The sequence below is a fragment of the Numenius arquata genome, chromosome 6 (genome assembly GCF_964106895.1).
Source record: "Numenius arquata chromosome 6, bNumArq3.hap1.1, whole genome shotgun sequence".
Classification (NCBI taxonomy): domain Eukaryota; kingdom Metazoa; phylum Chordata; class Aves; order Charadriiformes; family Scolopacidae; genus Numenius; species Numenius arquata.
This window is the reverse complement of record NC_133581.1, coordinates 23861950-24006128: the sequence shown is the minus strand read 5'-3', so window position 1 is coordinate 24006128 and position 144179 is coordinate 23861950. Positions and strand designations below refer to the sequence as shown.

At 37.6% G+C, this 144179-nt stretch overlaps 3 protein-coding genes across 3 annotated transcripts in view; 2 read left to right on the top strand and 1 right to left on the bottom strand.

Annotated features, from left to right (window-relative positions):
* Window positions 1-1918, top strand: part of OLFML1 (olfactomedin like 1) — a 6125-nt gene extending 4207 nt beyond the window's left edge. The window contains exon 3 of the mRNA XM_074149768.1: window positions 1140-1918. Coding sequence (XP_074005869.1) covers window positions 1140-1918 — 779 coding nt within the window. The remainder of the gene's footprint in view (window positions 1-1139) is intronic.
* Window positions 1919-38603: 36685 nt separating this feature from the next.
* PPFIBP2 (PPFIA binding protein 2) lies at window positions 38604-128031 on the top strand. The gene is made up of 26 exons (XM_074149202.1): window positions 38604-38667; window positions 55264-55478; window positions 78028-78117; window positions 82429-82542; window positions 92080-92211; window positions 100189-100281; window positions 102758-102866; window positions 106166-106227; window positions 108682-108757; window positions 112431-112528; window positions 112731-112795; window positions 113048-113116; window positions 113560-113620; window positions 117495-117639; window positions 119045-119077; window positions 119648-119786; window positions 120458-120586; window positions 121132-121282; window positions 121451-121562; window positions 122070-122158; window positions 123100-123222; window positions 123910-124035; window positions 124881-125069; window positions 125457-125627; window positions 127234-127299; window positions 127960-128031. Exons 1-26 carry the CDS (start codon window positions 38604-38606, stop codon window positions 128029-128031), a joined length of 2793 nt encoding a protein of 930 aa, XP_074005303.1.
* Window positions 128032-131543: 3512 nt separating this feature from the next.
* Window positions 131544-140511, bottom strand: CYB5R2 (cytochrome b5 reductase 2). The gene is made up of 9 exons (XM_074149201.1): window positions 140497-140511; window positions 140271-140417; window positions 139299-139371; window positions 137238-137344; window positions 136066-136195; window positions 135102-135185; window positions 134487-134572; window positions 133556-133655; window positions 131544-131745 (listed from the first exon to the last, which is right to left on the bottom strand). The coding sequence occupies exons 1-9, from the start codon at window positions 140509-140511 to the stop codon at window positions 131573-131575; spliced, it is 915 nt and encodes a 304-aa protein (XP_074005302.1). The 3' UTR covers window positions 131544-131572.
* Between the last annotated feature and the right edge of the window lie 3668 nt (window positions 140512-144179).

The following is a 144179-nucleotide window of genomic DNA, read 5'->3' as shown; positions in this document are numbered from 1 at the left end:
GAGTTAAAAAGCTTCTCTCAAGAAGACAGATGCTATTAATAGATTTTTAGATAGTAATCTGATTATTTCTCCTGCAGAGGAGGATGTTGCTAAGGCTGCCTAGGTATTTTGGCTCAACAGTTTTAAGTTTCTAGAATCTATCTAATCAATAAATGTTAGTTTTGGGAAAGCTATTATGGCTTGCTCAGGGAAGGTGCATCAAGAATGAGGACTTCCAACAACAAAAAAAAATAAATCCATGCTGTAGCAGCAATATCCAAATGCTTTGGTTAGAGAGTCTCAGTACACACGAATGACATAAACGTTGCTTTCTATGGGCAACTGGAATCTTGCCACTGACTTCAACAGGTTCATATCAGGCCAAATAGAGAGGCTGGTTTTGTTTCTCCAATTCATCTAGCGCCAGAACTTCCTGCCTTAGGGCTTTGTTTGTTCTGCTTAGTAAAACGGCTGCACTTCACTAAAGGCAATTCTTTCAACTTCAAATAGTGTCTCTCCTAATTTACGAGTGCCTTTGGTAAACAAGCTTGTGAATATGCTTTGCAGTGGAGTTTTTCTGGGAAAGGATGGTCCTTGATAAAGATCTTAGTGTCCAAATGCCTGAGTCTTAACAAGCTTGGTGCTTTTTGGTCTTAAACGTCTGCAAAAAGTGCATACAAAATGTAATGAAGCCAAAACTATGACTTGCTCTCCACTGGTGCCAATTTTATCCCTATAGTAAGGTAAACAACTACGTAATTTCACCAGCCATGCTTCTAGTACAAGAATCGGTAACACAGACGTACTAGTTTATTTAAAGGCCACCTGCCACCTTAATGTAATGTGCTCTTGGTCTCCTCTCAGGTACACAAATAGAATCCCTTTTGGATAACACTGGTCTAAAAGAGCAGAAAACAATATACTATGAGTAGCTGAAGATATGCAGTATACTTAGCAGGAGATGTTGAATATGTCTTATAAATTTAGCTTCAAGACTACTTACTATAGCCACGCTGCTGACACCTGTACTGATATATTGACCCTAGCCTTATAGTTGGCTTAAAAGGAAACTAAGTAACTCAAAGAAAGGAAACTAGAAAATTCACAGCTATTCTAATTTTTTATATTTTTTTTTTTTGTCTTTCGGTGTTTCCTTGCAGGTTGTGACCACATGCTTGCGGGTATTAAGTCCCTAAAGATAGTTAAGAAGACTGGAGATAAGCATGGCTCTTGGATGAAAGATCCTGGCAAAAAGCATACAAAGATTTATTTATTAAATGGTTCTGTAAATGATGTTATTTTTGAATTTTCAAATATCATGACATTCATGGAAAGTAATAATACAGTAAAGGCTCGCAGAGTCACCTTGCCATTTCCCTGGGAAGGAACTGGTCACATCATATATCAGGGTTTCTTGTTCTATCACAAATATGGCTCCTTAAATGAGATAATTAAATTCAATATCCAGAAAAGAAATATAACTGACCAAATGCTACTGCCAGGGGCTGGAAGGATTCCTGCTTATCAGCTTTCTCCATCTACAAAAGTAGATCTTGCCATTGATGAGCAAGGGCTCTGGGCAATCCATGCAGAACCAGAGACAGGAGGAAACATTGTAATTACTAAAATCAACCACATAACCATGGCGGTAGAGCACACTTGGGACACCTCATGCAATAGCAAGGATGCTGAAGCAGCTTTCATGGCATGCAACACACTCTATGTTGTCTACAACTTTCCTAGTGGAGGCACTTCTCGCATACAATGTGTTTATGATGTTTTGGGTGCCGTAAATACTTATGAAATCCCAGTATTGCATTTTCCAAAACGTCAGGGTAGCCATTCCACTATACATTATAATCCTAAAGAAAAGCAACTCTTTGCTTGGGGTGATGGATCCCAGATCATTTACAAGCTTCACACAAAGCAAAAAGTTTAGAATCTTTAGCAACTTTTCAAATACACTTAAAAGCTATCAGTCCCATGTCTACTTGGTCAATAAAGCACATTAAAAGTACACTATTCCCATTTGTTACAACTTTCATTTATTTTACATAAATTTAAGCTTACATAACCCAGTGATCTTATACTAATGTCCAATTAAGAATATGTAAAGATTCCATTACTATGAATTACATGATGATTAAATACCACACGTGCAACTCACGCACACAAATTAAAGACTAAGGATAAGTAAAAAAATAATAATCCATCTCTGACATGTTCTCTTCCTATCAAAACTATATATTCTGCTTCAGTGTCATGGAAATCAAAAGTCCTTCCTGTCCAATACACATTATCTGACAACCTTCACTACCTTGAAGCTCACTGTAGGAAGCCCTTTTGTGAGCACTATAAAATCACATGCTTCCAGAGCAATTATCTGTAAATTTTAACAGGAGAGGTTTATTATATCACAAAGCATAAGAGTATACAACCTCACAAACATGGTTTATTTTTAACATGTTGTTCTCGCACATTACACTAAGGCTATTCCTAATCACTGAACCTCTAGACTATTTCCATGAAATTTCCACATTTTTGTTATGCACATAGCCGTACAGTCTATTTTTGATCCTACTAATATATTTGCTACAGCTAAATATCCACTTTTATCAGCTTCAATTTGCCACCTTCCCATTTTTTTCAGTGTATCACTGCTTGTGTGTCAGAAGGAATGTTCCTAGATGATCTGTTCTGTACCATATAGTATTTTTTAAGTCTCTTACATATCACTCTAATTGTTTCCTTTCTTATTAGTCCTCTATCAGGCTCTAGTTGTGAGGCATTTTCTCAATACTTCAAATAACTTCCATTGCTCATAGAAGAATCTTTTCTATCTTATTCTCTGACTCCAGCAAAATACATGTACAGAAGAGGTGACCCTGACGACCACAATAGTGCAAGTGAGGGCATGCCACTGGTCTGTCCTGGTTTTGTGAGTAACAGAGAAAATCCAGGTAAATACAAACACATTTTTGTTTCAACAATATTAAAAAACCCAAACAAAACTTAGACTTTAAATTGTGAAATACAGGTACGGGCTGTAGTTTTTGGATTTTAATGAAAGCTGCGTTTCTGTTTAATAACCCCAAAAAAAACCCAAAACCACAAAAAAATGTGCTTAAAATGCAATCCACAGCTGTTTCTACAGAAAGCCCATTTTGTTCTTTACACTGAAAGAGCTGTTGTTCTTTTTAAAAATAGCTTCAACAGAATAGCCAAACATCAGGGAACGATTTTGAAAAGAAGTTCCAGAATACAACAAAGACTGTATGGACTGCTGAGATGCAACAGTGCTCCTCTGCTTTTTGCAAAAGATACTGTATCGTTCTAAGCAGCTTCATGACTGTAGCATTACTTCTGTGTTAGAGAAGCCATAGGAAGCACAGTTAAAGACATCCTCAGGCTGAAAGTAAGGTGAGCTGGCACTGATTTCCTGTGTGACCATTGGTCAAAGACAAATTCAAATATTATTATTCACTTTTATTCCTCATCTGTAAAATTACAGTTAAATACAAAATGGTAGTAGCCACCTTTGGAATCCTTCGAGATCTTTTACTGCAAAAGGATGTGTAATTTTCTTTACTTAATAAATAAATGCTTTTGACGTAAATATGGATTGAGTCTGCTTTTTAGAAAAGGCATTCTTGGAATATGCTATGCGCCACACTATTACACAAAAGAGAAAGCCTTCCATATAGAGATTACAATGAGCAATCCCCAAAAGTTCAGGCAGGGTCCTTTCTGAACCTTGCTACCCTGGAAATCCAAGGTTCATAATGAATTAAAAGGTACTACCTAGTTTTGATAAAAGGAGAAAGTTTTGTATGGATGAGTGTCACTAGGTTATCTCATAACGTAGAGAATGCAAAAGAAATGAAACCAAATAAAAAAGAGTAACAAAATTTTCACAAATCTCAAAATTAAGGTTCAGTTACAAGGAGGGTCAAATTTTCAAGCCTTCTGGTTTCAAAGATGTGTATGAACAATCAAACAATTTGAAGAGCTAGAATTCCCAGATGTTAATCCTGATACTGATTTGTTGGCAAACCATTTGTGTACAATCATAGGAGAACAAGGACAGAAGGAGTCGTTGAATTAGCCTGTTTCAAATGTTCTTTAATGATAGGAACTTTGCAACTTTCCCAGGGAATTTACTCCATCAATTCACAAGCCAGCTGCTGTAACATTTTTGCTAAAGCACAACTTCAATTTGCCTTGCTGCAATGCAGCACCATTGATTTTTGTCCTGTCTAGCATAAGAACGTAAGAGTAGCCTTATTTAATCAACCCAGAGAGTTATCCAACCCAATAGACAAAGACATACCAAGAAAGAATACATATGGAAGAGCATATGGACAGTACAAAATATATGTATCTCTCCCTTTAGTGATTCATGCCAGAGGCACTGTCTTTGTGATCAATATTGCAGAAGATTTTTCTTTCATTAATTTTATAGAGTCACATAATGGTTTGGATTGGAAGGGACCTTTTAAAGGTCATTTAGTCCAACACCCCTGCAATTAGCAGGGTCATCTTCAACTAGATCAGGTTGCTCAGAGCCCCATCCAACCTGGCCTTGGATGTTTCCAGGGATGAGGCACCTACAGCCTCTCTGGGCAAAACGGTTCCAATGTTTCACCACCTCGTAACACTTCAGTCTTGCCCACAGTCTTCCTGGAACACAAAATAGACTAGACTACTGGTCCTCCGGCATGGAATAAAATGGGAAATGGGCTGTGGATTGGGGTAGCATACAAATTTTTTGGACCATAGGGACAACAGGTTCTTGGCCTTACAGCACCAATGACACATTTGAGAAAGAGTCACCTGTGTGAATATAGTCTGTTCTGCTGATCTGTTAACGTTCAGGCACAAGAAAGAAGGCATAATTTCTCCTCCAGCCTCCTGATAATGTCATAAATATATACAGATTTGATTAATTTTCATAACTGGTAGCACAAAACAGGTACAGATATTTTTGAGAAAGTCAGAATAGACATTTGGTTAACTGTGGGATGACAAAGGGCAAAAATATGGGATGTTTGTTCAGAATCGGAAAGAATCACAAATATCTGAACTGAATAATGTACTCCAAGATACCAGTCTCCAAAAAGCAAGAACAAAGCACTGTTGGCAAGGCAGCAGTAAGCCAAAACAAAACTGCATGAAAGAGGGCATTGGCTTCCAATTCAGGTAGATTATATGATTGATTGTTACCATGGCAATGATATAGGTACAAGGAGATGAACACAGAGAAGTCTTCCTTGGGAAAAAAACCCACATGAATGACAGTTTATGACCTCTACCTTCACCACCTAGATAACAACCACTATCATCCCTATTACTCAAGTCCTTCTGTAAGACTTCCTTCAAGTTCGTGTTGCACTTTCTCCACGTGCCCGTTTCACCTGAATCACTGGCTTTTTGCTTTTTCAGTGCTGCATTTTCATTTTCAGACTGTACAGACAGGTCCTCTTGGGTTGGATCTTCTGCTTCACTGCAGCTCTCAGAGTGGAAACCAGCATTCTCTGCTATGACAGCAGGATCCTCATCCTTTTAACCACAGCAGCACTCCTCAATGCTTTGGCTGCGATAAAGGTCCCTCTCTTCTTCACTGATATCAGTTACCTTTTCTTTTTTCTGCATTGTCATGACCACCCTTTCCCATGGTAAGATCAGACAGCAGGTTTCATTCACAGATATTCCTCATCTTGCATGTCCTCCATTCTTTGTGCCAGCTCTTCTGCAGAGGGCTGGTTCAGGTCAGGATAATCTACAAAGATTATGTCCTGTTTGCACTTGAAGCAATCAAAATTATCATACACAAGAGGAGTTCAAGCTCTCTGATTTATTGACACCTGTATGATGAATTTAAGCTTCCTGAGAACAGCATGCTTTCCTCTTTGGATTTTGTGGATGCTGAGGATCAGGGGACTTGCTAAAAGCAACTGCTTTACCAGTATAGCAGATCTTGATGCTAGGAGCATGGTGTAAATTATGCCAGTATAACTAGGTTTATTTTTACAGTGCCCATTAGACATATGCTTCTTTCCCAGAAAATAATCTTCCTTTCTCTTTTTCTTCTTCATTTATATCATTTATATCTCATCTGGAGGATGAGAGCTCCTTTTAGCATTCATGCAAGCAGCCACCATTTAAGAAAAACACACAGAATATATTTCTTATGGAAGGGTTTATCACTAAGCAATGCAACTATTAGATGCTTACTGTCACCCTGCTGTGTAACAGTACATGTTTTTACCCGTGTGCTGTTTCCCACCCAGTGTGCTTTCATCAGGCAGAGGACACTGCTGCAGAGACATGCATGGAAGCTTAGGAAAGAAACTCCAGAACCGAAACCATGAAGATACAGCCCTCCTAATCCTTAAGAAATAGCTCCTCCTGGAGGCAAAAATTGGGACCTGTGGCTCTTTAAGTTACCTGAACTTTTCACGTGTTTGCATTGCATAGAAGTTAACGCTTTTTTATCATACTTGCACTATATTGAGCCCTAAGCCCCAGAAAAAAGGAATATATAATCCAAGGACTGCAATTACAGAAAACCAGACAAAAGTGCAAGCAAGCTCCATTTACAGATGTGGAGGAACTCCAGCATGCAGGCGAAGCAGTAATATGTGTGATTTCTTGCCGGAGAATTGGCACATTGCTTGGCATCGCTTAGAGCAAGTAACGGATGGAGTGAGTGCTCTGCCCATAACCATCCATTTTTCTCCTAAACAGCTTGATTTATGTGCAGATTTCTTCATTATGACATTTTCACCCATTTATTTCTAATTAGGACCTAATCCAAAGCCTGCTGCTGTAACTGAATGTTTAATTCTAACTTCTGTTTTGTCTCCATAATGCTACACTTGCAGGTTTCTACAAGAGTCCTAATGTTTTATTTTCTTTTTTTATTTAAAAGTGGGCTTACCTGGATCTCAAAAACGGGGCAGTATTGGCATGAGTACTTCAGAAAGTGGATTTGGTAGGGAGGCCAAATTTTGCTCTAAGCTACATCCCATGAAGCCTTGTTCACACTAAAAGGCGTATATAAAATGTCTATCAGTGAAGAAGTTACAGTTTTGCATTGTGTGCCATAAAATTCTATGATGTCATTACTGCAACTACACAGGGCATTTACAAAAACAGAATGTTGCTAATAGTTGCCCATGTTTTAAGGGGTAATACTGAATAACTGACCCTGCACAAGAATTAGCAAATCACACATGGAGTTTCCCTAAGAAACAAGGTCTGTAAGAAACAAACTTCTTACAGTGGGTTACTGTAAAACATGTATGAAAAAAGACAAATATTGGAACTTCATTAATTTTGTTAGTATCTTAATAGTGTAAAATTATTTTCTTGTGATTGAAACTAACAGTTTATTTCAAATATAAAATCTTGTACTGAGTGACATGGGAAAAAAGCAGCTGGAGGCTATATACAAAGAATAAAAGGGGTTGACATACATGCCCAGTATGGCAGGATTCTCAATATTAGGAGTGGGTTTAATTTATGACTTACTCAAACATTTTCCAGTGTTAGATGTGCAAATGTATGTGCTGTGCACACACACAAATATAGTCTTAAAAAATTTCTATTGGTGATATCTAGGGATTACTTAGTCTTCTTTCCTGCTGTTCTCTCTGACAGCATAATCCACGATATTAATTTGTTTTGGGGTTAATTACTTCAAAATATCTCTAGAAGACTCTCTTTGAAATTCCTTTTGAAATAATTCTGAACAAGTAAAATCTTTATGTGGAAAAGGTTAAACATGTGTTTGTGCTTACTACAGATAACCATCTGCTTTTCCTTTTTCCTTTCAGCTGACTTTTCAGTGGGATCAATCCATGCAGTGAGTCAATCTGTACCCTAGGATTACAAGACTGGGACTTTTGTTTCTCCTTTTTGAATAGTTTCTTACGAGTAGGGGAAGAAAGGAAAAAATATCTGTGGAGGATGTTTTGTAATTTGACACACATTTAGAAGTATCTCAAAAAGTAAATACTTTTTAAGTGGTTAATGAACTGCTTTTGTATTTCCCAGTACTGCCTTCATATAACTAAAGACAGCCTGAAAGATCCCGTTTGGGACCAGCTGTAGAAATACCCATTTTAGAATGTATTTGCCTGTAAAGAAAAATACACCTTTTTTTCTGACTTGTTTACCTAAACTTCTAGAAGTAGAAAATTTAGTGCTACATGAATGTTTCTGTTCCCCATAAAATAAAAAAGCAGTTTAGGTAGGGTTGTTTTTTTATTCACAGATAAACATCTTCTAATTCACCTCTTTGTTTTTCTTAAAACAAGGATGTCCAGTAGAACTTGAATATGATATGGTCTAGATTTCCTTTACATTATATGGGGTTTAAAAAGTGGAAAATATCACAATTGACACTGATCTTATACTTTGTACTTTTTTTCCAATCCCCTGTAATGCCTGAAATTAACAAATATCCAGGAAGAATTAAGCACTTTTGTGGAGTTTTAAATATAGTTTTGTCAGAATATTTAATTTAAACAACACATTGCTTTATCAGAACATTTAATTTAAACAGCACATGTGCCCAATTGCTTTGTCTTTTACAGGCCCAGTCTTACACTGCTTGCACTATCACCATCCATTTACTTCAACTGAGGATTCAGAAGATAAAGTGTCAGTGTAAGTTCCTGTGTACATAACTTGAAATCGATACTGTGCCATGTAGACGGATGGCTCTCCCTGTAAGAGCAACAAAGATTTACTTTGGCTTTATGCTCAGACTGTATTTTTCCGAAAGCCATTTTAATGTGTCTGCAAGATGCATGCTGATTTAATGCCAGCTTTCCAGTGCCACATTTGCAATGGTAAAAACAACTTTGACAGAAAAAGTTTTCTTTAGGATAGGTGCAAAACCCGATTTAAAGCCTTGGCTCTTCTCTGTATGGATCCAGAAAACTGAGGGAACCATCTGAAATCAGATATTTCAGTCCCAGAAGCAATCAGCTCTAAACTGTGTGCAGAACTCGTATCACTGTGGAAAATGTTATCTCCTATCAAGACCTAAAAACCAGTTTTATTTCAGTAATCTTTTTAGCAGAAGCAATTTTGCTGAACGCTACAAATTGCTCGTTTTCTTCAATATTTTGGAAGTCAGTGACTGCATCCAGTAAAAATGCATTTTCTATTCAATTGTTTGGGTACAAAATGCAAACATAAACTTGCAGGATTAATGACAGCAGTAAAGTCAAAATGTATTGCTTTAAATTTACAGGACTTGCATGTAGACAAACTGAAACAGCCTCCAGACTACCCTGCATCCTTTTCTTTTCATGCATTGATATCATAAGAAAAATAACGCATTCCCATCCTCACTGCATATTTGATACAACTACATTCCTAACTACAATACAACTACATTCCAACTACATTCCTGTCTTTTCAACAAATAATTTCTTATTAAATTTCAAATAAGTATCATTCATTCCCCAACTTACAAATACCATAACTTATAGGATACACACTTTGAATAAATCTTTTTCTTATAAAATTTGTACTGAAAATAATGTTTTGTTTTACTAAACAATAGATGCAAACGATGTACAGTTTCTCTATCTAAGCAATTTAAAATATGTTGGCATCCGTCATATACTTGTATGTTTATGTTTTGACATGTACAAGTGCACATACATAAACAGGAAAAAAAAAGGGCACACAACTGTACAAATATAAAACAATTCATCTATGCCATTGTAGTATTCCAGGTGAAATCAGAACCACAAAACCATGTATCTTAAGCTTATTTCATAACCTGAAACAAATCCCTTCCTTTTTCTTGAAGAGCAGAAGAGATCTAATTTTTTTAAGTGAAAACATTTGAGTTCTCCACACCCAGAACCATCCAGCTACTCCTGCAACATAAACCTCCATAGGCAGAGCACAGCACTGAAATCCAGATGGCACAATTAAGATGCAATTGATTTATTTAGCTATTATTTTAGTGACTCCCTCTAGTGGAGCTATATGGCAAGGAAGGTGCTGCTTATCATAGCCTCCCAGTTAACTTTTTTTTGTGAAATATTTATATTAACATTTGCTGTCATGATATTCTTCTGATATTACTCACAACATCAAATTAACTACAGCACCATAAGTATTAGTACTGATAAAAATCACATTTTAATTTCACCCTTATTTGTGTCTATGCTAAAAAAAAATGGATGGACCGTTTAGTGAGGAACTACACCACCACATGACTGACTATCCAAGAAAACAATAAGGAATGCTCATAAACAAGATATGAATACTTTTTAAAAAGGAATGCAGCGTGTTCATAGAAATAGAATCCTGTTACCTGACAATGCACAAACAAAGAAAAGAGAAGTTACGTTCATATCCTTATTCATTCCATTACTTCAGGGAAACAAATATTTGATCTGTGCACAACTGTACCGAACAAAGTCAGCATTTTAGGTTCTCCATGAATGGCAAACTAGGCTTCAAGACCAAACAATATAGCTGTGTTTTTAACGGAGCCTAAAAGAAGCAAACCTTTTTCTGAACAGATCAGCTAAAAAGCACACAACAGATCTTAAGAGCAGGAAAAAATCATTTACAATAGCAAAAAGTGACACATTTTTCAGGCTGAAGTCACAATTCAGGTCTGTATGCAGAAAGCCACTGTCTTAACCTACAGTTATGACAGGAATACAGTCATTATCATACCAGCAAGTTTTTGATACTGAGGTATTTCTTTTGGTTTAACATAAATTCGTATTTAAGAAAAAAATCTAAAGATCGTGATGATTTTAAATATGCACAGAAATCTAGTTCCATAACAAGAACAGAACACTTCTGCTAAAAGAAATATCAGAGCCACAATAAAGATGACTAACCATAATTATTTCCTGTTCAGAGGGGACTTCTGGGAAGACAGAAACTCCTATTTATTAACATAAGAAGTCGAAGACTGTTCACATTAAGAAGCTTAAGAGAATAAAATGTTATGATAACACACAGTAACTTATACATCTTAGCTAAGTTCGAATGTGTATAATAAAATTAAACTGCAAATTACCTGAAAAGGCTTACTAACTGCCTAAGTATCAAAATTCACAGTGCTCATATAAAACTTTTTCCATTATAAGTTCTGTTTTTATTTGGACTAATGGAAATTTGGTAAAGCATAGAATAAATGGGTTTAGTTTTTAAACAGAGATAAGCTTATTTAGAGGCTTATATAGCTGTAATCAACACAAATTCACAACAGGATTTAGAGGTCATTTGCCGTGAAACACAGGTTTTCTCAGAATCAACCACAACTCCTGCAGCTGTGGCACTGTGATCAAGCTAAAAACAACCTTCTGAGAGGGCTAATGCCGGTAATTGGTTCCTTACCAGCTCTGGTCCCAATGTGGTATAAAGATTCTTGAAGGCTCTACAGCTTCTACCCCCAAATTGTAGTCCAGTTCTTCTCCCAGAATGGTACTAAGGAAGGGGGTGGGAGGGGCAGGAAATTCATTATTCATAAATAATGTCTCTCCAGTTTCCTAAGTGGAAATGTATATATAGGCAGCTCACATTGAAGACTTTGGTTTGAATTTGTTTATTTGAATTTTATTTGTTTATCTCCAGCCGTGAAGATTCAGTTTGTGGTAAGATCTATGCAGAGACCGTGAAGCCGTGAAGTACACTAGACATGTGTCTTGATTTGAGTGAAGAGGCCAAAATGATTTGTTTTGGACATAAAAAAGAAAGGAGAATTTTAAAGTGGCTTGAGACTACTTATGATCCCTCAGAAATACTTTCAAATGTACATAAAATCTGCCATGAATTCAAATATTCATCATTGTTTACTAACTTTCTTTCTTGATAATTAGCTGTAAATTTATAGGCAATACATTGGAAAATTAATTAATATAGCTGTAGTCAGGTTATATGATATGAGACTTTAGACCCCTATGCTAGCTAATTTAAAAAATAAAAACGTTTCAGGAGACATGTTTCTAGTTACTTCTAAAATCTAATGAAAGTATAGTGACAAGGATGCGGGCAGTCATGTACAAGCTAGGCTTACAGCTCAAAGCTAGGGCAGTGAGGGGAGACACATTAGCCTAAAAGAAAACAACCTATGAGTGAATGAAGAATTGCTGAAAACCTGTAGTCTGGCAGATAGACAAAATAGGTCTTAGGTGTTAGATCAAGTTTCAGAAAACCACAAAGTTTATCTCTGAAGGCAGAACAAAGGGAACAGGCAACAGCAAAATGGCTAAAAGTCAGACTACAGAATCAAGAAGGGCTCTTTGACAGGAAACATGAGTTGTATCGAAACAGGCTAGCTGTCCCCAGAGAATCTGTAAATATAGGAGTTCCTGTTCCACATGTCAATCATAGTCAATTACTCATAATTTCCAAGCTATGCATGCTATGGTACACAAATTTAGGTTATCAGCTACTGGATCCAAGACAATCATTAGAGATAGGGACCTGCTGCTTTTTTCTGTTGTAGGCTTGGTTTTGGGGGCTGGGTTGTTGTGGGTTTTTTTCCAATACATCTTAGTGCCTGCTTGCAGGCTGACCCTTAAGATAATTTTAAGATGTGTATCTGCAAAGACTCAATTATACTTTACTGATACGTTGCCCACTCTTCTTTAATCTCCACAGAAGGTATCATTCATCCTCTATGAAGTCACATTCTAACAAACATCAGAAAACAGCAAAAAAAAACCTGATCAGTAAATAAACCAAGAGCTCAGGCATGTGACCTAGTTCCTGCATATCAGCTGAGTCACACTAACTGACCTTGCCTGCTCTTGCTCATGTAGAGGTTAGATGAAAGTGGCTTAAACTAATCTTTACTGCCTGAGAGTTGCAGCAAGTCACACACCACGGCTCAATTCTGAAGCTAAGTTAGCACGGAGTATTTTGTTATATCACACTAACTGAATCATAATACCAAACAGTGTTGGCTAGTCTGCCTCTAAAACAAAGGAACAAAGGTGAAAGCATGACTTCTTGCATCTGTATGTATGATTTCAAGAAAAATAATTCTGTGATAGCAACCGTAACAATCAAAGCAGAAGCAATCCAGCACATTATCTGGAAAAAAGAGCTGACAGAGACCCTTGTCTCCTGGCTCAAAACTTGCAGGTAAGACGAACTTGGAATTTTTCTGCTGTTATGGTCTCTCCTATGTTTGGTTCAGGATTTTGTGTGTATTTTTAAAACAAAGATCTTACAAAAAAATACATCTTACTTGAATCAAAACTAAATGCTGTCTAGAAGCTTTCATGAGAAGATAATAGAAAAATGAATATCTTTTGAGTCAAGAAACAGCTTATATAATTCACAATACTTTCTAGCATACATTTTATTCTCCCATTTCTTAATGCAACAAATTTAGACAAATGCCAAATCCCCCAGTGTTATGAGTTCAATCTGACTGAAACAAGCGCCATGACTCAAAATTGCCTCACTAAAAGAGGTGGAATAACAGCTTATAGTGTACTGTATTCCCTGTACATATGCATGCAGTAACTTACAGTATAAACTCAATTTCCCAAGCTGCAATAAGGCAGCCTTTGCCTGATGGTTAGAGCAGATGCAGATGTTTTAAACAGCTGTGACTGCCCGAAAAGACTGCACCTGCCCTCCATTAGCTCTTACTTTACAATGATATGCTTGCCAACCCAGAAATTTATAAAATGCTTCAACGTATGGAGCTAGTATTTACCTGGGAGCCAAGAACGTTCATTCCAAAAACTCAAGATCACTCGTGCCTGATTTAAAAGTTGAACACTAGATGGAGCTATGTCCCTGGAGCACCACGAGCTAAATTTAGATAAGGTAACAGCTGTCTCAGATATAATTCCCATTAGTTACATGCAGGCGGCCAGATCAATGGCTTGTTTAAATGTCTTTAAAAATGCTAAACAAAAGTAACAGTACGTTCCTGAAAGCCTTTTTTATGAAATGCATGTGTCCATAAAAACTTCTAAAATTTAAACAGAAGTCTGAAAAAAAAAAAAAAAAAACAGCTCAACAAGTATAGTACTCGGTAAGAAAACTATCTATTTATTAAGGGATTTTTTAAAAAGTGTATTTCATCTGTCCTAGTAAACCATATCTGAAAAGAAGACTTTTATATCCCATTTACTGCTCTAAACTGTGAGAGAGAAAAAAACAGCAAGTTTTGTTTTAATATCAAGTAGCTGTAGCTGTCCTGCAAGCGTCCAAGAAAATTTCAACTGTAGTTTATGTAGAGATAAAATCTCTTTATTTAAACTCTCATTTTGACTATTTCACATTAACTCCACCAAATAATGACAGGGGAAAAAAACACACAACCATATCTTATCTGTTAAAAAAGAGCATACCTCGTATGTTAAAAAAAAAAGGTTTCAAAGGATAAGAGAAGGTTGTCCACCTTACCAGAGGAAATTGGTAACGTGACTGGCCACAGATCTCTGTTATAGATAAGGTAGGCTACACTTTAATGAGACATAATGGATTAGATGTATGAAGTCAATGAGAAAGGATTCTCCAATCCATTATTTCCCGATTATTTCCCGTCTACAGCTGATTTAACCAAATTTACGTGAAAGGAAATCTCAGAGTATTTAAATGGATCATTTTTTTTCACAAACGAGATTACACAGTACTTGCAGCTTTCACAGTCCTGCATCACAATGTTTATTCATTGTTTTAATGCTGGTGTTTCATAGCCTGTACAGGCTATGAATATGAGTACTGTGACTTGGGGCAAACAGTGAAATCACATTGTCACTAACCTTTGTTGTAGTCTTCCTGGAGTAAAGCTTTTGATAAAAAAGGACGTGAGGTCTTCGGTATCTCTTGTGAGAATTCTTGAGTAAATTGATAATAAAAAATCAGAATGGTTGGTGCTGAATCTAGACTACATTAGTTGCAAATAATTTACTCTCCTTTATAAACAGTAAAATTATAAAAACTTTTCAGCAAATGAAACAGCAATTTGGAACACACTGCAAATTGATATATCAAAACATGAACGTTTTTTTCCTGTCTTATAACCATGAGCTTCTAGGTAGAGAACATTGCCATTTAAAGCCTTGATACAACTGTCTGGTTTGGTTCTTACCCTTCAGTGACTGCAAACCATTTGCCACTTTTCTGTACAACCCAGAAACAGACCAAGCAGTGCACTATGATAGAACCACTAACATACGTAAACGTAAGCACTACTCAGGTACTTGCAGGATTAGGAATATGGCCTGAATTCAAATACACATTCTCTCAGCATTGTTGGCACAACCCATATATGTGACTGTGACACTGGGGAAGAGAAACTTTGACACTTCTGCTCAATAATTTTTAAGTAAATAAAAATACACCCTGGTCATTATATCTAGTTGAGATAAACAGTTATAGAGCAAAATCTGGGATCTCGCCAATAACTTTCCACTGATTTTTGAAATGGAAAAAATGAAGATGGTTAGTAAAGCAGCATCCAGCTGCTTTTGGGGTTCCTAAGTTATTTTTTTCATAGGTCTTTTCTGAGAAGGATGGTTCTGCTCTCCCTTGAATAAGCTTCATTGTTATATAAGAGAGGCAAAGATTTAACACAATGCCAGCTTTGTGACAGTAATGTGTCTGCAGTACTGCAGAAAAGAAACAAACCACTTTTATTGAAGGGGGGACTTCTGGAATGGTAATTAGCCAAGAGGCCAGGACAGCTGAGGGAGTGCTTCTGGAACCCCTACACTGAGAGATGCAGAATTAATCCACTTTAGTTAAAATGATGTTAAACAGGATAGACAGGATCAACAAGCTAAAGGTAGCCCAAAATTAGGATTCTCTTTGCTTTCTGGTGGTATAATAATATTACAGTAGTATCAGCACTCCATATATCAAACAATACAGGAACAGAACAGTAAAACGATTACACAAGTGCCGCAGCAGTAATGGGACAGTGGTGCCTGTGCTGCTCAGCCTCCCTCTGCTTCTGCCTGTGCTTCCCAAGGGAGTGGCAGTAATTGCACAGTCTCTCTGTTCCAGGTCCTTTCCCTTCACAGCAGTCCAGGGCAAGGCCACACTCGCCTTCCTATGCACTGGGCTGACACTACTTTTCCCAACAAAACACCGGAGTACAGCATGTACCAGCAGGGTCCTGACTATTCCAGGTCAGAAATAAACAAGAAAGGAAGTAACAACACTATATGGCCCTAAAGGAGTAAATGAGGTCTGAGATGCTGCTTCCATCATGTGGAAAAGTCATCCAGATACCTGTCCTAGACCACCAGTAAGGGTAATTGGGGAAAAAGAGGGGAAACCAGGCTCGTGTTGAAAAAGACTCCCAGCTTTGCCCAGACTGTTCCAAATTCCACTGACCCTTTCCCAAATGGCTTAACGATACTGCAACAAGCAGTACTACAGTAATACTTTTTGGTATCAGTATTATGAAAGATGCAAATGTTATCAACCATTATAATTTTGACCACTCCTTTAGCTGACCTATTTAAGATGACTACCTCAAAGCTGAGAGGAAAGACAAGAAAAATTTAAAAGCAAGCCAAATTCAAAAGCAATCCACAGCCTGTGGATTCTTGCCAATTTTAATTATTCTTTAGCATGTTCAGAGATGTTTCAAAGGTGTTCTACTTCCTGTTTTCTCACTCTCCCACCTTATGCATGTTTGCTCTGTAAGTGAGGTCCAATTCTTTATCTGGAATATCTGGTATGTGACTCATGGTCTTGATCTCATGTATAAGCTTAAAAGAAAACTGGAATCATACATAACTCACTACAAGGTCAGAGAGTGCATCAGTTGGTAACAGGGAACAAAACGTTTCAACAGTCCAAACACAGTACAAGCTTACACTAGACAAAAGGAAATTCTAAAATTGAGGACAATTATAATAAGTAATAGAATTACATTAAAACACCATGCATATTAAACATGCTTAAACTATTTAGATGGAAGTCAACACCATCGCAGAGGGAAGACAGCAAACAGTGGTGGTTGAAATACAACCACTCCACAAACAGCGAAAAGTGTGTGTTAATTACACTGACGATGTTACAAGTACTCGAAACTCTTTATCTTGCTTTCTACTAAATGCTTGCTGTTGTTTAGCCAACTCCCCGGAAAACTGACATAATCAGAAGTACTCAGCACATGCATGCTGTGAAAGAGCTGTGTCAGTATCACACATGTGGGATGACTTGTTTGGGTAAAACCAAGACAACAGAAACCCTTATCAGATTTTGGATCAGGAGGACACCCAAAGTGACCAATAAACTCCCAATGACCAAAGTTTGCAGCACTTTTCATATTTCTAGAAGTAATCCTGGAATCTCTACAGACAGAACAAAAAACTATGCCTTTTGAGTGTCAGTCTTTGTTTTATGTGCTTGCTTCCTTGGAGACTTCCTGTACTAGAGATTTTTGGAATCATAAACATAGCATTAGAGAATGTTTTTCAAAGAGGAGTCAATAGAAAAACGACATAAAACACCTATATCAATATAAATGGCCAATACTATTATTTTACAAATAGAATTAAAATAGATAAGAAGTCCTTGAATTGTAAAAATACTTGATTTTTAAATCTTTGGAGAAAGACAGTATTGCTTTTCTCAGTTAATAATATAAAATTTTTGTTAACCTAGAAAATCTCTGGTATGTAGGAATATGCACCAAAAATATGCCTGGTAGCGCTATTTAAACCAACAGAGTTTTAATCAACTGTTCTGCTTCCAGTAATAATGATAGAAAGAATAAAACTCAGAAACTGGGGGGGGGAGAAGTTATCCAAACCCTTCCCTTCACACTGGAATTCACTGAAGGCCTGATAATGCCCAGTTTTTCTCTCTCCAGTGAGGTGATGGGAGAGGCTTCCTGTGGAGCCAAGGTCGAAGAAGGCTGCAGCTCAAACAGCCAGACCTCACCAGCTCCTACAGGGAACACGGTAGCTGGGGAAGCTGAGGTACTGCAAGGCAGGGGAGCTCATGAAGGTCCCTTCCAACCTAGAGGATTATATGAGGCGCCAGCCAGGAACCCACCAGAAGCCCTGAAATGGGATTTGCCTCTGCTGTCCATTCTGTTAGAGACCAGGCCTTGCTCTGTAGCCACAGCCTTGATTTCACACTGACATCACAGGGGGTTTTGGTGGGTGTTCGACATTTTATGCCGCTACAGGTGCGTGCACCTACGGCTGAGGCACGGCTGCCCGAGCCCTGAGGGTGCTGTGTGGACACGTAGGGTACCCACCTGCCCGCCAGCCTCGCTGCTCCCCGCCCGGCCGCCTCTTTGCGCGGACCGGACCTACCACAGGTGTCCTGAAGCTCCTACTGGTCCCGAAGCGTGCTGAGGAGGCGACAAGGCGGCTGCGGAACGGATCCCGCCCCCGCCGCGAGGCCCCGCGGGGCCGAGCTAACGGCTGCCGCGCGCCGGCGGCCGCCGTGTGGCGCACCTGGCGGCGCGGACGGGCGAGGGCGGCTGGCAGCCGGGCCCGGGAGCAGGTCGGTCCCCGGGGGCGGGCGGTGCGAGGCGGGGGGGGGGGCGCTCTGTGCGAGAGCGGTCGGCGGAAGCGTCCTGTCTCGGCGGGGAGGGTTTGTGCCGCTGCCCCGGGAGGGTTTCGGGGTGTCCCCTCGGCGCGGGTGAGACGGCGGGGCGCTGGGCCGGGCTGTCCTGAGGCGCCGGCGGGCAGCCCTCAGGTCGGCGGGGCACGCAGGCTCCGGGCGGGCTGCGGGGCGCCTCTGCCGGTTTCCACAAGGGGATCATTCAGGAATCGTGCTGCGGATGCGACCACAACGCCTGTTGCTTCTCCTTTCTTAACACTTTGCTATTGCTGGGAGAGTTAAGGACTCCATGCTGCTGAGAGGACTTTTAAATAGACGCGGCTCCTGTAAGTTAAATATTTATTCTCACAGCAAGCAAAGCTTTGAAACTTGAGTTGAACTAGCAGTTCAGTAAATAAACCGTTTTATTGACATAGAGCAGTCGATTCAGAAGCTCTGCTGTCAGTAATGACATCCAGTGGCAGTCAAGTTCCCTAAAGTGGAAGCGGGGTGTTCTCACTCCCCTCCACCCACCCCTCCAAGACTGTAATTGAAAATTAATTCAGAAAAGAGGTATGTGGGAGAAATGAGGTAGTTAAAAGGATGTTCAGAAAAGAACAGCTGGAGGATGAAACTGGCTGTAATGGGCTGTTTTACCGGTACAGAGATAAGGCAGGTAAGAGTATGAGGAGATGTCAAGTGATCTCCAGTTTCATCGTTCAGCACTCCTGCTATCGTGCTACCATGATAAAAATATCTCTCCCTTAACATTTACAAGGAGGGTAAGGAATCCCACCGCTTTGTGTGTGACCATTTCTTCAGTTTTGCATTGGGCAAAATAAGATGTTAAGTATTAATTTGATAGGTCAGTAACTGAGGATCTGACTGTATACAAGTGAAGTGCAATATGGGCTTTTGAAGATACGGGTGTGCAAGACATATTCCCATAGTCATAAGTTTTCCACAATTTCAGATTTTTAATTGCAGGGTTTTGGCAGGAGGGACAACAGTGAGGGGCATTTTTCTGTGGTTGTTTGCGTTTGGGTTTTTTTAAACAGGAGTATGAGAACAGGTGCATGAAGGGCTTCGTTCTGAAACTTGTATGAAAACATGGAAAGAGTTGATGGGAGAGCAAAGGCGGCTGAATTTCAGTTTTCCAGGTTTATTGATTTACTTTGCTTGTGTTCCTGACTTTGATTTGGATCTGCTGTATGAACTTAGCTAAAACCAATAAATCTTTATGCTTCCCTGTATCTTCCTAATGGAGAAATGCTTGGAGTAGAACTTAGTATACCAGGAGAGTGAAAGGACAAATTGGGACAAACCTAAGCAAATATGGGTTGTTTTTAAATAATACGGATTTACTCTCCATTTGCTGATAGTTGGAAGCAATTTTAAGGGCCTCTTGAACCTAAAGGAAACCCAGTGTAAGTTATAGCACAGGTAGAGCACAAAAGAACCTTAGGTTTGTCTTCAGGACAAGTATATAGCTTGGTACCAGAATATCATGAAAAAATAATATATCAAAAAATTATAATATGATTTGTAATACATCAAATAATTTCAAGTCTACTGTAACAAGACTTAAGCTGCTGATGTTTATATCTGTTGTAGACACAAATGATATGCCTGTAACTGTTTCAAACTGATGTTAGCGTCACTTTTGAAAATTTAAATGCTTTGTTTACCTAGGCCAGGTTATAATCAAGTGTCTTGGCAAAACATATAGCAGTTTATCTATCATACATCTGGGACTCAGCCCTATGGAAAGTGCCAAATTAAAGGGAGGGGGCAGAAACTGGTTAATCTGTGTGGCTGAAGCATGGTAGGAATTGGGCTGGGAGCATTGTTCCCTGGTTCCGTGTCCCCTTGCTGCTTTCATCTCCTGTCCCAGGAAGCTGAGAAATTAGAGGAATGGTGGCAGAGGGCACTGCTACTACCATCTTGATTTCACTCCAACAGCCCCATCCATATTAAGACTATGCTTGAAGCAGGGAGGAAGTAAGGAGTAAGTAGAGATGGGATAATAAGCACTATCTTCCCCTCACTCCTACTGCATCTGGTCTCACTTCACCTTTGTTAACCTAGTACCAGCAGTGTGGAAAAGTTATTTGTGTGTGTAAACAAAGGGAGAATACATTGGTGTAGGCATAGACTAGATAAGTGCTTTCTGGGTTCTTGAATCAATTCTCCCTGTTTCCTCTGTCATGCTTCCGTTGCACTGAGTCTGTTACAGACTGTCTGTGCAGGCTCTAAGGCAGCGTAATGTGATTTAATGTGATATGGTGTGTTTGAATGGAGGATGGGAAGAGAACAGATGGAAAAGAGTAAGCAAAGACCTTAGGAATCACCTTCCTTGAACATTGAGGGTCAGCAAACAAGGGGAAAAGCAGAGGGAGAATGTGTTATGAATGGAAAACGTGGGAAAATGAAAAAGAACAAAAGATAGTGATGCACCTCTTTTTTCCCAGGTGCAGCTCTGCTTCTAGCCCTCATTTACCCAACTTGTTTCCTGTTTTCCTGTTTGCCTCTTTCCGATCTCTCTGTCTCTTCAAAACAAACAAACAAACTCCCACAAAAACCTGTAAAGCACTTATCCCTAGACACTCCTCTCGCTCTTATTAGACTATTCAGAGACAGACCAGAAACTTAGTTCACTTTCCCCACAGCTAGGGATTTGTTTGAGCCTTTCAGCTCAAACAAATGAGGGCCTTGACCTGGTAAGATTAGCAAACGGCTATGCTCATACAGGTAATGCAGAGCCTCAGTGGGGCTCCCTCCCCACGAAAATATATATTTACATGAATAGCATGAAACCATGTTCTTGCTTTAGGTGATTCAGAGAATTTAGTGTTTATCAAAGCAGAGAAATTATGCATAAGGAAATGTATTTTGTGATAATGATCACTCAGTGTAGATACGAACATGTTATCATTCAACATACTGTACCAAGCCTGGCTTTTCTGCATTTTCCAGAAATACCTAATAGTGTAGAAATAGTAATGCAACAGAAGATGATGTTTAGGTTCAGAATTCTTTTCTGTTAGTGAAGTTGCATCATTCAGATCTTTGGAGATGTTTATCATCTGAGTTTGCTACCTCATCATCAGAATTCAGTGAATTCAACTTCTTAAGGTATAATCTTGAAATCCTCATGAGGTACTGAATAAAGTTTAGCCAGTAATGCCTGCCCTTGGAGGCACGGCTTGATCAGTTACCAAAGTTCACTAGATGCATATGAAATCATTTAGCTTCAGTAACTTGATCCATCAAAAATTGGGAAGTTCATGACTTTTAATTGTTTTAAGTTTAAAAGTTCTCTAAATTTTCCCCAGTTTACTCTCTTCTGTGCTATCAACTCACCTGTTACTTTGAAGAGCTGCAGAAACTGAGACTCCCACCTTTGGACAACGTGTTCTTTAACTTTGTCTGAGCACCAGCTCTGAGGTAGTAACATGTCTTTGATAAACTGTGACAGCTTGAATTTCTTCCTGCCACCTCTTTACAGTATTTTATAGTTCTTCTTTTAAATAGATGCACATTAAGCCACAAAATCAAGGTACTTTTTTTTTTTTTTTTTTTTGGTAGCTAGATGCCTCTGCCTATATATTTTACCATAATGTTTTTATTTCAAGTCTCTTATGACCTTGTAACATTATGGTTACCTCTTTGTTTCTCTGCATCTTCATGTGTGTGTTTGCTATAAAACTATTTCCTGATAGCACTTTCCTCTTATTTGGCAATTCATTGATGCAGAGAACAAAGAAGTTAAATTATAAAGATAATTCCTTTCTGAAAGAAACAAAATGTAAGTCCTAACGGCACTATTGCCAGTCTAGGTCAATTTGTGGATTTTAAGTTTATAATGTGCCTCTGTCAAGTTACATTGTAGTGGTTTAAAGGACTGTAAGCATGACCTGGATTTTAAACTCTAATTTGATAACCTGTAAAGGCAAGATTGTTATCAATATTATGTAGCTTACTAGTATTTCTGGAAGACCTGTAACCCTAAATGAAATTCATAGAGAAGTATTTTGACTTATAGAGGGAATCATAGCCGAAGTTCCAGTAGTAACAGATAAAACTGTGGAAATTATTCTTGGCATTCTAGATGTTTTTTCTGGTTTTGGTTTTTTTTTTTTTTTCTTGATTAATTTCTTACGTTTTTTATTTTTTCCTTCCACCAATAAAGTGAATTCACTATATCCTGTACTGACAAGATATCACATATTCCTTGATATTTATACAAAAAACTGAAAGGAGTGCTGATGCTTAGTGTATGAATGCATTTTTTCTTAAAGCTCTTAATACTGATGTTTCAAACTGAGCAAGAGATAATGCAGATGCTCTTGAAAATTATCATCATGAGTTTTGTCCAAAGACAAGAGAAAATTATTTCTTTGCCGATGATCAACAAACTAACTTTTAGTTAGATCAATAAACTTTAATCTTTAATTTGTAAAATAATAAAAACTTTAATTTCATCTAACTTTAGTTAGATCAATAAACTAACAAACTTTTTTCACAGAAAGAGTGGTCGGGCATTGGAATAGGCTGCCCAGGGAGGTGGTTGAGTCACCATCCCTGGATGTGTTTAAGAGACGTTTAGATGTGGTGTTGGGGGATATGGTGTAGGGGAGAACTTTGTAGAGTAGGGTAGATGGTTGGACTCGATGATCCCAAGGATCTCTTCCAACCTAGACAATTCTATGATTCTATTCTATGATTCTAATGGGGAGCCATTAATGTTTTTCTCAACTCTGTGTATACGATATATTAAATATATTCTTATATTTATTTTATATCCACATAAAAATGTGTGTTCATCTGTTTAGATGAATTATCCAGGTAAAACTTGAAGTAACTGAAGATAAAAATTGAGAATTGAATACTGGGAAAAATAGAGCACTTTGTGGTTTAGAGAGAGAAAAAGATAAGAAACCTGATGGTGACCAAATAGTATGTGGCAGACAACATGCCTTGAATGGTAAATAATGGATCTGACTTCCAAGGAGTTGCAATGACAAAGCAGAAACTGCTTATTGTACTAGAGGTCTTTTGCATATCACCCAGGGACATGGTGCTAAGTTGATGATGGTTTGCTGAAGCAGATGTGAGTTTGGAGAAAACAGATCAGCAGGCCTGATTTTCCTTCATTAAAGTCTTGAATTAGGCTGGAGGGGTGAAGTAAGACTGAAGGCTCAGAGTCAAGACCTGCTGGATGGAAGAAAAAGACAGGTCTGAAGTCTGGCTCTGTTACAAGTGTTGCTTATCAAATGCTGACTGTGAGTCTTGTTTTTGTTAGAGCAAGGATGTAGTATGTATGAATATTCATAGAGAATGATTCACTTGTTGGCTATGTCTTCATACTCTTTAAGATCAACGGATTGTATGCCAGTTAAAGTAATTACCAAAGATAACTCTAAGCTGCTGAATTCTAATTTGGATTTCAAGCGCTGAATGTGGGAACTTCTGTTTTACTTTATCCTCTTCTGAAAACAAGTCTGGTTGGTCTCCACATACAGAGGTGACTTAGCTGGAGCTGCCTTGTCATTTCTGTCTGTACTGCTCATACAATGAAGTAATTTTGTTTCCAATTTGCACTATTTTCAACCCAAAGTTTATTTCAGAAGTCTTAATTTGACAGGAAAATATTTGCCAAGTGTCCCTTGAATATAGTGATTCATACTTTTATTCCACTACAATGCAGTGCAGATGGTAGCATCTGCTTTAATAATGCATAATCAGAACATCTTATTCTAATGACATTGCAGTAAGATTTATGAATGTGTTTCTGTGATGATGATAAACTAATGCATGTAATCCAGTCTGCTCCTAAACTGAAGTATTTTGATGTTTCCCTCCAGAGAAATAAACTTCTCTAGTAGAGAGCTTGGAGAGGTAAATCCAGTGTATTAAATAGATAGGAAACCAACATAAACCACACTGGGAAGCAAAGTTTTTGCATTTCACCAGGATGGTATTTGCTGTGTGCAGAATTAGACAGGGGATGTAAGATCTTCTTGCATAAGACTTCTCTGTCTTTTACTTTGTTCTATGATTCTGTAGTTCATAATGAAATTTCTGGTAAATCATTTTGGCCTATACATTCAATGCCTTGGTGACATTCCAGCCAATGTTAACCTATATACTAATAAAAAACAAGCTCTTAGGAACTGAAGTGATTCTAAATAGATGCCTTCCAACCTCAACTGTTCTGTGACTGAATTATTCTGTGGTAACACTCCCATACGCTTCATAAAACTGTTCTCGTTATGTTTAAGTGCATAATGAGTTTAAGTCTTCACAATGCAGCTAACATAAGCTCTTACCTGAAATTTAGTATTAATTAAATTCCTTTCTTTCATGTGGAAAACCTCTTTTTTCAGATTCTTATGCCCAACCTAATGTATGAAGTCGTGCTTTGTTTTATTTATGATTATAAGCTCTCTCTCTATACTTTGCAGTGAGGGTACAAGTAAAAAATCACATAAGTATGGGTCTTCTTCCAGTGGCCTTACAATCATTCCCAGTTTCATTGGTAGATTTATGGTCATCCAGCAGACGAGGAGAAAAAATGGCAAAATAAGTCACTGGCTCTTGACTTGCGTTCAGAACATGCATGAGCAACTTCAGAAACAGTGAGACTGTAGGAAATTTGGTAATAGCTTCAACCCAGGTACTCAGACATGGACCCCAGCTACCCTTGTTAACTGTACATTAAATGTACTTACTACTAAAAAAACCCAGACAAAAAAACGAAAAAACATGCACCCCCAAACAAACAGAAAACCCCTCCTCTTGGTGAACTTAAGATATGTTTATGCAAGTGCCATGTAAGCATATGTAAGTAGAACATCTGTTGTAAGCCTTTTTGCAACACATGCTTCAATAATTGTTTCAAGAAGAAAGAAGAATCTTTCTTAAATTAATTTATTCTTAAATTTCTTAAATCTTAAAATTCGGAGTTACTTATATGGACCAGAAACACAGACTGGTTGTAAAATATCAATGAAAGCAGGATATGTAATTCTCTTAAAGAATGTGTTAATTACATGTAAAAAAAAAAAAAAAAAAAAACCAAACAAAATGAGTAAAGTGAATAGTTTGTTTCTTGAAAGTAGTCTTCTGTAATGAAAAGTACACATATGAAGTATTTTAGTGTTAGTATAGATTATATTAAACCTGAAAATCTCAGTCATAAACATTATAAACGATAGTTAAATATTTCTTGAATAAAAATGTTCTTCAGTGTAGGAAGCTGAATGTATCCAAAGTAGTAATTTTACCTGGAACTGGAAAGAGCAATTTATAGGTTGATCTGGCAAACTTCAGATGTATAAAAGAAAAATCATATTAGAGTCTTTGTTATAACAAATCTTCTTTCTTCTAATAACAAATCTTTTGTGCAAGAAAAAGATCTGTTCTGGCCTGCTTTGCAGAACATACTGTAGTGTTGTGAAAAAGTCAATAGTCCACAATAGTTACTCACCCGTACTTTGTCCAGTGCATGCTATGTTTCATAATAATTGTAGATTAGGCTAAGTATTAGAAAGCTGTTGCAAGAATTATGGTCCAAATCTGTTTTGCTTTGATTGTATTCTCCATTTTAATTCAGAAATTTGGTAGCATCTTCAGTTTCGTTTGTAGATGGTGGAGCCTACCTGGTTCTCATTTCACATAAACTACTTGCAAAAGGACAGGCTGTAGAAGACAGCTTTTTTTTTTTAATGGGGGGAAAGGATTTTGTGTTCAGAGTAAATTATTTGGTACAAAGGGAATTTATGCTCTAGAATTAGTTTAGTTTGGATTCATCTGTCATTGTAGTTTTTTATTTAATCAAAGCTTCTGATTATCCAGGGCCGAATTGAGAAGAACGGGACTAGCAGCTGCTCACTTCCTTTGGAAACCCAGATTTGGGAGCTCAGAAGCAGAGGTTCCAAATTAGTTGAGATTAATAAAAGTACCATGCTAGGCAGCTTTCCTAGTTTTCTAGGCGGTATGCCTGTAAATGCAATTTTACAGTGAATGTATTTTATTTGCTATTCTTAACTAACAAAATAAACAGTACTGTTTCTGTCATGGAGCAAAACTATCCCTTATCAATAAGGGCTAATAGAAATTTCTTCGTGGTGGAGCCGTAGTTCAGTGTTTGTTAACATGACCACATTTTTCTTCTCAAGTAGGAAAAGAGTGGATATATATTTTTTTCAGAATTAATAAAACTGTCTTGAATATTTCCACTTGGAGTTTTTGAAAACCATTGAATCACAGGGGCCTAAATCACTCTCATATGTAATAGCAAATCAAATTTTACTTACAAATGTAGTATACAAGTATAAGGATGTCATGATCACCAATATCGGAGCAGACTTTGATCCATTTTCTGGAAAATGAAATAAACTGAAGAAAGTGGTAGTCAGCTCTGATTTCCTTTTCTCTCCTGAAACAGAGGGAAAACTTAATTAATTTCATCCAATGGATAGTCATTTGAATAGTTAATCTTTTTTCTTTTCTTTTTTTTTTTTTTATTTTGATTTTTATGCACTGCCATTTGGCCCCAGCTGCAAGAAACTTCGTTGGTACTTTTCATAAAGACAAATCAGCTGGTAGCTGTTAGGGATTAAAGAACTTTGCAAGTCATTAGCCTGAGATCATTTAGTTTTGTGGTTGTTTTAATAAACAGGTCCCAAATGGCATTATTATCAAACAGTAAAATACATGATTAAGTTATTATCTTAGGAAACTCCATAGTTTTTTTCACAGAAGGACCAAATATGAGTGGTAGGCCTTTCAAACAGTTTTTAAAAGCTTCTCTGAGTCAGGATGTGTAAAAGCCTGACCCCAAGTATCCCCTCAGGTGTCATTGCTGTTTGGGACTGTGACAGTGTGCTTTAGGACTTCTGGCCTTTCTATGACACTCAGGCCCTTTAAAGTAATAAAAGAATTCTGTTTCATTTGTCTTCTATTGCAGTACGAAGATGTCTAATCCATTTATTTCAGAGTCACCTAACTTTATAACAATATATTGCTTCAGGTACTATTATACTCTAGCATTTGCAATAACAACTGCAATTTTTCTGTTTATTTCAATCATATGAAAGAGTTTTTGTGGGGGCTGAAAGTAACACATAGTGGCCCAAAATTTAGGCTACAATTTTATTTTTTGGCAAATAATTTTGGGTTCATGTTCAAGTACCTAATTAAAATACTTACATGGAAATTAATCTAGAGAAATCTTATGTATGTTCATTATAAGGGGTTTACTCCTATTTTTTTCATACCCTAGAAGAAATGGGAGTTAACTATTAAAAGAGAACAGAAGTGATCCTTTATATACTGATGAATTATGCTGACAGTATGCTGAACATCAGAAGTAAATGTGTATATAAAAAAACAGAATAATACTGAGTTAATGAATGGTTCTGTTTCTAGGTTTGGTTCTTGCATTCTGTTTGTGTTGAAAAAGGCATTTTTTTAATTTGCAAAATTTCCAAAAGCATTCTCCATTAAGTGTTTGAGCAAACCTGTAAGCCAAAATGACTAAACTGGAATATGGTAGCTTTGGAGGCTCATACATAGAACAAGTTCTACAGAGCAATTAGTCTCTTTCTGCAGATGACATATACTTTTCAAGTTTTGCAAATTCAAGTAGGTGTTCTGATGCATGGAACTGTAGCTGTACATTTTCTTATCTCTTTCTTAGTCCTACATATCACGTCTATTTTATAAGGAGAAATTTAAGTTGATTTGACTTACCCTTCATAACATGATTTGACATAGAAACTTGTTCATTTTACATGTGTATAGAACGACAATGAATTCCTTGAAATGGTTGGCAGACACATGCTGGTGGGCTTTGTGGTTGGTAAGAACTTGCAAATGCCTAGCATGGTTGATAATAAAAGGTGCTATGTATAACTGTAGACTTCCAGGATCTCTTTTGTATCTTTGCCATTGGTATCTGCTTTATGGAAGAAGTGTGCTGGGCACTTCAGAACTCTTTTGTAAGCCTGTAAGAAGTTTGCACCAAATACTCAAAACTGGACTTTACAGTTTATCTAAAACTTACTTGTTTCAGTTGTGGCAATAGAGCAGAAACAGTAACAGTGTGCATAAATGAGTGTGAAATAGAAAAGCTGAGCACTTCAGTGGGTTTTCAGTGTGGTGATTCTGTTAAAATCCTTTGCTAGCTAAACATGTTTTTCTGTCAGCATGTACAGCTCCTCCATAGAATAGGTCAGTGAGGAGACCCATATATCTAGTCACACGTTCATTATGGGCTGCTTCGTGTTCCCTCTGAAGTCAGCTTCTGGTTTCAGTGGGTGTTTAATCTGTGTCTAGTTGTGTTGGTATTTGTATTTCTTCTAGGATCCACTGGAAAAGCAGGAACAAAAGATGTCACATTTTTCTTGCCACCTGTAATAATGTTTCTTCAGCTGGAGATGTTACAAGTTTCTCTCACCTATGTGAACCTTAAAAATATTAAATGTTGCTTTTGGATGTCAACTTGTGTCTGTTGTGTCTGTTTTGCAGCATTGCTTCTCTGTATAATGCTTTTTCTTGTAATTGAAAATTATGTTAATCCATTAAGTATGGAAAGTAAATATGATAGGAGAATGTATCATTCTCTGATTTAGAAATCGGCTGTGGCACAGTGTTTGATACAGCAATTGCTTTACTTGTTGGCCAGTTCTGCAAGGAGTAAGATGTCCCATATTCTGAATCATGGAGTAGCAAAATCAACGAAATGTGTCATTTTAGATCAGGATTTAACTTGCCATGGAGAATTTTTGCTTCTTGGTTAAACATATTGTTTAGGCAGAGAAAAACTTGAAGACAGCTTTTTTCCAAAGATATTTTCATTAGTCTCCAGGAAGCAATTGATATATTTTGTTTATAAGCATAAGCATTAAACTCGCACAGCTGTTAAAATTTATATTTTCATTGATGCGATGAGTAATGGGGTATATGGTGCTTTTCATAGTTACCCACTGGCTGTTCCTAGTTTAATGCTTTTAATCCAAGCAGATTCATTTATGTTGAATTTGCTGTTTCTAGCAGAAGTATTTTTTCCTTTTTTTGTTTCCCACAGACACTTTTCTCAAAATAGCTACTGAAGCTTAAATTTATACAGAAGTACTTGTTATTGTCAGTTTCTGTTAGTGTGAATTCAGCATATTTGTCTTCACAGATGTAGGGTGGGTCATATTAAACCAGCCTAGTGATGTTCCCAGTTATTTATAAATCACTGCATAAAATGTTTCAGAGGGGAAAAATACTACTATGAAATTAAATTTTACAAAGTCAAAAAAGCTGCCTTTTTAGTATTCATCTTAAGGCCTTATGTCTAAAGCTGAGCTTAGATTTCACAGAATTATTCATGTTAGTAAAGTTGAGGCAAATTCAGGACATTTATAGTTTGAGTAACCAAAGAGTAGATTATTTCATAATGAGAAATAATGATAACAAATATCTCCCTTAATTGTGTCTATGTTGGACTGTTTCTCTGTGTAGTCTAACCCAGACCTCAGCTTTTTGCCTTGGAGAACTTGTGGATGAAGATTGTCTCTTCTGATTGCAGGAAATCAGTTTTCTAGCTTGTTAACCCTCCTCTTTGCTCTGAGGTTTTGTTTCAGAACAACATATCTCTGATATCTCAGTGCCCACTGGTGCTGGTTCATCTAGCAATCCTCACCTACTTTAGTGTCTGTCCTTTTTAAGGAACGCTTAGTGCGCTCCACCCTTTAATCCTAAAAGTGAGTTATTTCTGTAAAGATTCATTGCTTTTACTCTGTGTGGAAGCATTCGCATATTCACCTATGTCATCATGTATTTCTTCTGTGGCATTTTTCTAAAGGTCAGAAATACCCCACAACTTGAATGCTACACATAGCCTTGGTCAACAGCCGTACAATAAAGCAAGAAAAAGTATATAGAGAAGCAGGAAGAGAGTCAAAAAGTATAGTTTGGGTTTACTCTGAGGAGAGACTTGCAGAATAATTGCAGAATAATTGCAGACTCTTTGGTTAAACAGGGATGTTGTAGGGGTGAAATGAGAATAGGACTGGAAAGAGACTGTAAGATAGTGGCATGAAAAAGTGAGCAGTGATTAACCAGTATGTTTTTTTTGTAATGTCAGAGCATTCGCTGAAGAATGATACCAAATGGATTTGAGAAGGAATCAGATAAATCTACAGAGGTTTGATCTTTCATAAAATCATAGAACGGTTCGGGTTGGAAGCAACCTTGAAGATCATCGAGTTCCAAGCCCCCTGCCATGGGCAGGGACACTTCCCACTAGACCAGGTTGCTCAAAGCGCTGTCCAGCCTGGCCTTGAACACTTCCAGGGATGGGGCATCCACAACTTCAACATATATGAAACATGGTGGTTCCTATCCAGTCTGTAATTCACAAAGTCTAATGCTTGCTGGTTATTGAGAAAGATAGAGCAGTAGGCTGATCACTATGCTTCTGTGTTGCACTGAACATAGTAGAGATCGAGCACCAGGCCAGACAGACTTTGAGTCTGAACGAGCATGACTCTTCTTATGGTGTCATAAGAGTTCCAAAAATAGATGGCCATTTTCTGCCTCTGAGTCATATGAATTTGATGGATACCTGTCTTGATTACACTACAGGCCCTAGGAACAAGGACTTTATGGGTTCTCAGCCAACTGGCTTAGTCTTTAGAAGTGTTTGCTCTTTGTTGGCAAAGCAGCTGATTTTTACAACAATCCTCTGTGTATGTCAAGGAACTGAAGGAAATGGACACTGTAAGCAGATTTGAAAATTGGATCTCCTTACATTTCTTTGAGATTTCAAATCTTTTGGCCCTATGCCAGCACTGACCTCCTTCAGTGAAACATCTGTGTTTTCAGACTAATATACCAAATGGTACTTGCATAAGTTAATGCAAAATCTCTTTTTCACAGTGCTTATTTGCACTTCTGTATCCCCAGTGGGGTTTATACACATATACTTAATAGATTAATAAAGTAAGTTATAAATAGTGCTTATTCTGCTGAGTTGGTTCCATAACAGCTTCATGAGCAAGAAGAACAATTTCCAAAACTTACTGAAATGCAGGAAGGCAAACAAAAATTGAACAACTAAGCTTTGCCATAAGGGACTGGCCTGATCATGGCCAGGCTGAGAAGCCTTTTCTTCAGAGAGATTTGAAAAAGCCTGAAAACTGTTTATGAACCATAAGAAATGTTATTCCTAATTCTCAAGTTTTAAAGAATGATTTTTCCAGCAGTATAGTTTGTCTAAATTTTTAAGATTTTTATAGAGGATAACTTTGAATACTTTTGTTAATCACATATATTTAATCTCTCTCAACTTTTGTCAAAGTCTTGTCTTCTGTTTTACTCTAGGGCAAAGAATTCATTCATGCATGAATTCTGTGTTTACTTTTATTACCATTTCTCACCTTTCAGTTTACTAGAGCATGAATTTACTTTCACAGGATCATTCATTATATCATTTCTCAGCTTAAGTTTTTCAACTCTTGTTTGGTTGGTTTTGGGTTAGTTTGTGGGGGGTTTTTTTGGAGGGGCAGGGAGGGGAAGGGAGTGGATGCAATTTCCCAGGCATTGGATCTGGAGTTAGGTAACTTAGAAGACCTAATTGAAAGGGACCTACTTCTTCATGGAAGAAAATTTGAAGCTATGACCTTGAGGCCAGTGAATACCTGAAATTAGAAGGGAAAGCAAAAACATAGTTTATTTTAAATGTCAGAATTTGGGGCTCTAACTCTTCTCAATTGTAAAATTTTTACAAGTAAATGGGAACTGTAGTACCAAACCTGACTTTTGTACGCCATTCATCTTTGTGTTTATTTTAAGACCAGAAATGTTCATGTTTTGGTTCAGGAACTTTCCTCTCATATATTTTATTAAGTAATGCTTTATTCAGTTGAGGTTTAAATCCATTTAAATCCAAAGCATTTCTTCATTGTGTTTTTTTTTAAATTTTAATTAGCTAGAAATTGGAACTAGTTAGATGACAACTGAAATAAAATAATTAGGTTTGGTTATGGTTTGTTTTTTTTTTTCATTTAATACAATAATAAATACTGCAATTTTTGTTTCAGTTTTAAGTTTTGCAAGGTCAGAAGCTGCAACTTTTCCCATTATACTGTGTATAACAGAGAGAAAATATCTGATAATAATTTAAAATTCAATTATGGAGTACGTTTTTAAACTTTAAGAACAATGTTTAAAAAAACACTGAAGGAATGAAGAGCTTTCTACAGTTACTTAGAACTGCTGTAGAAAGGAGGGGAAGAAACCTCACTTTGCACATGCCATTTCTGTCAGCATCAGCTTTTATATGTAGGGATAAGACTTTGAACAAACATAAGTCAGGAAATTTGGTTACGGTACCAATAGCAGCTGTAACTTAATATCCATGAGTCCTGTGGAGGAGTTACTATGAGGTGATTTGTGTTCTTAAAGGATCATAAAGTATCAGCCAGATCCTTTAGCATATTGTTAAGGGTGCTTTCTTCCCCCCTGCTCAGTTGAAATTCAGACTCGTATTAGCAAACTTAATGCGTTTATTTTTGAAAACAGATGTTTGTCTTTAACTTTGCTACTTCATAATGCAGTAAATTTAACTACATTCAGTTCCCTTCATGTTTTAAATCAAATTATTTAGTATAATATGTTTAAAACCAGCATAATTCTTGCTGCTTGTCACTCTTAACTTGTATCAGCAGCACAAATATGGTGGTTTTACAGTGCCAGGGTAATACCCAGCTACCTGCATAAGTTAGTTTAGCTTATTTACTTAGCTCATTTTCATCTCGGAGGTACTGTGCTGCTACAGTCCTTCATATAAGGACTCCTGGCAATATGTTGACTAGAGACTTTGCCAGTTCTTCTACCATCTACCTGAAATAGTTCAGTATCAGGTCTTTGTTCAACTTTGGCTGATCTATATTTCTCTCTAGATCTTCACCCTCCCTCTTAGTGTGTACTCTTCATACTTTCTAGCTGAAAACAAATATATTTTTTTTATTCCCATTGTTGTTGTTCTTAAAAAAACCTCTATAGTCTTGTTTTTATTTACTACATAAAGGGTAATAAATGAAGGAAGGGGTTCTATTTACCCTTCCGCCTTTTCCAATGAAGCACATGGAGGGGAAATAGAGCAAGTAGTATCTATATTAACAAATAAATTAAATTTAAGCTGTAATCAGATGAATAGGATTTCTGGCTGGGTAGTCCTGGAGGATGCTGTATAAATAGTGTTCCTTATTCATTCTAGCGATCATCAGAAATTCTTCTGTTCCCAGCAGCTGTGGATGGTTATTTAGGACTAAGGATTAACTTAATTAGAGAGGTATGCAAAGTTCTAAAAGGCCAGCATCCAAATATGTATTTTTAACTTTTCTATTTGATGGTGTCATGAGAACTGCTGAGCCAGGTTGAAGAGATGAATCAGCAATTGTGTTCCTGTGGGGTCACTGGATATGATACAGCATTGGCAGGGGAGAAGCAAGGTGGGAAATGGCAAGGGTGCAAATTGTGCACATTTGTTCATTCCAGTTCAGGAGTCCTCTTGCAGCTGAAAAAAGCGTGGAGGACTTTTGATGTTTACTCAAGCTACTTGAAATTTCATTATACCATTAAGTACAAAGCAATGTGATACTTGAATTTGAATCTTTAAGCAGTTTACTAACATGTATTTATTCATAAAAAAAAAAAAAAAAAAGCTGGTGGTAGTTAGTTATTAGCTGTGTTTTCCAAATGTAAAAGGAATTTTTAGGCCACCCAAAGCATTGATAATAAGGCAAGATCTGGATTTCAAGAGTTCTTGTCAAAAACCACACCCCTCTCCATAACTGATAAGGTTTGCAACCTTATTATTAGGAGCAACCTTGGAAAAACATCTGACTTGTGAGTTGTCTAAATGTTCACGTTCTTATCTCTGGACAGCTGCTGGTTCAAGGCGGCCATGACAGATTCAAATTTAATTAAGTCTTTTCATAATTCTGAAGAACATCTTGCTCATAGTGAATATGTCTGTTAAATATTATGTTGTTTCTGGACACAGTAAGTTATAGTTTTACATACAGAAAGTAGGTTAAGAAATTTGCAAGGTATATTGGCTCTAAGCACAATTATTCTACCAGAGATTTTAATTTTATTTGAAATGCAAATCTCAGATTGGGATTTATAGGGTAAAGCTAGCTGAGCAAAATAAATTTAAGCATTCAAGTTTCTGTCTGCACTTCCTGGAAGATCTTATTAGTTAGGTAATTATAACAAACAGGGTTGCAATATCTTTATATGTGGGCTGGGCTCTAAATTAGTGTGAGCGTGTGGCTTAGAAGGGTTGATAATAATTTAGACTTAGGTCTGCTTAACAGTAAAGCTTTGGCTATTAATAGCAAGCAATTTTTACTGCTCAGGCAAAAAAGTAAATTCTTTTCTTCTTAGGGACCTGAAAAGGTGAGTAGATTGGTTCTTTTATTTTGCTGGTATATAAATTAGTCTAATAAATCCTGAAGGTTAGAATTTGCTAATATTAAAGCTTGTACTGTAATGTTAGAGAGAAGTTTTTCAGTTTTGGTAAGGACTGAACAAAAACTAACTTTCAAAATATATGTATATTTTAATATAGGTAGATAAGTCATGGTGTTCTGCATCTGTTGATGTCATTCAGGAGTGAAAACTGTAAAAAGAATTGCAGTTAAAATACCAGCAAATAAGTGGATCCTGTTTGGGGCACTTGGCATGCCTTGGGATTGATACAGGTGTCTTGTTATTAAATAATAATTAAAAAAGAATCCACAATTGCAGATATTTCTATAGAAGTAGATCAGAAATGGTAACTGAAAGCGTATGAGACCTAACAAGCTATTTTCATAATATTGCTCAGAACAGTCAAACTGTAAGAAGGGAGTGTCTGGGAAAGTAACACTTGCCTGAAGCACAAGCAACAGGTCTGTCTAGAAAAAGATGTCAAGCAAGTAATATTACATTATCCCTCTGGAGCAAAGAACATTGCTTTCATTAATGAATAGTTGTTTGATCAGCAGGTTTTACTCGCTTAATGCAGTTAAGCAGCAAACACACTGTGGATACTGGTGACAAAGCAGGCAGAGTATGGAGGTTGGGAGGAGATAGAAGAACTTAGTTCTGGTGGTATTTTTCAGCAAAACTTTCTGGTTTGTGCCAAGGTCTTGATTAAAAATTTTTCTATAAGTAAAATTTCAAGTTTGTAATGTAATATATCAGCATTTTCTGTATCTGTTTCACTACAGATAGTCAAATACTATATTTGATGTTTAGAAGAAATGGTAGTCCTACATTTCTTAATAACAACTGTATATTGCTCTAGCTGCTTTAAGCACACAGTGCAGTAACTTACAGCACAAATAAGAGCATGCAGTGTGATTTAGCAATAGAAACTCTATGCTATTTTTAGTATTTTTCACTCTTTTTCTCACTCCTAATTTTGAGACAGTCTACTGTCCTAGTTTACCAACACAGCTGGTGGCCATAGATTTCTAGGGGAGTGGCTGGTGGCCACATCCACCAGAGAAGCAAGGTAGCTGAGGTGCCTCTTTGGCAGCTGCTTGCTGTGGGTGGATTTCCTTTCACTGAGGTGATTATTACCGATGTTATGGCTGCTTTGAACTAGGGGAAATACTGCAAGGAAGGAGGCATATTGAAGTTGAGAATATGGTATCTCCAAAGTATTTAGTGAATCTGCTAAGCTACTGGCAGGTAAATGTGACACCAGAAGATGGAAATATACCAAACCCAACAAACTGAAGCAACAGAATCAGAGGGAGTGTCTGTGAAGTTCACGTGTGTAAGCATTCTGAAATTTTAAGTCTGTATCAGATGTCTTAATGACTTTCCAGATTATTCTGAGCATAGTTTGTGTTATTTCCAATATCATTAAAGGAAATACTTGGGTCAAATGCATTTTGGTGAGATTCAGTTACATCTAGCATTGTTCATATTTAAATTATTATTTTGACAAAAATAGAGAGACCAAAACCAATCATTTGTTTACATTGATCTTTGCCTTGGGTGACACTAAAGATTTTTCTTCCATTTTCTGAGAAGGCTTTTCAGATCAATTTGATCTGAAGTTAAATAAGTTAAATAAATGGCAGAGCTCAAATTAGAATTTAGTAGTTTCTGACTCTTACTCCTGCATCTATCCCTCTAGATAGTGGTGTTGCATACATTGACTGGAGTGGACACAGGACACACACCTTACTGATAACACAGAGGTTATTAATAAATTAGCGTTCTTTGTGTATATTTCAGCAGCACCATGGAGTAAAGCCTGTGTCTTGGGATTCTTAGTTGGTAAGAAAAGCAAATAATTTTGACTTGTTAGTAAAAATTTTCCATGACACTGAGCATTTCTTACGATGCTCAAGGACTCATCATTAAGTGTACTTTTAGGGATTTATTATTTATTTTCTGACAGATTCTCTTAAACAAAATTGGGTAAGTTGGTTTTTTTTAAAGCTGACTCCATCTTCTGTCTGCTGATTCTACATTCTAGTCTTTAGGCAGGCTCCGACTGAGAGAGTAAATGTGGATGGTTTAGCTGCCGGTCATGTCATTGGTCATGGTGGCTAGTGTCTGAAATGTCACTGGATGAACACTGTACAAAAATATTTTCATCTATGTGAATTGCCATTAGAGATTATTGCAATATTTATTTAAATTCAAAGTAATTGAATTCTTAGCACAGGTAATCACATGATAAATAAAGATTAGTGAAATTTCAGTGGCATTGGAATAATCAGCCCCACAAACATATGGCCATTGCCTATGCATATAGCTACAACCTGCATCATTTGAAGGATATCTCTAGCCATTGTCAGACAGGTGTCTCTTGTGGTGTTTAGAAAGCTCTCAAAATCAAGCAGTTCTGACTCATAGATTTAAAAACTTGCTGTATCAGGAGACTGAATTTCAAAAGACTGAATTGCATCCTTCATGGAAGAGAAATCATATTCCATGACCCTTTAAAGGCTTTGTCAGTATTTTGAGTTGTGTATTAGAGCACTGCAAAAATTATGCACACATATGAACGCCGTTCATCGCTGCGTGGGCACTAGTTTCATACTTCAGCAATGAAGTGATGTGCAAAAAGGCCTTGTTTCAGAGAGAATTTTCTCACTGGCAGTGAAATGGACAGTGCAAATTCTTTTGCTCTTTGAAATGTCATCTGTTAACAATAGTGACTGCTACTTGACTAAGAGTCCAGCAAAACCAACTCACAAGTAGAAACTAATTTTGTCCTTAATGTCAGATGGTAACATGAATGTCTGTTTTTAATCCTTTTTAAAGAAGCAGCAGTAACTTTCATACTTGGAAGCATGAAACAGGAATTTCATACCTGGTGCATTTTGTTTATCAGAGCAGAAAGAACCGTATTTTCAGTGTCACGAAAAAAGTGGTAGAAAGATTGAATGGGGGAAGAAGGAGTAAAAATAATTTGAGAATTGCTGGACGTGGGGTGCTATAATGTAGAGGTCAGATGTGAAAACTATATGAGATACAGTTACTGTTTGGGTTGAGCCAGCAACAGGTTTGTATCTGTTCATACTCTACTCTTACGGCAGCAATCAAAAAGCAGAGCTCCTACAGAGCTCTGATTATAGGTTAAGCATGTTTTTCATTATGTGTTCATTCCTTCATTGAAACCTAGTCAATCCTCTTTTTCCCCACAGTGCAAAAGGTTGCAATGCACTGAACTTTCACTGGTAGGGATAAGAGACAGGGGGATCTCAAGCCTCCAGTATCCGAGATTGTTTGGTTTTGTTTCCATCTGCTTTTCCTTGTTTTAGTAAAATTTATTTAAAAAAAAAAAAAAAAAAAAAATCAATGGTGAATGAAAACCTCGGAAATCCCAAGTTATCTATCAAGAATAGGAACAATTTTGTTCTCATATTACTAGGCTGTATTTTTGCTAGTGTGGACTTCTGGTTGTGTGGCTTAATTTATAATGTAACAGTGACATATATTTTCTGTCAGGTCTGGTTTAGTGTAATACAATTGATCTCATCTGTCTTTTCAGTAAAGGTCTGAAGAAATTGCAGATGATGGCTTCTGACGCTAGTCATATGCTGGAAGCAGCTTTGGAGCAGATGGATGACATCATTGCGGGTATAACAATGCTTTATTTTACACCAAACTATGTTTGTCTTTTACCCTTCTGCAATTCTCTTCCTTGTCTTTTACTTTTTATTTATTATTCTCAGTTTGTCAAGTTCTCTATAATACACAGATTTCTCTGGTTCAACAGTTATGTGAAGAAAATTTAAAGTAAATTAAAGGAAGAAAACCTGCAATTCCACCTCAAACATGAATATTGAAGTAAGAGGAATTTACTTTGCTCTAATGCTGTATGGTAACTTAAATACATTCTAATTCCTGGGGTAACATTCCGTGTTGTGTGTTAGTTTTTTATTTCAGTGTGTCTTTGAAAAAAGTCTTCACCGAGGCTTCCAGTTAGCTAGATAGTATGTACCTTTATTTTACGCATACACATATACAGATATACATAATATATAAATAAAAAATTACATCATTTTCTTCATTTATGATGTATATATTTAAAGTAGGTCAGCTATTAATAATCTTCACAGCCTAATGAGTTAGAATGCATATCTTTTTTTTGACATTTATATCCAAGAGTGGAGTTATGAAATTCTTTTTACACAGCTGTCCACTATAAAGGGATATGATGCAAGACAGAATTTGCTGTCTTTTGGTTTTCTCTCAGTATTACAGCACCCAAGAAGAGAGTTTGATTTCTGTGGTTAGGACTCAGTAGCCTTGGGGTTTGTGCTCATACACCATGCAGTATGAGCTCCTAAAAGAAGTATCTGGGTAGGGCCGTGATCTCACTTGTGCATAATGGCAAAGCATTCACTAAAGCTTTATAAATTTAAATAGTGACACCCATGCTGTGCTTTCATTTTTTTTCCCCTAATGATGGAGAAGATGACATTAGCTTCTTGTTGCTGCAGTTGTGCTTCTTCCTGCTTTTCCTCATGCTCTTATAATAAAGCTTTCTATCCAGAGACTAATATGGAGCTTCAAATATTACCATGAGACTAGCCATTATTAGGCAGGAAGTCATTATCCAGGATTTTTACTTTAAAGAATCTCTAGATTTTTTAAATTCTCATCCACATATGAGTCTTCACTTTATTCTAAATGTACAAACTTTAATAGAATGCTAAGAAATACAGAAGTGTAAATGTGAATATGTGGTAGATATAATTCCACAAATAACTTTTCACACCAATGGAACAAGTTCCAGGCAAATTTAGAAATGTATTTCCTTATTGCTTCTTTTCCTGAATGGAAAACCTCATTCAAACAAGATTTTAATCAACAGAAGTTAATTGGGATTTTATTTTTTCACCTCTTTTCTTATAAAACACGTAAATAGATAGTCAAGTAAACATTGCACTTTACTCAGATATATAAAGAAAGAACAAGAAAAGCAAGTCCAAAACCGTAATTCATAAACTAGGGAACTGAAGTAATTTCTTAGCCATTGCAAACCTTGGGTTTTGATCCTGACTAGTGATACAAAAGAGCCAAAGTAACATAGAAGCCCATGGCCCTTGAATTATGCTATGGAACTTGTTCTCGTAAATGACCTGCATACATCTGGAAATTTTATCTTGTATCTCTCCTCTGTGATGATTTATACATAGCCCAGTACACATTGGTGATATCATGGATGCACTGTTGATTCCATTCTTCAGAAAAAATCAAAAGAAAGAAAAATAGGCATATTCTATTTAAATTGATTTTCAGATTAGACATTTATTTTCTTCCAGGAGTTGTCAGAGCTTTGTGGTATGTTTTCTTTTGAAGGAAAGGGTTAAAAAACTTGTCATGATATTGAGGTTTGTTGTTCCATAGGATTTCATCTGCTTCAATCTCTTCTGTTGATAGAGCGTGCTTCAAACATATCTCAAATTGTCCGGTATCTCCCCTTATGAGCAATAAAAGACCATGTATTCAACAAACAGGTCTATCACCTTGCTTATCTGAGCAGTGCTATGTTTTGTTTAGAAAAAAAATCAATTCTACTTGAAGATGCCATTTCATATTCCCTTCAAAAAAGATTTGCAGACTTACAAGCTGTATGGTTTTTCCACTGAGAGGATAACATTGCTACTCAGTAGCATTTCCATGAATGGAAGCTCTGAAAAATGGTTGTTGTGAGGTTAGTTCTGCGTAAGAAAACAGGTGTTAGTGTTGGGTATTTTTTTGATGGTATGGAAATATGTGGCATAACTAATTAAATGGCAATATATGCCTGTCTAAGAAAATCACGTATTTCTTCTAGTTTCATGCTAGAAAAATAATTGAGGTCAGAAGCCAGGTTTGAATTTATTATTTTTTTTTAATATTCTTTTCTTTTCCCCCACTCCTTTTTTTTTTTTTAGATTGTTTATGCCCATAACTTTTTAGGGTTTAAGCTTGATAAGTAAGAAATAGAAGTAAATTGTTCCAGGCTTCCAAGCAATATCACTTTTACCCCCCTCAGTTGTCATGATGATGAAGACAGCGATACAGAGAAGCAAAGCAAATTATATAAGAAATATTCAATGTGAATCACCAGATTGCATGTCCCATTCACAGCTGTTTTGTAGTGGTGTTGGTGCCCAAGCTCTAAAACAGATTCAGGCATGCTAGTGGTATGTAGAGTTTGTTTCCACAGTACGTGGATAGGTCATGAGCAAATTGACAATCTCCTCAATAGAGTTCACTTTATGATTTTGCATTACTTACATTTTTAGTCTTATGTTCACTGATATTCAGCATAATATGGTAAACCAGCTTACGTAAAGATAACTAATGGGGAAAAGAACCATGTTATTTCCCAGACAATGCATCTGTCAAGTCTCATCAGTGTTAACTGAATACTTCCCATATGATTTCAGAATTGTATCTACCTGCACCACTAAAAAATCATGTTGCTTTATTCCTTTACCTATTTTTAGTTATAATATAAAGTAAAAGCTCAACTGGGTGGCAAGGTTCTTTGCCTTATTTATTTATTTATTGTTTTCCATTACTAGAAATAGATAATACATTTTAAGATGGGTTGACTCAAATCTGTTCTGGTCGTTCTCCTCTAGCTAATGTTCTGTGTGTTCCCGAACTGTTTCTTGAATTCTGGTGTGACTGAAGGACCAAATATATCTGCTGGAGCCTATACTTTATTATCCCAGTTTGTCTCAAATTGAGGAACATAGTAATTATTCGAGTTTGATTCTCTCTAATTCAATCCATGAAGCTTCTGTATGCAATTTGGGCAGGGAATGGAAAGCAGGAATGTTCTTTTGTCCTGTATGGTGAGACAAGCAAATAAGATAGGAAACTCCTTCAGAAGGAGGACTGCCATGAAACAAACCAGGACTGAGAGTCTTCTAACTGCAGATTTATATATACCATATTATTTAAATATTGGACGAATCATCTGTGCAAGTGTAGCTGCTCTTGCAATGGACTGGAAACAGCAAAAAATCAACTGTTCAGAGCTTGTGCTATTTCAGTTTGCTGTATCCAGATTCTGTAGATATCTCTAGGTAGCACTAGATTGAAAGACAGAGGCTAAACTTGGTGGCTGTTGGAAACTCACGTAGCTGATAAAAAGATGTTTCCTTTGAAATGAGGCCTGCATGGGTACTAGGAGAGCTATGCTCCTCTCTTGGCCTCAAACCTTTGCTATAGGCACAAAATGAACATTAATCACTATTTTAGAGAAGTGGGAAGTCCAGAGATGCGTAACTTGCATTGATTAATTTTTGAAGCTTGAGTAGATGTGTATATTTACACATTCAAAACCAGCATTCTCTCTGTTTAATGAGAAAACAGTCCTGATTTCTTTTATTAGCTGTAGTCATTATTAAAATATTAGGTTGTGGTCTTGTCCTTTAAGGTAAGAACTGGACATGCAAATACACATTGCAAATATTTACAGATTTTCAGTCCTACTTTTAACCTTCTAATTTTAAAAATCATGTCCCTTACTCCAAATGTTAACATAGCTCATACGTTATTCTGATTAATCCAAATAAAAAGTCTCACTGCAGACTGTGCATCTCAGTGCAATGCAAAGTGTATTAGTGTTTAGAGTGCATGAGGGTAGGATTGTGAAGCAAGATTAACAAATTGAATTTCATTGGACTTGATCAAATTTGACAGATAGGTCAGTGTTCCCAAGTCTTTTATGCTTCAGTACATCTGTACTGATAACCCATCCTCATAGCTATATAAATTAGGCATGCTAAACGATTAGCCTTATTTGACTAAAATAGCAAAAAGGGCTAATGTGATTGTCAATGAACATGACTTATCCATTAGCTAGAATGACTTGCACTCCAAACAGAGGCTTTCTCTAAAGAAAGCACCCATATGTCAGATCTGTCTACTCATTCTTTATTTGAGCTGCATGAGTTTGGCATTGCTTCCCTCTAAGGTTTGACCAAGTCGTTACTTTCCCTTTCATTAAAATATGTTTCTTTATAGGACTATAGATTTTGATTATTTTTTCTTTGAAATATATTTTTATTAAAATTATTGAGTTTCCTTTTAACCAGAGTTTCTGCAATTATTGCTTAATGAAAAGTAATGAGAAAGTTAAATGTGTAATCACGTGGGTATATAGTGATATTTCAGTATTAGTAATGAAAGATTAAAAAATACAAAAATAAAAATAATTAAAAAGTTTGTCAAGAAGTTGTCCAAGAAGTATACATGTTTAAATTCCCTTCTCTTGAGGTGGCAGAATGCTTGTGTCCAGTTCATTGCTTTGGCTGTGTGCTACAAACCCAACCACTTCCCACACCCTTGGTGAAAAAGAGGAAATTATACTTAAGAGATGAAAAAGATTTTAATTCAAGTTTAATATATTTTCCTCACAGGGTCTATTTGCCAGAAGTTGAAGAAAGGCCTGTTTGTGGGGGTTTTGGTGGACTTTTTTCCTTCTTTTTGTCTTTTATTGTTCTGCCTCATCATAATTTTACTATGAAGACAATAGAGTTCAAGTTCCAGAGCTAGGCTATGTTTTTGGATGTGGTAGATTACTAAGTCACCTCTAGTTAAGTGATTAGAACTTGGTCTAAAAATGCAGGAGTGGACAAAAAATACTAACACTCTCACTTGAACCCCTTTGGATGGATTTTAGGTTTTGTGAAATAAGGTTTTCACTGAGTTCCTACATAAATAATAGGAAATCCAAATATTTCCTAGTGAACTCGTCCTTTATCCATGAATAGTCATGCACGTCATCACAAGTTTCATTCAGAATCTAAAGACTAGTCTAATGGCACTTTCAGTGAAGAAGATAGACAGTGAAGAAGATAGTTCAGCTTTGTAAGGGATGGAAATTGTCCAGACAGGACAGACAGCACTTAATCCTATTTTTGTGATGTGTGTGGGGATGGGGGGGGGTCTTATTTCAAATACATGCTGGGTGACATGCAACTGATGGGCAGTACAAGCCTCTTGTGACTGTGTAGAATGACTGGAGAATAGCTTCTATTTTTTCTTTTAAATTTGTATACTTCCAGGTGGCTTTATATTTTTATCACTTATGTCCTATTCAAGGTTCACATATTTTCAAATTCAAAATTTAGTTTCTACAGCAAAGTTGTATAGCTTTTATAATTTTAATACAGAGATCTTAGTAGAATTTCATTTTAGAGCACTGAATTGACAAATAGGTGAAATAATTTGAGAGAAACAGAATAATTTATATAATGAGCATTTATTTTGTTATAGATCAGAGTAATAGAACAGCAACAGCTGCAGTGGTTTTCTTGTATTTTCTAAATAAATTGTACTTGTATTAATAGGCTATGCTTCAGTTATGATTGCTGTATTTTTTTTCTGTTCTTTTTCAGTCAATCATTTGGGCTTTTTTCTGAACAAAATAAATATCTCTACAGCATTTGTTTGTCTTGTTACTGCTTCCTTAATTAAGATGAGCATTTGGGAAGTTGTACTATACAAGATACTATAGTGGCTTTTTGAAACCCATTAGCTAGGGTGTATTTATGCATAAATCTTACAGCAATAGAGATATGAAAAAGGACATTAAAGAATAAATTACTTGAAATCAGGTCTTTGATAGAGAAATATATAACTTCCTGTCATAACAGTTCAAGAAAATTATGTATTAAGAATATTGTGAGGGAAAAAGGGATAAAAATGGTGACCTTTAACCATCCTGGAAATTAAAGGGGAAAATATAAAAACTTAACATAAATATCATTATAATTTGTAGATCAGTGTTTACTTTTTTTTTTAAGATTTCTTGTAGTTTGTTAGGTGCTGACATTTAGCTTCAGATACTTAACTTCGGAAAAGCTAATTAGTCAATTCTTTAGATGTTGTCAGCAGTAACAGATTTATAGCAATTTTAAATCTTTTAAACTTGTAAAAATATAGCAGTTCACTGCCTATTTAGTTAATCTGTAATTTTTCATGTCAGCTATCTGTGGTCTTTCTTTTATGTTTGTTAACAACATCTAAGACATGGCCTCACAAACCGTGTGTACACTTGAATACCATTACAGCCATTTGATACTATATTTTGTAGGGCTTTACACTTACTGTAGCCTTCAAGTTAAGACCTTGCGTAACTGTTCAGGAATAGTTTTCATCTGTGTTTCAAAAGCATGTGAAAATCATGGCAGCTTGCATGTTGATTGTGCATGTGCAGCGTTGTCTACTCATTCCTTACCCAGGGTTGCCAGAGCAACCTGAAGTTTGGAATTTCCTCAATTTTGAGTGCTTAACCTTGCAAGAGGTCATTATAGCTATTTGGGCTACTGTCCTAAAACATGCTTCCTATACTCTCACTATCCTCAGCATATTTTCTCACAGATAGTGGGGGTCTGAGCACAAGATAGAGAATGAAGTCTCCCTGAATCCTGTTTGTGTAGTGATGGATTCCCTCTGTAAACAGGGTAGTACTACAGAATCTTAAGGAGCTGAAAGCACTGAGAACTTGCTTCCTATAAATACTAATGATCTTTTACAAAAATAGATGTTTAAAATTGTTTCGTAGAAGACAAAATTGTCCTTTGAATGTCCAAGTCAAACAGTGATTTACTGATCGAGTTGGTCTTTGACTTCCCTTGCATGTGTTCCTGCCCTTCCAGGAAAGCAACAAAATTCGAAGTTTTCCTGAAAATAAGTTAAGACTAATTCAAAATAGAGAAATCTTGGCAACTGAAATATGCTACTTTAAATTCTTTATTTCTGACTATAGATAAACAGTTCTGTCAGCATAGAACACCAAAAATACAGTCATGACCTAGACACCTATATCAACATACCAAAAATGTAGTGCTGCATTGTGTTTATGCAAAACAAAATCCACACAACATAGGTATTTGTATTAAATTTTGAAAAAGAATGGAAAAGAAATAGAAATGTAAATAGCTGCAAATGCAGTATGTAGCAAAGAAAGGCAGTTAAAGCATGATGGCCATAACCCCATAAGACTGAAAAGCTGAGAAACAAAGGTTCTTTTGTGGTTTATATGATGTGATCTGTTTTTCAGTACATGAGTCACTCAGTTGTTTAATAGGCTAGTGAACAGTTTTCTAAGATTTAAATTTAAACAAGTTTTATCAAACACAGGATTTCTTTAAATTTAAAATCGTAGCTTCTCATCATTCCTACTTTAAGGTAATGTAATTGATTTGAAAGAGTCTTTTTAAAAATAAAAAGTAGTGTAATTTTTATAAAACAAGATGCCTTTATTTCCTCACAAACTGAATGCTCTTATTCTCCCTATGCCTTCAGAAATTCTTTTTTTTCATCAAACAGTATTTATGTTAGCAGTAGCTTACTACTGTTTACTACAAACAATTCTGGATTTTGTACTAAAAAGATGTATTTGTTGTCTCACAACATTGTTTTAATTAGACTACTGGTTTTGCTGGCCCTAAATACACATTTTGTGTGTGTAAATAAAAAAAAAAAGAGAGAGAGAAAACTGGTGCAAGTATTTGTTGTTCTTTGTCTTTAATAAAATGTCATGTTTTCCCTGTGTGATGGAGACTCGGCCTCAAATCTCCATCATAACTGCATAATCCATCTTCCTTTTTTCGTCAGATGTAAGGCTGCTTAGCTTGTGTTTCTGGATAAGAGAGACCTTTTTGTTGCAGTTGTCTATACAGTACCCACTGTCCTGCACATCACTGCTTAGAGTCTATAAGCATGTAAAAGGAAAAAGGCTGAGTAGTTACATAGATAATTTGCATAAGAAATTATAGACAGTTCTTGAAAATTGTTTTAAGGATCCACATGTGGCTGTATATAAAGCTCAGCTGAAAATCATCCAAGCTGCATGAAACTTGCATCTAAATATGGTCATTAACGTTTCTAGGCTTGGAAATTTTTTCCTGGGGCTTCCTGCTAATCCAGTTCAACAGTTACTGTTCCCTGTAGTTAAGAATCTAAAAGCAGAGATTTGAGGAGAGGCTAATATGAGCTATGATTCAAAACACACCATTTGTGATGTATTTTGCATCACAGTATTACAAGAAAGAATTGTTTGAGCTACCTCTTCGCTCCTTTGACAGAAGGCTTAGGAACGAGGAGGCTGAATTATGTCCCATCCAGACCTTACTACTAGTTTACATAAATTCACATTTTCAAGGCTGTCTTCATGAGAAAAAGAGACTTGTGCTTCAAAGAAAATTACTTTATAGTCTTGAAGGAGAGAGGAAGAACTTGGACAACCTATATGCTCATTGAGTAAAAACTCAGGTAACAAAAAACAGTTCTCTAGCAGTGTAATGATTGACTGAAAGGCCAGAGAAAATGTATATTTGTAATTTTATTGTAACCACTGTTGGTCAGATATCAAAACTGTTACCTTTGAGTATTTCAACTTTATAGAAAGGCATCCTTACCCCAGTGTAGAAGTAGCTTTTGGGTTTTATTGTGGGGGTTTTGTTGTTTTTTGCTGTTTTCTGGACTAAAGGAGTCAGCAGTTTTAGGAAAATCTCTTTTTAACCACTGGTGGTTGAGTTGTGTATTACCAGGATTTTTTTTCTAAAACTCAGACAGTTTTAGAGTGAAAAGACTGAGATAACAAGGACGAATGCAGGGAATCAGCAGTTGAGGGGCAAGGAAAAGCAAGAGATCCTAAACAGTGTCTGCTGCTACCAGGGATGAAAGTTGGGTGATGGTTGAATGTATACAGTATAAGTGGAGGAGAGTGGATTTTCAAACTGGCGCGGCCTTCTGCTTCTTTCTTTATTTCTGCTTAGTAACTTAACTCTTGCAAGCTACCAGTAGTGCTGTTTTTTGAATAGGTTATATATTTGCCCAAAAGGAACATTTCTGTGAAGCCATTCAACTAATGTCAAGGACCTTTGGACTCCAAATGTGCTTGCACGGGCAGGGTGTAGGAAATGTGTAACTTAAAAGTTGTTTCCCTTTTTTTATTATTTCTGTTACTCTTTCTACCATACATATACTGTGCAGCAACACTTAACCTCCTTCATCCACTTTCTGTATGTGGAAGCCAGAATTGAGCTGCTTGGAATGTCTTAGTTTCAATACTTTATTTCCCCCCTTTCTCCCTTCCTTCCTTCCCCCCCTCCCTTCCTTCCTTCCCCCCCTTCCTTCCTTCCTTCCCTACTCCTCTGTAGTAGACATATATGATGATTAATTGTGTTCCAGTAATACACTAGGAAACCATGGTGTTGAGTATTATATAAACATAATGTCAAAAGCTTCCCCTGTGTCCTGTTTACCCCTGGAAAAACAGGCATGGGGAGACTCTGACATACTCAAGGCTATACAGTGAGTCTTTTTGCAAGAGTTCAAAACTGCACTCATTTTTCTTGAGTATCTATAAAATTCTAGTGCTTGAATTATATTCTTCCCCACTTCAGCTATCTATAATAAAGCTACACAAATTAATTGCTGTTAATGGTAGAATATACTGGTAATACTTAGTGTTCTGTTTGCACTGTGGTATCTCTTTTTTTGCATCAGTCTGCAAGGAGATTCAAATTCTTACTGTCTGGTTCTAAAACTTAATGTCCTTCACAGCATGATGATATAAAGGTTTAAACTGATGCAAAGAAATATAATTTACTCCTACACACTTTTACTTCTGTTTTTTTAGGGTGTGTTCTTGTACTTCTGGTGAGCAGTAGATATCCTGCTTAATATGAAACTACACAGAAAGCAAGTAAGAGAAGCAAGTCTGTGATTCATTTCAATTTAGGCAGTAAAACAGGAAGCATTCTGAATTAAAATGCTGAGTTGAACTCCGCATTTCTGCATTTATATCACTTCTTTACCTAGTGTAAAGTGCATTAGTTGTTGCGTTCTGAGAAATTTTTCATTTCAGACAGCAGAATAAAAGGAACTACAGTAGCAATGCATGGCAAACCAGTTTTAAAATAATGTCATAAAGGAAGACTGCATGCATTTATTTGATGGTATGAAGGGTCATGTTCTCTTAGTGATGCACTGAAATCTATGGGTAGCTCCTGTTCCGGATAAGGATAGTTACCCGTGGGAGGGCTTTGTAACTTTTGTTGAGTACTCTGTCCCTAATCCAGGAAAGCAATGCACTTTTTAAGTCCTTGCTTAATATTTGTGATCCTAGGGACTTGAAACTAGTGGAATTTTGATTGCTGAAAGCTAAAATCCTCAACACATCTCAGAATTATGCCTTGTATTCTTGGCATGATGAGGGTACAGATACAATTTGGGGTTTTGTTTTTCTTTCTGATGGTATCAGACATAGGTACATTCTTCTCTCACCACTGTCTGCTTTTTGAAGTCTAAATACAAATCTTGAATAGTACTGTTATATGTCATAGAATGATAGAATGGTTTGGGTTGGAAGGGACCCTTAAAGGTCATCTAGTCCAACCCCACCTACAATGAGCAGGGACATCTTCAACTAGATCAGGTTGCTCTGAGCCCCGTCCAACCTGACCTTGAATGTTTCCAGGGATGGGGCATCTACAGCCTCCCTGGGCAACCTGTGCCAGTGCTTCACCACCATCATTGAAAATTTCTTCCTTCTATCTAGTCTAAATCCACCCTTTTTCAGTTTAAAACCATTACCCCTTGTCCTATGGCAACAGGCCCTGCTAAAAAGTCCTTCCCCATCTTTCTCATGAGCCCCCTTTAAGTACTGAAAGGCCACAATAAAGTCTCCCCGGAGCCTTCTCTTCTCCAGGCTGAACAACCCCAACTCTTTCAACCTGTCCTCATAGGAGAGGTGCTCCATCCCTCTGATCATTTTTATGGCCTCCTCTGGACCCTCTCCAACAGGGCCATGTCTTTCCTATTCCAGAGGGTTCCAGAGCTCAACGCAGTACTCCAGGTACCCCTCATCAGAGCAGAGCAGAGGGGCAGAATCACCTCCCTCCACCTGCTGGCCATGCTTCTTGTGATGCAGCCCAGTTGGCTGTCAGCTTATGTCCAGCTTTTCAACCATCACCACCCCAAGTCCTTGGCGGGGCTACTCTCAATCCCCTCATCCCCCAGACTGTATTGGTACTGGGGATTGCCCCAACCCAGGTGCAGGGCCTTGGCAGTTGGCTTTGTTGAATCTCACAAAGTTCACATGGGCAAACTTCTTGAGTTTGTCCAGGTCCCTCTGGATGGCGTCCTGTCCCTCATGCATGTCAACCACACCACTAAGCTTCGTATCATCTGCAAACTTGCTGAGGGTGCACTTGATCCCACTGTTTATGTCATTGATGAAGATATTAAACAGCAATGATCCCAGTACTGACCCCTGGGGGATGCCATTTGTCACCTTGTCACTAGTCTCCAGCTGAACATTGAGCCATTGACCATGATATCTGGATGCAACCATCCAACCAATTCTTCATCCACCAAACAGTCCACCCATCAAATCCATATCTCTCCAATTTAGAGAGAAAGATGTTGTGGGGAACCATGCCAGAGGCCTTACAGAAGTCCAGATAGACAACATCCATAACTCTTCCCTTGTCCACTGATTTAGTCACTCCATTATAGAAGGCCACTAGGTTGGTCAGGCAGGACTTGCCCTTGGTGAAGCCATGCTGGCTGTCTCAAATCACCTCCCTGTCCTCCATGTGCCTTAGCGTAGCTTCTAGGAGGATCTGTTTGATGATCTTCCCAGGCACAGAGGTGAGGCTGACAAGTCAGTAGTTCCCAGTTCTACCCTTTTTAACAATGGGTGTAATGTTTCCCTTCTCCCAGTCGCCAGGGTCTTCACCTGACTGCCATGACTTTTCAAATATCACAGAGCATGGCTCGGCAATGACATCAGCCTGTTCCCTGAAGAGTCTGGGATGCACCTTGTCAGGTCCCATAGACTTCTGTATGTTCAGAGGTGTGGGAAGAGAGATTGCCAGTGAAGACAAGCAAAAAAGTTGTTAGTACCTCAGCCTTCTCCTCATTCATTGTTGCCAGTTTGCCAGTCTTGATCATCAGAGGGGATACACTTTCTTTGACCTTCATTTTCTGGCTGACATACCTGTAGAAGCCCTTCTTACTATTCTCTGCATCCCTTGCCAAGTTCAGCTCCAGCTGCGCCTTGGCCCTCCTGCCTCAATCCCTACACAACCGGGCAGCGTCCCTATTTTTTTTAATCTTTTCTTTCATGGATAATAACCTCAGTTGAAAGATTTAAAATTATGAATGAAATAGAGCCTTTCAATTTCTACTTCCTTCATTTAACTTTAGTTGGTATTAAAGAGATGTTTTTCCTTTCAAGTTTTAATGGGGCTGATGCATGTAAGAACGTACAGACAGTTCACTTGTAAGATCATTACATCTTTATTCACGTAAGCAAACAAATACTGTGTTCTCTGTTCACTATTATTAGCTAAGAAAATTTTGAAGTATCTTTATTGTCATCTGCAGTTTAAAATCCTGTACTGTTTATGCTCAAAATGAATTCCCAGTTACAATTACGGGCTAAAATGTAAGATATGACCCACTTTTGTATGTTGTTAGGTAGTTCAAGGAACATGAATTTGCCATAAGGATGTTTCTGATGATTTTCATTTGTTGCATCTCTTTTTGTTAGCAATTAATAGAAAAATATTTCCTTCTTCTGGCTTCTTTTTTTATTTCTTATTTCATGCAAACTTAAATGAAGGAAAACTTGAAGCGGGAAAGGGGACAGTAAGGAAAAAACCTGAAATTTCTTAAACTGACTTTGTTTCAATCACAAGATGTTCTTTCCTAGGGAAAACACATTACTATCTTCCAAATGTCCCTACACGGGACAGGACTGTCCTTAAGACCCACCTTAGATTACAACTATGGAAAGTCAGCATGTGTGCCTTACACATGGATCCAGTTCTTGACAGTTCTGAGAAATGATGGCCTTCCACTGCTGTGTAAAATGTGAGACTTTTGAGGATGCTTAGAATTCTGCCAGTCTGAACAATCAGTTGAAGAGCTTGGGATAACTGAAGCATGCATATGGAGTATGTCCAGTCTTAGGAAATCACATAACGTACAATTCTTGGCTGGCTTTGGCTGTGCTTCAGCACTTGAGAATTTTTACCTTTATAGAACTGAGTTTCTTAAGGGTGACAGTTCTTTCACTTGCCACGATTAAAGAGTGTGCATATATGGTTTCTTTATAGTGTTTTGATAGAGGCAAATCAAATAAGGGCATGCCAAAATATGTGAACTTCGCTGTCGTCGAATTTTCCTACATAATTTAAAATCATTTTCTGTAGCAGGTAGATGTGACCAGTAATACTGTAGCTATGGTAATCTAAGGACGGAGGCAAGATGTGATATGTAGTGAGGCATTTAGGCTGGTGAGGGAAGATGTCATCAATATTGTCCTCAAGGAAGTTGCAGTGGTATGTACAGTATGGCTGTATATTTGACTGTATAAACTAGCTACCTAATACAATTAACTGTTCTCCTGAACAATTGTTTTAAATCTGTATTAGCTTAAAGATTATGGCTTTTATTTCACACCTGAAGTATTGGTTGTAGGCCTGAAAGTTTGTGTGGTTTTGTTTGAATTGTGTGGATTTTTGTTTGTTTGTTTCTGTTGTCTGTATACAAAAAGTATTCACATACATAACATGAAGAATTCTATAGCAGAATGCTCCATTAAGTTTTTTCCCAATTCATATCTATTTTTGTCAGTTCATTGAAGGGGTAGCTACCAAAGCTGTCTGCTTTTCTGGTGTGAAAAGTACTTGCTAAGCAAAAAGACAGAAAATTTTAGCATGGTGTTTTCCAAAGGAAAGAGTGAGAAAGCCAGTTTAAAAGTCCTAATGTCACAACCAATGAAGACACATCTTTAAAAGTGGCATCAATGCTACTTAAGAGGACAATGCCAGATTTCAGTTTGTGTGTGTATTTCTTTTGGAAGGTAAGTAATGAGCCACTATGGCTGAATGAAAAGATTTAAGAGGTTATATGATTCAAGTGGCTCTTACACAATTTGTAAATCTGCTATTTTTAGTTGCTAGAGTTAATATTAATCTGCATTAGGAAGTACATAAACAGAAAGAACTAAGCTGGCATAAGTAGCTGAGAGTATAGAAATACACAAGAAAATATCTTTTAGTGGTTAGAATACTCAAATGCAGCAAAAGAGTTAGTTGATTCTCTCCTCAAAAGGAAATAATTCAGGAAGACAAGGTTGATTTACGAGGTGAAGTTGTCTCATGTATCAGTCTTTGTAGCACCGGATATTGAAGAAACGTTATCTTAGATGTGGTCTGTGCCAGAAATTAAGATGAGATCTTGCACTTGAGGTATTAAAATAAACTCATAAGCAGCGGAAGTCAACAGGATCAAACAGGGAATATTCTGAGTTTGAAAAGAGGCTAAAAGTATATGAAATACTCCAGTAGTGAGAATCAGAATGTTGCTTTACAAAAAAATAAAATCCCTACTATGGAGCCTTGCAAAACTTAAGAAATTCCTAGGGATGGTTTTGCATTGTTTAAGAGACTCAAACAAGAAAACATGTAAATCGTACAGTAGAATTCAAAGCACACATTTTTTCACAAAGCTAATTGATCTGGCAGAATTCTTTGTGTCATTAAAGGAGTGGTTGAAGAAGACCTGGTTAATTTTATCTAGAAATTTCCCAAAAGCTTTGATAAAGCTAAGCGTTCATAAAATGAGAGACAAAATATTGTTTTGGATCAAAAACTTATTGACATGGGAAACAATATTGGGATTAAATGATCAGTTAGCATTTTGGCTAAAAGCTAATCTAAGTGCAGAAGGTATTTCAGTGTACTAGGACCTAGAGTCTCAGTGTATTCATGAGTTATATTTAGGTATTAGTTGTATATCAGGGTATATGTAAAATGAACCGCTGGGTTCAACCATAATTTGTAATGTCCAAATCATGGTAGATAAATAACCTTAGCAGGGAAACGAACATTGATTAATCCAAAGCACTGTGCACTGAAGAAGAAAATTTGAATTACTTATACATCTGGGTTTCAAATTAGATACACCTGCTCAGGAAAAAAAACTTAGGAAATAATTTTCAAAGGCTCAGTGGAGATTTCTATTCCTTTCATAACTAAGACATAAATGATGTTAAACACAGGACTAAAACAAAGAATAGTGCAGAGATTATTATAATCCCCTTGTGTAGATCAGTGATACAGACTTCTAAGGAATACTGTACGCTATGTGGATTCAACATATGCCTGTAAATTATGTTACAAAATGAAAGGATTGAGAGGAGTACAATAAGAATGATCAAAAGCCTAAAAAAATCTCCCATGAAGTCAAATAAAAGGGGAAAATGTGATTGCTTATACCAAAGAAAACAGAAATGAAGATGTAACATGAGTACAATGTATTATGTACGAGGCAATGAATTGTAAACAAAAACTTTAAAAAGTAGAGCAAATAGGAGTTTTCCATCCGACTAGTCTTAAAGAAACAAAGGGATATTAAATAAAATGAATATCAGAAATTCGGGACTGAGAAATGTTAGCTCATTTTAGTGTGCATCTCATCGAAACACAGGGTATTAAGACAAAAAGATTCAGAGATACTAGAATTTCTATTATTTATAATCCTTCCATCAAGTGAGATCTGTTTGTTGCTGTGCGTGTTGTTCTTGAGAAAATAATTTTGGTGCTGGAGAGGTGGAAGGAGGGACATGTTGAAATTTAGAGAGCTTTTTGAAATTTAGAAAGCTGGCAAAGTTTCATCAGACATTTTTATTGCTAACTTCTGGGGTTTTGTTCTCTGTGGGAGGGCTTTTAACCTGCTCAAGGTCACATATTTTTCTCGTTCTGGTAACAGGATCTATTTCATCCAAGTTTCTTGTCAAAGGACTGCATCAATCTTTCTTGCATTGCTCAACACTGCTCTGTGTGGGGACTTATAACTATGTAGCTGAGAAGTTAGTGACATCTCATGGTAACCATGGGAAATTACAGGTGATTTTTGGTAACGTTTTGGCGTTTTTCATTTAACAGACATTGCAAATGTTTTCTAGGTCAAAAATCTTTTAAAATATGCTTATACGTACTTCTCACATTTCATTCTCCAGTATTTATTATTTATCTGGTGACTAACTCAAGTATTTCTAAGCCTGAAATACTGATACCTGCCAGTTAGCATCTGAAGTCCAAATATTGTAGTGTGTAGTACTTTGTCACTTACATATTTGTCACTTACAAAACAATTATTTAACATTATTTTCTCTCCTGAATTTACTTGTTTTAGGTACAAAGTCAGCTACAGAGTATGCTAATGGTGGTTATGATATTGTGTCACCTGCTCCATCAGTATACTTGGGCACATTTCAAATTTTGCATCTCCTGGAAGATCTAAAGATGGCATTGGAAATGCTAGAAGATCCTCAAGAGAAAGAAGCATTGCGAAATCAAATTCCGGGAGCCACAGCAGTGTGTCTACGGGAGTGGTTTGAAGAGAATCTGGTGAGTAGTTATTTAAAGCTTTTGCATTTTGTTTGCAAACAGCATTGGTTCAAGGATTTTGCTACTTCAGTTATTTTTATAATCACTGAAATCTGCATACTTAGGGAACTGCAGGGGATGGTAAGCAATCATAGAAAGCTGAATATATTACCACTTCATGGGCTGATTACTAAAGCTATGCAGATATAGGAGTAAAAGAACTTGATAAAAGATCTTATTTTGTGCTTTGTTATAGAAAAGAAGGTAGAAATTAACTACCAAAAAAGTTGCCTTTTCTGTGTTTTTTTGTTTGTTTGTTTTTGGTCCTTTGCTGAGGTAACAAACAGGTTTATAACTAGTTATAAAAAATTTCATTTTTAAACCACCAATTTGGAATATGGTGGCATTGTCTGTAGACGGGAGAAGTAGGAAAACATGGATGATTCTCCTCTCCTTTTCCTCACTGTATTTCCCTTACCTTACCTACCAGTATTATGAATCTCCAAAATATCTTGTAAACCAGGCAGTGGTGGTAAACACAGTAAAGCTATTTGTGAGACAGCTGGCATTTCCTATGTAATGATGAATTATCTGATAGTCACCAGTTGCAACAATTGGGGACCCACACCTCAGGTGTGCCTATGTGTACTCCTGGGGTGCTTTCCTACTAGTGCATGGGTTAGCAGACTGCAGAGACGTCCATGGGTACACACAAAAGCTAAAGCACCCACATGTCCATTAGATGTGGATGTGGATTAGGATGTCTGTTAGGAGACAGTAAAGCCATCTGAATGTGAGACATTCATATCGGAATGGGGAATAACTATTTGACTCTCTTGGAAAAGACTGAGGCTTACCAGGTGAGGAGCAGATCTTCAGACAGACCTTAAAAGAAGTGACCCATTGGATGTAAAGGAAGAGAAACATGAGGTCCTACCAGGACACTCTTCTTCACCAGGCCTGTGACTGCAAGAGAATGGTGGATTTCTAAAGAGTAATAGCTACCTATCACTTTCAATTTCAGAAAAGTTTTCTAGATGAATGAATCTTTTTCTGGCTTTGTCAGTGCATCTTACTTCTATATAATTGTGTCTGTAGCTTCTGGTTCAGTGTTTATCAGTCTGCTATAGCTGCCTTGTACCTATTGTAACCTAATGATGTTGGAAATGTAGCTGCTTTTGTTTGAACTTGCCAGCTGCTGATTTGTTGGCATTCTCCACAGAGCACAGGTCTATGGCAGGAAAGTCCTGTTTGAGACCGTATGAGAGAAAGGAATGAGAATTTGGTACCAGCTTTGAAAGCAAAAGGTTGGAGTCAATGCTTGATTGGATTTATGGTATTAGATTTTGAGTCCAGATCCTTGGGCCAGCTCTTACTGAATTCCTGCCTTAGCAGAAATTTTGATGCTTTTTCAAAGCTTTGCAATAGCTAAAAGATATCTTGAATGCATAAAAGACATAAATTTCAAGAGCTGTTCACAGTAAAGTTGAACCTGAACCACCAAGTTGAAAAGTTTGAATCTGGTGGTCTGGCTTTTGGCCCCTCTGTTGCACAAATATTAATTAAGCTACTATTTCACCTCTGCAAGGTAGGTAAAACTTGGTGTTTTGACTCCTCATATTAATCTCCATATGTATCTCTTCTTTTTCATGAGAAACCAGCCAAAACAGAAGCCACAGTTCCCTCTTAGAGTTGCAGTTTACTGATGTCCTAAAAGCCTTGTCTCGTGCATCAAGAGCAGTATTCATTTGATAAAACAGTTGGGCAGTCTGGATTCAGAACCAACGGGACAGGGAAATTGGTGGTATAGAGTATCTCTAGTGCAGTACGTTGAGATCACTTTTTAAAAAATATTTTGCACTGTTCTGTATTGAAAAATTCTGCACTTCTTTTAAGGACATGCATAGGGAGGGTAGTGCAGAGTTGCTGTGACTGTTATTAGAAAATAGGATTGTGGAGTTTAGCCTTTTGCTCAGCTTTGGTGCACAATGGCTTATTACTGATCAGTCAAGAAGATTCCATGATGATTATAGTTACTATTGCTGGTCTCACTAGAGTCCTACATTTCTTCAATTCCATAATACCAAACTATGGATTTTATCAGGCATGAAATATCACCAAGTTGTGTTTTGTGGTTTGGTGTGAGGTTTTGTTTTTTTTTTTTGTGGGGCTTTTTGCTTGTTTTTGTTTGGGGTTTGTGTGTTGTGGGTTTTTGTAAAACAATTTTAACTGTTTTGTTCTTTGGTCTGTCTGCTATATGTGTGAATACCAGCCATGCAGGAAAATTTGCATATGCCTAGGGTGTGAAAACTTTAGACATTGTGTTTCATACCTGATACTACCTTGCTTACTTTCTCTTTTTAAACCATCTGCATTATTCCTTCTTTATGGAACCATTGCTAGGGATTTGGTGTTTCAGTGATTTGATGGAGTTGCAATTTGTGCTGATCATCTACAGTCCCCTAAGGAAGAGGCACATCATTTGTGGAAAGGTTTCAAAAAGGCTTTTTTTTTTTTTTGCATTTCTGTGGTCTGGAATCTATAAACACATCAGGTTCTTGAGTTCACAGTATAACTGGGCACAGCAACTGTGTGTGACGAAACGGGAAAAAGGACTTCACTGAGAGGTTCAAATTAACAATTTATTTGGACTTCACTCACAGGTCCAATACGTCACTATTGCGAGTTCTATGTGTACAATGGCGATTACACTATTGCAATTTAAAATCAATTCACGGAATACACTATTGCAACCTACAAGTGATCCCGAAAAGTAACAACACAAACCACAAGCGCGCTAGATATTAATACCTTAAAAGAGTGCACAAATCACGATCTTAATAGCATGCCATATACCATACGTATGTTTCTTTATCACTTACCCCTTCTCTCAGGTAAGGTCGCTCAATCCCTGGGAAGTTACCCTGTACAGCGTCCTGGACAAGGGGGGGGACGAATCTCCTACAGGCCAGCTGTATCGTTGGAAGATTACCCCCATTTTCCTCCTCAAACCTTGCGGTTTATATTTCCTAATTCTGTGGGGGTGCAGGATTATGCCTGAGTGGATTACACTATCTGGGATGTTTACCTCTGGTGGTGCGATGGCCAAGTCTCTGTTGCCAATTTTGTGATGTCTAGCACTCAAAGTCATGGGACTAGTGGTGGGATGGGACTCAGGGCATTTTATTTGTTAAGGGAGTTAAGGCTCCATTCGGTTTCGGTTCTTATTGTGATGCAATCTTGAGACAACCCCGGGCTGAGCCGTTTTTGCAGCTCCCCCCAAGTTATCTCTGCATAGACAAGGCAAGGCGGAGATGAAGCTGAGTCGGATGACAACCCCCTGCATCTCACCTATTGTGCTCCGAAACCGGTTTGGCTGGGTGCTCCCATACACTGTGCTGCCACTGCTTTGAGACAGATTAAATACGTTTGACAAAGTTAGAATTTAGAAAGATTCTGATTATCATAGAATGAGGATTTAACAGTTGCTGTAACTGTGCACCTTTTGACAAAGCTAAAATGGAATAAAGTATCATTAATTATAGATGTTTAACTACTTAAGAACTGTATTAAAAATTTTTACTTGGAAGTAAGTATGTCTGGAGTGTTTTAGATGCTTTATGATTGTAAATTCTTTGGCCTTAAAAACAGAACAAAAAGACCTGGGGATTATCATGAAGAGTTCATATAAAACAATTTTGTGTATAGTTTCAATGCTTCTTGTTAAATATTTTAGTATTGCTAGTGACCACATGACATATCACTTCAAAGCAGGTAGTAATTTCAGCATTAAAAATTAACTGCTGCAGTAACAACTGGGTATGAAAGAATGTATTTAGGTACAGTTTCATTTCATAACTCTAAATGAACTTTTACACTGTTAATTCTTTTTTTAATTCTATACATCTTTATGGAACCCTTTTCTGAGTAAAGAGGAACTCTAGTGTTCTTACAGTGGTAATAAAATGATTTTAAGCATGAGCGAAAGCCTCATTCCCAGGATCGCAAAACATGATCTTCCTTCCAGTGGAACATGTATATTTAAAGAAAGCCACTTCACCATGTAGCCTTATACACTGACCCTTAAAATGCTGATTCTTGAAAATTCATTGATATTTTCTGGATTATGTTTTTTCTTGGAAGCCTAATTAGGAAGCCTAATTCTGAAAATCTTTCTAAATGTTCTAAAATTGAGGAAATGGGAAGGGAAGAAGAGCAGAAGAAATAGTAGAGGAATGTGTGGCAGAGGTAATTTGTTAAAATAACATTATTTGCCTTATGATATATGCTTTGTCTCATTTCATGCTCTGTGTTTTTGTAGTGATAAAACCAGAGTTTTTTACAGAAATAGGATAAATTTTTTAGAGTCTTGATTGCCATTTAGTCATGATTAACATTCAGAAGAGATTTTTTCGACTGTGTGATAAAATCAAGGAATTTTTTTTCCCAATGTCTTCACAGGGACTTGGATTAAAATAGTAAACCCCAGGTCAGAATTCTGACTTGGTGGAGTTTGTGAAGTTTTGAAATTACTTCAAAGTTAAGCATGTGTTAAAGTTCTCTTCTGAAACAAACACTGTTTCTTTATTTTACTTTTGTCCAAGAATCATTTTACAGAGTTATCTGTCCAGAAGAGAGGCAGAAAATCACCTCAATGCTGGGCACTTAAACATCCTTGAAAAAATGCTTTTATAAAGGTATCAATAGAATTTTTCAGCAACAGCTGAGCAGGAAGAGAATATATTCTGAGCAATGCCAGTTAAAGCCAGTATATTTATCTGCTGGTGGATTTGACTGTGGGACTCAACTGTTGAGAGCTATATATAGCTGAATCTTCCCATTGCCAAGTGGTATCAACACATGTTAAACTGAAAATGGACCAGCAGAGCCTGCTTGGAACAGTGTAGAAAAGCCGTCATTCTGTAAGCATTCATGTTTATTTTTGCCAACTTGAAACATTAGATGGATATGTTTTCTGAGCAGTAGTCTGAGTTGATAGTTGTATGACCCAGTCCTCTACTGTGTTCCAGCTCCTTTTCAATGAGTTGATGATGCAAGGAAACCCTGAACTGGATGATCTGGTCCTTTCAGAGTTCCCCAGGCATGTTAGAGCAATACACAGCACACAAAAAACAGCAGAGAAACGTCCTTCATACGTGCAGCTGTTTATGAATACTAGAGAGTACCTTGGAGATAGTGGAAAGGGGGTGCATGCAGCTCACATGGAATTTTTCTAAACCAGGTCTAACATTTTAATCTTCTGTGGTTGCTTTGTCTGGGAGTCAACCCTATCATCTCTGACTGTGACTTCTCACTGTAGTAGCTGTCAGCAGAGGTAGGAAAGTCTTCCGTGCATGAAGAACTAACAGAATCTTAAAAGAGCTTTGCAGTGAGTAGTGCTGATTTAGATCTCTTTCTTCAAATGACATGTTGAGATTAGGTTTTGGCATTTTCTTTCACCCTTGTAATGGTCAGTAATGCTTAACAGAGCCGCCTTTAAACTACGATGACCAGAAGTGATTAAACAGAATTGTGTCTTAGGCTTAGAGTACTCATGGAAGAAAGATGGTATTCCTGTTATAATAGCAGGGCTTGTATTTTTATATGTTAAGTTTTCCAAGATTTCAGATTGAGAGTTTAGTCCTTGGGGACAATCCTCCCTTATGTGGGCTATCTACACCTTGATACTGTCAGGGGAAATAAAGGACTACACTATAGGAAGCCATGATTGTATGCAGAAATTACATGTTAGCCTTCAAAAGGATTAATACGATTTATTCGCTTCCAGTTCTTTAAGACTCTTTCAGCTGTTGGCTTCAGTGCCTTCCTTTGCACTAAGTGACTAAATACCACATTAGTTCATCTTTCCTTTTATGTCTTATGTTATGCATGGTGTCCCTTTATCATTTCATATTATGATCTGTCACTAGAATTTCCAGCTGCATTGCTTTTCACTGATTTAAATATGATACACTGTATTCATTCAACAAACATTAATGTGTAAATCTAAGTGCTATGAAGTATCTGCTTTTTTAAGTTTAGCTAGAGAAAATATCAGAAAATGTTTTCCAAAAAGTAATTAACAGAGGGATTGGTAAGAGAGAATTATTTCATTAAACAATGGTGTTAACAGATAAGGTGTAAAGGTACCCGTCATGTAAAGAAACTGGGAGCAAAATTTTCTTTTTAAAGTTGCTGTATTGATTTGGAGGTGTTACTTGAATGCTAGAGGAAGGGCATGTTTGAAGTATTTCTCTATATAACTTTTATTCAGATTTCACAGAATTTAGGTTGACCCATCTCATTTGATAAATGTTATCAGTTGTGAAAAAAATAGCAATAATATAATTTACAACAAAATTATTTCATTCTCTTTTGGAATAGCACACTAATAATAGTGGTAAACAAATCTGTATTTAGTTAAAAATGCAACTAAATACATTTTCAGGTTTTGCGATCTTTCAAAAATGGAAACAAATTCTATTTACTTTAGACATAGTATACAACATGTTGGCCTACTACTCTTCTAAGTAGATAATCATGTGCTTTATTTTCCTGAAATAATTAAATGCATAAGAAGAAAATAATTGATATTTGTATATTCCTTACCAGAAATAAAGACTTGTAAAGGTTTATCTGCAGCTTTATCTGTTTCGGATTTTTTTACAATTTTCTCTATTCTGACATTTAAAAGAGAAAATCTCTTGTGTGCCATATTGAGGAGAGGCAAAAATGTTACCTGGTAATGTCATTGATGTATGTGCAAATATATGGTAAATATCATGTTTCAACTGTTTCATATACTGATTTACTATGTATTTAGTAATTTCAGCAGTGCTTTGAAACCTTTCAGACTGAAAACTAAACCTGAATTATTGTAATATGTTGTACGGTAGAATGTAAATATATTTATTTAAATATTTTCTTTACATATCAGTGTATTCTTTCTTGCCTATAGCAACTGGGGGCAAGTGTTCACAGTAATTTTGTTGTTCTGTTAAGTAGAAAACATTTTTTATTTTTTATGCAAGAACATAGTACATTTTCTTCTAAATAAGTTTCATGCAAAAAGTTCTAGCTCTTCTAGCACTTGGGCTGGAAAAAGTATTTCAACATATGGCAAGGAATGTTTGAAACTGCCAAGAATGTGCAAATGTCTGTGGATGAATTAATAAACAGTAACTTCATCTAAGTATTGGTAACACATTCTTTATGCAAGCCAAGGGAAGAGAGCTAGTTATTACTTGAGCAATAACCAGAAAGGAATAGCAGTGTTAGAGATACATGATACCATACAGCCTGCAGATGGGAATGACTCCAAAGATGTCAGCACCTGTTTGAAGTATTGCCTCCCCCCCTCCCCGAATATCCAGTAAGGGGGAGGGTTAACCATGCTGGCTTGGAACTAAGGGCCAACTAACTCTGATTATTTCTGCTGTACAGATTTTAGTCAAAGAATTAAGCTCTTTGGGTTGAGTGCATTTTATGCTGGGAAAGGGTTATTAGTTCTTGTATCTACATAACTATTTCTAGTCTGTTTCCCAGGATACTTTTTTTTTAATTATCAAAAGTAAAGCAAATGTGCTCTTATACAGAATGCAGTATTTTTTTTTCCTTTTGTTCCAAGAGTTTCATCTTTTTCTGTCACTTAAGCATTATCAGTTAGTCATGATTAAGACTCTAAGACAATTTACCTTGCTGGAGATGCTTCATTTAAATTTCTGAAGCCATTCCTCACCATGTAGAAAGGATATTTATTTTTTTTCCATTGCGCTTTGCACTAATGGCCGGAATTTCTTTGTACACAAGTATTCCTGTGCAGGCTTATTCTCATATTCTCTCTCTCTTTCTTCACTCTGAAGCTCTTGCATTTTTCTGCAACATAAGTATGACAAGTGTGTGAATTGGCATGCTGAGGAAATTTTTCCCTTTCAAAATCTGGTCATAATCGTTTTGTTTCCAAAGCAGCCCAAACACCGGGATGGGGAAAAGCACAGAGTAGTGGATGTAGGAAAAGTTGATACTAATTCTTGGGAATGAGCGAGTTTTTGTTGCATGTGCATACTCTGTGCACTCTGTGCATGTGCACTCTCCCAATGAGTCTGGGAAGACACATAGTTGGTCATTTCAGTTCTTTGCCTTAAAAGCCAAGTGTATGTTCTTTTAGTGTTTTCAGAAGATGATGGGTTTTGAAACCAAAATGATCTAAAAGTTCTTTCTGAAAAGAGAGGTGCTATGCTTCAGGGATGGAGGCTGAAGAACTTCTGCTCTGCTTCCTATTCCCTTGCCCTCTAACCTCCCAGGCAATGCAGTGCCAGTACAAGAACAATACTGACAGTTTACATTTGTGCTCCTCTGAAAGATCACCAAATACTGTATTTTAGCACAAATTTAACTGAATATGAAATAAAATTGCTAAAATAACAGTAATAAATGTAATTTTATAATGTTCATAGGGCCTCAGCTGGGTGGGAGAAAGAGGGACAGTGGTGGAAAAGCAAAGCAACTCTGTGATTTCTCAGCTCCAGTATTGGTAGGAGAAGAGTGATTACACCAGCCAGTCAGATTGCCCTTCCCTCCACAGCTAAATGGATTTGTGGATGTTTTCTTGCTTCCTCATAGGTCTGGAATGGAGGGAGGTGGGAAGTGTAACTGATTGTTTAAAGCATTCTGTTACTTTCCGTTTCAAAGCTGTTACAGCATGTCTGTTTACTATTTGAAAGAGGTTTAAAATATTGTTTGAAATATGTGACATTCTTACTAATAAAGTAATGGGTTGTTTAGCTGAGTGGTTTTTTATGGGTCATGTATCAGCGTATGTTCACATGGCTGGCACCTTTGGTGTTCTGCAAATGGAGTTTTTAGTTCTATCAACAGTGGCAGTAGCCGGCAGTTTTCTATGCAAGTCCACTATTGGCAAAGGAACCCTACTGGGTTTTCATGCAGCCTGTGAAGTATATAAACTTTGTTAATTTTAAACATTTTACTGCTCTACATTGCATTTATATTGCCATAATGTGTGTTTTCAGTTATTTTTGGAGACAGCAGTGGAGAAAACAAACAATTTGGAGGAAGGGAATAATAGCTAGATCATTCTTTCCGTGGAGTAACTCTGGAGGGTGGTGGTACCGCAGTGATAGTGGGGGATTTTTATTTGTATGTTTTTTAATTCTCCATTGAACTAGATGTTAGTGCTCAGTGTAGTGCTCAGAACGACATTCAAACATGGATTTTCTAGAAATAAGGAGAAAAAAAAATACGTTGGTAACCTGATGAAGCAATCCCCAGATTGCAACATGTTTTCCTTATTTTTCACACAGGCCAGAGAAACTAACCTGCTTTTCCAGTGAAACGGAAAAGTGTTCTAAGCAAATCTGGGGCAATTGATTTGCATTCAGTTGGTGTCTGAAACTTTTTCAGGACAAAGCTCAAGCAGGATGTAAAGTTCAGCATGCAGGTGACAGGCTAAAAGTGAACATGTGACTGTCTGGAATGTATGTTGTCAACATTCGTGGCTGATAAGATGCAGAAAATTCAGACACGTTTACCTTTTAATCAGGAAGAATGACTAACAGAATCAAGAGGCCTTTGCATGAAATCCAGGACAAATGACAAGGCAGAAATAAGGTACGTTTGTCATTTTAAATACTTTTAAAAGGAGAAATGGATACCCATCTAGCTGCAGATGCTACACTGAGGCACTAATAGCTGGCATAATATAGTTTTCATGTAGTTTTTTAAAATGAAAAACAAAACCATTAAGAGATGATGTGTAGTGGAATGTTTTAAGAGGTATGTTTCCTTCTTCCCTAAATAAGCCTGAAATGAGAGTCTTAAAACCTATGTTTTGAACTGGATTAAATGCAGAACTCGCGTCTCTGTAGTGGTGGTGCTATGGGATATGTAGTACTTTGAGATAAAATTTAATTTAGATAACTGGTTTTCTGGGGACAAAAATGCCTTGAGCCATAGGGAGTTCATGTTTTAATGTCAAGAGAACCCCTATTCAGTCTTGAGTTTGTCAGCCATGACAGAGGCTGTCACGCATAGAGAAGTGTACTAAGTGCATTTTAATTTTTATGATTTTTTTAAAAAAATAGACCATTGACTAAAGCTTTTGCCAGATAATGTGAGCTATTCAAGAAATAGCTGCTCTCATCAACTTTAAGATAGCATAAAATACTTATACAACTAGTGTAGAATAAATATATTCTATGTACAGAGCAATCCAAGCCCTCTTCAGATCTGTCTTGTGGCATGGTTCACTTCTGAAAACTGACACTCCTTTGATCTTGTCACGTTTACTGGTGATTTTAGGTATCCTAGCACCTTTAGAAAACTTGTAGCACTTTTTAAAAACCTTTCATATTTTTTGAGTGTTTGTCACATGACTTTAACAACAGGCAGTAAGTACATGAGGAAAGCTGGAAGGCTAGGTTTATATCCTTTCCTTTTACTTTGTGTCATGGAAGAATCTAAAAAGATGTCTGTCAAGTCAAAAGGATTAAGGATGGATGAAATTATATAAAGTCCCACATCCCTTCCAGAAACTCACGTATCTGTGACTTCCGCAGTTTGGAATGTGGGTAGATGGCTAAGTGAGGCAGGTCTTGAAAGAATTGCTTTTCAGGGCATTATACAGCTTCAGAATTTGAGTTCTTTGTATATATCATTAGTGTAATGGGTAACTTTGACACTGGCTCCTCCAAATTGCTGTCCTACTTCTTAAGTGCAGGAGCAAGTTTGGCTGTATAAACTGAAGAAAATGACGAGATAAGTAAATGTTCTGAGATCATTGCAAAAATCCCATTGGGGACAGCTGTGTTTTGGTCTTAATAGGCACTGCCCAAGTAGTTGTCCTTGTGTGCAGAACAATTAGTTGTCCAGTTTAAGGCCAAAGCCACTTTTAACTAGTGGAAGATACAGCATTGGAAACTGGAGTTTATTGGGAAAAAGTAGAACTTAATCATAACTACTGTGTGGAAGCACTAGAGGACACCGCAGTAACAAGCAACACTTTTAAACTTCACTTCTTGCCAGAGCATTGCTTTGCATATGCATTTATCTTGGTATTGCAAGTTTGAAAAGTTGCCATGCTATGAGACTTCAACTTCAGCAGGAGCAGACAAAAATCTTAGAAGGGTATCATCATCTTTTGTTAAGATGGAAAATTGCCTCTTCGGCAATAGCAATGTTTATGGGATAATTAACTTATCCACAAGATCGTCCTTGAATTCCTACTCTTTTATAATGTCTTTGAGAGGACAGGCAAGTAATTCAAAGAGTAGAGCTTATTTTTAGGTTTAGTCTGAGCCTGAAATAAACTGAGAAGGCTGAGTAGTGTTACGATAAACAGGGAGTAAAACAGAGACAGGAAATAGGGGGTCTTTGGTAATGAGTTCCAGCCACTCTTGAAACAGAAAGCCAGAGAAGGCATTACTTGAAAATAGTTTCTCAGTGACAGCTTAATAATTTTTAGCTTGTTATTCAACATTAAAAGGGAACAGTTTCTGTAGATTTATACTATTCTTGAAAGAAGTTTTTTTTAAAGATCATTTAGCAAGTTATATTTTTGAAGGTTTTAGAGTTACATTGTTCTCATTGCTAACTGATCTGCTGTTTTAAAAAACCAGATGTTTGGGGGAGAGTCTGAAGTTTATACAGTTGTGTGTTATATATACATCTGTGAGAAGCATTTGGGATAAGACAGAGGCAGAAGATTTAGCTTAAAATGTGACCACGCATTCAAGATTTTACAAGTTGAAGGTTGAAAGGGGGAAGAAGTCACAGCTCTATCCTGTAAAAAAAAGCTGTGCGCTTGCTTTGAAAAGTTTCTTTTAACCCTGGGAATGTGACTGCTGAGATGGGCCCAAAGCATGGATGGTGAGATTGATATTTACAAGCATTTCACGTGGCTAAAGAGGGTAAGTGATTTGCTGGGCTTTGTTTTCTCTTTGTAAAGGCACTTTAGCAAATCCTAGTTAGAATTCTCAGCTTTGTGACAGGAAACCTATTGAGTGCTTCAGACAAAATACTGTAAGTTTCTTCATGAGAAATGAATTAAAGACGTTTCTTCGTGTAGGAAGAAGAGGCTTAGGGAGGGGAGAGAATCAGCTGTCTTTGTCTTTAAAAATGAAACTCTAGGAACAAACTTTGAACAAATGGCAATAGATTCTAGCAAGTGCTCGTGCTTTCTTGAGACTGCAATACAATAAAGCAAACCCTTCATGGGAATGTATGGCAAAAAAGCAGAATATGTTGTTTACCATGTTGTGCTTTAAAATGAAAAATTATTTGCACTAGTTCTTCACTTAATCAATTCTACATTGGGGTAACTGTGTGAGACCTTTTAGGATGCCTTTGTTTTGGGTAAAAATGGACTTACTTTTTTCCTGTGCATGTTACTCTGATAAAATTATGTTTCTTAAAAAGACAGTGCTATTAAAATCCTAACTTTATAATGAACTCTCTGAACATGAATTAACTGCATGAGATTATTTTTATCTTCATATAAGAGAAAAAAAGTAGGTTTGTGCAGTTGTCTCGTCACCTTGGAAAAATCACTTTGTTTTTATTAGCTTTTATATTTTTTTAAGGTCTAAGTATTTATTTTTCAGTGTTTGAAAAATACATGAATGGGACGTGAATAGATCCTTCACAGCATACTGGGTTTTTTTAATTATAATATTAATTTGTGTGTCATGTAAGCAGCACATCTTCTTGTTATACTTCTAAGATCTATTTTAACCTCTGTGTACTTTCCTTGCAAATTCTATGCATGCCATTTATGTTAGTGCTTCTGTGTGGGATTGGATTAAAAACACACATTTAGACATATGCACATACACTCTATTTTTTTACTAACTATATAAACAAAATGTAGCTAAATACTTATGTGAAATGTGATTACAAACTTTAATTTGGGTAGTTTCTTGAATTAATACAAAATATTCATGATACTATGTCAGTCTTTAATAAAAGCTTGAGAATCTTGAAGTTTATTTACAAAATATTTACATCAGGTTCTGGAAACTTACGTTTCTTGAGTGTGGATGGGGAGGGGATTAAATAGAGAGTGGGATAGTGAAGGAGGAGAGATAACAGGAAGTGGTAGCTGGTAACATTATACTATTAGTTTAACCTGTGCTCTCTGCAGTTAAAGCTAAATAGCTCTTTAGTGTTTTTTGAGATCACATATTAATTTGTTATTTAAATGAGGTTTTGAATACAGTATGTCTGTCACCCCTGCTTCCTGGTTTAAATCTAGTTTCTAAAAAGATAGGTTTGCTAACAAAAGCCCAAGGTGTGCTGTTATCAGATTGTGTGGCATTCAGGATACGCTGAGGACAATAACAGTGAGAAAGGACTCAAGAAATAGCTTCAGTGAAGAAAGTCTCCCACTGAAATGCTCACAGACTTGCAGGGGTTAACACAGAGTGTCTTCAGAATGATTTTTCAAGATGTTCAGAAAGGATACTGTGTTCAAATGTAGCACAGGCTTTTACAGAAATTAATAGTGCTGTTGCTGTTGTTGCATGTAATTCCTTTTAGGTAGGGTTAAATACGGGGAACATCAAGACTGCTGCTTTTCCTTGCAAGCTCTATAAGGGGGTGAGCACAAGGGGGGGAAGGGAAGAGATGTGAAAATGATCTTGCATTGTTCCCAGGAGAACTTAAGCAGTCTGCTCCCAAATTCCTTTGACAAGTGATTAAAAGAAAAAAAAAAAAAAAAAAAGTTTGAAACAATCTAAGTTGCTTATTAAGTTCTCATGTTCAAGAATCCTAATGTCACATGTCTGGCACTGACTTTGATAGCATATAAAGATTTCGGGCCCTGCTGTTGCTCTTTGGCTGCTAATGAAAGTACGAGTACCCTCCAGAGTAACAAATGGCACTTCACAGAGAGTAACTGCAGCAGACTTCCATAAGCCCTTGGTGAAGTATGCCAAAGCTGGCTCCAATTTCATCATAAGCAGAAATCACTTCAGAGGCCAGGGTCGGTTTTGATGTTGCAGTGGTTGGCTAAGCTAGATTTGCGTGGTATCTGCGGCTTGGACTGGGTTAGGGCAGCAAACAAATACAAAAATCACGAGATTCAGGCAGGCAAAATGACAGATAAAACTGCTATTTTCAGACACTATTTTCAGATTCAGAATAGAGGTTCTGGTTTAAGCAGTAGTCTTGTAACATAAAGTGTATAGGAGCATCATGCAAGAGTAGCAGCGACAAATATTTGCATCAAATTGAAATAAGGTGTCCCCATACTTCAGCTCTTTACATTGGACTTTCTTGATGGTAAAATGAGTTCTGAAAAGTGCTGTGCCAAAAAATGGACAGAGTGGGCAGCAAAATGTAAGAGAAGATGGACAGAGCCAAAAAACAATTTAGCTTTGTCTTAGTTGTATGAGGCATAGTTAATGTGTTTTCCTTTGTTTACTGTTTTTCTCCATTTTACTTTTTTCTGCCTTTTACCAGTTATAATAATTATTAGTCTGCACTAGTATTTCTCACAAAAGAAATAGCTTTCTCTGATAATATCTTACCTGATATCAGAGAGACAAAACTCTGCAATGGGTACAGCCATACTGTACTTCATGGCATGTGATACTTTGATGGCAATTTAAGAACTGTCCTGGGTAGATTTTCTGGCTGAGAAGCTGAATGATACCAGACATAGGCACATATAATGCTGCATGAAAACAAGGCAGTACTAAGTTTATAACAATGCAGATATTCAAGGATACCTTGTTAGTAAGACACGAACCCCAGCTAAGGAGGTCACAGGAATTATGGAGGGAGGCATGTCTCTCAGCAGTCTGTTTCTAGAAAGATATGGAGGAGTTCTTGTGCATATATGGTGCACTTTTAACAGTCCAGCTAAGGCAGCAGCACAGTTCTCATAAAGTAGTTGGTGGGCAGTTTGTAGGAAGTGTTTTGCCGAACTGATGTTGGGTTCTTTTACAGGGCCTAAGCCTAAATCTGTCACTCTTAAAAGTTTCTGTTGCAAGCTAAGGAACCTGAGACACTCCCCCCTACCTGAAACTGAAAGTGTCTCATCTTTAGCAAACTTTCTTTGCTTTTCCCAAGGGATTTAGGTTAGAGGGTTCACGTACAATTTCATCTGTTGTCCCATTGCTTTATTCTTATCTTTCCATCTGGCCTTAATTTGTACACACCATTCCAAATAAAAATGGCACAACCCTCATTTTGGTACGTAGGCATATAGGTATAACCACAAATTATTAACCAGCATTACAAACATTAATGCTAATATTTACTACAAACAATATTATAGGCTCTCTAAGGACATTGTAAATTAACTGAGCTGTTTGAACTGTAGTGGATGGAATGAGCAAAATGGAAAATGGAAGGTCTCTTGTCTCTGGAAAACTTTGTACAGTGGTAAGAGGTTTTCTTTTGAAAGAGACATGCCGCTTTATAAAGTGGAAGGGTCTGATGGTTCTTGTAGCTTGCTTTAGACTTACCTTCTGAAGTGCATATGGCACAGAGGTGATGGCTGACCTGAAACAGGTGTTTCCTGTGCTTTGTTATTCCTGTGCTTTTCTTCCCTTTCTTCTGGATGCTAACCTCTACTAGCAAGAGGTGGAGCAATCAAACCCAAGCTATAGCCATTAAGCTTATGATATTGAGGGTGAATCTTATGACTTCTGTAAGGGTATCTTCCTTTAAGTAATATGACTGTCTGGAGGAGAAAACAGATGTTAATATTAGGAAAAACTATCCAGAAAATTATTAATATTTGGTCAAAATTCTTTTTATTTTAAGGACTACAGAAGTTTACCTAGCTCTGTAATTAATTAATTAATAAACTATGTATTTAATTTCATACTATAGGCTGTTAGCTTTTTCAAAGCAACTGCCACTTTCACTTAACCAACAAGGAACAATGGCAAATAGAAAATCCTGTTGTTGCTTTGTTAATTGCCTTCAGATGTAAGGCAAGAATTACAGATCCAGAAATCATGTTTCAGCCTTCTCCTCCTCCTCCTCAAGTACACCAAATGAATGTACATATATTCAGATGGGTGTGTATCTGAGGTAGAGCTAACATGCTGAGAGATTAAATTTGTATTAGATCCATAGTCAGGTGCCAAAATAAAAATGTTTACTGTGTAGGCTACTCACTCATCACTATACAATAGAAACTACTGTGACTAATAACATAAATTCTGCTGACTGAAAAAAAGTAACAGAGATGGAAAGTCCATACTCTTCTAAATATTATCAACTCCAAATAGGCTGGAAAAAGTCTACAAGGTACATTTTCTTGTATTGGAATATAATACTATGATCTCTGTGCTGCTAGTAGTTCGTGGGAGAACTGACTGGTTGAACTCTGCTGGCTATACTCCTTGTTTTCATCTTCTAAACTGCAACAAAAGACAATACATCAAGCATGTCTGTAATCTTCCCCATTAACGAAAGTATTATAGTTGCCACAGGCATCTTATTCAATTATCAGTGGACCTGAAGGTGATTCATGTGACTGAATAAGAAGAGAGAAAGGTTATGACATAATCTGTCTTCTAAAAGAGGCAAGTGACTTGTTGAAAAAGCTCACAAATCACCACTCTGACTGCCAGGTTTCTTCTCCCAGCTCCTCCCCCCTCCACATCCCAATATGAGATCCATGGTATTAGTGACAAATTTCTGTATAACAGCGTTTTGATCAACTTCATAAGTTGGTATTTTTATTTTAAAAATATCTGTGTAGGAGATTCTTTGAGCTGAAACTGAAACAGCACATGAGGAGAACATAAACTGGCCTGTATTCAATGTTATTATCTTGCACGTGTGCTTGCTTTAAGGGGCTTGCTTTTACAGCCCATCAAGATTCAGCTAGAAGTTCTGTTACAGAAGCTTCTGAAGAGAACATCTGTACAGAAGCACTATACAATGGTTGTCATTCTGTCTGACAATAACCTGCATTTTGAATTATTTCCTATCAAAATAACATGCAAGAAAACAAAACATTCTGTACTTACTGGGCTCTGAGAAGGCTGTTGCAAATTAATATAGCTGAGTCCACCAAACATTTCTTCCCTTTCTTGCCACACCCTTTTATATTTTTGCTGATTATCCCCATTTTAAATTAAAGCTGTTGAATCATAGTCTAAAGTCTGATTTTTTTGTCATATATTCTGGAGGAATATTTAAACCTTTTTCTTGGAAAAGGACTCTCTAATGTCTCACTAATAAAGGACTCACTAATAAGTGATAAAAGGACTCACTAATAAGGACTCACTAATAAAAAGACTCACTAATAAGTGATACTTAGTCAATTTTCCAGCAGCTACCAATATTATGTCTGAGTTAGAGAAAAGAGCATATTCCAGAGAAAGATTTGGAAACTAAAGATGAAGAATCTGAAGCAAGTGATAGAATGCCAAAGCCTCTTTTCTTTTTTTTTTTTTTTTTCTTTTTTTTCTTTTTTTTTTCTTTTTTTTTTCTTTTTTTTCTTTTTTTTTCTGTTTTTTCTTTTTTTTTCTGTTTTTTCTTTTTTTTTTCTTTTTTTTTTCTTTTTTTTTTTCTTTTTTTTTGTCCTAGAACCAGTAGAAACAATTGATTTGGAATTTTTTGAGGAAATATTTTATGTTAATATCTGATGCAATCTGATGGCTATTAAACTATTAAATTGTGTGTTATCATAAACTTTGTACATGTTGTATGCAATTTCTCACATTCTTTCATTACATGAAATATAATTAACGTATTTAGCTTATAATTTGTGGAGCCTAGGTACTAATTTTTGGTCTTTAAGGCTACATCTTTTGAAAAAACATCTTTGTGGAAAATCTTGGTGATTCAGCCTTTTGGTCATGTGGTTACACAAGTCTAGTGTTTATTTCTTGTGAGCTCTTACACCAACTTGAGTGGTTTTTAGTCTTAAAACTTCAGTGTTATAGGTCCTATATTCAGTTGCTGCTGATACATGTGATAGCTGACTATACTTGCTCAGTTTCCTCTCAGTACTGACTTTCACAACTGCAGAATGCACTCCAACCATCCACAGATGGCCTTGGTTCACATTACATCGTTTTATCTTGTCTTTATGCATGCCACAAAGCTTTCCCAAGTCTTAAACAACTGCTGTGTGTCAATCAGCCACTTTTATTTAGCAGGTAATTTTCTGTCTACTGGACTTTCCTTTGAGCACTCTCTGCCTGACCTATTGGCAGGGTTCGTTTTGGTTTTTTTCTTCCCCCTTTTCTGTTCACATGGGTGTGATTTAGTAGGTTTTGCATGGGTATTGAGTATTGGACTTCCAGCAGAAGATATTTCACAGTCACTCAGTGCAGCAGACGTCATCGGAGGCTATACATTTGGTAAATGTGAGTGTAGTAAGATATCTTATTTGTGATTTGATATTGAACTAAATTACTGATTATGCAAAATCTTGAACTCTGTTTTGCATTCTTGAGAGATTGGTTATATAAAAATATGTTGGCAGTAATTTAACTCACTGTGCCTGTAAGGCTGGGGGGGAGTGGTTACACAAGTGCTTACAGGTATATTTCTTAAATCTAACCTAGGAAAATAGCAAATGATGGCAGGCAGAAGGGTGCAAAATCTACTTGACTAGGCAGCCTTCATCACTAGGTTTTGTCATTAAGAGAATCTTTTCCTGCCTAGCAGTGTGCTGTTCTTCCCTGAATACTTGATGATCTAGGTGCAGGAAAGTCTCCCTAATGTTGTGTATGAGCCAGAGAGATTCTGGGGAAGGCCTGTCGGCTCTCCATTGAGAAAACTCATTTCATGGTATGTAATGGCATTTTAACCCTAATGGAAACATGGCCACCAAAGCTAAAGATTTTCTATTCTAAAGTACAGTGTAAGACTTTGCTCTCTAAGTGGAGTAACAACTCAGGCAGAATGGCTGGCAGCATGATTGAGGATGCATAGCTGAGGTCAAAGGATTATATAGGCGGACCTACAGAAATGCATGTTGTTTACTTAGAAGGATCTCTTATTTTCATTATAGTACTGCAAAAGTTAATAATGAATGAACTTTAAGACCATACAGACTGACTGACCAACAAAGGGCCTAAGTTAAATTGAAGATGCATGTTTTATAAACATAGTGGGTGGGTGGGGGTGGTATTTCTTAATAAAAAAAGAAGACTTGAAAAAATTACATTGAAATGTTAGGAAAGATGGACAGAGGTGTTAGGACACAGAAATTCTAAAAAATTAAAACTACTTAGGAGGAGAAGAGGAAATGAAGTCGCTATTCCTTTAAGGACATTATGTACTCACTTGGTGGGCCATCTCTCCACAGGTGGCAGTGTAACTTACTAACTTGTCTGAGACTTCTGTTTGTGTGTGTTCTGCACTCACATGTGCATATTTCTGTGAGGTCTTGAATCTTAGTTGTACCTTCTATAAACTGATCACAAGATAGGGAGAAAAGTATATTCTGAGTAGAGTTGACATGCTTCTTTTGACAATGAATGCTGATAAGTGAGGTGCGGCGTGAGGTTCTGCACGTGTTGTTCTTTGGTGCTCTTGTTGACCCTCTAAAACAGGGAATAACAACCAAGCTTAGTGAATTTATAGGTGATACGAGTTAGGGGCCTTGCACCATGCTAAAGGACATGGTTCAAACATAAGAAGCCTGATGTATAGGAAAACAGTATAGATAATAGGACACAATTTAGTATAGGCTAGTGCAAGGTTATACATTTAAGCAGAAACAATGAGTAAACACAGGATGAAGGACAGGATGCTAGCTTAATAAGACTGTTAAAAAAGAATCCTAGGCTGAAAATATATCAGTGTTACTATATGGCCAATATGAAAAGAAATATGGCCCAGGGGTGTGTGAAAAGGTTTTTTCTGCTCTAGCCATTTTCAGCTGGAATCCTGTGTCTTCTCTTAGGCAATTAATTTCAAAAGAAGTCAAGGAACAATTGGTGAAGAGGAACCAAAAGAAAGCCACAAAACATATCTTGAAAAATTAACCTGTGAGGAAAAGACAGAAAAACTTGTGTTTGTTTAGTCCAAAGAGGGACATTCTAATTACAGACCTACAGATAGTATTCAAATATGTAAAAAAATTTCTGAAGTGAAGAGAAAGACTTCTTTTTTTTTTTAATCCATGCTGGTATGGTAAGAACAAGTAGGTAGAAGTTGAAGAGATGATGATTCAGGTTAGACATTAAGAAAGATATTCTAATGATGGGTAGCTAGGAGTAGATTATCTGGGAAGACTGTGTAATCCATTTCTGGAGGTCTTTAGGAGTAGGCAAGACAAGAATATTGCAAATAACCATCAGTCCTAGGATGGAACCAGATGATCTCTTCAGACACCTTTCATTCCTGTTTGTTGGTGTCTGTGGTTCTCTCAACTCCTTTCAAAATTATCAGGGTTAAAGGTGCTCAGCTCCTCTCAGCTCATAAAGATGCCACACTCTATCTAGTTCAGCACTTTAGGGCTTGAAAAGTGTCTTCTGATTGGATAAATATTTGATTTCTTGATTAACATTAGTTAGCACCATCTTTATTTTCATAATCTGTTTTGCATTTGGACCTGTAGATCTAAGTGGAGATCAAGAAGCCGTGCATATATTTAATAATTTTTTTGAAAATCCTATTCATAAATTTTCAGTTGAAAAAGAAAGGATAGTAGGGGAGGAGGATTATCCTAGAATCATAGAATGGTTAGAGTTGGACAGGACCTTAAAGATCATGGAGTTCCAAGCTCCCCTGCCATGGGCAAGGACACTTCCTACTAGACCAGGTTGCTCAAAGCCCCATCCAGCCTGGCCTTGAACACCTCCAGGGACGGGGCATCCACAAGTTCTCTGGGCAACCTGTTCCAGTGTCCCGCCACCCTCACAGTAAAGAAGTTCTTTCTAGTATCTAATCTAAATCTCCCCTCTTTCAATTTAAAACCATTACCCCTTTTCCTATCACTACATTCCCTGACAAAGAGTCCTTCCTCATCTCTCCTGTAGGCTCCCTTCAGATATTGGAAGGCTGCTGTAAGGTCTCCCCGGAGCCTTCTCCTCTCCAGGCTGAACAACCCCAGCTCTCTCAGCCTGTCTTCATAGGAGACGTGGGCTTTGGTGCCATTGTACAAATAAAAATGCATAGTCATCTGCAGACTAGTGTAGTTGAAGGGAACTCAGTGAAGTTGATTGTTGAGTTAGCTGAAAAGCCAGTGTTGTATTCCCTGGCAGAAATGCATTGCCTGCAATGGGGCTGGGAAATGAATGGCTGATGGCTCATGTTACTTTTGGTGCTCTAAGCAAACAACTCCATTCCCACAGTTACACAATGTTTTAGTATGCAAGAACAAAGCTATGGGACTTTTCTAAACTTTTTATAATAAATCTGCAATTTTTTTTAAAATGTGGTGTTTTCCTCTGAAGTATTAAAATTCATAGAAAATGGGACATAATAGTTAGGAACAGGCCATATTTAGAAGGTCTTAGAATCATAGAATGGTTAGAGTTGGAAGGGACCTTAAAGATCATCTAGTTCCAACCCCCCTGCCATGGGCAAGGACACCTCCCACTAGAGCAGGTTGCTCAAAGCCCCATCCAGCCTGGCCTTAAACACTTCCAGGGATGGGGCATCCACAACTTCCCTGGGCAACCTGTTCCAATGCCTCACCACCCTCACAGTAAAGATTTTTTTTCTGGTATCTAATCTAAATCTCCCCTCTTCCAATTTAAAACCTTGTCCTGTCACTACGCTTCCTGACAAAGAGTCCCTCTCCAGCTCTCCTGTAGGCTCCCTTCAGATATTGGTGGGCTGTTATAAGGTCTCCCCGGAGCCTTCTCCTCTCCAGGCTGAACAACCCCAGTTCTCTCAGCCTGTCCTCATAGGAGAGGTGCTCTATCCCTCTGATCATCTTCATGGCCCTGTGCTGGACCTGTTCCAACAGGTCCATGTCCTTCCTGTGTTGAGGACTCCAAAGCTGGACACAGTACTCCAGGTGGGGTCTCATGAGCACAGAGTAGAGGGGTAGAATCACCTCCGTGACCTGCTGGCCACAGGAGGTGGAGCAATGTCTTGCTCCTTAGAGACATTTAGAAATCCATAAGTGGTTATGCAGTTAGAGTAGTTCCCGATAAGAATTTGGTAATTTAAATAATTTCTTAATTGCTAACAAAAAATATTTATACTTTTCTTTCAGTAATTTATAGAACTAGTGTAATACATATGGCATTTTTTACCATTTAAAAATAAACACAAAGATTCTTTGACTTTGGCAAAAGGCTGTTGAGACCAGATATTTCAAATTAAATGTTTTTTGTCTTGATAAGATGGCATTTCCCAACGAAATGATAATTTGCTAGAAAATATCAGATCTATTCATGTACCATTGTTGATTGCTAGAAACGAGAAAGTATTCAAAACCCAGCTAAAAAAGAGTACATTCAAAAGGTTTAATGCATATAAAATTAACAGGTTTGGTCTGCAGACACATTTTGCATGTTTTTTCTGTTGTAACAACCGCTCGATATATATCATTTATTATTAACTATTGCTTTAAATTTTAATATCTGTAAAAATTCTCATAGCACTTTTTTTCCATCAGTCACAGGTGAATCATCATTCATCTAATAATGAAACTTATCAAGAAAGATTGGCACGATTAGAAGGTGATAAAGAGTCGCTCATACTGCAGGTATGTCTTAAAGAGAACATTGTCTATATAGTTGATATTCAGTGAATACAGGATGAAGTGACAGAGTATTTTCTGTTAAACAAATGTTAGCAGGTCACCAAGTATAACTGATATTTAATCAGGAGTTAGTTTATAATGTGTATAATCCATGTGATTGATTTCACTGTGGGGTAACTTGGTAAAGGAGAGGGCAATAACAGCAGTAAGAGGGAGAAGAATGAGAAGGAAAAAAAATTAACTTAAAAATAATGCTGTGGCTTCCCAAGACAATGCTGTGGTAGTAGTTCTTATTCTAGGTTTGTTAAGTTTTACCGGTTGAATTTTCTAGGTTCTGCATGCCACCATTTTTAATGAACTGGAAGACTGGCAGGGTAGATAGAGCTGATATTTTTCCTGTATGTGCTCTGTACCAAAGTTGTTTTACATCATCAAAAGGCTTAAGGGGGGGAAGAAAAGGGGGAAATGGAAAATTTGACAGTAGAATACATGCCTGAGATCTTCCAGGTTTCCCATGTCTCCGTTTACCAAGCCTTTTTCAAACAGGTCCGCTGTCCCATGTAAGTTTTCTTCCTGGAGAAAACACGTTGTACCAAAAAAAACTTAATTTTTTTTTTTTCTGGATGTTTTCGTTATTACAAAACTGTACATTACATGCTTTTTAAAACTGAAGCTGAAGATTCTTTAAATGGTCTTTGCATATCCTTTCTCTTTGTGCTTAGAAAAGCATATTATAAGCATACATATTTATATCAAACAGAACTTAACTGTACTGGGTAGGTGTTCTCCCTGCTTTCAGTTAATAGTTTCTGTAAGCATGTTTTATCCTGTTCACACTTGTGTTAATTTACTGAGAATTTACTAAGAATTCTCATTGCTGTTGTTAAATAAACAGTTTGTGAGACATAAGCTTAGGCTTAGTTGGATTTTTTCATTATTGTTAAACTAAAATTGCTAATGCCATATTTAGGAAAAAAAATAATCCTGAATGAAAAACAAACTTCTGGATGGAATTTAAGTATTTAAGTGTGTGCTGCAAATTCCCTTTTTTCTGGGAGGGAATCAGGTCAGTGGAGACAGCATAACAACTGGTATTTATTAGAACACCTTTTATTAATCAAGTGGTTATTAACCACACATGAGCAACTCATAATTGGAGCAACAATTAGGAGGCCGAAGTCAGCTGTTTGCTCAGAAGCAGAGGGTGGTAATGATGCACCTGTGGCTTTGTCTCTGAAAGCCTCCTTTGTTTCATCACATGCATGTATAGTCTGGTAATTTTTGTCTGCATGTAGCAGCTACTGTCATCTTGGATGCTGTATGTGCTATACAGCCAGTTGTTGATGGTCATGCATGCTGGTGGGCTTGTACAGATTTGGCAGAATCTTGGTGTTCAAAGCGTGTCAGCTTTTGTGGATTTAACAGGACTGCTAGTCTCCAGCGCTTATAAGTTCTTGAAGACTGTTCCAGGCTACTGCTCAGTATGTACTTCTATCTTTGTCCTGCTGATTTTTAGTAACTATTTCTTCATCCACACAATTAGGTACCTGTAGAATGCAACCAGCCAAACTTGCAAAGAAGGTTTTTATGATACGGTTTCAAGACCTGCCTAGAGTTTTTCTCAAAAATAATGTAGTAAAATCAGATGTAGAAATTGTCACTCTCTTGCCTTTTACTGCCATCACATCCCCATCAAATTAAGAGGCTTAGTCAGTATTTGTGCATTTTCTTATCCCACTGCGGAGTATTGCAGTAGAACTCCAAAAACCCCAGGCAAATAAGATAGACAAAAACCTCAGTCTGGTAGATGAACATCAACAACAACAACAACAAAAGTGCCAAGATGGAGCTGGGGTTAGAACCTGATTTACACCAGTTCTGCATATTCTATCTAAGCAGTCGAATATGAGGAACATAGGGAAGTCCCATGCTGAGGCTACACTGGCCTGAGGAAGTCGTCTGGTACTAGGAAGTACGTACTGGTACCCAGGCTCCTGGGTATGACCATAGGCATGAAGGATGAGAAAGTGATGGGAAACAGAGCACCTCTATTCTGTAGCTCATGTTGCGTTTTGCCAGTGACTCTGGTCTGTAGCTGTAATCTGTAGGGAATATGAGGCTGGGAGCGCTCCAGTCTTACATCAGCCTTGCTACAGAAGAAGCAGTACAAGGCCCCTTGTAGTGGGCACAGGCAGTGCCCGCTATCTCAGTCCACCAAAGCTGACTCCTACAGTGCACCGTGAAACCTGCTTCCACTGTTCAGTCTGGAGTGGAGGCTGGAAATGCTACAACATCTATCTGGGATACCTTCTTAGAGCTCAGGGGCTGTGTTACAGGAGCTAGTGTACTTCTTCGGGTGTTTGTTTTGTTTGTTGGTTTGGGGTTTTTTTGGTGGGATTTTTTTTTTTTCCCACAAAGATGTTTTAAATGCTTATACCACTTGATTTTTAGTTGATTGTTCAATACGCCTCACTTCTGTAGGTATTTACAGAAAACATCATATCTATGGGGTGACTCTTGCGGGTGTTGCATGGCTAAGGCGAGATGGACTTGCCAGCATAGCATAGTTCTGTGTGCAGCCTACTGATTCTCTGAAGAGTCTGGCAGATGTGATCCTGAACAGAGGGGAAAATATGAGCTGAAAGTGGCTAATGTGCCTCTCAGCCTAACTACTGGAACAGCCAACACATGCTTCTAAAGCTGCTGTTTTACTAAATTCCTTTGCAGGTCACATTTAAGATACAGTTTTCCTTACAGGTAACAGTGCTAATTGGAGGCCAATTCAGCCCTTTAAGTAGAGCTTGTTTTCTTTCTCTGGAACTTGCATGAGACTGAAGGAGAGGATTCAGTTTGTTTCTTCCTGCTTCCTGGCTTCATAGGGGATTTTTGTGTGCCATCACTCGTCTAGTGGGAGCAAAACAAAAAAGTACACAAGCAACAGACTTCCTTGCAGGGAGTTCTCCCCCTGCCCCAGCTTGAATGCGTCCCCCTGCCATCTGCCACCACCCACTCCTTCCTATCATCTCTCATCCTGTATTCATCTGTACTCTACCCTAGAGCCAACTGCTTTAAGGCGAAAAAATAAAATAGTCGTCTTTTTTTTTTTTTTTTTTTTTCTTTTTCTATGTTCTGTTCCCAGGCATGCTTGTCATTATGTTTGCAGGTAAAACAAATACAGATCACGTAGGCACTCCCTCTGCAGCTTCCCTGAAGTGAACTCAGTTCATTGATTGGGTTTTAGAAATCCTGCGTAGCAGGGAACATCTCAAAAGTTTCACTTCCACATAACTGTACTTTTTCTTTTTTATTTAATAAAGGTATTGCAGAACTGGGTGTGACAGTATAGATTTGGTTTTACGCATTTCATTCAAACAGGAATTGAAACACCTAAGGTTGCTTTTTTGTTTGAAGCAACATTTTTCTAGTATAATCAAGGCTTTTATATTAATAAATAGTAAAAATGAATATACAGAGTGTATGTGCTGCTTAAGATAGGAATTAACACTGGGAGTTTTTCCCGTCTTTCTAACGTTATGCTGAGTGTTTTTTCAGCTTTGCAAGCTTTGAGTTAGGCTGCTGGGTTTTTTCTTGTTACACACTCACTGGTCTGTACCACCATTCCCACAGTTCTTTACCAGTATTGCTTATTGTTTCTTTTCCTGGGATTCATTGTCTGTATCTCAATTCTGTTGCTTTCATGTTTTGGCTTGCAAAGCCTGGGAATTTTTCTTGGAATAGAACTTTGCCGCTGCTAAAACATGCCTTTTACTCATTGCATTCTTTATAACTTCAGAACGCTTTATTGACAGGTAAGTTGTTTTTCTGTTCTTGTAAGAAGTAAAGTAATTGGTTGGTTTCCGAATGAACAGTTTTATTGTTTATCCGTTTTAGGGAGTGAAATGCCAACGGAACCTGAAATGGCGATGCATGCTCCAAAACCACTTAAAGTATTTTCAGTATCCTATGTTCTTGTTTGGCGCTTTCCAGTTTTTCAGACATTTGCATGAACTGAGTCAGGCTACCTATAGGTAGCCCTCCATCTCTTCTAGAAATGCTCTTTCTTTTTTATATTAAAACAAAATAATCGGGTGGAGGAGGGGTCAGAGGGCGGGGTTGAAGCAATATATAAGTAAGACTGAAAAATTCTCTATCTTGATAGAGCAGGTGATTGCAGTGCACAAGAATATTAAACCATTGAGGCCTTTAAAAGAGAACTTGCTGTTAAAATGTGCATTTTGATGTTAATTGTATAGGGTAATTGAAACTTATTTACAGTCAGTTCAGTAGCGTTGTGCTTCTCTTCTCAAATTACAGGTGAGTGTTCTTACAGACCAGGTGGAAGCTCAAGGAGAGAAAATCCGGGACTTAGAAATCTGTCTTGAGGGGCATCAGTTAAAACTGAATGCTACAGAAGAAATGCTTCAACAGGTAAAAATCTGCATTGGAAAGCTTCTTGCATAATCTTCTCCAACAAAGGGGTGAACATACATGGTCAGCTTGTCTGCATGTGTGAGTGCCTTTGGCAACACGATAAAGCAGGGAAAAAGTGCCTCTTTTTATTGTTCTCTTGCTGCTTTGCACTTTTTTTTTTTTTTTCTGTAAGTGTTTCTTTGTTTTCCTGTTGCAGAAATGTTTTACTGACTGGTTGCATAACACTGTACGTGGCAGCATGTAAAATGAAACTATTGTGTCTTATTTGTACTGTGCTGACGAACTAAATTTGGACATGGTTGAGTAACTGGTTAGACAGGTTAAATGTATCTAATATATGTAGGAGTTACAGAATTAAGAAGTTTTATTTAAATATCTTCTGTTTTCATACAGCTTTAAAGCTGAACAGGTAGTAAGTTGAAGCAAACTACTGTATCAAGTTTAGTTCTATAGCCATTTTTACATGATTTAGGAGTTTTCCCCTTATTTTTGACAGAAAATTACTATGTAAAATATATATATTTTATTTCAATTGAGGGGTTTATGCTATGTGATATAGTTTTTGCTCTTTCATGTTACATGTTGAGGGAGCAGAAAAATTGATAAATTAAATACCTTACATTGCAGGTGTTACTGCAGAGCTGGCAGGTCTGTCAATGCAAAAGAATTTTTCCGGTGCAATTTTCTGTTATTAGAGATGCAGATCATCCACTGGTAGTATAGTACACAGATATCAAAAACAGATTTCAAACTGTAAATAACCCTCAAAATCTATGCTAGAAATTTGCAGGATAGATATTGTTCTTGATGAACTTACTTCTTCTCCCCACCCAGAATGTTGTGTTATAAATTTACTATTTTAGTCTATGTGAAATATATGTCTATGAACTATTCATAGCTTTAAATTATAGTTGTGTTAATCTATATAAACTTATAAATTACAGTTTTATTTATTTATATAAACTTATTTTACTATGATAAGGGTCCATGTACATATGTATGTAAACAGTAGCAGTTTCTATAAGATAAATAAACCTTTTAAAGTTATAATTCTCCAAGTTTCTTTGAAAAACACTTGGTCTCACACAACTTTTGCAGGTTTGCGGCTGGGAATAGTTTTATTCTCATACTTAAACGAGGGGACGTTTTTGAAAATGCAAGTGCATTTAGTTTTTCAGTGAAATCTGAAGTGAAATTCAAAGAACAGTAACTATTTAAGTTTTGAAAATCTGTTTTCAAACTTTAGGAAGGCATTCACAATACAGTGTATAAGTTTCCTGTTTCAATCTAAGACTAGATGGTTGTTCTATGACTTCTGCTAAAACTGTTTATTATTTCTCTGACTTAAAATTTTCTGTTCTGATAGTCTTCTGATGAAACTGTGAACTTAAAGCCTGATTTAACAGAACACTGAGGCATCTGAAAATAGAATATAATAATGCATGTACATCACTATTGCACTGAAAATGTTTGCACTTTCCCGTCTGGCATTAGGCACATGCACAAATTGCTTACAAAGCTGATCCTATGGTGATAAGCTACAAAAGTCTATACTAACACTAAGGAAGTCAGAGAATCTCCAAATATGTTTAACATAAACCTTAAATCTAAATGTTGAGATCTTTTTGAGTGGCTGTAATTGTTGCCAAATGTAATTTCAAATTTATTTTCTTTCCTGTGCACATATTCAATAGTTAGCAATAAGTTCAATTTTGTTGATTGTTTTGTATTGTAGTTTTGAGATCTTCCATTTGAACATAATTTACAGAAATACCGACAAAATTGATTGTTGATTGCTAAATTTCTAAGAGACTTATCTCTCATGCTTACAACATAGATGATAGCACAAGTTTGGTTGTTGGGTTTTTTTTAAAAGAAAGAATTATCTAGGCCACAACTTGGTAAAGATTTGAGTTTCATTTTAATCCTATGAGTTTGTCCATTTGAACTTTGCACAGATAGACACGTACACAAACACATATGCTTAGTATTTTAATTTTAGTGTGAATGATGTACTTTCAATAGCTGAACCAAAATTTAAAATAAATTCAGTATGGAACTGAGATATTTAAAATTTATTTTCTCACCAGAATGAGAAAAAAATATGTTGAGTTAATATTTTAGTTTTGTGAACAGTAAGAAGAGCAAATTAAGTGAAATACTAGAGGCTGATGAGGGAATGGTTGTTGTGGTGCCTTTCTCACATGCATTACATGCCCCAGTAGACAATGAGATGTGGGAAACCCGGGTTAGATCTCTGAAAATCTTAACAGTCAGAAACTATACATTTATTATGGCTCAGCAGAGGCCCTATTTTTCTGTAATTTATTTTGAAGGTTCTTTTCTCAGTTCATCTTGTTGAAAGATTACGCTCTATAGGGAATGAGTTGAGATTTGGAGAGAAGAGAATGACCTGATAATGTGATGATTAGGATGTTCATGTAAGATCCATGGCCAACAGGCCTTCTTGCAGTTAATTTGTCAAAAGTAGAGTTAGTATCTGGCCTCAGGGACTTCAATAAACTGATGGATCCATCAGGTTTTGGGGAGAGTTGGGTTCATATCTTCTCAGTCAGCAGTTGCAAGTGTCCTCTACAAGTGCTCATGATGCTTAGCAAAGAGATGAAAGATACTAGTGTTGCCACTGAGTTTTTCCAGTTAAAACTATTTTGTGAGTCTTTCAAGACAGTATTTATTTATTTTTACTGTAAACTAACATATTTCTAATAAGAAACAATCATATAGCTCTGTTACCTATCTAAATATTCTTACTTTTCAGAAGATATATTATCTTCCTGAGGTATGTGTAAATCCAATTTTATTTCATGGTTTTTCTTGTTTATTTACAATATATTGAACTCCACTGATTTTTACTTTTGTGAACTTAAGTCAGTTCTTTCTTCTAAAAGGGGAATGGAACAATAAAGATAATTGCCCTAGCTTGAAAAGTCTTTAATGTATATTAGTAGAACTAAGCTAACTACAGTATGAATAAGAATATTTACTTATCTGGGGACCTATATACCTAAGTCCAGGATAAGCCCTGTCTTTTTAATTTTGGGAACTAGAAGAAAAGTGACTCTTAATTCTGTGCCCAAAATAACACAATAAAAACAAGCCCTATACGCTTTGGTTAATGACAATATCTGGTACTTCCACAATAGAAAGGGTATGTAATGCTACCCTGCAAAATAGTTTTTGCTGAATCTATGCTAGCAGAGACTTGTCCAGTTTGTCGGGGTGGGGTTACTGGCTAAAATCCTGCTGGCTTATGATTCATGCACAGTTGTTTTGAACCCTGCTACAAAGTGATCATGGAAACTCTTGTGAAACAGCAGCTAAAATAAACTTTATACAAATGACGTAAAATGGCTGTTCGGCATTTAGGATGGACATCTTGAATGTGGAACGGTAGCAACAGATACTGCTGCTTCTTTGCAGAAAATCATGATTCTTCATCACCCTAAGAGGCCGGTGCAATATCCCTTAGTTGAAATGTGAACTTTGAAGAAATGAGTTCAGCCAATCTAAACGTTACTGCTACAAAAAGGAGAAGGCCTCATTCTCCTTTGATCCCTGTCCCTGTTCTTGACCATGTGCTTCTGCAACTTATTTTATACTGACTGTCATGCTCATCAGATTTTTTTCCTCAATGACTGGGAGAAAACTAACTTGGGCTTTAAAAAGGGGATGTTTTTCTGCTGGGTAAGTGAGTTGAAACAGCTCACAGAAAAGGTCAAGGCATGGCATAAGGGCAACGGTGAGATGTGTGTTTTACCTGGCTGTTTATGAAACCACAGCCAAAGAAAATACCGCTCACCAGCATTTGAGAAATGGGAATCCTTTGTAACAGATGCAGAGGTGCCCTTGCATCCACAGTTACAGATAATGCATGTATGTTTTCATGAGATGTGATGCTTACAGTGTCAAACTCAACATTTTGCTTTTGCAAGGATACTTGTTCCACTGCAGACACTAATCAAGAAAAAGCATTTTCCACCTTGAAGGTGTTTGCATTCTCATTCTTTAAAACAAAGTAGGTCTTTTGAAAACTCATGAAAGACAATGGCAAAACTTTAAAATGATCCATAAGTATGGTTCTAGTTTGTATGTATGGTCTGTATGACACATTTCCCTGGTCATCCTTCATCGTAAAGTTAAGAGAAGATTTTCTGGAGCAAGACGCCAGTTTGGTCTCACTGAATTGCCTTCCAGTGGTATCTCTTTCTTACCATCAAATGTGTAAAATAGATGGAAATGCCAGCTTGTGTGAATAGTTACCTGCCTCTCCCCTTAGAACACTGTAATGAATAAGTCTTGAAATTAATTTTAAAAAAACCTCCTGGAATTAACCTATGAAAACAATTTATGCTGTGACAGTCTATTTCCTGTATATCGGCTGCTTTAAAATGTAAAATCACAGCCAATTTTGGAGAACAATGATGTGTATGTGTCTTCCTCTAAGTTAGTTTGTGGCATTTCTAAGTACTTTCTTCCATTCAATTTTAAGAAAGAACTAATTTTTTAAAAGAAGAGAAGGTCTTGAACATCTATGTTAGCTTTGGCGGAACCTCCTATCAACTTGATATTAACTTTTCTTTCATTTGTACTGTGTACAAATGTAGAGTAGAATTGGAAAGCAAAAGTAATTCTTGCTCTATAAAGTAGCCTAAATTGTCCCATAACAGAAAGTACCAGCTATGCATAATGTAAACACATTGGTGCTATGGAATCTATGCTGCCAGTCTGGACAGGTGTGTTAAGTCAGTTCGAAAAGTGAATTTTCTGCACATACAGATTTCACCTCCACAGTTCTTTTAAGTGTATCTGTTATGGTAATTATCATGAGTAAGAATAGTTAGTTACCTCTTTGCTATAGCAGTGCTGCATTTGATGTATGACAGATACTAGTTCCCATTGAAGCTCTGTGGCATAAAGTGTAACAGCGTACAGTTTGCTGTGCCAATCAAAATGCTGGTCTGTGTGGCAGTGTCTTTTCTGTACCTGACTGAAGCAAAGCCTAGACGTGGTTTGACCGTGTGTTTCTGCCTTCCAAATAATTTCTGACACGTTATTGCTAGAAGGAATCCAGGGGACTCTTGTCAGATGGTTGCATTGGGTAAACATCATTGTGTCTTCTATCAAGTAAATTCTCTTGCAAAGTACAAAGCATTTGGCTTTAGGATTCTTTCTGTCTTAAAAATACACATAGAAACCGAACTGCTTGAATGCTACCAGGACTGAATTTCTGTTTCTCATGTCAGTTTATGGCCAACTGCTGCCTGGGTGCAAGGGGCAAGGGAAAGTGTGCCAGCCAGTGCCCTTTGTGAGGCACAGTGGAGAATCTTTTAAAAACCAGTGGATTAAAAGAATGCAGGGAGGAGCTGTATGAGAGTAGGAACTTGAATCCAATGCAGTTTAGTGTCTACCTGTTCTAGTTTTGCAGCTGTCTTGTGCTTAGGGGAACCAGAATGCTGTCGTGGTTGCAGAGTATAAATCTGGTGTGTATCTGTTCACTTCTCAGGAAGTTTGCTGGCCGGCAAGGATCATTCCTTCAACTTTCAATTGCCTGAGTTATCTGATCTTAGATGAATTTCAGCACTTGTTTATAGCATGCAGTAACTTCTTGCCAGCAGCTAGCTAAGTGTTTCAGATTTTGAACTGTGCTCTGTGCTGCTCTGGTTGGGAGGCGTAAGGTTTTCAGAGTGTGCTCTCAAGTTGTGCAGCTTATCTATACAGGTGAGCATTACACTGCTTTGTTATTTTACATTTAGTGTAGGCACGAATCTGCTCATCAGGCATATGCAAAGGGCTGTTCAAATTGGCAGTGCAATGGGAAGTTCTGTCCTTTCCATTGCTTAACTCTATAATGGGCAAATGATGAATTGGAGGGCTGTAATTCACTCTCTGCTACTGACTTGCACCATTTCATGCTGATTACACATGTACATTGCTCTCAGCTGTGTTTTCAGTTAAGCAAATATCTTATTTCTACCACAGCTGACACACAGCACTTGAAAATTGCAGTCCTCATTAGCAGTGGTTCTTGCTGAATTTTGCTTACCAGGTAGGAGCTTGGTCGGTCGGTCTGTCTCTCTCAACTATTTTAATAAGGGTGAAAAGTCTGAGATTTTTTTGAGTGGTGTATTTTGTATAGAGCACAGGTGAAAAATGGGATCTTTGGGGCTTTTTTTTCCCCTCCACTTGACTAAAATCTTACTTATGGTTTCTCAATCAGTGTATGGCATGATTGGATTGTTGCTTCTGTTTTGCGGAGTGCTCAATATTCTGGAATTTTCTGTGCTTGCAGCTGACAGCCTAGAATAGTGTAGTGTCCTCTTGCTAAACTATTTTCTCTCATGTTAAATTTTATAAGCAGCTTTATAAGAAGTGTATTTCCAAGACAACAAAATGTGAGATATACAGCATGGGTTTTGGTTTCATTTGGAATATTGAAAAACAATATTAAATATTTTAAAAGTATGAGTTTTAAAAATGTGTTTGGAAATAGTTTGCTGTTCATTGATCTGTCTGGTACGTGCATATTGTAGCTTCTGTATGACTCATCTTTGGAATTATTCTACTCTAAAATAGCTTTTTTATTTTTAAAGTTAAAAGTTGAGTTTCAGAAAAAAGAACTTTGAGAGATTAAATTATAATATGTTTTAAAATTAAAAACAAGTATCTTGTTTATAAATAAAATACCCTAGAGTATGTTCTATTTCTGGTCTGTATTTCAGTTCTTTAAGATCCTCCTAAAGCTGCTACAGCCCAAATTACCATTTTGCCTGTCTTATATTATCTCTTTTGCTTTAAAACCAAAAACATAAATGTGTATTTTCTTTTCTTACAATTGCATATTTATTCTGGCTGAATTCAAGTTGCATCATACCACTGAAATACACTATAATTTCTCTGTAACAAAATGGGTCACATTCTTAATGAGCTGTTCACTGTGAGCATCTGCTTGAAGATGAAAATAATTGCTTCCAGATGTTACCATTTCAAGTGGGGACATTTACTTTAAACGGCACTTTCTTTCAAAGCAAAAGTTAGACTCTCTAGATGCAAGAGAAATTGTCAGCTGTTTTAAATCAGTGTAGCTCCATTGAAAACAAACTAGGGATAGTTAGCTATTTTGTCTATTTTAAGGCAAGAGTTTATGCCAGTTTACACTAGCTGTGGATCTGATTCTCCAGCTTCAGAGCAAACTGTAAAATTTTGAGTTGATTAAAAAAAAAAAATAATCCAGCTGCTTTCCTTATACCAGTTAGCACCGTAGGGTTCACATTGAGCTACTGAACTCAGAATGAGAGGAGTGAGGTATTACTTGCCATTGCGTAACTAAGTGTAATTTGGGAGTCTATAGAAAAATCTTGGAGTAATGCCAGATGATGCACTCAGGATAGATCTTTTGTTAAAAGTCTCTAGAGGGATGCCATGTCTCCTTGCCTTATTAAGAAATCTTCCTGTTGTATCATGGAACACCATGCTAGTGTCAAAAAAAATTCTAAATGTTGTTTTGGTTCAGCAGTGAATAGAGTCTGTCCATGGGGCCGAAGACACCTCATCCTGGCCTCCTTTTTAATTTTCAGTGGCCTTATTCCATATCAAAGTTCTCATTTATAGCTATGTCTTAAACTGCAAAAGTCTGCTGTGTTAACAGCTGTACAGAGTCTGTTCCAGTCTGGACTGGAATGTGCCTCTGGAACTTGTGCAAATTAGTATTTTTCTGGAAGACAGAGGAATTATTTGTAATTCTAATTGTAATTTGTAATCACCTTTGTAGAAAGTAGCTACTACTGGGATTTCATTAGGTGACTGCCTCTTTGAGTTTCTCAAGAAAAAAAAGTCAGTGCACTATCTTTTCCTGATTAGTGCATTTCATTCTGAGAAGAAAAAAAAAAGCAAACCATGAGGTTACATTTCTGTTTATTTTCCCATCCATACACAAATACCATTGTCAATGTCAGCAGGAATGGGCATGGCACTGGGAATAGTGGGTGGCTTAGATAATTGGCATTGCAATGCAGATGCAAGTTTAGTACTATTTTTAATTTGGGCAGTATTCCCCACCAGACTAAAACAATTTACATGTAGAGCAGATTTGGGTACCAAATAAACTTAAACTTTAAACTTTATGATTTTTAAAAAAACCTTTGTGGCTTCCTTGGCTCCAAGCCATAGTCTACAACATACTGTACAGCTGATGGAAGAGGAAGAGATGAGAAAAGGGTGATGGATAGGGCAGTTTCTTGATCATTCAGTAAAATCAACATAAATCCAGAATAACTATGCCAACTTCAGCTAAGTCACTTCCATGTAATTCAAAGCAGAATCTGCTGTTATTTGGTGGGTTTCACATGATCAAAACCAAATTACAGTAAGGTTTTTTAACCACTTAGAAACCTATGGTTTTTTGCAAAAATTAATTAGGCACTTGGAAAGTTAGGTATTGATTTTTTTTTTTAGTGAGGTTTAAACTCCTAATGGACTTTTTTTCTCTTTGAAAATGGAGGCCAACAGAAGGGTTTCCTGTAGATAATACACTCTATTAATTTGGAAGATTTTTTGCTTTGCCTTTCTTGAAAACTGAAAGATGCAATGAAGGTGTGAATATTTAACATTTTCCAACCACAGTGATACCACTCTGTCCAAAGCATGCCTTTCTCCAAAATCTGAAAAACAAGCTCCAGCCACAGAAGCAAAAGTCATGGCCAACTCATTTAGACATTGCCTTTTAGATTCCAGTTAGAGCATAACAATTTTCATTCAGTGCTATTCAAAATTTAACAAGTACTACGTAGTGTAAACTTTTAAGTGGTATTAGCGTGACTGCAGGAATGTGGCTTGTCTTTGGTGCTCTATTTTGGTTAGGGTGCTCATTCTGTAATACACCCCTTATTGAATAACACATGATAAGAAGTTCTAAAATGGTTCATTGTAATACTAAAATGCAGCTTTGTCTAATGAGTATTTTAGGAAGTAGCCAACTGTTTAGTGATGTGTCGTGTGAAGGTCTCTATGGCATTATGTCGGTTTGTGTCTGTTCAGCCTTAGTATTGTTTTCCGATTTCATGTCTTGCCCAGGGTTTAACTCTGCCAAACATTTTCTTGAAATAGGGAGGGGGACACAGTGGTTTATTGATTAACACAGGAGAACATTTACGTGAATATAGCTGCAGAACTCGAGAAACACGCAGTTCAAACAGTTCAAAATGTACACATTGTAAAGAGAGGTAGAGAAATTTGCTTTCATATGAATTTGCCAATCACTCCATTATTATTTTTTTCAGTTAGTTTTTCTGCCTGCAGTAAATGCTTACGTTGGTTTACCTTGCTGCTTTTTTTTTTTTTTTTTGCGTTGTAAAGCAGTAGCAAGTGTGACTTTTGAAGAAGAGAAACATTTTGCTTTCATATTCAAAGCGTTAAACACCGGGGTAGAGACTTTTCTGTGGGTCTGTCAGTAAATCACTTAGCATTCTGGCAGTGTTCAAATAAATAACTGGAGAAAACGTTCTGCATTGCTTTTAGGAGTTGCTAAGTCGAACATCACTAGAGACTCAGAAATTAGATCTAATGGCTGAAGTTTCAGACCTGAAGATTAAGCTGGTTGGTATGGAAAAGGAACAGAGTGAATATGAAGAGAAACAGAACAAAGCTGAGGTGAGTTTCTTTCATTAGCTATTAGCTTATCTTCTTTTTTTTTTTTTTTTCTCTATCATGTTTCTATGGTATGCTGTCATACACCTGAGCTTTTGACCTGAAATCAGCACGCAATAGCATTTTCCGTGCTTAGAGCACAGTCCGTATCATTGATCCTGTGAATTCAGTGAGAAATATGGTTACGCATTTCTGGGATGTGGTTTCTTTTCGCCTCTCTCATTATACTTCAAAGGTTGCTGTTTGGCTTTAATCAAGGCACAAAATCCCTTCCAGAAAAGAAGCACACATTACAACAGGCATCCACATAACCCTTTCCTTTCCACAGGAGCTGGACTGGCACAGCCACATAAGGACAACCAGGGCTCTTCTATTTCCTCATTTCTGTGGCAGAGAAGACTGTCAGCTCAGTAGTATCGGGATGCTACAAACACTTAGAGGGTGACCTTTGGTGATTTTAATGCATTCGTGGTACTTGGGAAGGAAAAGCAAGGGGTAGGGCCTTTCCCTCAAATGAGCCTTTCGCCTTGTGATTACATAATTAATAGTGCAAAAAAATGACATGCGTTTGGGGAAATTCTAACCTTTACTCCCCTTCAGATGTGGAGAGTTCTGGACATCAAAAAAGCTTTGCTTTTTACCATATTGGTTAAGAAAGAGAGTATGAAATGGGGAATTAGATGAACATTTATTTCATGGTAGTGAGCGGCAGGTGGGAGCTGGGAGGGAAAGCGATTTTAGAAGACAGTAATTCATACGAACTGCCATGTGTTGCCCTACTCAGTGGTTCTGTGAGGGGACCAACTTACAGGAGAGGATTACTTGGCAAGGGAGGATTACTAGGTCCCAGATTTATCCATGTTGACAGAAAAAAAGACCTTCACGTTCCACATTGATTTAGGAGAATTTGAAATCCAGGCAGTGTTAGAAAACTCTTTGCTCTCTATAATGTTGCTAGTAGAATATTTGATAACTACACATAAGTAATTTACCTGCAGTGACATCATATGTTTGGGGTGTGTTTGTTTTTTGACTTATCCTCTGAAGTTTTCTTTAGAGATTAAAAGATAGCTTAAAGAGAGCAATTTCTGGCAGAGGTTGCAAGCCAGAGAGGCACCAGCTGCTGTTTTTACCATCTGTGGCCTTCTCATGCTCTTTCACCCATAATTGTCAGTGTCTTGTGTACAGAAGGTGTAAGCAGTCTCGTACTACCTGAAGATCTAAACGGGTCTGTGCAGTGCCTAATTGTTGCAGATGGCAGCCTGCTCCCAACAGCCATCTTCCCAAGAGGCCTTCAGCTCTTCCCATTACATGTGCAGTACTAGGACAAGGCTGCTTAAATTATTGCAAGACATGCCCGGTTGGGTCCAGGACACGACTCCTGGAAAGCAGCAACGCGTTTGGGTGTGTTTGCATTGACAGTAGGTCTCAGCCTGTGATGAGCGTGAGGATATCGCCTGTGAAATTCTTCTGCCACAGCAACAAGGTGTGTGTCCCCCTTGTGTGGAAAAGTTGAGCTTTGTTGGCCTGGAAGCCTTTGTTGTATTGCTAAGTGATAGAAAACATTCCTGCTGAGATGGAAAAGGATTCTAATCTGATGGAGAAGTTGAGAATCATTGTGTTAAGTATGCCCTGAATTATTAACTACCCCAAGATGTGATTACATTTCTGGCCTGTTGAAAGTTGCAAACCTTTGTATACAAACCAAGGAAAATGGATGTTGTTAATTAAAAAACATTTTTGGTTTGCTCATTGAGTGATTTTTAAAATTATTTCAGATTGTCCTGAATAAGTGTTAATCCAATTTGTCAAGATAAACAGGGGTTGCTTTCAGTCAAACTGGATGCTTACTTGAATTCTAATGCTTTAACCCTATTTTAGCTCCTTTTACAGTAAATTTTACTGTAAATTTTCAATACAAACACAATTTCAAAGAATCAGAATGAAATTAATAAATTTTCTTTATACTTTTAGACTACAACTGATGCTTAAATTTGGTAATATCTTTGAGTTTCTTCCTGAACTCCTTGCCTCTACTGCCCAGCTACATCTTTCTAGTCAATAAACCACTCCTGTGTGTACGCCAGCAGTCTACCTTTAGTTTGCCCTAGTTTATGCGTACACAGTTGTGTTGTGGTAACCTAATTTCTTCAAGTGACACAGTTCTCCAACCTGACAGTGACTGAATGAAATTAGTCTTGCTGTAATTGTATCTCTGAATGTCATGGCTACTACAACATGCTCTTAAAATGTGTGATGCCTCAAATGAAATTGCATTTCGTATTTTTACATAAGTGGAACAAAGCTATGGGTGACAGAGCTAGAGCCTTTCTTATAGACTGTAGCTTGCCAATTGCTACTTTCAGGTCCGAGTTTAGGGTTGACACAGGTGAGCAGAACAGTGATATTATAGATTTGCTGCTATCAGAAGTAATAGTCCTCAGTTTTCACCCTGGTGTGTGTGTTAGAAGCATCCAGTAGTTAAACCATTTTAAACAGCCTGTTAATTATATTTCATAGCTGACCCTGCAATTTCTAAATATAATAAGGGGTTTTAAAAATGTTGAAATTAAATGTGATATTGCAGAATAATTCAGCTAAAACATATTTGCTCTGTACTCTAATTTTGTGTCAGCTTATTTCAGAGCAGCTGTTTCCAGTCACATAGAATTTATCCGTAGAATTATTTCTCTGGTTGGGGGGAAACAAAACAAAATAAGATATCTTTCTAAATATGAGCAAGTTTTTAACATGTCAGATTCGCTTCACTTTATCTTGTGCAGCTGTGGTTGAGTTTTGGTTTTAGTTAGCAGCAAAGAGCTTATCAAGCATCTCTGACCTCCTCTCAAAGGTATTAATTTCACACTGAATGCCACTTGTTTCTGGCTCTTCCAAAGCACGTGCTAAATTTAAAATGGCATTTATTTATATATATAACTTAGGAACGAGGAGAATAGCTGCTTGTAAATGGACAGTTTCACTCTTGGTTTTGTTATTTTAATTCCTTCTTTGTAGAAAAATGTTCTACTCATACTGCAGTGATGCTTTGAAGGTTTCTGTAATCTCACCTGAGGGAGTTTCTGTAGCTTTTCTCTGACCCGAGAAGCCTAGAAATTTTGGAAATGTGTTTTCTTAACGTAGCAAGGTATGAGAGAACAGCATTATCAAGTCATTAATGGCAGCCCAGATGCCTGCTCTACCTGAACATAGAGAAAAGGGACCTGTCACTATCAGGAGACTGCAGGAATTGTGAATTTCACCTTAACCATTTAACAGCCCTTCTTCTCTCCTACTTCTTCTTTACCAGCATGGGATAAGTTTTGTGACTTCTCCTTTTTCATACTGAAGATCTGAAGCTTGCTATAAGCTGTTGGGAAGTGGTTTGTGGCTCTTGTGTGGACACTTCTGAATTAAATATCTGGTTATTGCAATGTCAGAGAAACTTGAGTCAGTGAACCGCTGACTCCCACTGGGGAGTTTGGTGTGTTTTCTCACCTGAATCAAATTCAAGATATAATGTTAGTGTTAATAAATTTCCATGCTGTGAAAGAATGTCAAACATGAGAAGCCTTTTCTCCCTTGAAGCTAGAAACAATTGTAAAGGCATACATTGCAGCTGGAGTTCATCTGTTTCTCCTCTATAGACCTCTTATCCTTAACTAGCATAAGGATTTCTGCCATTTCTGTAGTGTCAAGTTTGCTCTGAAGGAAGCCTGTGTGGATGCAGTGTTTCCCATTCCCATTTTTAACGTGAGGCAAAAGAGAAAAGAATTACAAGGTGGCAGCAGAAGTGTTTCTGAGCTCTCCCACATTGCCACAACTGGAGCAGCTGTCAGTTTGCGCTCAAAAGTCTGTGCATCTTTGTTTGAGCAGTGGTTCTTCAGAACCTCGTATGAGTTAACAGTGTTCTCTGTCAAAGACGAGCACAGACTAAAAACCTTGGTGCTTCAAAGAAAGCAAGGGAGATGGATGTGTGTCCTGATGATTCCAGTCTCCAGTTGGTACTGCCCAGTGAGGCATCTAATTGTGGACATGATGGTAAAAAAGAAACAAAATCAAAGCATGGAAGGTGGAGGAATTATGGATAGTATCTAAATTATACAGACAGCTAGTCCTGTGGGTGTTCTGCTTTGCAGCGCTCTGATAAGAGGATGTGTTAGCTGCGGGGACGCTCTCCTCACCATTGTCCTGCTGTATGGCTGCAAAGTGGTTAATGCAGTCACTGAGCACACAAAGGATATGGTTTCACCTCAGGGAGCTGATACTGGAGGACACTATCTTTTCTTACCCAGGCAAAACACGGTGGTCTGTAAAAGACTAGATACTGCAGAGTTGACATGCTGGGGCCCAGTACTTTTTCTAAATTTTTTGATATTTCACGGACCTAATCCTCGTTTACTTGCATAAAAGGTTTGTTGAATGAAAGAGGATGAGCATCAGACTTTGTGAGCCTGATTGAGAAATAACATGTATAAAGTGAAAGGATGCAACTGCTTTTCTGAATTTTGTATTAAGCACGGTGCCCTAGTAAAATACTTAAGTGATGTGAAACTCTTGCACCTGTCTGATACATACACTTTCGAAAGATAATCTCTGTGAATATTTAAAGTTGTCTGTGGATGTTGATACAGTTTGAGGTAGGTTGTGTTACATACTTACCTGGTCAGAATAGTGTCCTGTCCTTGCAGTAGCTGTTTCCTAACATTGAGATTATTGGTTCACCAGAGAGTTGAGATTACAGGAGGACTGTTGTGCATAATAATAAAGAAGATACTAAAAAAAAAGAAATGCCATGTCATCTATTGTTCTGTCCACTAAAAGCTTTTTCACTCCTTTGGGAGATGGATTCTTCTCATCAAATTTATTCCACTTGAGAAGACAGAGAAATCACAAAGCATATGTTGTTAGCATACATGAAAATTAAGAGAAAAGAACTCCAAACTTGTAACACCTGAGGAAATACTTGTCACTATTTCCTACTGAGTTAGGGAATTTAAGTTAAATTTTATATAGATTTTTAATACTTCTCTTTGGTTTGCTTGCTTTCTGTAGCTGGATTTTTTTGTGTGTATCACCTATACATACAAATCCAAGAAGCTGGCCAGCAAATCGGTGCACTTAAAAGTAATTTCTTTTTCTTCTGTGGTATCCTTTGATTTCTCCTAAAGGTTGCTTAACTCTTTCTCCATGACAAGATACTGAGTAGCTAGCAAGCTAGGTAATGGAGTTATTTTTCTGACCCATGCTAGACCTGGAAGCAGAATTACTTTACGTAAATTCTGTGTATAAATTGTGAAAGAATAGGTTATGGCTCCAACTGAGCACTTAGCAATTTCTTCCTAGTGGATGATTTGGCTGTGTAAATGAATGTAATCAAGTCCATTTCAGAGAAAGTGTGCCTCTGAGCCAGCATATTTAAATATGTTGCAGTTTTTCCCAATATCTGTCTTCATGTGACTGGATAAATTTCCAAAAATGGGCCAAATTCTGATCTTCACATTAGGATCAGAATCATGAATTAGTCTGGAATATAAATTTTGTTCTATTTAAACTGTAGCTTTGTGCAATATTCCAGATTTATACTCATTCACATCTACTTCATCAGAAGAGAAACATATAGCCTGTTTGTTGCTGGTTTTTTTTTTGTTTTTTTTTTTTTTTTTTTAGTTTGCCTTTGGTATCCTTCATGCATTTCTGTGTGCTGCAACTGTAGAAGTGCCTTCTTTGCATCATTTTCTTTCTCACTTTTTTTCCTTTTTTTCTTTTTTTCCTTTCTTCTTATGTTTTCAGTCAGTAGTGAACCTGATCAGTGAGCTACAGGAGCAGATGTGTAGACTGCAGCTGGAAATTAATAATAGAATCCAAGAAAGAAAGTCTCAAGATAGGAAACCAGACTTGACACCTAATGGTCCTCAATCTAGTCCAACATCAGTGGTAGCGACTCTCAGCCAGAAGAATTGCTCTTGGTGTGATGTACGAGAAGTACACCTTAGCAGAAGCCTGTGTATTGCCTCTTCTCTTCCCTTGCAGAAACTAAATTTTGCTAACCAGAGCTATGTTGTGAATTATTGGCATTAATCTTTGTGGCTTTCATTAGCAAAGGTCATAAAAATTAACAAAAAATCCCCATCCTAGACACCCCAGCCCTGATTATTGGGACAAATTTGGTCACCATTGATGTCTGTCTACTAAAGCACAGGTATCTGTAAGGCCCAGTCGCCTCTTTCAGGTTTTTTATGATTTTAATTTTACTTGTAGGTCTGTAGTGTTCGTGTGGTATGGATTGCTTTTTTTATTATGGGGTTTCTTTGTTTGTTTTTTTTTTTTTTTTTTTCTTAGTTGAGATATTTCTGTTTGACATGGAGCATGCTAGCATGGTTTGGTAGTTTGCTAGTTTTCTTCAGGATAATGTCACCCTAGCCGTGCATGATGGTACACCCTAACCAGTCCTCTGAACACAGATTGTTAATTCCTGAATATCTTAAAAACTTAACACAGGTATAAAATACAGTTTAAGGTAAGACTGTCTGAAATGTATCCTTTCTTTTTCTAATGATACTGTTAAAGTGAATGAAAAGAGCCATCTGGTCTTACATTTAAAATAGCAAATCCAACATGTTTTTGTTTATTCTCTGACATTAGCAGTTACTAGAAAAGCATTTTTGAATTTGTGTTACAGATCCTAGTTATATTTGATCAAAACTATGTCACATGTCAAAACAAAAGCTACTTTGCATAAACTGCTTAAATTTACTGAATGTGGAATGATAATGGTATGTCTGAAAAAGTCCATTTTAATATTTGCTTTTAAATTGGTTTGCTTTAGTTGCCACATCTCTTCAGTTAAAATTTGGATCCCCAGAACTCATTTTATAAATAAACTGCTTGTATTGTGAGGGAGTTTTTTAGCAATTTTTCTCATAGGTTTATTTTACAGAAATAACTCATTTGGGTATGATGCATGTTTTTCAAATAGTGCTATGTTTTTTCCTTAACTTGGCTCTGTCCAGAATTAGTTAGTGAACTATTAGACTATAGTGCAAACTGCATAGTGGAGAAATAATCTGAGAGTCTAATCTGGAAGTCATTCAAAATAAACATTAGTCCAACATATTAGTATGGTTACTTAATGTGTATACTATACTGGATTCCAAAATTGGGTTACACTTCAAAATTTTTCCTTTTATTCCTTTCCTTGGTTCATTTTAAGACGTTTGGTTTCATGAGAGCTCCCTCAAGGTTTTAATACTGTTGTCGTTCAAAATGAACAATAGGATATAGTTCTGTCAAGGAAAGGGAGAAGGGATGTTTAAGAGACAGCTTTGTCGGAGGAACAGATGGAGATGTCAGGAACCCTGGCGGGCTGCGGCTCTAGGCTGCATCAACTCAGTTTGCAAAGTGGCAAAAATCATTGCTGAAAGTAGCATATTTGGAGTCATATTTCATTGTATGTCTATGGTATTAAATGCCTGGAACTCGCTGGATACAGTTTAGTCTGAGCGTTATTTTTCTTGGTAAGTAGCTTAAACACCCATTTGGGGAGAGGATTGTTACTAACTAACTTTAATGAAAGTTAGTAAATTTTTTAGCGCTGCATTTTTCTGCTTACTTTCTGAGATGGCTGTAAAACAAAGCAAAACAAACACCCAAAAAAAACCCCAAAACCCCAGCTCCCTGCAAAAAACCCAGCAGTTACTGTTATATAAGATTGCAGTTGTGGATTTTTTGGCTCGTTTTCACTGAGACACACCTGACTTTACCAGGCTCAGCTGTCTTCCTTAGCATGACTGAGAAATTTGCTCATAATTTCAGGTGGAAAGTTTGAGAAGAGTATTCCTTATCTCAGTTCAAAATAGTTTTTGTCGTCTTAGACTAAGACGCAATTTTTAAAGTGGTGGTTCAGGCATGATCATTCAGGACTATGGAAAATGAATATATACCAGAATAATCTTACTTTTAGCTGCTGTTCTTCCTTTGCAGGGTTTGCTACAGGAACTTAGACACCTCAAAATTAAAGTGGAAGAACTGGAAAATGAAAGAAATCAATATGAGTGGAAATTAAAAGCAACTAAAGTAAGCAGAGTACTGGGTATTTACTAATGACAGACTTATTTCAGCTCCACTTCTCATCAATATTTACTTTCGTTACAATTGCTTTGTGTCAGGGCCTACTATAAAGTCAAGTTTTCTTCAACCGTCTTTGGAATAAGTATTTTGAGTTACAGTTTTTGTAGCTGCTTTTTGTGCCCTTTGCTTCCTCCCTGCAGTTTCCAGTCTTCTACCTTTTTGCCTTTTTGTAATTCCTTTTTTTTTTTTTTTTAAAAAAAAAAAAGACATTTTGACTTACAAAAGACCTGTTCTGAGGAAAGGTTGTCTTTGAAGGTTTTCTGTCTTTTATTTGTGTAATGGTGACGAGCCTCTGTGGAATATGCTTTCCAAACTGAAGAGGCAAGACATGCAAAGTTGGTTGGGTGTTCACTTACTATGGAATTTATTTTAATAGACATTAAGCCCAAAATACACCATTAGATCATCTGCTTTGACTTCATGTATATCGAAGTGTATAGTGGCCTTACCCTTCTGTTGACCTTAAATCCTGGAAAGCTGTTGGATCGTAATCCGGAGAAACTCAACATATGAAACATTTAATCATTTTTCCCAGTAATTAATTTTTCTAGTTAAACATTCTCATTGTTAAACAGTTGTACTGTAATTTTAGTTTGAATTTTTAGCCCTTTTCCACTGGATTAAAAAACAGCTTTTTTTTTTTTCCCTGCTGAGGTACACTTTTGTGCTGCAATTGCATCTCCTTTCATTTGTATGGTACTATAATCCCTGCTCATAAGAATGACTGTCTTTTTTGAGTTGTGGTTGGATATTAGAAAAACATTTCAAATTATTAATCTGAGTTTTCTTTTTAATACCTGATAGCTTGATCCACAAATGACAGCTCGCTATTATTTGTATTAGCATTTCTTTCTTTTGAGAATTCTTAGATGAATATTGAAATTTTGCTATCATGTCTTTTCTTATTAAGATAATAACTCTTGTATCCATGAAAATGTTTTCTCTGACGTGGTGGAAATGAAGAGTCTTTGGGAAAATATTTTCTCAAGCAGTGTGTGGCCAGCTGCCAGGACAGATAAAAATGACGGAAAGCGTAGGAGCAGAATGAAAATAAGAAAAAGAGTCATGAAACCCATTGACTGGGAGAAGATTCAGGACTAGAAAGGAAAAAAAGTACAGGGAAAGAGAGAGGAAGAAGAAAAACAATTGTAAAGATGACAAGAATGGGGAATTAAAGGAAAAGAAAGCATTTAAAAGAGCTGTGAGATCAAATAGACCAGGGGAGGCAAATCCAAATCTGGTATTAAGAGGTCTGCAGCTTTTGTCTTCCTGTTGTTCCAGCTTCTTAGATGAGAAATTGGAATATTTCCATGGCTGGATATAAAAAGAATATTAGTCACTGGGAAGTGTAGGAGCCCTTCAGAGATGCAACAAGGCGGATTCCTCTATTCCACACAGAATTGCAGGCAGAGTGGTGATCTTTTGCTGCCATCCAGCTGCTTACTTCCTGGTGAAAATAAGTTTGTGTAGTAATCTACTGTTTGGGTAATGTTATTTGGTGTTTCGCATTATTTTCCTGCTTTATTTTAGTATTTGAGAAACTGGTCACATTTTTTTGTTGTTTCTTTTTTTTCCTTTAACTGCAAGGAGGTTTAGTATGCTTTTTCTGGGGCAATGCAGAATATTACATTTAATAAATGCTTTAAGGCTGCTGAAGAAAATCTTAATGAAGCTACTTAGGAAAGTATGCTGTTGGCAGTTTTTCTCATAAGTAGAAAAAAGAGATGAGAGTTGCTGTATTTCAAGCTGGACAATCACAGCATATTTTTCCCTCTGTATTGTTGAGGCCTCTAGTGTGTGTGATATTCTATCCCAATCTAGCAGCAGCACAAATTGCAGTAAATGTAAATGAACCAGTGATAAGTGGTTGCATATATGTGGTGTTTTCCAAGCCGTGCTTTGCTTCTATCCTGTTTGTTGCATGTGATGTGAGGGAGAACAGTTTTGTTATGCTGCTGAGAAGAGGATGCAGCATTAATATATTCTCAGTTATGTTAATAAGTAGTAACTAGTATTAAAAAAAAAAAACAGTAGCTTTTAAAAAATGCTTTGTTATCTTTTAGTGGTCTTTATGCAAAACTCAGGACATGCCCTATGATAGTCATTAATATATGACCAGCACTGTAGCACTAAGAGCTTTCCAGAGTTTCTTTACCTATGTGAATCCTTGAAAATTGTATCTTTTTGTAAGTCTTTTTTCTCCAAGAGATAATTGTGTTGGAAAAAGTGAGCTTCTGAAAAAGGAATAGGATAGTAACACCATGAAATGTGTAAGGTTGCTCTAGTGTTTATGAAACGGCCTGAATTGGGAACAGGACATCAAGGAAAGTAAAGTATTGTACTTAGAAGTCTCCTAGTTATAGGAAAGAATCATAGAGAATCGGTGATGATGTTATTCTGAATTTGTTGTACTCTCTTTCAGGCTGAGATAGCCCAACTTCAAGAGCAATTAGCTCTCAAAGATGCAGAAATAGAACGTTTACAATGTCAGCTATCTAGGACCTCATCACATAGTGAAGTGGCAGAAAGAGGTAAGAGGAGGGGAATTAAAATCCAAACCCCTACTGTAATTTTACTTTGGTAGCAGCCTGGCTCAGTATTTCAAAGCAATACAAGGAGATACAAGCATGGACTTACAGAATTTATTTTGGGAGGAAAAATGGTGCAAATTTATTTTGTCTTCTGGTAGAGTAGAGGCCTTTAATGTGTGAAATTCTATCCCAATCCAGAGGCAGCACAAAGTATCCTAAGGGCACTGAGGCTTTTTCTACTGGAATTTAGCTTGTAATTTGCAAGAGTCAATGTAGTTCAGTGGGAACGTGGTTTTTTTGTGTGTATACTTTCAAAATTTCTTTGTAAAATCTTTACAGTTTCCATTTTTAAGGGAAAAAAAAAAAAGTCACAGTAATAGCTAAGCACTGTGTTTTAAATGTCCAAATTCTAAAACACGGTCATTGATTCATGCCTTTACTTTCTTCAGGACTATATCTCATTTAGGCTCCCTCTCCTGTGTAAAGGTGGGATCAGATGGTCTTTCAAAGTCCTTTCCAACCTGGGCTGTTCTATGATTTTATGATAGTGCAGGTTTCTGATTTGAATCTATGCTGTTGATACAGGTCAATGGCAAATAAACCAATTTGTTTAGCCTTTGGTCTCCACCAGTCATGTCACAATTCTTTGAAATATTGACTCCCTGGAGCTTCTGTCAATTGCTGGGCTGTGAACAACACAATAGTAGTGACCTTTTTCTTTTATAATACTGACACTTATCCATGCAGGAGGGTTTGTGTGTAGTTGACAGCAGTGCATCAGCTCAGCTGCACTAACTTCCTTTGTGGGTGTTAACTAATGCTTCCAAAGAGTGCCCTGGTTGAGATGTGACTTTTCAGGTGCTGTGCTACCTCCTTCTTGGGGCTTACCAAGAATCTCCTGACAGGAATTAATGCAGATGTTTCTTGTCTAGAAGACTGTATTTTAACTGTTGTTTATTCCAAATGAGTGACTTAACATATACTTCGTGCTGGTTTCACTCAGCCTCAGAGCTTGTGCATGTAGAGAACTGCATGTCTAACTAGAAAAAAAGTTCGTCTAACAGCAGTGTTTTGTAGAGGAACTCTTCTACTAATAGAATGTTGTATTTTCTATGAGATTCCCTAATAATTTCTGATATTTTAAGGGAAAGCTAGTGGTACGACAATAAATCAAGACCTCAACAACTTTCGGTTTCTGGTAGTGTGTCTGTTCCTGTTCATGCTGAAGATGGGGATGGGTGAAACTGTCCTTGATTCCAGTGGGAGAAGAATCAAACCCTGTACAGATTCTTTAGGCTACATTTAAGTAAACCACTTAGATTATATTTGAATGGCAACAGTATGCAGCAGTAGTAATTCTTCTGCAAAAAACCTACTTACTTATCAGATTTTTAGGCAGTCTTCTCAAATAAAGTTGGAAAATAATGTCAATGTACCCGTAGTATGCTAGAATGCATATTCTAATTAAATTGCAAAATTTATCTAATATGTGCTTTTTCTACATACTCTATTTGACTCTCACCTTTTACCATCGTAGAGGAAGTTTATAGGAGAAGGCTAAAAGAAAAACGTAAGCCTTGCAATTCACTTTTGGCTTTATCTCACTGTTCCTTTCACACAAATTATAACTCAAACGCATTCTGCAGGAATAATTCAATGTTTGTTTAGATTTGGCTGTGTAATTGTAATATACATGAGACACTGCTTTCATTGCTTGCAGCAAGCAGACAACTAATTGCCCTGTTTAGTAAGATTTCACTTCAGAAAAAAAATAAATCAGAGGTTCACAAATCAGACAGTTGGACTTCAAAAGGATATTGTCAAGGTTAACAGAGCCAAAACTTAACCTTTACCTCTTTTTATTTGTATGTACATAAAATCCATATAATATCTGGAAAGATGACTTTAATTGAAAGCCTCCTTCCTTGGAGGGGAAGGATTTAAGACTTTTTTTTTTTAATCAGTGCACTAAATTTAAAATTAAAGTCTGAATAAAAATGTTTCCATACTTGATGTTGTTATAAATATTGTAAGTAAAGTTTGCTTTAATGTGCTTAAAAATACCTTGACACCAGTTCTTTTTGAAGCCTAATATTTATAAAAAGAAATTAGCAGGACTGTGATTTTTAATGGCTTTTTAAGAATCTTCCAATTGCTTGCCCACTGCCTGCTGGCTTTAGTTTTTGATTTGGCTGTGTCTGTGCATGTCTGGTGTTACTAAGTGTTCTCTTTTGCAAGAGAAATGTTGCAGAGTTCATTTACATATTTTAAAACTTAATCATTACAAGGTGTGTATTTTTTAGAATAACTACAAGAAAAACTATTACAGTTTTTGCCAGTAGTCTGGGTATGACATCGTATGTTCAACATTTTGTTGTAAAACTTTTTTTTTAAGATGCTCTTTAACAGTCTTGATTTTCTTTCTTCTCTCTCACTTCATGCCGGCCACATCTGATATTTATAGTTTTTTGTGAAACAAGCGGGTCTGTTTTAATGTCAAAGCATGAATTCCTTGAGTGGCATTTACAGCAGATAAACTATTTCAGGTTCTGTCTCCATCATCTAGACTTCAGTTATTATAGGCTGGTACTGGAGGACTTGCTAGGAATAGCGTGTAGAGAAGAAATGAAAGATTTGGTTCAAAAAAGTTAGGATGACGTGATTAACAACCACATAAATTTTCAGAGAGTGTGTTTTTAATTGATTTTGATTAATATATTCCTGAATAACTTCTATCTTTTAACACTAAATTGTGTGAGGCAATTCTGTATTAGCTCTTGATGCAAATTTTAACTCAGTTATTCTGAAATGTTCTAAAGAAAAAAAAATATTACAAGTTTTCCTCATATCAAACTAGTTTTTGTTCTTTTTCATTTCCAAGTTTCATGAATGTCCTTGAGCTACTTCTCATAAGCTGGCGAATATTTTTGCCAGATGGAATATAATTAATTTTCAATCATACTTAAAATTATTATCTTAAATGTATGTAACAGGAAACACACTCTCATCTTTTGCAAAATAAACTTCAAAAAAAATTTTTTTATTACTTGAATTTTAGAGTATACAGTAATATTATGTAGCCTTTTATAGCAAAACCAGCATGTTTGTGTTGTGCAAGGCTTTTAATAGTTCAGCTTTTGAAAACCTCGAAGTTAAATGTAATTTAACAGTGCATTTGCCATGCCACTGACATGGTTTTGCTTACTCATAAGAACACAAGGAGAGTATCACAAAACATATATTGTTTATACTAAATATAGCAAGTGTATTTTCCTTAAACATTTTAAAAATATTCCTAGATCAAGAAGTTCAACGGTTGAAGATAGGAATGGAATCATTATTGGCTGCAAATGAAGAAAAGGTGAGAAAATAATCCTTGTTCTACATAGTAAGAGTGAAATGATGGTTTTGGTTCTCTGTGATGATCTGAATGACTCACTTTCTGTAAGCGTGGTATTGCCCTGAGTTTTGAATTATCCCATGAGATTGTGACAGAACGTTGATTTTTAAATAGAAGGCGTGGCTGACCTTGCTAACCTGGCTGCAGGACTTGGGAAGCTCATTAAATTCCAGAGGGGAATAGAAAGCCAAGGCTGTAATGAGCAGAATCTCCTGTTTTCTGCTATTGAAAAGATCACTAAGGTTTAGTCATCTCTGGCAGTTCTTCATCTTCCAAACTAATCTGAAGTGCGTTGATATCTCCAGTTTAGATAGTGATATTAAAATAAAGTTAAAGTGGCTTATGTATTGGACTCATATTCTGGGAGAAAGAGACTAGAATTTAAAGAGACAAGGGTGAGAAAAATAAATATAAGAAGAGTACTAAAGTAGAGGAGTAGAGAAATTAAACCTATTAAAATGGTAAATATTGGTTTTGTCTCTTATTGCCTGTATGTTCTTTGCTTGTCAATTGGACAGTTCAAGTGCAGGGTTTCGGGCTCAGTCTTGGAGGATGCTGAATCTCCACTATCAGATGCCATTGACTTACTACATAAATTGTTCCTTATTTTTGGAGGGAGGGTAGGGGAATTAATTCTGGAGGAAATACTAATTCTTGTTTTTGGGATAATAAACCGGGCTACAGGATTTTACTTTACGGTGACACACTCATGTACAATCAAATTGACAATAATATACGTCCCTAAAAAATTCCTTTGGTACGTGGAGAATCTGGACAGCACAATGTTAATTCTGAAGAACATTAATGTGCCTCATAACAACCTTTTGTTCTTTAAAAACTTGAAAAGCCAAAATTAGATCTGGAAAATAAAAGACAATATTATCTCTTGCCAGAGTTATTCCAAGTCCACATAGGATTTTTGCATTTGAATGGAACACAAAACATTGTTGCTTATGTCCTAATATCTGGATACACTCACAGGGAAAGGAGGGTTATTTTCTTGGAAACTGTAGTCTTTAAACTAGTGGACTGATGGTTGACCCATAGCTTCTTACATTTGTATTCAGTGCTCTGTAGTCATAGCACTGGGCAAGATTATTGCACAGGAATGGTTTAGAACTGGCGTCAAAGAAACAGAACAAACTGTAAGACTGCAGATTGCAAGACTGCACAGTTAGTGACAGATAGCAAGAATTTATTATTGAGAATTTATTATTGAGACAGGGAACTACTGGAGAGAGTCATCCTTATGAGGAAAGGCTCAAAGAGCTGGTACTCTTTAGCCTGTAGAAGAGAAGGCTGAGGGGAGACCTTATCTATGTTTACAAGTACCTAAGGAGGTAGAGGATAAAAAGGATAAAGGAGGATGGAGCCGGACTCTTTTCAGTGGTTTCCAGCGATAGGACGAGGGGCAATGGGCACAAGCTGGAACATAGGAAGTTCCATTCAAATATGAGGAAAAACTTCTTTACGGTGAGGGTGACAGAGCCCTGGAACAGGCTCCCCAGGGAGCGTGTGGAGTCCCCTTCTCTGGAGATTTTCAAATCCCGCCTTGATGCAGTCCTGAGTAATGTGCTCTAGTTAATTCTGCTTTAGCAGGGGAGTTGGACTAGATGATCTCTAGAGGTCCCTTCCAACTCTGACAATTCCGTGATTATCATCAGGAGCGCAGTATCATCTGTAGAAATGAGAGAAATGACAGATCCAATCAATTAAATTATTATTACTACCCATTGCTATGCTGTGTCTGTGCAAAAGGCAAGTGCACTCCCTGAATACATGAATCAAGATGCTTTCTGTACATCATAAGAAAGTGTTAGGTGTTGGAGAAAGCGTGGAGTGGGATAATGCACGAGACATTCATGAGACCTCATTTCTTTGGTTCCGTACAGGTTTGACTGCCTAAGTTCAAAAAGGTGTGTTCAAAAGTGGAGTAAGTTTACATGTGGGAATGCAGAACAGAACATATCCTACAAGAGAGGATTAAAGAACATGACTAGATTGTTAAACTAGACAAAACATAAACATGATTTACTTTATGATTACAGGTACCATGCTAACAAAAAACAAACACTGCCCACTTCAGGCAATTGAGGTTCAACGGCAGAATATTCTCTTAACTCTTAGAAGTGAAAGCAGATTTCCAAATTATGCTTCTGTAAATAACTAATTTACTAGTAATGTCAAACTCTTCTCATTTCCTTATATCCGTAATTTTACACTGTCCAGCGGATATTATGTACAATGGCAAATAAAAGGCAAGGAACGTTCTTTGTAAGGTATGTGAGTAGTACCTGATCCTTTTTTTCTGGAAAAAGACCAGGCCGAAGTCACAGAAATGAACGTGTAATACACTATTTCTGCAGGTTGAAAATGTAGAAGTTAAAATATCATTTCATTTAATGCTTTTCACAGGACCGTCGAATAGAGGAGTTAACACTATTGCTCAGCCAGTACAGGAGAGTCAAAGAGATAATGATTGCAGCTCACGGTAAAATGTCTTGTGAATAATTTCCTGATATCAGGTCCTTTAAAAACTGCATGCACTACAACTGCTATTTTTTGTCCTTTTAAATATATGTGTATAGTAATATATATTTCATTATGCATATATTTGTATCATGTTGGAGTGCCATGAGAGTAAATATAAACTTTTTCAGATAGAGAGCGAGCCACCGTATTTCTTGACAAGGCTTGTGTGTTATTGCCTGTAGTTTGTGGAGATTTCCTTTTTGTTTCCTGGGCTGTAGGCAGTACAAAAAATAGGGTCAAATCTGTGTGGAGAGTTAGTTACAACATTACTATTCAGCAGGACTTCTGTGACTGAATCTTATGCTTGACTCCATAAGTCATAACCTAAAATTTGTTCTATATCAGTTAGTAAATCCCTCCTTGGAGCCTAGTTTTGGTGCTGTACGTTGTTTTAGATGGTGTCATTAAGAATTCTGATTGATAAGGAAGGATGACTGATGAGATTACTGCCCCGGTGGTGCAGCTTTGTGAACCGCTCATCAGCTGGGTCTGAAGCACTGCGGTTTACCTTCTTATATGCCAAGGCAATCTGAAGTCCACAACTGCTTTCCTTAAACCACTTTGCTGTACGCTGCAATGGGGCAGGAGCTTTGGCTGCAGAGCTCCTACGTCCATGTAGCTGTGGCTGGGTGGACAGCTGGGGCCATGGTTTTATTAGCATCTTCATGCGGTCCAGTTCCTCCTTGCTGATGGGACTCCTGTAAGTCTCTTTCACAGTGCAGGCCTATGACATACGTCCTTTATGGCCAAAGCATCATACTTCCTTTTTCACTGCTGTTGGTGCCATCCCCTCAGTACATGGGCTGTAGAGGCCAGGCCAAAAGGAAGTATAGCAAGAAGGGTGAAAAGGGGGGAGAGGACAGCAGGATACTCGTGCAGACATAGAATTTGTTGACATAGAGGCAACTAGGAAAGTTCATTCAGATTAGCTAAAGGCTTGAGCTTACAGTATTCTTACTAAATTGCATTATATCCCTCTCAAGAATCTATTATTCAAAATGAAAATGACATTCAGTTTGATTTAAATTAATTCATCTGTGGGAGATGAATAAAGTATACAGATAGGTGGTGTTTGTATGGTGTTTCCTTTGACCATTATGGTATGAGTAACTGGTGTTCACAGTGTAAAATGATATCAGGAGACTTTAGTGGATGATGAACATCAATTAAATAAGTACATTCTATATTCAGCTTTCCTACACCATAGTTCAATTTGGGAATAGCAGTAGTGATCAGCTGCCAGCCAGCCAGCTAGCTAGCGTTGATGACACAATGTTTTCCTTTTATGTCGTGTTTTTTATACAGAATTCATGAAAGGGAAGTTGATCTCAGGTGCAATTTGATATTGTGAGGAGGACTTTTTTTCTTTTTTGCTAAAAAGAGTTGCAATGAACATAATAAATTCTGTTGCCCTTCCCTTCCACTAGGAAAAATCCTGACAGCTGACTAGGCAAGTTCTGGTTTGGAGGCAACAACTGAAAACCCATGGTTGCTTTGGTGCACACAATATTATATATTTAACTTAAAAATCCAGGGAAAAATCTTTGTCCCGTTTATCAGTGATGCTGCAGGAAGTGGAGTGGGTTTTAGGAGAATCTCATTTTAAGTTGCCACCTTAGTTTTCAGTTCTAACTATAGTCTGGGAAACTTGACCTTCTGAAAGGACAGTTTTGTTCAACATAACATCATCACATTAACAAACACGGTATTTTCAGGTCTTGTACGGCAGAACGGAAACTTGTATTTAACACACAAGAGTAGCGAACAAGAGGCAGCAAAATCTTTCTCTGAATGCTCATTTCAAAAACAAACAAAGAAAAAGTACTCTCACTTGAAAGTGTTCTGAAATGAAATCTAAAGGTGTGATTGTAGTTTTTGGAGACATATTTGATGTTAACACCCAAGATAGCTAAACCGCTGGTACCCTGAGAGTAGGTGCTCTCAACAGTAGGTGCCCCCACAGGTGCCTTGGCCACATCCTGGTTGTACGTACATATTTGAGTGCACCATCCCCCTGTGGGACATGGCTTTTGGAGGACACGTGTGCTTGAGCAAGGAACACGCCGTGATGCTCTGGGTTATTGAGTTGGTACTGCAGGGAGTATGATGGTGCTAATGTATACCAGTACTTTGGTACAGTGTAAATAAAAAAAACAAACAGTGATGCTCAGCATAATAAACAAAACCAAAACCTGTGTTAGAACTAGAGCGTATACTGAGATTGTCCATTCTGAGGTGTGTACTGTGATGGCTACAAGATTATCAAAGCCTTATGAGCTTGTTACCTCATGTCTGTTTGTGGGAGTCTCATGTTTAGGTTGCCAAGAAATATCTTGCTGATTATTTATTTTTTTTATTTCTAGAGGTGGATTTTAAAGGTTCCCTTTGAAGTGTAATCCCTGCTTAAAAGCTTTTGGTAGAATCAATGGGTTGAAATCTCCTGTCTCTGATAACTGTTTCAAATAGTTACTTGAGAGAAACACAATATATTGTAAACATTTCTTACTTCGGCTTAAGGCAAGCTACAAAACATGTTGACAAAAGATGACTGACTCTTCACCGTAGGTAGCACATACATTTAAAAACCAAAATCTGTTTTGGATTAAAGTAGGGCAGCTGCTTGAAACAGCCACTGAGAGCCAGGTAAAATGTAAAGGAGCTGGCCTGAACTTGACTATAGGTAGCTCTTTACGTTTTAGGAATTTTTGCTAACTGAAGGGGTGTGTACCAGGAACCGCAGCATAAGATTCATTTCATATCATGAAGGGCCAATGGGCAGTGTCAGGTTTGTCTTGGAGACCGAACGGCTCAATAATGAATGGCTGATAACCAAGCTCATGTGATCTCTCTTCAATAGTGCCAAGGCTTAACCATAAGATTTGGTGGTTTTACATAACTGCCTAGAGCTGCTGTGCCTCTATCACGTAAATTAGGAATTACTAATGAGCTTAAAGGTCAGTCTAAATTTCTCCATCGTGGCATAGCAGCCCTTCCATACCCTGTCTGCAGCCCTGTGCGCAGGATATCTCCAGAAAAAATTTCTTATCCAGAATACTCCAGAAGCTTGCTGCGCATTAAATATTCACACCCTGATTTAGTATTGCAGCTTTGATAATTTAGGAATAAAAATCCTACTAAATAATAAATTTGGAGTATTTAAGTATTTGTTTAGATCTGGGCTATCCAGAGAAACCTGGAGCATGTTTGCCGTGTTCATCCTTGAACTCAGGATTGGGCACTGTGTTACAATATAGATGATGTCAAACATGGATGCCACCTATAAAGCGATACACTGAGTGAGAAAATGGTACCAACTTGAACTTGCCTCAAAACGTCAAACTATGAATTAAGGGTTGTTCAGAAGCTGCCTGATAAGCAGCTCGGCTGCTTCACAACAGAGCACAGCATACAACGAGAAGCGGCAAATCTGTTGCTCTAATACAGATCAGCTGCTTGTAAGTCAGAGCCCAGAGGAGGGGTGGGGAGCGGAGAGGCTGGTAAACTGCGTGCATCAGATGAAGACTGAAGGGGAATTTAGAGACTGAAGTATTACACTGTCTGATACGGTCCTAAATGGGGGTTTTTTTGGCCTGTTTCTCTCCCTTTCTACTTCTAATTTTTAATGCTTGCAGGCTCTTCCATCTCTGGTGGCGGTGAAGAGGAACTTGAGACAACTTTAAGGAAGTGGAATCTTCTGAATAATCCTCAAGGAGAAATATTTAAAACAGAGGTACTTATTAAAGATGTTTTAGAAGCAAGTTCTGCTGTAATATATGATTTGTTTGTAGTATTGGTTTCCCTGTAGTAGCTAAAGTAATGCAGATGAGGGTTTGGCCCTGGCTGAATTTTTCTGCCTCCTGGTCTGGGCACTATAGATTCAAAATCAGACACTAGAATTACGGGCTTGAAAATCTTTTTTATGTTTTACCTAGGCCTCTTCAGGAGAATTGTCACCAGCTGTGCTCTCTCCAGTGCCACACAAAGCTATGGAAATCAGGCAAGGACTTTGTTTCTTGTTTTTCATGTGGATTGCCCTAAGTCTTTATTATTTAATCTGTTTAACTGTTAGCATCATCTTGCCTTGGCTTTGCAAGAACTTTTGGGTAGTTGTGAGCGCGGTGTTTGCCACAGGAGTTTGCAATATGTAGTTGTATGAGGTTTAAATTACAGGAGTAAATTTGCACTTTTATATATCAGAAGATATATGTACTGTAGTACTTATAACAGTGTATTTTATTCCGATTTGAAGTGGAAGCATTCCAGTATCTTCAAGTAATTTAATCTCTCCACAAGAAGAATCTTTGGATATCGCAAATAGGTAAGAATAAGTAACTTCACTTGAAATGTAAAACATATAGCCAAAATTTTTTTTTTATAATTCTTCCATTTTCCATTGAAAAAATCTTTTTGAAAGCCCTTAATGTTGCACATTGTTTACAGAGAGTTATTACTGTCTACTTTTGTTTGTTAAGAGTTTCTAAAAAGTTATCTATAGATAGAAGGTTTAAAACAGCACATTGCACCTTGTTGCCTTTCACTGGTAATCAAAGGATGTCTTGTTGCTGTTTCTGAATTTATCTATTGCAGCTCCAAATGTTACGAGTTTTATGCTAAAAATATAACAAAAGAAATTAATCTTTTAATTCTGAATTATGTTATATGCAGATATGTGATACATACAGCTGTCATATCATACTGTTGCAGCATAGGCAAACATACTATGTTGTATTAACAGTTGCTTTTTTTTCCTGTCATTTTCAGGGTACCACAGAAAAAAAAGTCAAGTAGTTTAGAAGACTTGCAGAGTGAAGCCCTGGAAAAGGTTGGTTTATTTGTTGTCGCAATTTCTGGCGTTTAATATCATGAATAAAAGGTAAAGTTCACATATAAATAATCTTTTTGTTTCACATATAGTAACCCTAACCACCACTAACGTTGTATCTGGGGAAAAAAGCCCTAATGATGAAAGAGTTTAGGTTCTTTTTTTATGCCATTGCCAAGCTTAGAATAAACAAACTAGTTGACACACCCATATGTACACATCCTCAAATTCAGCTTTTCAGGTGAAAGAGAAATTTAAGAGAAATACAATGAATAATGTTAATGAGGGGTCATTTTGTTGAACTGCAGTATTATTTTGTTTATAGGTACGTGTTTTGAAAACAATTTTGACTTGCAAATCACTAAAAATGTTAAGGCAGCAAATCCTGAAAGTAATTAAATAGTGGGGCTGGTGTTTCCACATCGGATTCCTTTTTGAGTGTTTGCCTGTAGATATGAGTGTTGCTCCCTAACTTAGGTTTATAAACAGCATGCCTAAAGATGGTAGTGATGCTGCCTCAGTTAAAACAGCAGGAGCACTGTTACTATTTTAAAGACTTTACTCTATTCCAGAATGAAGACTTTCCAATTTACAAAGTCTCATTACGTTACGGTCCAGTGGCTTGTTTTGTCATTATGTACACTGAATCTTTTCTGCACTTGTAATTCTGCTTTGTGAGACTGTTACTGACACTTTCTATACTCAAATTGGGCTTAATACTAGATTATGCACATCCAGTATTATGATTTAAAACAGATACTAGGAATATGATTGTTCCAGTTCTTCAAATTCTCTTAATTTTTTCTTAAGTCTCTGAAGAGGACAGTGACTAAATAGAATGTTTGAAACTTGCGTTGCTCTCATTTAACTGTGGTATCAATTCAGAACTAACATTTCATTCCATGTGGAATTTATGAAGGTGTGTTTTCTTTTCATAACTTTTATTTTCCTGTCTTAAATTCAAAAACTTAATTTGTCTCTGTGATACGATGTGATAAGGCTGTACCTACACTATATACGTTTAGGCTGTAAATCTGCTCTATGTGTTAGATCAGAATCCACAGAGGACCAAGATACTAACCAAGGATATGAGAGAATTGTAGCAAGCCAGACCCCTGTTCAGAAAGGCATTTAAATTGTATGCCGTAATTTAGGCATGAGGCTTCTTAGTGAAATAAATGAGGCCTCCCTATGCATATGAGTGAGTGGCTAAATATGAATTAGTTACAACCAAAATTAAGGCCAGGAAAACTTGTTTTGCTGACTCAGCATGACAAGACTTTGCTGCTTGCATAAATTCCAAGACAACCTGTGCTAGCCGCACTGTTTACTGGAACTATTCTACTTTGCACAAAACTCGAATTCCAATTACGTCCAGCAATAATAATAGTAAAATAAAACACACTGGTGTCTCTGCCCTAGCCTTGCTGGTATTTTTATCACTTCATTTCTATCACAGCTCTTTATCGTTTCAGCTGGATACACAGTATTTTGTCTGTTCTTTTTTTAAGTCAGTGGTTTTCGTATTGTTTAACTGTTAAACAGCTGTTTAATTCCCAGCTTAGTGTAAGTCTAAAGGGACCCACCCCAGAAGCCTGAAAATAGAAAAATTCCTTTGATCACAACAGAACCTAAACAGGGCCTGAATTTTGTAGAGTGATTTGAACGCACGCATTTAGTATTAAATATTTTATTGACATGAAATGAAGAGATAACAGACCTTGTAATATATTGTCAATGCATTAAGTAGCACCGCTATAGTAATAAGATTACAATTGATGTTCTGTGTACGTATGTTAATACTAACATTTGTCTGTTGCTTTTTTTCCATAAAACTTTGAAATTACCCTCCCTGCAACTCCGTAGTATGTAGATGGAAAACCAGTACAACCTGTTGTAGAACAAGAGGTATATTAACTGTAAACTCTCTTAACCTTTTGTCTGTTGTGATGTGCTGTGATAGTATGGCTGTGTTTTCATTTTATATTCATTTTCTTTTTAAAATGTTTGCATAGTTCAAGTACTGACAAACTATGAGAACGAGGGTAAGGATTTGAGAGGGAATTTTTTTTTACATATATATATAAAAGCTTTTATGTGAGGTTAGAAGCTGAAGTCAGTCAAACTCAGAAAATACAGTGCTAATGTAATAAGCAATTTCTCTACTCATATAATTTTTGGTACAAGTCAGGATGCACTCCTGCAGTTGCCAAACCAGGAGCAGAGGTTGAGGAACTGAGGAGTCTGGGCTGCAGTTATATTATCACAAAGATCTCTCTAGGCCTTGAAATATGAATAGATAAACCAGTGGCCATCTCATTAAATATTTCATTATCATCCTATCACAGACAATGTTTTAAATGTTTTAAAACAATTTTGTTAGGTTGGGGTTGCTACATAGGAGCATACTATATGCTTCTGTATACTCAATACATTGTTTCGTGTATTTTCAGTACATTTTCTTATATAACCTCCTTTCTGATACTGAAACATTCACCAATATGAGTTTATTCCAAAACACCCATTGAATGTACACCACTCTCACGGCAATTGGAGTTGCAGGTTCATCGCTTCTCTGGAAAAGCCCCTATATTCCTGTAGTTTTGACAGTTGGGGATACACATTTTTGTCGAGAGTAATGGCTCCTTCATTTTCTCATTTGGATTCAGTATTGAAGAAGTCTCAACATGCTCTTTCCAAAACTGTAGAGAAGTACCTCTGTGAACCACATACTTTTGCTAGAAAAGTATCTTTTTAGGTTCAAAACTATCTGATTTATATGCAAGTTCTAATCTACCCTTTTACAAGGAGCAAGATCCCCAAGTAGTTGATCACTGAAAAATTGAATGCGGGGAAAATTAAGAGATACTCTCCTTTTAGCAAAGCCTACATAGCAGTTCCCTTTCAATACAGTATCCTGAGACTCTGAGGACCACCTCTTGTGAGCTCTGATGCTGGAGGAAGGTCCTTCCAGCATTAAGTCACTGACACTAGTGACACTGTGTATGTGCCACAGCTGCTGGCAAGCATGTTAGGTTCTTACTTTAGCCTGACGTGGACAAAAATTGCAGAATCAGTAGCCATTCAGACCAGCCCTAAAATACCGCTCAGTCTGTGCTTTTTTTTTTCCCCCAGCTTATGTCAAAAGTATACCTTGTGCTTAGGTTCTATAACAGAATTGCAACTATATGTTTACCTTTTTTTTTTTTTTTAAACCTTGCATTTGTAACATTATCTATACAAAGAGATCTTAATTCTTACAAAAGTTAAAATTTCAGTACCCTAACTCCATTGTTGATTCTTTTACTGTTATTAATGGTGATGGATCAAATACGTTTGACAAAATTTGAGTTACACAAATATTGTTGGCTTAAATCCCGGCGAGATACAATTGTGAGGCAGAAACACAGTCAGTCTGGTGAAAAATAGGGGAACAAATTGACAGAGCAAAGAATGAGCTGAGAAGTAACTAAAAGCGTTTCTGGCACTATCAAAGTTGAGCTTGGAAGGACTAAATTATTATATAGTGCCAGTGTCCTAGAGGAAAGGGAGACAGCTAGAAAAATTCTTATGACAAAACCAGGTAATACTCAACATATATTATATTTGAATGTAACACAGAGTCTGGTTGAAGTGGGAGGGGCTGATATGGGAAGAGAAGGCTGTGTCTTAGCTAGAAAATTTTGCCAGCTGACTATTGGATTTAAATTGAATTATATGTAAGAAGGAACATGGAGGGGGTGGTGTCATTGTGAACTCTGAACTTCAAATACTTCTTCTCAACTTTGAAAATATTGTGTACTGCATTGCAAATGCTATGAGTGATTTGATTATTTATTTTCTTTTTCCCTCTTTTAAAAAAAACAACAAACAGAGTAAGCCACTTGTGAAAGGCAGCAAATATCAAACCTTGCCAGGAAAGCTGCCTCGACCCTTACAGAATGGAGAGCAGGGAACATATAATTTGCCGGATGGCAGTGGAATGAACGACACTGAGGACAACAGTATCCTGGGCCTAAGTATGTATCCATGCCTCTGAGAGGGTTATACAGAAAGGAAAAAAGCAAACTGTTTGAGGGATTGGGACATCATGTGGTATATAGTCTGCTATGCAAACACAATGGACTACGATGTTCACATGATTCAGTTAGGGAAAGTTCTACTTCTTTTTTTCAACAATGTACCAAAAATATTCCACGTTAGCTCACGGGAGAGTAAAGGATGGCTTTAAGTTAGAGTGTTCTTTTCTGTTGCACTTGATGATATAATTTGCTGGCAGAATAAGTAATGAAGAGACACTGTTTTGAAGATTGTGGGGAGAGCATTCTGAAAGTCAACAAATCTGTAGCTAAAAACTGGAAATTTATGCATAAGAGATGCAGGTATACTGACAATATGAATAAGCAGTATTTTTTCCATACACGCTTCCAATGCTCCCCTGAGCTTGCTGATCTGGTTTCTCAAAAAACAAGCAAGCAAACAAAAATGCATAGCCAAGTACATCATCAATACTTTTTAAAAATGTACACTAGATTGGTGTATTAAAACAAACCAACCCATCCCTTGCCATCCCACTGCATTGTAGTGTGTGAAAGCTTACAGTATAACTAGCACTAACATGCACATTTCAGGCAAAATTCCTAGTAGTAGCATGGTTGGTTGCTGTAGCGTGTGGGGACCCACAAGTGAAAATTAACTTGCTAGGTGCAGGAAAACATGATGGATTTTGAAAATACAAGCATATTGTTATTCCACAACCGTAGCCATATGTGGAAGCCTGTAATAATTTCTTTTCAGTGACATCTTAAGTATGAATTTAACAAAAAGCATTACAGTGAGGCACAGAACCACGTATTTGCCAAGGACTGCAGAGCTTGGGAGCTGAGCTCAAGAGTATCCCGTCTGATTTTGAAGTGTTCCTACACTTTAAAAGTGATGGAGTTTTTTTGTTTGGTGTTCTAAAAAAAAATTTAAGGCCCTCGTGGTCCTAAAAGCTGCTCCAATAGGTTGTAGATGGAATTAACAGAATTTTTTTATGTATGTTGGTTTGTTTCTTGCATGTGCAGTAAACTCATTACACCTCCAATTCGCTATTTCAGAGGAATTTGATGTAATCTTAGACATTGCTTCATTTCAGATATTCTGCAGGCTTCAGAGAGCCCTGTAGTATACACTTAATGTGTTAAAATTGTCTAAGAATAGTTTGGAAAAACAAACAGCTAAATGATCATCCCATCTTTTTAAGATGACCCATTCGGAATTCTTGGGGCTTGACTTTCATGTCAACCATAACTGCTTCTTTTCTTTTAGTTTCTGCTTTTAATGCTTAGCTTACTACTTTGCTCTTCTGTAACTTTATTTTGCTGGTGTTTTATATCTTCTTTGCTTCTTCATCTGGCTTTCTGCTTCTTGGGATGACTGAAGATCGCATCAGGAGTGTCAGTGCACCAGTGCTAGGTACTGTATCCAAACAAGATGCAACTTTAACATGAATTTTGCTGCTTGATTTTTCCCTTTCCTTTTTCCCTCTTTTCCTCTTCTCTGTGAAATACTAATGGGCCATCCAGATTGAATTCCTGAAGTGCAGTACTGAAGTGAAGTCACTGGTTTTGCTGTATGGCATTTGGATGGGATTTTTTTAAAGATACTTATTCCTTGTTTTATTCTGTTTTCACTGAAGACAACAGAAAAATTCCCACTGATTTTGATGGAATAGTTCCGGTATTAAGAATAGGCAAGGCAAGAGTCTGAAGAGTCTGCTTCAGTCTGATGACCTTGAATTAATTCAAATAATGCACAAATTACTGAAATACCAATACTATTTTACCCAATGTTTTATTATTTTCTGTATCAAGTGTTCAGCTACTATTTTTTCACCTTCTGAGCATGGGGGTTTTTAATACAAGAACAATTCTATAGATGTCTTTACTTTTTTTATTATGTTCTGCATTTAAACACTAGTCTCCAATATAACAACTTCATTAATAATTAGTATAAAATATGACTATATTACTGTTCTTAACCCAGGAGAAACAGAGAATGTGGATGGTACAGTAGTCTCGGATGACCTTTCACCAATTTCTTCAGGAACGGATTCAGGTCCACAATCTCCATTGTCTCCAGAAAGCAGAAAGAGTCCAAAAGGGATCAAGAAAATCTGGGGAAAGTAAGATATTTTTTTTTTTTAGTTCCCTGTCAAAGTATTTTGGCTGAAAATGAATTCAGTTCTCGGCAAAAGCTACAATATCTGCAGCAAGAAAAGTAAAATTCAGGAAACGGAGAGAAAGCAGCACTGTGATTTGATTGTACGGGTGTGTCTCTATGTACACATGGGTGTAGAAAAATGGATGGTAGTCTTCATAGCATCACGCTGTTGAAGAAATAAGACGCTCTGCTGTCATCTTACAGTGCTGGTAATTTAGAATGCCAACGGTTTCATTAGCTATGAAATATTAAATGATAGTAACTTGTTCATTACAGAAGCCATCAGGTAAAAACTGAGAGAAAACAGAAGAAACAAAAAGCAGGGGGACTGAGTTTTACTGCGTTCACTTTATCTGCTTCAGGACAGCAGACATTTATGAGTCTGGCCTCCAGCGTGGATTATTAATTGGGGTGAAGGGTTATGGCTGCTCTGCAGAGCTGCCTTTTTTTTTCCCCCCATGAGTTGGGTCTAGACAGTGTTTGCCTGGAACTTCTTCAGCTACCGCTTGAATTAGATACTTGGGGTTTACAGGAAGATTAATACAGTTTCTAGTTATCACTATAGTTTCCGTATGAAACAAATGTTCTCTGTCACAAGCTAATAGTACTATCTTGGCACTCTTGTCTTGAAAGAATAAGAAGAACTCAGTCAGGTAACTTCCCTGCAGACGATCTGGGATTGGCCGAGTTTCGAAGAGGTGGCCTCCGCGCAACAGCTGGACCTCGGTTAGCCAGATCAAAGGAGACTAAAGGCCAGAAAAGGTGACGGCTCCTTCTTTACCTTGCACAGCACATTATGTGGTAACGTTAAGTGTGCTGAACAGCCAACCCTCCTCTTGTGAAATACGTTTTTCCCAACATATTTCATTACGTGTGGAATTCCAGAACAACTGGAACGAATTTCTCTGGTAGAAAATACATCCTGAGTAGCTCACCTGTCTGCACTCCAGCAGCTGCAGCACTAGCTGTTTGTTGGAGTGTCAAAAACTTCAACTTGTTGAAGAAAACTTAAAATTTCCTGTGGGACTATCTGCAAAGCGATGAGGATTCAGCAATTTTCCTCTTTTCAAATAAAAAATGGGAAGTTCTTATTCACCCTCCCTCCCCACAAGCTGTTCACAAGTTGTGGCTGGGACCCCAAATTAACAGGACACTAGTATCACGGTGTATACTGTGACAACGGTTGTTGGCTTTTATTATGGCACACAACAAAGCCCATACATGGGCCTGTGGCACACGATGAGCTTTCTGATAACAACCATAAATCTTTCCTTTAAGATTTTTCAAACATTTTTTGTATTTTTCAGTGACTACAACGCTCCGTTTGCTCAGTGGAGCACTGAAAGAGTTTGTAACTGGCTTGAGGACTTCGGTCTCGGTCAGTACGTCATTTTTGCACGGCAGTGGGTGACTTCAGGCCATACACTGTTAACTGCGACACCTCAGGACATGGAAAAGGTAATAATGTAACTTTCTCTCAAGCAACCATCCATGTTGATTCTGTACAACCAAGCCCCTTCAAAAATTGGCAGTTCTACTTTTCTGAAATAGGTAGTTTGTAGATACCTAATGAGATGAAAAGAGCCAGAGCCAAGGCAAACTATTCGTTAATGGTTATTGTTGCAGGAAATGGGAATAAAGCATCCACTGCACAGGAAGAAATTAGTTTTGGCCATTAAATCAATAAATGCAAAACAAGATGAGAAGTCTGCACAACTCGATCATATCTGGGTGACACGTAAGTGTTTGAACTCTCATGGAATTGTTTGAAACTTTCCCACACACACTATGGATGGGCTGCCTGATGTGTTTGTTTAAGCAGTTACTAAACATCTTTTTAAGAGCACTAAATTTCAACATAGTAAAATTTTCCATAGAACGAGGATTTTTGTGTTGTTCTTGACATCCAAAATATACAGCTATCCAGCATGATCCTCTGAGGGGAACTCTGTCATTCAGATTGCAGGGAAGTAAAGGGGGAGGCTCAATCTCGCAAGGGCTACATTATGCTGCAGAAGGTATGTGCTCAGTCACACACAGTGTGTAAAACAGCACAGGGGCGTTGTGGACAAAGCTGGTAGGAATTGCTTTTAGGCTTCTGGCAAGAAGCTGTCCTTTGGAAAGGTTAATAGGTAGAATGAGCTACCTGAATGCCTCAGCAGAAGCCAATCCAGGTAAGAAGGGAAGAAGGGCTTCATTCTCACCGACTGGGATTTGGGTACACCACTGTTCCTTCTGTCTGCAGGATGGCTCGATGATATTGGTTTACCTCAGTACAAAGACCAATTTCATGAATCCAGAGTTGATGGGAGAATGTTGCAATACTTAACTGTGGTAAGCTGAAGTCCTTTTTCCTCAGTTTAACCAAATTTAACTTCAGAATGAGTGAAGAATTTTCCAATTTTCCTTTGCACATGAGCAGTTAAAGATTTTTTGCAAGACAGAAGTAGTGCCACAAGTAACTCATTTGTGTTGTTTAGTGCATGATTACTATTCCTAAGGTACATAAAATGTGTCATAGGATATGTTATAGCTAACTTCTGCAAGGTCTTTCTTTCAGTATCATGTAGCACACCATGCTGAAAGGTAAAAGGACCTATTTTACATGCAGCTGCTGGAGTGTATTGTTCTCCACACCACGTTAGCAGCAATATTCAATAAACTAAATATAAGCAGCAAATCCAGTAATTTGTACAGCTCCAACCACATTAGCAGCAAACCACGCACTACATAGAAGCCACTGGATTTTCTTACAGTTTCCCTGCCCAGGTCTCAATAATAAAATATTATTTTTTTTAACTGTGCTCTGAAAAAAACGCCTCATGTAACTGTTAGCGAGTACAGCCTCGTCTATGCTGTGTAAGGAGCCTTGGTTAATAGTACAGTCCCTACTCTTCCATGGTTAGGTGTGTGTTCCTTAGCTGCAGTGACCCTACCCACAACGGGATCTTGCCAGATCAGAAACAGTCTAACTATTTTAAAATTATCCATAAGCCTGGACTTTACTTAATAGGCTACAACCTCTCCTTCATTTTTTAGCCAGGTCTTGCTGTGGTGCAATGTTTAAAAAAAACCCAAAACCAAACACCACCACCACAACTCCCTAAGACTTCCACCCAAAAAACCCTCTTTAAAATATAAACTTTTAGTTTACTGAAACCATAGTTACTGTGGTTTATATGAAAATACATAGTAAGCTTAAAATTTGTCTTCCTGGGCAAAGTACCTGTTTTGGTATGTATTTTATACCACTTAAAAAGCTCTCTCCTTTACAGAATGATCTTCTCTTTCTGAAAGTCACCAGTCAGCTGCATCATCTGAGTATTAAATGTGCCATTCATGTGCTGCATGTCAACGGTTTCAACCCACACTGTCTACGCAGGAGACCAGTTGAGGAGGTAAAAGGATGTTTAAGTAAATAATTTAAACAAGCACAAATTACCCGAATTCTACCCAAAGTGCATAGAAAGGTAGCAGTTGTACAATGATATTGCTTCTAAAGCAGTAGTTATGCTGCCTTCCAGCTCTGGAATGTAACGTGTACGCACCCATAATAAAAATCTAATTACTCCTTCAGTACTCGAACCACTTACTAGTTGAATACACTTCCCTCTAGAAATTATTTGCTTAGTTTAAAGAAGTTAATTCAACTTCGAGAGAATAATTTGAAAGTTTTTTCTTGCCTGTCCTAATTTTTAACTCTGTAAGACTGTAAGGTTTTTGCCTTACCTGGTCAGCATAGTTTATTCTCTCAGTATTAAAGTCTCACAATAGTACTTTTTTTCAGAATGCTCCCTTTTTTACATCCAGCATCTGTAGGTCTCTATTGTTATACTACTTGATGCAGTATATGGGGTTTCATCTGTACTAGACTATGCCTGCCATCTCCTCAGGATGTCTGAGGATCTCCAGAGGATGTCTGAAAGGGGCCTTAAACAGAAACAGTACCTTGGAATTGGGGAAAAAATACTGCTCTTTGAGGAAGACGAGGAACAACAGTTTTATCTTAACTGGGGATACGTATCGTGAACATGCAGTGACAAAGCAGGCTATATTGTAATCATCTTTTCTGGGTACTTTAACAGAATAACTTTTCGCCTTCTGAAGTAGTTCAGTGGTCCAATCACAGAGTGATGGAATGGCTCAGGTCAGTCGATCTGGCAGAATACGCACCAAACCTTCGAGGAAGCGGAGTGCACGGTGGCCTGATTGTAAGAATTCATACCTTTTACTACACATTTAATAAAAACTGACACTGTAATATAAAACATCTTTTATCTGGTGTATGTCAAGCAGGAGGAAACAAATATATCTGCAATATGACAGCACGAACAGGCCTTTGAAAGAGCCTCTGTATCTGGTCCATGCATCTTAATTTTACAAAGGAAAACTAAAATAAAGAACTGCTAAAACATTTTTTATAATCAAAGCTGAGCTGTGCATAAGTGTTTAACAGCAGTACATTAAAAAAAAAAATCCCCAAACTATCCTGTGGGAAAGTTACTTTTTGATAAGGCATCACTGAGTGTTTCTTTGAATGGTTTTAATAGAATCCTGAGCCACAGTAACTGTCCTGAACTTGCAGCAGTCTTCCAGCAATCAGGAATGACTTTTTTTTTTTTTTAATTTAAAACTTTCAGAACTATTTGCAGCTCAGTAAAGTCAGAGTTCTGAAATACTGTGATTCTAGTGCCATAGAATTTTTGCAAAAAGGAAATAGGAAAAAAATGTGTTAAGATTGACTTTATAATCTCAGTTACAGCGGTAAAAGTAGAGCAGAAAATTCTGAAAACAGATTTCTTCAAACAAATTTAATGTTTGATGATAAATATAATTAGGTATTTGTCTGATCATGCTCTGCGTTTCATGGTGCCTACTTTCATGTATTTCCCATTCAAACCCTAGCGAGTATCGTATTGGGAGCGAGTTCTAAGAGGTCTAATGTAGATAGATAGCTTAGTAAGAATGAGAAATCCCTCTGCAAAGCACTGTAATGGCTTACTATTGCAAATATTTAACCATATAAAAAATAAATAACATGCCATTTTTCTACTAGATTCTTGAACATCGCTTCAATGGTGACACACTAGCAATGCTCCTGAATATTCCACCTCAAAAGACCCTGCTGCGACGCCACCTAACAACCAATTTTAACGTTTTAATCGGACCAGAGGCACAACAAGAAAAAAGAGAACTAATGGAGTCAACAGCATACACACCTCTGACCACCACTGCCAAAGTTCGAGTACGTACTGCTTTCAAAAAGGGGATATTTCGAACTTCCTCTCCTCTGTATTATAAAGAAAAAAAAGGGACAAACATGGGCAGGGAGAGGTCAGTTGTAGGAGGAGTATTACATTTTCCTTAATTTTAGATACCAAACCATTTAATTTGTATGTTTACATTAGCTTCTGAACTACGCATGCAATCTCTTCTGTCTTTAATTAGAAGGAATACTAAATGTATTTAAAAGTCAACTGTAACTCCCAATTAGAAAACAAATTTATTGAGTTCAGAATCTACATACTTTAAGGACTAGGGTATAGCAGTAAATAAAAAAACGAGAGGAGTTGGAATGTTGGAAGGAGAACCTTATTTTTCTTATTTAAAACTTGTTGTCTTCTTATTTTAGCCAAAGAAACTTGGATTTTCACATTTTGGAAACTTAAGAAAAAAGAAATTCGATGAATCAACAGACTACATCTGTCCTATGGATACAAACCCAGCTGCTGCGAATGGTACTCAGAAAAACTATGGTGGATACAAAGGACTTGGTCCATTCACTGACAGGGAACTGGATCAGGTGGGACAGACAGACTGATGCCATTCTCATCTCATCCTCTCCATGCATTCCAAAGCTTGCAAATAACCAAACGTTGGCATGTAACAAAATATTTGCTACATCCGCATGAACTCAATGAGAAAGTATTGGCTATGGACACTGGAAAGAGTTCTATACTAAGAGTGTCAGGGTAATTTTTTTAATCAACATCATAATAAATTCATCCATCTTCAAGCCCTTTTTCAGGAATATAACACCTTTACACTATGAAGATCGATGTATTTTGACAATTAAGGTGGAGGTTGCAGTAAACACAAGACTTTGGTACTTCTAGCTTTCATAACCTGAGTATGCACACTACTTTTCTCACTATCTTTGTGGGTGGGTTTTAATGTAATAAATTTATTTGTACTAATTTGTACAAAGCTATCAAGTTATATATTAAAGTAAAACTGGATTGTATATTTTTAACAGACATTAATCAAAGGATTCAGCTGAATTTTTTCTTTCATTATGTACAGTGGGGAGTAGTTATGCTTAGACAGTATCTGTGAAAACAATGCATCAGTAATGAACGAGATTATTAATAAATGAATACTTAAATAATTCACTTTTGTTATGTAGTAGTGAACTTGTGGATGAAACTGTGTCTAGACATCATACAGAGAAATGATGAAGACTAAAAACCATCAAATTTTTTTCAACTTTGCTCTTGTGTAAAGGGATGTAAACCCTGAAAAATGGAGAAACTGGAGGCTTGTGTGAACTTTGGCAACACACAAGAGCCAGAGAGAGGCAGCTGGGGTGAACTGTCCTATCTCCAGTGACCTTAAGTGAGATAAAACATTTTAAGCCTAATAAGAGAATAGTCACAAAATTGAAAAGACTAACTTTGAAAGTGTTTTTTTTTTCATTGGCATGGTTTACTGCATCTAACATCTAATTTGTGTTTTATTGTCTAACCATTGTCTTTTTCAATGTACACCTTAGCAAAATGAAGTATTTTTCCTAAGTAGGGACAATACCAAATCCTGACTGTAATTTAGTATGGATGTCCACTTGCACAGTTAAGAGTTCCAAGTGAATGCATTAACTTTGAGCCAACAGCTTACACTATGTAGTTGTTCAAGCATTACTTTTGTACCTGGATTTTTCTCTAGGAGCATGGTTTTTCAATTAAGCATGACTTCTGAGCATGTGTTATGCAGTGAAATCTCAATGCTGGGGAGCTGGTAACCTTTTTATGTAGGAATAGGTAGGATTGTATCACGAAGGACTCTTACTGCTCGCCTGTGGAAGAAGACCACCAGACGTGTAAGTGTAACGCCGTCAGGAAAATACTACTCTTCACTGATAGTATCAGTTAAGTTTTTTCTTTTCTTGTATGAATTACAGGTCAAATTTCATGGAATCAGTCCTTCTTAATTAGGATTCACTCTTCCTATTGTTAAATGCATTTTCACATTCCTTATCACATGGGGGCATTTTGTTAAAGTGCAGAAATCAGAGCTTTTACAAGTACCACAACTTCATTTGTCCAGGCACAGGTACCTCCCAAAGATGCATGCAGAGTGAATAAAATTGCTTATACTGTCTGATTTGAACTAGATCCTGAATATTTTTACAGATGGAACATTCAGAAGGAACAGTAATGCAAATAGGGGCTCTTTCTCAAGGCATAAGCCATCTCACGGTATGTACTAATCTCGCTCTTGTTTGAAAGTCACAAACGTATTCTGCTAGAATTCAGTGAACTTTGGTCATTGCTGGTGGTAGTTAGAGTAACTGTGTCACTATTCTTGTTAAATACCTCTTTGCAGCCTGGGTGCACATTCACAGTCCAAAAAACACCCTGCTTTTAAATCACACTAGGAATTAAGTTTCATTTAGGCCTATTTTAAGTTTTCGTGAACTCTGCTATCTCTTTGACCCGGTGACAAATATTCATCCCCTTAGACTTCGCAAGTAACCACCATCAAATGCCTCAGTCACAGCAAAGTCTAGCAAAGAGGTACAGACTTGAAAATTTACATGAGCTAAAAGTCCATGGAAAACAAAAAAATCACTGTCTTAATTCCTGACTCCAGAGCAGCTAATTTAAAAAAAAAAAAAAGCTCTGTGCAAGATATAGTGAAGAATTACATAACATAGTTGAATCACATACCACACACAAAATCTCTGTCAGAATCTTCTCAAGCGAATAGTTTATTTAAAGCTGCATTCAAGAAATTCCTTTCAATTCTATGTGGCTCTAACCCCTTGTTATGAATGTGATCTCATTACAGTGGGGTTTCTTCAACTATAGGCCTCTAACTCACCATGCTTACTCATTCACATCTTGCATTTTTTTCAGACAATGCTGAGCCAAGATGAAATGCTGAATGACAGCAGGTTTTTAACACCTACCTTTGAAGACTGGAGATGATGTTTCAACATGACCAAGAACACTTAATACCTCACGCCTGTCCAGAGGGGTGGCCGGGAGAAGCTTGATGCTGTGGTGCAGAAAAGCTTTACCTCTTCTCTGCCAATGAGACTTGCCGCATAGCATTTAATATTGTCAATGTAGCAACACATTACAGGTAACTCTCCTCTGCCCTCTTTTCCGTATTTCATAGTGTGAAATAGGTGTTGAGAGAGAAGTGGCGCTCATATCCAGGGTCTGGAAAGCCAAGACTGGCAACATGTTTTACCCCTTTATTCAGTTATCTTTTACATGGTATGTTTATGTACTGTTATATGAAAGATCTTTTGTAATTTTTTATAATTATCTTGTAATGCAGGAATCATTAATATTCTGTAGTACCATGTGGACTAATCAGAGCTACTTAGAAATTCAGATGAATGCTGCAGTGGTAATGGATCACTAACCACTACTGCAGTCTTGCCAGAGACTGATTCCCATAAAAGGATTTTAATCTCTCATCCCTTACATTAGCACATGTCCTGCCCTCTTTTTCTCCAAGTGCAGAGTAGAACGGGAAAAATGTAAGATAATACTATCCATCAAGCCCATGCTTTTATCAGGAGGATGACAATCAAAATGTCATGTTCACAAATCTTTACCTAACTCAAAAAGATGCTGGACAACCGCAGCAGGAAATGTAACTTTGAGATGACCTGAAAAACTGATGGATTCAAAAGCTGGTGCTTCATTTAAAGTGAGTTTTGGGTTTTTTTACTGTGTGATTTTTACATGTGCACTAAGATACTCACAATCAAGGAGCAATCACAACAATTTACTAATTAAAATGTAACTTTAAGAATGGTGTTTGCTGTGCTCTGTAGGGTGAGCGAAGCGCAACAGAAGTTCCAGCATGATCCACTGTTTGGTTTTACATGACAGTCCTTTAACTAGAACTATTGAATGGGCTCTTTCTGTACACTGACATTTTGTCTAAAATGGCTAGTACTGACCCACATGTGCAAGCATCGGGATGCTCATAAGCCTTCTGAATAGTCACAGTGGCTCAGACAAAGTTTTCTGAGCCCTGTACCTGGTTGGTCTGAAACGTAGTACATGCTCTTGGGAAGACAGGAACGGTAATAAACCTGTTTTCTTTCCGTAGTTACACCTAATTAAACATATGGCTGCAAACAGCCCTGAGGACTGGAGACTGCAGTAGAAACACTTTTGTACCATTTGCATGAGAACTGGTGACGTTGTAAAACAATATTGTTGTTCACTTTCAGTTCTCTTTTCATTCCAGCTACAGATAGATTTTCATAGAATATTTAGCAATAGGAAACAAACGTTACTGCTCTGTGATGTGTAAAATGACTGAGGAGCATCAGGCAAGTACCAAACAGAACTGTTGCTATTCTACTGAGCTAGGCAGCACTGTAACAGAGGGAAATACAGACTCACTACTTCCTTGAGGGGCTGTTTGAGGGTGAATGTGTTTCCTTTACAGCAGCAATTATTTGTGACAGCTGTCGACATACGCTTCTCATGTATTAATAAGGTATTAACAAGATATCTTAGTAAAGAGGAAAATGGCAAAAAAAGGAAAAGAAAACTCAATTGTGAGGAAAAGACTTAGTACATATATGGATGGTTTGCATTTCTCTCTCCTTGCTGGCTGCTGGGTGTTGATTCGCATTATTAATATAGCCTGAGGGCAGGTCACTCCTTGTGACAACCCTCCCTAATAAAGGGGAAATCTCAGGTGCTGTCCAGAGTACGCGGCAAGGGCTCTTTGAGAGCTATCAGTGCCACTTTTTAAAGGTGACCTATTCTAGTCCTCACTCCATGAGGTACCCTGCACTGGATGGTCAGATTTTAGAAGCTAAACACAATTTTACTGTCCAAAATGGTAAAACCAAGGCAAATTTTTTTTCAGTCACTGAACAATGAAAGAATACTGGAAAATCCAAAGGAACGAGAAGTCAGTCTATGCTAAAAATACTTAATAAAAGGTATAAAGCATACCAGTCAAGTACATCTATAACCTGGCAATGCAATCAACACTAGTGACCAGGGCACGTACTATGGGCATTTGAAATATTTTGTCAGGTTAATTAGCAAGCAGACTTATTACAGCACTACAAATAGGATAAGCTGCTCTAACAGAGGCAGCTTTAATATCACTAGGATATTCCAAGTATATTTTCAGACGTCTTTTGATGATGTATGTATAACTCAGTGTGTTGTGCAAACTTGGCTGTGAATAGTCAATCTACAAAATTACTGATTTTTTTTTTTAATATATATAGAGAGAGTAAGAAATCCTAATTAGCATAACACGGGCATAAATGCTTATTTTTTTGACTGTTATGAATAAATTCGGAATGTTCCTCCATCTCTTGCTGACTGTGGAATGATTCTAACACAAATACGTGTGGTTGATCTCTCATCGGGGACAGAGTCAGTGTCTGAATCCCAGTGGCTGTCTTTGCGTTATTGCTACAAATGTAACTGAAGTACAAACCCCCTATGTCAATTTTTAACTAGTAAATTCCTTTAGCTTTGCTTTAGTTGAATAAAAATATTTAGTAAATGTATTCATTAGCATTTGAAGAAACAAGTCTTTTGGCTCAGGGATTTGTCAGACCCTAAAACAAATGTAGTGTAAACTAATTCCTGGAAAGGAGCGTGCAGTACTTCAGGCACTGGAGACTAAGAATCAAATGCTATGTGGTAAAATCAGTGAGATGAGGCTGGGTTTAAGATCCACTCAGCATAGCTTACAACAGGAAGTGAGAACCCATGTTTTCTTGTAAGCAAAGGAAATTTGTGAAACTGCCAAATGAGCAAGCACTACACTTAGAGGATGACATTCAAATGACCTAACACAACTGGATATTTACATCTGTATTATGCAGCCCAGAGCTTCCATATACAATTGGCAGTGATTGTTTAGCTAAGGTTATGTATGAAGCATGAAGTTATGTAATCCTTCTGAGTAAATTTCACACTAATTAGAATATCTGTTACAGTAATAAGCAATTTGCATGTTACCCAAATTCTGTTCACTTTTTCAATAGCGTACCTAGACTTAGTCCCTCTAAAGCGCTGTAAAATAGTATTTAGAAAAAAAAACCACACCCAACAAACTGTTCTTTGTACTCTCCTTCCCCCAGGATGCACTAAATGAATTACTTACAGAGCACAGTCAAATAATCCTAGTCCAGTTTCACAGCCCTCTCCCAATTTCCATACCCATGTTAACAAACAAGTGGTTTTATCTGTCATACTTCTGCAATTGCACTGAATTTTTTTTTGCAGAATTGCCATTTCATACTAACTTATGAGGTTAGGCTAAGTTACTTCTGCACAATTCAAGATGATCTCTCAACAGCTTAGTATTAAAACATGCAAAGGTAATTATTAAGTTGTAAACCATAGAAATTATATTACGCAGATAAAAAACACACACAAGAAATACTGCACAGTTACACACCAGCTGTTCCTGTAGGAAAATATGCAGTACATACTTACTAAAAAGTATCAGATGACATCAGTGCTAGTAAGAAAATATACTGCTCTTGGAATAGCCGAGTGTGTCCAGGTTGGGCTGACATGCAAACTGAATCATAGGTGGTGGCCCACACATGAGAATGAGCGTCTCACTGCTGGGGGAAGGGAGGTGGGTTTTAATCATGTCCGCAGTGACGAAGCCAGAACTGTACTTCCAATCTGAAACAAAGAAATTAAACTATTAATTTGAATCTCTGTACAGTCTGAAGCCTTTTTTAACTGCATATGTTGTACTCACAAAGTAGCTGAAGAATCAGCGAAGTCATGCTGCCACCATCACTGCAAGCAGAGAGGGCTAAAGCTGTCACTGAGCTCAAACTTAACGGTCCCCTTTGATAGGGACAAGTGTGTGTATAACAAGGAATTGATTGATTGCTAAGGGTTTATATAGACTTTCAGACATTTAAAAAAATTAGATGGCAGGTAGGAATATACAAGAAGAATAAATCAGCGCTTTTCCAGTGAAGAGAGGTCACTCAGGCAGTTATGGAAGGAGAGATATTGAGACCTGTGCCTTCCAACACATTAAAAAAAAATAAATGAAAAAGAGATTGAGTGGAGACAAAGTTTGATGATGACAAAAGTTCTGCTGTGTTGGTAACTGATTAAAAAGAAAAGAGAGAGGAAATAAACACCAGATAATTTCAAGCAGTAATATTATTGAATGCATCTGCTATTTAAAGTAAGCCAAGTTGGAAAAATAATCCTACCTTCGCATACAAAAATATGTGCTTTAAGCTCATATATTGGGAGCAAGATATTTGGGTTATGAAAACAGCAGCAGTCAAAAGGCACATGAAACATTAAGAAGTATTAGGAAAGGAAAAGGGAACACCACATCAAATTAAAAATACAGCGTTTGCCTGCATCTTGACTACTGCTGTTCGGTTCTGATCCGGTCAGCTCAAAAAGGGAGACAACAGAGCTGGAAAAGGTTGAGAGAACAAGGATGAGCAAAGGTATGTAATGACCACTATGTGGGGAATACTAGCAATCTTTAGAAAAGATGAGGCAGCAGGGGTGAGTGATAGATTTCTGTAAAATTAGTAACATGAAACCAGTTGGTAGGAACCTATTCACACTGTCTTCCAACACAAGAATTAAAAGGCAAATGCAAACCAGAGCAAGTCATTCTTCACACAAAACTGCTAATCCTGTGTCACTAACAGACTGCCAAAAAGCTCACACGGCCTTCAAAGGAGACACGGTAATTTCATACTGAAGTAGCCCACTGATCTGTTACTGTATCTGTAAAGACATATTGGGCTCAGAACTGAGAAATACTAAAGACTGGAAGAGTATCAAAGCCTGCTGGTAACCCTGGCCCTTTACTCATGGCTATTGCTGACAACAGGTACAGAACTGATCTGACTCAGTTTCACTCTTACATCTGTTAAAGCTCAGATCACTTACAACATCAGCAAACACAAATACCCAGGTTTCGAAGGAGATTCAATAGAGTTCTACCTCTCCCTCCATTTCTAATTCAGTGCCACACCAGACTACATTTAACGCATATGGCAGCTCTGTTTTACCAGAATCTAATCTAGAGCTGCTGCAAATCGAAGATGTGCATGCACTGTTCACAGGTATTAAGCAATTTAATGCCAACAAAATGCTAACGTAACCTGATTTGGGAGAATACCCAAAACAGAGCTCTAACTTTTGCTGAGAACTCCAAAAAAAGGGCACATCCTGAAATACATCAAAAGATCCACTGCATGCATCTGACACAACTGGCGCTTATTACTGGTTCACACTTTCTAAGGCCCATCTGGTTTAGAACACTTTTCAAAACAGGTGTTGCAGTAAGGCTTGTTTCTGAGGGGCTGAGGGGTGTCTTTGTTGTTTAAAATAGTGTAAGACAAGAGAACTTGGTATTATACTAATGGTCCCTTGAACAAGAGTGAAACTCTGACTGCTGAACAGTGACGAGCAAAAGCATTTCCAGTGTGTACCAGTAGCCTACCTTGTGGAGGTCTGTCCAGTGTATACCAAAGCGTGAACTGATCAGGATGCCTCTTAGCAATGTCTTCTAGCTCAGCTCTCAGTAATATATCTTTTTCTGTCTGCAAAACAAGACTGCTGTTTAGCTCCAAACCATCTCAAGGTGCCCCCTACTTTGAGTTCATCTGACATTCAGCAAAACAAACGCAATGATAACTCATTCAAAAGAAGAAAGTTATCCCCCCCCCCCTTACATGATAACCTATTATCATTACAGGTTTCTGTAAATTCAAATTAAGAACAACAAACTATGAGACTTAGTAGCCATCTAAACACTGTCTTAAAGATGGCAATTTGAACAACTTTTTAATCACAATTAGGTGGATTTGTCTCTGACCCTGGCAAATATGGTCCTGTACCTGCATGGTGAAGGTCAACTGTAGAAACAGATCAACGGAACAAAATACCGTTTCCTTGAAATCAGTGGAGGAGTAAAATGAGTAGAGGGATCAGGATCTGTTCATGCTATTTATTCCACAATATAGGAATTAGGGAGTACAAGTGAAACTATGAGGAGCCACCTTTAAAACAAATAAAAGATTGTGGCAACTATGACAGCACCACAGAAGTATTTATAAAGGGCCTTATGGATAAGGTTTTTTATACAGTTGCTCCTTAAATTGTTTTAACCCAAGACAACGTATTAAGGGCTTACATAATAACCATTTCCTGCCCCTCCCTGTATGGATCATTTTTAAATGCACTCTCTCGGATAATATTTTCTTATAAATGGTTGGGTGAAAATACAAACCCAAAGACACTGGAAGAGTATGAAACATGCAGAGCAGTATTTTCTCCAGGGGTCAATGTCCCATCAGTTTAAAAAGCTCTGAGGCCAGCAAAAAGGGTAGGCCATTGATGAAGAACAAAAAGAGATGGATCATTATTCTCACCTGATTAGCAAAAAGAAGGTAACATTTTGTGGAGTCCTTAGGATCATTTGTGATACTACGAATCAGCTGCAACATGGGTGTTATTCCTGTTAAAAAATAAAGTAGTTAAAAAGTGGGTATTTCTTTCTATGACTGCAGTTCAATATTAATGCCGCATTCCTTCAGTGGAGCTTAATTTGCACAGGGCTACACACCTCTGAATTTCTAATCCATGTGAAACACAGAGGTTGGGGGTTTCTATTACAAATCATTTCAAAACAAAACCAAAACCACAAGACTTGTATCTGGGACTCTCCTCTTCGGCATTCTCTAAAACATACAGTAATTTTACCCTCAAAACATTCTCCTAAAATATTTTTTGTCATTGACACTGGAGCTCAGAGAGATGATGTGACTTCTCTGTGGTCACACAGTAGATCAAGATTAAAACTCTTAAGTTGCTAGCTCCCGGGACTGAGCTCAAGCCACTGAAAAGCCTCAGGTTGCCAAATGCTCATGAAAAGAAATACAGGTGTAGGTGCTCTGCTACTACAGTACAGTGTTCGATACTCCTCACACGCATCCATAAAGACACCTTCATTCTCTAGACGTTCCATATGATGAAAATAGTTTTACCTGTTCCTCCAGCTATCATCCCAAGATGCTTCGCAAACTTTTTCTCTGCTTCAGATTTCTTATGAGGCTTGATAAGAAAGGTACCTAGAAGAAATATTCAAAACCTATAGGTACATTAACTGCCAAACAAACATGGATACAAATTCCATGGGAATAAATTACTATGGCCTACCAATTAATTAGGACAGATCTTCTGGAAATGTTAAATGGACTCACCACAGCATTGAGCACAAAGAGCTTCTTTGCTCTTTGACAAGCTTTCCTAGCTACTACTCTTTATAGCGGCCAAATCAGAGCAGAAAGGAACACGTGTAAAATGTGCATTGCTTGTTTCCTCAGAGATATAACAGCTTCATCAGTACATTACTCATCTTAAAAGGTCATGATCCAGAGAAGTGCTGAGTACTTATCTCACTGAGATGAGAGTAAAGCACACAGTCCCTTCTCAGTCAAGATCAGTGCAAAATCTTTCACTTGCATTTTGAAAGAGGATTACTTCTCTGAACTTACTTCCTCCCAGTCAACTCAGACCTGGTTTAATCATGACATGGAGCTGGCTTTCAGTCAGCAGGTTATTCAGTAACAACGCTGAGATTCTCAGAGGGCATTTTAGGCCACAACCTCCCTTGCTTAAAAAGCATCTGGAACGTGTCCCTCCGTGTTTGTATAGCTGAGGCATTATTTACAGTGCAGCCTTCTCAGTAATATAATGCAATAGTGATTTTTTTAGATTTAATTATATAGCCTGAGGAGTGAGTATTCCTCACATAAAGTAAACACAAAGTACCCTTTGTCATCATATCAACTCCGATGGTCTCTTGGGCAAGACCAGGAAAGGTGGATTTTCTCTTTTCCACTTTTTAAAAAAAGATTCTCTACCAAGTTGTCAAGTTTTAAAAAACACCTCTGAAAATAACCAATACAAGTTCCTCTTTCTTGCTCTCCCACTTTCACATCACAGTACCTGCCCCCTTATAGACAAGGAGCCCATTTGGCCCTCTGAAATCAATAGTATCTCCAATCTTCATGTCATTTAGGTACTGGGACATCTTCCCACCTTCTGGAAACTTGGGATTCACATTTTTGTGGTAGACCTGTAAAAACAATAATTTGTAGGACATCAACCACTAGCTTTCCTCCAGACAATATTACAAACTGTAGAACACAATATTGCAGGTCTGAAATTTAGCATCTGAGAAAGAAACTGAGACAATTCTTTGCTCTCAGTTATCTGATGTGCCTTGCAAGAGAAAGCAGCCAAAAGAAATAAAATGCTCTCTCATGGACATGTTCCCATGCTCTCTGCAAACAGCCAAGCTCACAGGAATAGGCAGCAGGCAGATTATGTACTGGTGCCCTCATTAAACTATCCCTCCACCAAGAACCTTATGTCACCCCATTTTTGTAATCACTCCTCCTTAAAATAGCATTCCTGCATCTTTTAAGACTTTCTCAGAGGCTTCAGCAACATGATAGTTTTTTCACCTTTCAAAGCAACTAAGAATTAAGTAGTTAATAACAATTCACCATACTTGTAACATGAAGAACAGAGCGTGCAAAAAAAAGGCCAGAATTTTGCCTAAGGACAAACTCCATCACAGAAAAGGATTAGCAAATCCAGACGTTCTGGGATCAAAACATCCTGCATTCCTTAGCTTAAAGGATTTCAGGATTTCCATTGTTTCTGTATCCCATTAATCAATAAACACATTAGCACAACTTCTGATGCTCACAGATGTATAACGGCCATCTGTAGCATCACCAAAGATAGCTGTTCTTACTGACTTGTTTCCTACTTACAGCTATTAGCAATAAGCACTAGTAGCAGTTTGAGGGAGAGTGACTTCTATTCATGTGTCGCCAAACACAAGATACTAGGGAAGTTCCTGCAGTACTGCCAAAGAAGTGAATCTCTTCTTCATCTTCCCTACCTCTGCTATCTCTCAGTAACATATAGCAGAGACAGGGGATACAACTTACTATTCAAAGATATTGTGAAATGAATTGTTTCCCATGTAGTCATCCTATTTGGAACAAGATCAATCAAAATAAACTCTGTATTTCACTAAAATGAAGTACTTTCCTTCCTTCCTTCCAGTTAGCAATTTATCTGTGTTAAAGGAACCCAAAATTTACCTTTATAATTAAATCAACATAACCTTTTGTCTCATCACTGGAAACCGGGGTATAGGCTCGAATGACCAGATTACCATCGATTTTTGCGGAAAGGTAAACATGTTGGCCTAGGGAGAAAGAATTAAAATCTGATTATTTATTTTTTCATCCTGAAAGACAAGACAAGTGAGAAAAGCAGGTAGCATAACAAGCAATGACGGAGAAAATCTTTACCATGTAAATGCTGTATAAAACATCTAGTCTTTTTTTTCAGCAAGAATTTCTGGAGCAGGGGTAACTGAGGAGAGCTGGTACGTTCCAGAATCAAGGACAAGAGGAAGGGTGGAAATTTATAGTAAAATAGTAATATAGAAAGTTTGCTGTTCATGTGCTCTCTGTTCTGCTCTTCTCATATTCACAGAATCACAGAATGGTAGGGGTTGGAAGGGACTTGCCAAGGCAGGTTCACCTAGAGCAGGTTGGACAGGAATGCATCCAGACGGGTTTTGAATATCTCCAGAGAAGATTCCACAACCTCTCCGAGCAGCCTGTTCCAGTGCTCTGTCACCCTCAAATTAAAGAAGTTTTTCCTTATGCTTAGATGGAATGTCCTGTGTTCCAGTTTGTGCCTGTTGGCTCTTATAATTATGGAGCGGAAGTAAGGATACAACAGTTCACACAGGCAAAGAAGTAAATATTACAGTTTAATAACAGCAATCTCTCAGAGCAAATTTCCCAGAGATTCTGCACCAAAAAAAACATCAAGAACAAATCAAAAACATATTTCTTCTCCATAACTCCTGCCTCTGTAATGCTGCGGCTTCCACAGCATTGGACACTGCTGTGCACAGAGAGCTCTTTGCCCAACCTAACGCTCCAAGAGGCAGCCCGTTTCTGTTGATTAAAAGAACTGAAACTCCTTGCTAAGAGTGGCCTCCTCAGACAGACTACTAATCTAGCGAGTTGTATGGAAAAACAAAAAGCAGGAACAGTGCTAGCAGAAAACACTTATTTATAGCAAAATAATCCTGGTAAAAAGCAGAAGGCAGGAATCTCCCAGGAAGTAATCTGGCCCGTACAGTTTCAGGATCTTGTTCTTAAATTCTTGAGAATAAAGTCTGGATAAACACAAGCACCGCAGGGTACATCTCAATTTGTTTATCGTTTGTCTAGTTAATATGGACAGTTCAATTACACTTTCTCATACAAGCCAGAAGAGAATTTGGAGAAAGACTGCTGCCCTTGCCCGGCAGCATGCAAGAAGGACGTGCTCACAGCATGGAATGGGAAAGACCCTGACACTTGCCATATAGCACAGGAAACTGCAAAACACAGTACAGAACAAACAGGGCTACATCTGCCACATCTGCAGATCAGACAGGGAGAACTTTCCCCTGCGTAGATTACCACTGCTTCAAGGTCCAAGGTTCAATGCCATCAGTTTTGCAGGGTACAGGAAAGAACACTGTGCCAATCCTAGTCTGAAATGAACTTCATGGTACAGAAAGCAAGACAAAGTTGCACGCATATGTATGTAAATCAGAGATCAGTGCATGCACAGAAAAGGCTCTAAATATTTCAGCATCTTCTATATACAGTAGTTATATTTTCCCCTTTGTTCTGCACAGAATAGTTACAAGCTTCCCAGGCAGAAGAGTTGTTCTTTCTCTTTACAAGCACAACCTTATTCACCAAAAGCATGGGGGCAGTTGACAATAAACTGAGGGCACCAGGTGGAAGTCGAATGCAAATAAGAAACATTAAAAGGCTTTGACAGGTACCATTCTTGCTTATATCCTGTCTGGTGATGAATTTCATCAGACTCAGTTGCTTCACTGTTCTTGTTCTAAACTACACCACACAATTTAACAGAAGCAGAACAAAGCACACACAAAAGATCAGAAATACAACCCTTTGGGAAACCTGACATTTCTCTCTGACACAGCAGCATTCAGATGCAGCTTTTCACTTCCTGCTTTGCTGAGCCTTAAATTCCCAAACAATCAGAAGTCCAAGAACTATGAATAGAGTTATAAATCCCCAAAGCAGAAATGTATGTGATGAAGCGTTTTTAATACTTACCTACAGGTAATCCCAATATATGATCTGGTGAAGGTAGCCCAAATCGGAATTTCTTAGTATCATGACTAATTTCCTTAAAAACAATAATAATAATAAAAAATCAGGTCAACATCACCACTACTTTGAATTTCAAACTCTACTCAACACGATATACTTCAGTAAGTCTGTTCCTTGTTAGCATGCAAGCCACATACTTGGAAGGAAAGCAGAAATAGCTTTGAAAAATAAAATTTAGAAGCAGTGTTTTCCTCTTGAATTCCACAAGGAGTGACTTTTGCCTGTCCTGCTCCAATCCCTGGAGCATCTTTACATACAATCTGGAAACCCTCTATTGCCCAAGGCCAGTGAGCACATTTCATAATTCATGGCCAAAGATCAGGAAAAACACAACATGCAGAAGCACCGGCTGTTGGGGTTACTTCTCGCTGATGCACGTTGGACAGAAACCAAGGGCGAAACACAGCTCTAAACTAGGATTTAAGCACAAAGACATGAGTCTACCCTCCTCTTGAAATTACTGTAACACCGTAGTGTAGGTATAAATGCTTTTAAGAATCCTGATGTACCCTAGGGAAACATTGCAGTGTGGCTGCGGGAGTCACAGCCGCCCTTTGAGGGGTCTGTGCACTTCTCTGGCTCCGAGGCCCCTCAGACTTCCTCTAGGCCAAAGGCCCGACCGCCCCTCAGATCCCCCCGGGCCAACGGAACAACCGTCCCTCAGATCCCCCCGGGCCAACGGAACAACCGCCCCTCAGATCCCCCCGGGCCAACGGAACAACCGCCCCTCAGATCCCCCCGGGCCAACGGAACAACCGCCCCTCAGACGTCCTCCCTCTCCCGTCCCCGGGGCCAACCGTCCCCGCCCGCCTGGCCGATGGGCAGCACAGGGCCGGCACGACCCCCGAAGAGCCGAGAGCCGGGACAAGGGAGGGGGTTCAGGCGCGCCAGAAGCCGCCCCGGGCGCTCGGTCACCTCTTTGTCCACCAGCCGCAGCGGGTACTTCGCGAGTGGGTCCTGCAAGGTGACGAGGCCGCTCGCCCTCCGCCCCGTCCCCCTGAGCAGCAGCAGCAGCAGGGCAGATGCAGCTACCACGGCGACGGCGACAGCCACAGGGGCATCCTGTGAGGAGAAGAGCAAGGCGCTCAGGCCATCAGCCCGCCACGCTCGCACCCGGCCCTCCTCCCTCCCAGCCTCTCACCATAAGCGCCTCCATGGCGGCCGCTTACAGCTCCCCAGCCAGCAGACACTGCTCCACCTGCGCCCTCTGCCCGCCCCGCCCCGGCCCCGCGGAGTTCCGCCTCCCGCCGCCGGGCACGCCTCGGGGGGCCGCCGGCGTGGGGCACGGCGGAGGCTGGGACCGGGACGTGCACTACACAAAGCGTGTAACACCCGCTCGAACCCCGCTCCTCTCCCAGCCCGGGCTGAAACAGGTTACCCTAGGAGAGGAGTTCCCGTCTGAAGGGTCTATTTTTGTAAAGCTAAAGGCATCTTTAGGAAATCTTTAGGCATCTTTAGTGGATTATCGGCTATTTCACGTGTCCCGCACGCAGACGTCACTGATGGAGAGGACCATGGGACCACTTTGGACAGGAGGTCCTGCTCCCAGGATGGGAGCACACTATGGGCCACTGCAAGCAACCAGACTCACTTTACACAAAACAGTGGGGCAGAAACAGCCACAAAATCCAGTTACCCAGGGTGGACGCTCACTGGCTATGGTCGTTTTTCCTCCCCTGTATTCCCACCTCAATTTTCATTGCCTTCACGTTCAGCGACAGAAAACAGTGCTGCGGGAGTTCTGGTCCAGTCCAAGTTTGTCCAGACTGTCCTGCAAAACAGCAAAGTTCAAGTCCTCTAGGCAGAACTAGCATGCAACCTGATAATCTAACAATACAAGTTTCATAGGTGAAGACATCCATTATCTCTCATTTTCATACACAAACATCCTCAAGCCTGCAATCGGTAGAACCCTAATGAAAGGCCACGAAGGTTGCACCAGCATTTCAGGCAAGGACTGCGTTACCATGTCAGCGCCTCCAGCAAGAGGCACTGCTCAGTGCTTGGCTTTGCGTCTGTGACTTTCTCTGCAGACAGCATGCACAGTCCACAGTCTGTGTTGCAAAATACTGGCAAATAAACAATTAACTAAGGAAACGCAAGGCAGTTTCAGCTTAGTGTGACTGGGGGAATGGAAATTATTTCCTAATTTCTGCCTTATCCCCTGGGCCAAAATTTTACTTTTTCACAAGCAGCACTAATGATTTAGTATCTGTGGACTTTAATTTGCTTTAAATTGCTTTAAAATGAAAAACCAAAACCACAATACCAAAACCACAAAAGAGACTAAGCATCAATATTCTATCTACAGAGTGTAGGACTGGAGCACACAGTTTGGGGGACACACAAAAATCAATGAAAAGAAAATACAAGTCTCTGAAGCCCATGCCATGAGGTTCAGAATAATTTATCTAAAATAAAAGCATGACCATATCACACAGACACGTCTTTGTCAGGAGGAAGAAAATAAACTGATCAAACCTATGGGGAAGGAAGGAATGCCAGGAATAGTGTCAGTGTGCCAAGCTGTAGACAGTGAAAAAAGAAGACAATAAATCTGATTTATTAGTTTTTGGAATGCTTCTATTTTATTTGACTTGTAAAAAGACTGAAAGAAAAATACATTCAGTCTCCTATGCTACAGAAGTACTGACTATGGAAGACCAGAGAATTAATACCCCACCGCACTCTTTTTTAATTTTTTGTTAACGTTAGCTTTCCTCCCCTGATTTCGAAAGCAGGGAACCACTACCAAAATATAACTCAACACTCTATTATTATGCAAGCTGATGAAAACAGAGAGAGGCTCAGAGCTACATATTACAGCTCTGTTCCTGAAGTAAATAAACTCCTTGCATCAGTGCCACACGGAGCCACTATCCTCAAGAGTATTGTAACCAAGCCCAGGACCTCCAGGCAGAATGACCCATTCTCCATGATTAAAGCAGCTACATCCTCCCACTGAGATGCTATGACTTCTTATTTTGTGACAATATGGTAATGGTACAGCTTGCAGCTTTTGTGTATTTTGCTTTCATCCACAATCTACTGTATATCCTTGTGGCAAAAGGCTCGAAACTCAAGGAGAATAAAGCAGAACAAAAATTAATAGCAACAAGAAAAATCGAGCTCTTTCAGAATTTATCCTGAAGGATAAATAGGAACAAGTGAAGGATAAATAGCATTTTTTTATTTTTTTTTTAATTTTCAAGACAGGACCTTCTGTCTACTATGACTAATAATTGCACAGCTATGCAATTACCAGTGGTTCTCCGAATTGCACTACTGATAGGAAGCATTAATTTCCCTCAAGAATAAGACTCTTCCTTGCCTTTAGTAAGAGAAAGGCAAGTAAGGGGTTTTGTAGAGCTTGAGAAACATTTAGGCTTATTTCTTGTTTTCTGTAATTCTCCTTCAATTTTTGCTGATTATTTTCTTTTCTTTTGAGCCAAAGGCAGGAGTTTGGTCTATATAAAACTTTTTTTTTCTTCCAAAGTACCAAGCCTAATTCTTTCCTCTTGTTAACTTGTCGTACACAACCGTAACATCCACAGTTTCTCTGGCATTACTTCTCAATTCACTCTTTTGAAAGCATGCAAAGAGCCTTCAGATGAAGAAGTAACAGTCTTCCTGTGCATCCAAAACATGACAGTAAATGGATTCCTAAATGAGAAAAAAACCTGCCCTTGTGCCACTTATCCTCAAAAAGTACAAAGGGGAAAAGGCTAGGGGAAAAGAGAAGAAAACTGAGAAGACCACGTAAGAATACGGTTCCACGGTACTACCTAAATACTATGATTGTCAGATTTTTTGGGGCAGACTCACTCTGGAGAGAGTCAGGAAATACAGGGCATGCATACCTCCAGGCAGAATACATCTAAGGAAGGATATGATGCTGCTGTGCTATCGCTCCTCTGGCTTCATCCAGGAGGTCATGGGAGCACAAGCAACCAAGAACAGTACAGTGCAGTAAGCCATCATGATGTCCTAAGCTAGAACAGGAGGAGCTGGCAAGGTAAAAGAATTATGAAGCAAGAATTTACAGACATTATGCCACAGAGTCAGAGATCAACAATGTTTTTAACATCTTTTGTCAGGTTATATAGCCAGAACCCAGATTTAGACCACGGTTGCTTCCTTTTACATACTATTGCCAGATATGATTTAACAATGGCTATATACTTTCTATTTTCCGATTAGGATTTCCCCTTTCCAACAAAAACTACAAAAATGCTCTAATAACCACTCCTGCAAAGGTTATCTAGGTGCATCATTGGCAATGTGGTTGGACCCCCAGAATGCATGCCCATGCACACACACAGAGCAGGACTACAATTTCAGAGCTAAGAAGGAAGACTTCTAGTCAAAGATGCTCATGTTAACCAAAGGTCAGAACAAGATATTTTTGGACGTAGATATTTATTCTAAATATTTAGCACATTGCCACTGAACAATGTAATTTCAACTTCATTTGCTTCCATATAATGTTACAAACAAGATATTTTTACTTACATGCCAACAGAAGAAGGTTTATATCCAGATTTTAAGCACGCAGGGAACCTGAGCCTACCTCAGTAATCAGGTAGGCTACTAGTATCCTACCTTTTGACTGTAGGGTTCAGGAAAGCCTCATAATAACTGTTAAGAATTAAAGTGGACTTCATACAAATTTTTTAAAAACTAATTCCATTGCATGAACTCCATTGAAAGTAAATTTTTATTTTTTTAAAATCTGATTTCATTTGCATCACAAACCAGTTCACATTATTGCTAAAAGATACTATCAGCTTACAATAGAATAAAAAGATATAACAAAGGCAAAAC

Excerpts from the sequence above, each read along its gene's own strand:
- PPFIBP2 (XM_074149202.1), top strand. The coding sequence starts at position 38,604 with ATGGCTTCTGACGCTAGTCATATGCTGGAAGCAGCTTTGGAGCAGATG. Across the intron at positions 92,212-100,188 it reads AGAAACAGAACAAAGCTGAG|GGTTTGCTACAGGAACTTAG; the intron begins GTGAGTTTCTTT and ends CTTCCTTTGCAG. Across the intron at positions 112,796-113,047 it reads CACAAAGCTATGGAAATCAG|TGGAAGCATTCCAGTATCTT; the intron begins GCAAGGACTTTG and ends TCCGATTTGAAG.
- CYB5R2 (XM_074149201.1), bottom strand. Across the intron at positions 136,196-137,237 it reads ATGTTGATTTAATTATAAAG|GTCTACCACAAAAATGTGAA; the intron begins GTAAATTTTGGG and ends TTGTTTTTACAG. Across the intron at positions 133,656-134,486 it reads ACCTTCTTTTTGCTAATCAG|ACAGAAAAAGATATATTACT; the intron begins GTGAGAATAATG and ends CTTGTTTTGCAG.